Below are 144,088 nucleotides of genomic sequence, written 5' to 3'. Positions count from 1 at the left end.
TGCATGTTTGTCACACAAAATGTTTCTGATCATCAAACACATTTAACCATTAGTCAAATATAACACAAGTAAACACAAAATGCAGTTTTTAAATGATGGTTTTTATTATTTAGGGAGAAAAAAAAATCCAAACCTACATGGCCCTGTGTGAAAAAGTAATTGCCCCCTGAACCTAATAACTGGTTGGGCCACCCTTAGCAGCAATAACTGCAATCAAGCGTTTGCGATAACTTGCAATGAGTCTTTTACAGCGCTCTGGAGGAATTTTGGCCCACTCATCTTTGCAAAATTGTTGTAATTCAGCTTTATTTGAGGGTTTTCTAGCATGAACCGCCTTTTTAAGGTCATGCCATAGCATCTCAATTGGATTCAGGTCAGGACTTTGACTAGGCCACTCCAAAGTCTTCATTTTGTTTTTCTTCAGCCATTCAGAGGTGGATTTGCTGGTGTGTTTTGGGTCATTGTCCTGTTGCAGCACCCAAGATCGCTTCAGCTTGAGTTGACGAACAGATGGCCGGACATTCTCCTTCAGGATTTTTTGGTAGACAGTAGAATTCATGGTTCCATCTATCACAGCAAGCCTTCCAGGTCCTGAAGCAGCAAAACAACCCCAGACCATCACACTACCACCACCATATTTTACTGTTGGTATGATGTTCTTTTTCTGAAATGCTGTGTTCCTTTTACGCCAGATGTAACGGGACATTTGCCTTCCAAAAAGTTCAACTTTTGACTCATCAGTCCACAAGGTACTTTCCCAAAAGTCTTGGCAATCATTGAGATGTTTCTTAGCAAAATTGAGACGAGCCCTAATGTTCTTTTTGCTTAACAGTGGTTTGCGTCTTGGAAATCTGCCATGCAGGCCGTTTTTGCCCAGTCTCTTTCTTATGGTGGAGTCGTGAACACTGACCTTAATTAAGGCAAGTGAGGCCTGCAGTTCTTTAGACGTTGTCCTGGGGTCTTTTGTGACCTCTCGGATGAGTCGTCTCTGCGCTCTTGGGGTAATTTTGGTCGGCCGGCCACTCCTGGGAAGGTTCACCACTGTTCCATGTTTTTGCCATTTGTGGATAATGGCTCTCACTGTGGTTCGCTGGAGTCCCAAAGCTTTAGAAATGGCTTTATAACCTTTACCAGACTGATAGATCTCAATTACTTCTGTTCTCATTTGTTCCTGAATTCTTTGGATCTTGGCATGATGTCTATCTTTTGAGGTGCTTTTGGTCTACTTCTCTGTGTCAGGCAGCTCCTATTTAAGTGATTTCTTGATTGAAACAGGTGTGGCAGTAATCAGGCCTGGGGGTGGCTACGGAAATTGAACTCAGGTGTGATACACCACAGTTAGGTTATTTTTTAACAAGGGGACAATTACTTTTTCACACAGGGCCATGTAGGTTTGGATTTTTTTTCTCCCTAAATAATAAACACCATCATTTAAAAACTGCATTTTGTGTTTACTTGTGTTATATTTGACTAATTGTTAAATGTGTTTGATGATCAGAAACATTTTGTGTGACAAACATGCAAAAGAATAAGAAATCAGGAAGGGGGCAAATAGTTTTTCACACCACTGTATATATATTTATATATATATATATGTGTGTATGTATATATGTGTGTATATGTATGTGTATATATATGTTGATATATGTATATATATGTGGATGTCTATATGTATATATATATATATATATATATATGTATATATGTAGATATGTGTATATGTAGATATGTATATAAGTATATATGTTTATGTATATATATGTTTACATAACCTCTTTAACACACTACTTCTCCGCTGCGAAGCGCGGGTATTTTGCTAGTATATATATATTATATAAATATACATATATTTTTGTATATTTTAAATTTATGTTTGTTTGATTATGCTTCAATAATATTCTTTCATGTTTAGGTTGCACTTCTTTTATTCATATTATATTTGAAATTAATGTATAGTGCACTGGATTTAGTGCACAAATCCAAGTGTGTAAAATAAAGTATATTGAATTTATTGACTGTATATATATATACTAGCAAAATACCCGCGCTTCGCAGCGGAGAAGTAGTGTGTTAAAGAGGTTATGTAAACATATATATACATATACATATATACATATATATACATATCTACATATACACATATCTGCATATACATATATATACATATATACATATATATATATACATATACACATCCACATACAGTATATATACATATATATATATATACACATATCAACATATATATACACATACATATACACACATACATACACACACACATATACATATATACATATACACATACATACATAGTGTGTTGGAACACGGGCTGTGATTGTTACATGGGACGGAGACGACAATTCACAGCCTCCCGCTTTCTAATTGGGCCTGTGATTGGTGCTTTGACTGATGCCTAGATCCCACAGTATCTCCCCTTAGGAGAGGCGTTAGGCAAGTGTAATTGAATAGTGGTGCTGCAAGTTTAGCTTTACACCTGTTTTTAAGGCTTCTTGACTGAAAGGGGCTTTCATGAAAAAAGTTAGGGCTTTGCTACAGGATACACCCTCCACAAGTTAAGGAAGTAAAAATAAAGGTATATATTTCTGTTTTATTTAAACCTTTTAAGTTTGTATGCGGGCGGCATGGTGGCGCAGTGAAAGGTGCCAGTTAGGAGACCCGGGTTCGCTTCCCTGTGTGGAGTTTGAATGTTCTCCCCGTGTCTGTCTGGGTTTCCTCCGGGTACTCTGGTTTCCTCCCACAGTCCAAAGGCATGCAGGTTAGGTGCATTGGCGATTCTAAATTGTCCCTGGTGTGTGGGTGTGCAGTTCAAATCCTGGTACTGACACCACTGTGTGACCCTGAGGAAGTCACTTCACCTGCCTGTGCTGCAAAAAACAAAAGTAATGTAACAAATTGTACCTCAGATGTTGCAAGTTGCTGGAATAAAGGCATAAGTCAAATAGATAAATATGTATTATACACATAGGAACTATTCATTTATTTTCAGTTAAGTCATCTGCAGCAAACCTTTATAAATGAGGGTTTCTCCTTTTTAGATAGTGCAAACTGTTTCTTCTTCATTGAGGTTTTCTCTTGGAGAGCTTTTTTCATTTCATTGAAAATTAAAGCAGCAGCTGCCAAAATATGTAGCTTTCTTATTAATTTTTCAACATTGTGTAAAATAACTTTATAAAGTAACATAAAAGGTTTAAATACTGGTTATCCTTTTACACTAAAATATTACTAAAGAGATACAAAAAAAGTAAAATGCATATGTTGATTTTCTTTAAGGAGATTAAATATTACTGAAGAAAGAAAAAAAAAAAACTAAAACAGCCAAATGGGGCTATGCATACGAACTTAAAAGGTTTAAATAAAACAGAAATATATACCTTTATTTTTACTTCCTTAACTTGTGGAGGGTGTATCCTGTAGCAAAGCCCTAACTTTTTTTGTGAAAGCCCGTTTCAGTCAATAAGTCTTAAAAACAAGTGTAAAGATATTGACAATAAGCTATGCAAACCCACCAAGACATGGAATCGTTTAAATCAAGGCGTTGCGCTACCTTCTTCCAGATCAGCCCCAAGGCGTTCATATTTTTCCAAAGCAGTTCCATCGGCATCTGTAGCTGAGTCGAAAAACACCATCCCATACTATTAGTTAACGATTAACACATTTCTATATGTATTGTAAGCATACAATACAACTGATAATATGTTGCGCTTATTTATCTGGTGTACCGACATTTTTGCTCGTTTACTGGCTGAAATCCAACGTGGTTTGTGCCCTTCAGAATGAAAACAGTTTGCATTTACCTTTTTAATAAAAGGCGAGCTTTTAAGCCTGAGAAATCACCCCGTAAATGCACACGTTTAATTGCACGTGTTAATATGTATGCTTACACAGTATTAAAAGACACTCAAAAATTAACGTCATTTACCTTCGTTCCCGCGTTTGAGTCATGCTGTAAATTCTTACTGTGAAATATAATTGAGAAATAATTTGGTGAATGAACTTGTGAAGAAGGTGGAGCTGGAGTATTACGTCACTTCATTAACGAAAATGCCGTGATGTGCGGAAGGGTGGGGGGAGTGTGGGGGTTGACGGAGAATGTTTTCTTCAGCGCTCTTTGGGGCTCTTCCTTGTTTTCAGTTCACGTGATTGCGTAGGAGGCGTGATGACGCGATACGCGACTCCGCCTCCTCCATTACAGTATATGGGCAAAAAAGAGGTTCCAGTTATGACCATTACGCGTAGAATTTCGAAATGAAACCTGCCTAACTTTTGTAAGTAAGCTGTAAGGAATGAGCCTGACAAATTTCAGCCTTCCACCTACACGGCAAGTTGGAGAATTAGTGATGAGTGAGTGAGTGAGGGCTTTGCCTTTTATTAGTATAGAAATATATATATATAGTGGCTTGCAGGGGATACACCAGGCAGATGCAGACTCGACTTCTTTCACAACGCATAAGTGCTTTATTCATGGGAAACACTTTTCACAGCACAGTACCAAATAATGTCAAGCACAGCAATACAGCACTCTTCTTATTTTGTCTTTGTTTCTCTTTTGACTCCACTCCTCCTCCAGCAAGTGTTGTCTTCTCCCTCCCAACTCTGGCTCCTGGAGCAGTGGCAGCTGGCTCCTTTTATATAATCCCCTGAAATACTTCTGTTGTCCTGCAGGATTGGTCCAAAAGCACTTCCTGGTAAAGGAAAACTTCTTATAGTACCTACTGGCGGCAGCCCCAGAACCCAACAGGGATGAACCACCCAACTCCAATTATAGCTTTAAGGGATAAGAAAATATAAAACATTATAAGTAAAACAAAACCATATTTACACAGGTTTTCAGGTCCCTTTCAATGAAGTAATGACACTTGTTACCCTACAAGCACAAATGAAGTTCTTGATCTGCAAAGGAAAAGCAGCAAATTCAGTAACTTTTCACATGATGGGGATGACTCATTGGCAGTCACTAATGGGGAATTCCAGAAAGTAAGTACAGAGATCTGGTGATTACACTGAACTGCATAAGGAAGATCATCAGTTTAATATGTAGCATAAATTCCCACATGGATATAAAATGAAAAATCCCTGGTGGTTTATTTGTGTTTTTAATTGTTAAACGAAAATAAAAAAATGAAGGATATCCATAAACTTTCCAATGAGGTGACCAAGTTCCTCTTCAGAATTCAAATAAGGCTACTTCTTTTTTCTTATACACGTACTTGGTAAGCATCACATTTCTTTCTTTTGTAATGTTATAATACAGTATGACACAAAGTCTTAGGCACTTTAGCTAACTGACAAATTTCTCTTAGATTTTTTATGTCTTCTATATTAATGTCAATAGAAAAATAGTATTTTAGAGTTACAAACATATATTTTGGAAAAAATGATGCAATACAATAATAATAATAATACATTTTATTTATTTGTAGGCGCCTTTCTAAATACTCAAAGGCACCGAACAATAGATAAAACACAGATTATAAACAAAACTAAAAAACAAAAATTAAAATCAGACTGAGCAATTGTAATCAAAGTTAAAAAGCAGTCTTAAACAAATGAGTTTTAAGTTTAGATTTGAAAAATGAAAAATGATTCAATATTTCTATGCTCAGATGGTAGTGAGTTCCAGAGATGGGGAGCAGAGCAACTGAATGCTTTGCTCCCCATAGTGGTAAGATGGACGAAGAGGACAGTCAAGTGGATGGAGAAAGAGGGTACGGGAGGGAATGGCAACATGGAGGAGGTCAGTCAGATATGGAGGGGAAAGGTTGTGGATAGCCTTAAAAGTTAACAGAAGAATTTTGAATTGAATTCGGAACTTAACTGGAAGCCAATGAAGCTGCTCCAAAATGGGAGTGATATGGTGAATAGAGGGGGTTCTAGTAATGATGCGGGCAGCTGAATTCTGGACCAGTTGAAGCTTATAAAGAGATCTGCGAGAAAGACCAAAGAAAAGGGAATTGCAATAATCTAGACAAGAAGTGACAAGGCTATGAACAAATATAGCAGTGGTGTGGGGAGTAAGGGAGGAGCGAACACAATTAATGTTACGCAAGTGGAAATATGCAGACCGGGAGATGTTATTGATCTGGGACTGAAAAGATAAAGTACTGTCAAGGATGACACCCAGACTCTTAACCTGTGGGGAAGGAGAAACAGAGGAATTATCAATAACAAATGAAAAATGATCAGTTTTGGATAATGCTGATTTTGTACCAATGAGGAGAACCTTAGTTTTGTCACTATTTAATTTAAGAAAATTTGAAGAAAACCAGGATTTGATTTCTGCTATGCAATCAATAAGTGAGGAGGGTGGAAAGGAAACAGTAGGTTTGCTCGTGAGATAGAGCTGGGTGTCATCAGCATAACAGTGGAAGCTAATGTTATATTTATGAAAGATATTTCCAAGGGGAAGGAGGTAAATAATGAAAAGGATGGGCCCCAGGGCACACCTGAAGTAACAGCAGTGGGTTAGGATGTGAAAGTTTTAAGCTGAACAAACTGAACCAGTCTAGTGGAGTCTGGGTAATACCAATCGAAGATAATCTAAGATATCTGAATGCCCTTAAAGAAAGCAACTAACACAGTAAATGACTTCTTGCCAGTTAAAAAGTGTGATATCTTTGTAATGATATAAATATAACAAACAGGTGTTAGTGATCGATGACTTACAATAATGTGTAGGTTGAACCAAAGTGATAAACTGAAACAGATGTGTAGAGGGAGTAAAACTGGGCAAGAGACAGCCATTAAGTGAGAATGCAAATATGAACAAAGCATCAAGACACAAGGTGGTCATTCTACTTCATCAAGGTTTTTTCCAAGCAGAAATTACATGGCAGACAGGCTTTTCCAGATGTGCTGTCCAAGCTCTTCTACAGAAGTACAAACACATGGGCAAGACTGAGAATGGAAATGCAGTGGTCAGCCACAGAAACTGAGTGCAGCAAGTGAGTAATACATCAAGATTATTTCACTTGAAAACTGACAGATGTCCAGCACTGATGTCGGCTCAGTGAGACCCTGATACATAATCTAGAGTCCGGATAATTCCTTATCAGAAGTGATCTTCATAGAAGAGATACAACCAGAAAGCCATTCCTTTAGTGTGAAAAAAAGGCAAACAGCTCAATCATGTATGAAAACGTAAGGACTGGGGCGCAGAAAAATGGTTGCATGTGCTCTGGACTGATGAGACAAAAGGGGGGCATAAGTCGCATTTCGATGTTCTGAATTGTCTTCTTGAGTCAAGTGCTGTGTTCCTCACCATGATTCTCCCCTTACTTTCTGTGAGGCTTTATTTATCTAAGGCACTGGGAGTCTCCCTGCCTTCTTGAACCTTCTGCAGCTTGTAAAGGTCAGGTCAGGTTGGGGAGCATGCACTGGTATGGAGCGTTGCCCCACCCAACGCACAACGAAACAGCTTGGGATGTTGGTTGGCAACCTCCCAGGCAGATACGCAGTCCAGTACTACCCTCCAGAAATGACCCTCTATCTGCTGCAGCCAGGTGTTACCAGAGTGTCCCCTTGGCCTGCTCCAGCCACTTGGGTCCTCAACAATGAGGATCCTACGAGCTGGATCACTCTTGGGGAATCGTGCCACATAGCCGTAGTAAAGTAACTGATGCTCCCTCACAATGCAGGTAATGTGTCTCATTTGGGACTCCATCAGCAGCTGCTCATTCGACACAAAGTCAAACCAACGGTACCCAAGGATTCTCCGAAGAGACACAGTACCAAAGGAGTGCAGTCTTCATCTCAGGTAAGTTGATAGCGTCCATGTCTTGCAACCATATTTAGAGACTTGGACCTTCATCCCTTTGCATAGATATCGGGAGCGCCACACACCCCTTTCCAGCGACTTCATGACCCCTCCATGCTCTCCCAATCTATCTACTAACTTCATAGGAAGAGTCACCAGAAACATGAATGTCACTGCCATGGTAAATAAACGTCTTGATAAGGTCGACATTCTCTCCGCAGACAGACACACTGCTGATGGCTGTGCCCAAGAGGTCATTAAAGGCCTGGGGCCTCATGCATAACGCTGTGCGTAGAATTCGCACTATAACATGACGTAAGCACAAAAGACGAAATGTGCTTACGTACAGAAAAATCTAGATGCAGGAATCTGTGTGTTCGCCAACTTCCGCGTTCTTCTGCTACATATGTAAATCCCACTCAGCGTGGAAATAAATGCACGTGCATGCGCCTGCTGTCCCGCCCCAATTCCTCCCAGAATTACACCTCTTTGAATATACAAATCAATACAAATAACCCTTAAGCCCAGCGTTCTGTGAAAAGGCAGTGGCGAAAATACGAGGAAAAATAGAAGAATTTCAGCGAATACCAAATGGAGGCAAAGAAAAACGTACTATTTGTTGGTTTAAACAGTTATATAAGCAACAAAAGAAAGTTGATCAAGTGACATAGTGTGTTGGAGAAACTCGAAAGCTCAAGTTCACAAAGTCGCACAGTGCCCGAAATAAAAAAGAAGTTGTCACATATCAAAGTTGGAGTGAAAAGGCGACTCGTAGCCCACCGTCTGAGTGTCATATGAAACCTTATTAGGGTACAGTGAACAATGGCACACAATGTGAAAAAAGCATAAAATGTCAACTTTAATCTCGAAATTTCCACTTTAATCACGTAGTTTATTTTGTCATTAAAGTAGAACATCATAAACTTCATCTTAAAATAGTTTAATTTACTAGTATCTCAAATCCTATGATAACTAAAGTAGCATGTTAAATGCTTTGTTGTGTATTTGATCTTATATGTGTTCTATGTGCCTGAATCACTACGTGCTCTTCCTCCGACAGGACACAGAATCCATTACGTTCGTAATATTACAGCTCTCGGAATAATTAAAATACTGAGAAGTATACATGATATCATTTTCATGATGATATGAGTTAAAGCATGTTATTAAACATGGGAACACGGTGGCGCAGTGATTGTTCATGTCTTACAGCAAGATGCTTGCTGCGCCATGCGTGACCTTCAATGAAATGCTTTATTACAGAAGTACTGTCATTTTTTCAAACGTACTAACCCCCAATTCCTGTCCTTACTTTTCTTTCTCCAAATACCCAATCGCCACACAATCAGCTCTGTAATAGACTTTAAGCCATCTGTAAGCTTAGAATGCCGATTCTTCAAAACTTTTAAGGAACATCAAAATATCTTCGTAATGTTTAATTATTCTATCCATCTATCCTTCCAGTGTCGTGCCAGGCACAGCATGAATACAGCGCGAGGCAGGAACAATCTGTAAACGAAGCTCAAGCTCGCTAGCGCTGCGGCACCGTGTAGTTAAAGTTAAAGTTTTATCTGTATAATATAATCAACATATTTTGCTGCATTTCATCTTAAAAATGATATCGTCATCATATGTATCTATCTATTAATAAAGTATCTATCTATCTATCTATCTATCTATCTATCTATCTATCTATCTATCTATCTATCTATCTATCTATCTATGTAAATACTCACTTTATAAAGTGGCTCAGATTGTGCAATATTATAACTGTATCATAAGTACAATTACCTCACGGTAACTTGCAAGTACAAACAGTCTACTTGATGGACTGATTGAGTGCGTTTAGAGTTCTTGGGATGAAACTGTTTGTGAACCACGAGGTCCGAACAGGAAAGGCTGTGAAGCGTTGGTCGGATGAGAGCGGTTCAGATAGCGAATGGCTGAGGCAGCGAGTGCTTGATGCTGTATACCGATAATCCTCTTTCCGATCGCTGTAGATCTGTGATTCACACTCAGATACAGTCATATAAATACTCTGAGTGGTGCAGTGAGAGTAATATGGAAAAAGATGATCTGCTGTGGCAACCCCTAACGGGAGCAGCTGACAGAAGAAGAAGAAGGTGCAGTGAGAGTAACAACCCTAAAGCAGTTATGGTATTTAGAATAGTTTGACCATTCTGTGGACCATTATATTGTTACAGGTTAATTACAATCAGATGCATTAAATTTCTGAACAATATGCGGTTAATTTCAGTGTATTTGATAAAGCCGCCGTTGTGGATGTGGATCTAATAAAGGGTAACCACACAGGAACAGTACCACTGCTTTGACACTGGGTGCCACCAGTCTGTAAAACCGAGCGGAGAATTTGAGTATGACAGGGTATGAGGTACCGTGGAAAAGTGTGTGGCTTTATACCAAGTGTAGGTTTTATACATCGCGATTTGAACGTGGAAACGTTCTTATGCAACATTTCTGTGCGTACGCACCGTTTATACATGAGGCCCCTGGATCTTGATTTTTATCCAGGATACTCGCAAGCCCAGACTCTCAGACTCCTCACTCAGTCTCTCAGGAACCCCGATCAGAGCCTCTATTGACTCTGCGAACATCACAGCATCGTCAGTAAATTCAAGGTCAGTGAATCTTTCTTCACCAAGAGACCCCAATGACCCCATGACCTTGCCCAGAACCCAGTCCATGCAAGCACTGAACAGAATAGGAGCAATAACACACACCTGATGAAAAACACAGAGGGTCTGCCTCCACACTGCAGAGCACTCACAGTACCAGTGTACAGGCGGCCATGATATTCAGCAACCTTGAGGGGATCCCAACTCTAGCAAGGACCTTACTCGGCACTGGGAACAGTGTTATCCCCCTGTAGTTGCAGCAATTCAGGCGATCACCCTTCCCTTTCCACATAGGGACAACAAGTCCCGTTTTCCAGTCAGTTGGGATGACACCAATCTCCTAAATGGAAGCAAAGATTGCTTGCAATGCCAGGAAGACAGCCGTACCACCAGCCTGGAGAAATTCACCCCAGATGCCACAGATCCCTGCAGCCTTCCCTTCCCTCAGCTAGTTCATTACCTGTGAAATCTCAGTGAGATTGGGTGGTTCACAGCTAATTGGAGGATCAGCCTCAAGAATAGTGGACCCAGAGATATCCAGCTTTCTAGCTGGAACAGGTTTAAACAGCTGCTCAGAATAGCCAGCACGGTGGGTCACAACTGCAATGTCATCCGTAAGGACCGTTCCATCATCCGCCCAGACTGCGACTCTCCGAGGAACAGATTCGGATGTGCGTAATGCTTCGATTCCTCTGTAAGCAGGACGTGGGTTGCTAGACAACAGATGGTGTGTCACCTGCTCTCTGATTCCTCTAACAAATGCCTCCTTATCTGCCCTCAGAGCCCTTGCAGCCATCCTTCTCAGTTCCTGGTAGACCAGAGTTGCCATCAAGCTGTGCTCTGCGACTCCTCTCAATGATATCCAGAGTGCCCTGCGAGATGAAACACCTCCTTTTGGGAACACCGGTAACACCAACACAGCCCTCAGCAACCTTCAGGGTCTTGTCATGGAAGGTCTCCCACATCACATTAGGATCAGCAGTCACACCCAAATCTACAGGTTCCTCACACAAACTGCATGGAAACTTGTTAAAAACAGCCTGATCTTGGAGTCTGGCCAAATCCAGCCTCATTTTCCTAGTAGGTGGTAGCCTACTGGACATAAGCTGGATCTTCAGAGTAGCAGGAAGAAGTCTGTGGTCAGAATTCACAATTCTGGGCACTTCTGTAGACCCTGCAGTTTTGCAAGAGCCTCCAGCATCTGCCCACAAGGATGTGATCGATTTCCTTTACTGCACCACCAGTATTGAAGTACCAAATCCAACGATGCGGCTCATGTTGCTGGAACCAGGATCCAGCAATTCGCTGCCCCTGACCTTTTGCAAAGTCAAGGAACATGGAGCCACTTTCACCACAGTCACCACACCCACGGGGAGTGAGACAGTCCTCATAGCCAGTGCCAGTGGTTGCACTGAAGTCACCCATTACCAGAGCAGTACCACCTCGCGGGCACCCATCAACCACCGGTTGAATTTCCGAATAAAATTCCTCCCTCACCGAGACATCACTCACCGTGGTTGAAGCATATACCGAGACAACAGACAAGGCACCCTGGGAGTGACAAAATCTGAGTCTCATAATATGCTCGTTGAAAGGAGTGACATCAGACACCATCGGAAGAAGCTGACCAACTACAGCAACAGTTACTCCCTGAGTATGATAGCCATCAAAGCGACCAGACCAATAAAAGGTGTATCCACCCACAGAGATCTGGCCAGTCCCAGGTCTGCACATCTCAGAGGGTGCCACCACTGAAATGCAGAGTTTACGCAGCTCCACTGACAGCAGAGGAAGGTGATCATCATGCAGGAGAGACAAAATGTTCCACGCGCCTACCTGGATGGGCCGCCTCAAATATGGGACCCGAGTGCTGCTGTGCAGCAGGTGACGCTTCAGCACCACACCAGTTCTGATCCCCAATAGGCCTGATCCCATTGGCTCTCCGACTGTTTCGACTCTTCCAGGGATAGGGCTTCCTAGGGCTTTCCCCCTTCCACTTCATGATGCAAGCAGCCTTCCTGTGGGCAGGTGCAGCAGAACTACTCCCACAGAGAGGAAAAAGGAGTCCTTTCTGTAGTCTCACAGTTTTGTAATGTTTTTTTTTGCGGTGGCTGGAGTGCCAATCCTGCCACCAACCTCCATGACTTTTTCCTACAAGTTGGAGGACCACTTGCAGGGCCAGATGCAGTTTAACATCATACCCAGGACATAAAAAAAGTGATACGAATATTCCTGGGGTTCTTGGAATGCTGAGCTCAGTGTACCTGTGTGACATTTCACTCTTAATCACCCATCCAGCCCCACTTATATTCAGGGAAATATGTCAAATTTATGAGTTCATTATAGTCTGGTGTTACTAAAACATATTCTGGCAGCTCCTAGTGAGTTAGGGCAGCTCACAAGCTCTCCTAAATCCTGTTGAATTAAGGAGAAGGTTCCTAAATTAGGAAAATTTATGAAAAGTAAGAGCTGGAGCTGTAAGAGTAGGACCAGTTTTGCATCATTCTGAAGTTTTTGCACCAGTTAGTTTTCCTGCACTAAGATGCTTGATAAATGCAGGCACTGAGCCCCAGTTTCCAGGCTCATTTGAATCTCAGCCATGAATCAACTTTAAACCCAATCCCAGAGTAACTTAGTTCCAAGTTCTTAGGGTGGCCAATTTTTGAATATCCAAAAGTTGGACATTGAATACCTGGGTCATGATCATAGGTTCTAGACATATATACTTATATGTCACGCATGCTCGTTGGAGGATCACCTTTCAGGCTCATCAGAGGTATGTACTTCCAATCCAGAACAGTAGGGTGCATTGTTATTAAAAGCATTGTCTCTTTTCTCATTCACAGCACCAAGACAATGCCCCATGAAGGCAACTGACTCTGCCCCTTCCTGTCAGAGTCCTATAAAAGCAGACTAACCCAGAAAAATGGGGTCTTACTTGGACCAGAGCTGCCTGCAGGACAGAGCTCTTCCATGTTAGGCCCGCTGTATTGAGCAACACTGGTCTCTTGTTTCAAAACTAGTTTTGCCTATTGTTTTGTTTTGTTTTTGTACCATCGCCCACTTGTTTCTTTTCTGTACAAGATGGCACCCCAACATTTTTTTGGCTTTCCATGTCTTCCCTTGACCATATATATATATGGGCATGAGTGGAATAGTAATAAGTATAAGCACCACAAACCTGATATAGGTGTATTGAATGAATGTGTAATTAGGTCTCGAGCTGTAGTCGAAATCGCCTTTCAGGCCTCTAGAGCTTTAATCGAAGTCGCCTTTCTCTTTGAATTTTTGTGGCCGTAAATCTGCCGCCTCCTGCGATGTTGGGGTTGGATGTCGGTCGAAGTCGCCTTTCTCTTTGAATTTTCGCGGCCGTAAATTCCCGCGATGTTGGGGTTGGATGTCGGTCAAAGTCGCCTTTCTCTTTGAATTTTTGCGGCCGTAAATCCGCTGCCTGCCGCGATGTTGGTCTCGTAAGGTTTTTTGGGCAGCTGCGCAGAAGGCGACTGCACATTCAGCTTCGGACATGCGCAGAAGGCGACGTGCACAGAAGGCGACTGCGCATTCGGCTTCGGACGTGAGTGAGTGAGTGAGTGAGTGAGTGAGTGAGTGAGTGAGTGAGGAGACTGGCGAATTATGTATTAAGATATACATACATTAGGGGTGTCCGGCCCAAATCCCTGTCAATAGCTCACTTTGCTTGCCATTGGTGCGCAGTGAAATATTTTGTTAAACGAAAAAAAAAACTTTTTTGCAGTATTCCACACAGGAACAACCTGGGACACAAACTCACATTCTCCTTACTGCAAGAGGGCTGTGTTATCATTGCACCACCTGCGTGGCTTGTCAACTGCCATTGCCACTACTGTTTTTAGCAGAGCAGATGTAATAATAATAATAATAATAATAATAATAATTCTTTGCATTTATATAGTGCTTTTTCTCACTACTCAAAGCGCTCAGCAATTGCAGGTTAAGGGCCTTGCTCAAGGGCCCAACAGAGCAGAGTCCCTATTGACATTTACAAGATTAGAACCGTCAACCTTCCGATAATATGTATACATATATTGTACTGTTTTTGGATATATTTACATTCAATTGGTTGTATTGATATAAGAGCATCATTGTTATGTTCTCCTAATGAAGACAAAAAAATATACTGTATATACAGCATATAGTGTATTTAATTTGTTTACATTTTAAGATGTATTGTCAATGCAGTTCACTGCATTTTCATACAACTCGGGTATAACCATTTTTAACTTCAATTCATCTCACATGTTGAGAGAACATCTTCACCAATTTTGGCTTTACTCCTGCAGAAACAGTATAGTCAATGTCTTGAAATCCCACATCATACTGTGGGTGTGCAAAATGCTCAAATATCTTGCAGTTTTATTATTCAGTCACTAATTCCAAATTCGATGCAGTGTTAGGGAGCACAAAAACTGTGAGTTGCCCAACATTACTATAAGTATTGTACACATAAGACACCTAGGTTTCAAGGCATGGTTCAATAAAAAAATCCTTATTTTTATTTTCCATAGGCATTCAAAGCGTTTGCACACTAATATGTATTTGAGGACCTGAAAAATGTAAAAAGACTCAATGCTAACAATGGAACAAATGTCCCAACAAGTTATGCATTGTGCATTAGGTATGTTTGTTTAAACATACCTCATATCTTAACAATAGGGAGTTCATTTTGGCTTAGTTACCCTTCCTGTTGAGACATCCATCCTTCCATTTTCCACATTTAGAGGAGCACAAGTGTGTATACTGCTAACAATGGTGGCAGAGAAGGGACCAGCCTTGGACAAGGGTGTCTGTTAGTGACAAGGTGCACACACAGCACATGCTAACGCACACATGGGGTCAATTCAGTCTTTACAATGTGTAAGGAAAACCAGAAGAATCCAGAAGGGTGTAGAATCACCAGTAAATTAGAGATCTTTCAGATTCTTTTAAAGGAAGAGAATATGACACCAACTTGAACTGAGACATATTTGCAAAGTGCTTTGGGAGTCAGCAGTACAATGTCTGGATGTACTGTCCAATCTGACTTAAATACTGTACATATAGCAAAAAAGAACATTTACAGAGGAGTAGCATGAGTAGATAAGCAAATGGATAAGCAGATTGTTATCTACATTTGTACATCTAACAGAATTATATTGCTGTTACATTTCTGAAGCTATGAAAAGGACACTTGCATAAACATTGACATTTTCCTTTCATCAAATTGTTAAAGTATAAATAGATATATACATTTTTCTGCTTTGCTAGAAATGTTTAAGGCCAAAGGCTGTTTAATGGTAAACAGGTTGTTTCTAGCAAAAAGCTTTTTCATATCTATGTTTTTTTAGAACAAACTTAAATGATATTGTTTTATTACTACAGTCCTTCCACAAAGGGAATAAAATATGTAAACTCCACAAAACGAGGGGTCAGGCTACAATTCAGTGTAGGTTCTGTGGTTTTAATATTAGAAAATAGCTGAGTTACCAGAGAACGGCCATATACTCAAAATGGAAGTGTTCTTTGGGTCAAGTTGTATTTACACAAGGTTAACTACCTAGGGTGGCACAGTGGTAGCGCTGCTGCCTCGCAGTTAGGGAGTTTGCTTCCCGGGTCCTCCCTGCGTGGAGTTTGCATGTTCTCCCCGTGTCTGCGTGGGTTTCCTCCGGTTGCTCCGGTTTCCTCCCACAGTCCAAAGACATGCAGGTTAGGTGCATTGGTGATCCTAAATTGTCCCTAGTGTGCTCTTGGTGTGTGGGGGTGTGTGTGTGCCCTGCGGTGGGCTGGCGCCCTGCCCGGGATTTGTTCCTGCCTTGCGCCCTGTGTTGGCTGGGATTGGCTCCAGCAGACCCCCGTGACCATGTGTTAGGATATAGTGGGTTGGAAATGACTGAACTACCTATGCCATGACCTGCAGCTTTACCTACAAATAAAATTAGCTATGCAGATGACACGCAGCTTTACCTAATTATAGCACCTCATGACCCTGATGCTCTGAGTTCTCTCTTCATTTCTCCATGGATTTCCTTGAGTTAAATAAAGAAAAAAAAGAAGTTTAAGTCTTTAGTAAAATGGAAACAGTGAGGGTACTAGAAATAAACTTGGTCCCTTAGCACTGAAAGGCGAAAGTAAAGAATTTAGGTGAATCATGAACTTTGGCCTAAACTCGCTTATTAACCTTATTACTAAGACGGCATTTTTACATTTAAGGAACACTGCAAAAGTTGACCTTTTATAACACTGAAAGATACTGATAAGTTAATTCATGCTTTTGCTTCCAGTCATATAGATTACTGTAATGTACTGCTAACTGGACAACCTAAGAAAGACATCCATTAGCTGCAACTAGTAGAGAATGCAGAAGCTAAAGACTTAGCTAGGAAAAGAAAATCTGAGCGCATCTTACCAGTTTTAGAGTCATTACATTGGGTACCCATGTCCTTCAGAATTAACTATAAAATGCTACTACTGCTATATAAAGCCTTAAATAATCTTGCTCCTTCCTATATTTTGGAGTACCTGTCCTGGTATATTTCAAGTCAACATTAGATTTTCTAATAATAGTTTGCTTATTATTTCAAGAGCTAAGCATAAAAAACTGGTGAGGCAGCCTTTTGCTGCAATGCACCAAAAATATGGACTGTGTTACCAATGGAGATGTGCCAGGCTAACACCATGGATTATTGTAAAAAAAACACAATTTTTAATTAGGATTTTTAGTCGCTACATTTTACTTGTACCCTTACTTAATGAGATATGTATAGAATTATTATACTCTTCAATGAATTTGCAATCATTATTCATCACTATTTGTTTCTGTTTCTGCACCACCACCACCTGATCAAAGTTCTCTACACCTGCCTGTGATGTTTGAATGAAAGCAGATACTCTAGTCTGCCATAACACCCACTGTGTCAAAGCCCATAAGAAGAAGAAACCTATAAAACAATAAGTAACAACTTAAGAAACTTTATGTTAGGTAGAATGTCCAGAGGGGACTGGGTGGTCTTTTGGCCTGGAACCCTTGCAGACTGTTTTTTCCTACAACTTAACTGAAGTTTTTACTTTTTTTTTTTTTTTGCCCACCCTGGCCACTCGGCCTCATCATAAGACTCACATTTAGATACTTAAAAAATCAATTCTATATTTAAGAACTATACTTCTTTTAATTATATATCTATCTTATATGTAAGTGAGCATTATTTATTTTTGTATACTATTTATTCATTGTGATTTTATCTCATTTTAATTTCATTTTTCTTTGCTTGTAACGATTTCTTTGACATCACGTGAAGCACTTTTACTAACGTTCTGTAAAATTTTCTGTTCAAATAAATGTTGTTGGTGTTGTTTATTGTTGCACAGGTGCCTTCCCTCAATAGTTGATGAGAGTAAATGCCTTAACTTGGCACTTTAAGCGAGTGTAAAAATAAATGTAATTTTACAATTAAGTACTGTGAAGCAGTACCACTTTCTCAGCATTATAAAGATAACAGATCCAAGAAAGTTTGTTAACCCTTTGGAATTTTAATTACTAATAAAATGTGGTCAAATCTTATTAAACAATTTTATCTTACTGTGGATTCATGGACTTCCAGGTGTTTAAAAATGTTTCAGTAGCCTTTTTCAGCTTTATGCTTCACTACAAATTTTCTTCTAAGGATTGAGTCATGGTTTAAATCTAGAGCTCTTTCTTGAGAAGAGTGGACTCTTGTTAGTAACTAAATTTTTTGAGCCTTTTTATTGGTCAGAGCATCACCAACACTCAGCTTCAATGTCACTTTACTAATTGAACAACCAACCACAGTCATCAGGTCTAGAGGCTCATGTCATTTTTGCAGCCTGGTTTGTGAATGTTGAGAAAATGGATTCAGCATTGACAAAAGAAATAAAATTGTGTGTTATTAGTTTAAGCTCTGTGTTTGTGTATAAGAATAATGTAACTCAAGATCAGACCACATTATTACAAGTAAATAATACAGAAAATCCCAAAGGGTTCAAACACTTTTTCTTGAACTATCAATGAAAATTTTCCATTATGGCCTATTATCTAACAATCTGAAGAGGTGTGACAAGAATTTGCATAACTATGTCAATTTCTAAGCAGGGCTATCTGCACTAAAAATGAAAGGATTCAACAAAATAAAACATGTTTACAATAGTTTCAGTGCTACTGGATGCAGGAAGTATTTTGAATTCTATTCTGAATAATCCTTCCTTAACAGCATCAAAATGCTTAATATGAACAATAACTTTTATAATCTGGTCATTTTATCAGTTTATACATACTATTATATTTTATACAACCTTCAGTATTTCTGTATACTTGTGTTTATTAGAGATGACTGGTGAGGGCTTTTTGCATAATACCATCCATTCATCCATTCATTATCCAACCCGCTATATCCTAACTACAGGGTCACGGAGGTCTGCTGGAGCCAATCCCAGCCAACACAGGGCGCAAGGCAGGAAACAAACCCCGGGCAGGGTGCCAGCCCACCTCAGGCATCATACCATTAAAAGCAAAAAAAAAAAAAAAAAAACTTACAGTGCCTTCTTTCAGCTGAACCACTACTTTGATATCTGTGATGGTCAGAACAACCAAACTGACTGTCCGTCATTGTTCAAAGTTCTGGTGGGAATACTGGCAAGGCCTTTATCAAGTGTTTAGTCATGGAGGGGTGATGCAACCACATTCTTCACAAATAACTGATAAATCTTAATTTTCTTCAAGTGCACTTCATTCTAAATGATGCAGAGTTGTTGAAAAATTTAGTTAATTAAAAGATATGCAAAATGATGTAAAGACATTGTTTTAAAATGAGAGTTGATTATGTATGTGTACTCTGAAGCAGGTAGCACAGTGGTACCTCTGCTGTCACGCAATGAGGAGGACTGGGTTAATGTCCTGAGTCCTCCCAGCATGCAGCTTGTATTTTCACCCTGCATCCCTAAGAGTTTTGACTGGGTGTTCCAGTTTCCTCCTACAGACCAAAGACATGCAAGGTAGGTGGATTGGTGATGATAAATTGGTCTTAGTATGTGCTTGTGTGTGAGTACATTCACACTGTGATGGGCTGGCATCTTGTCCTGGTGTTGTTTTCAAATTTATTAATTGCAGATAGTGATGAAAATGTAAGTAGTCTTCTCAACGATGACTTGATTTGATTTGAATAAAACCAGTGACTCAACTTGATTTGCTTGATTAAATTGAACGACTCGACTTGTCTTGCTTGAATGTAATCATTATAATTTAAGATTTGACTTGAAACTTGAAGGTCAAGATCTGAAGCTTACTTGAGACTTGCATATGTAGGAGTTAGTCCCATTTCTGAGTATTTATCAGACAATTGAATTGCAACTATAGTCACAATACAGAAAATCAGAACAAAGCCCCCATAAGCTAAGTAGAAAATGTACAAAACAAAGACTTAACCTTACAAGCCAATTCCGGACATTACAAAACAAATGTGTCTAGCAGAGGCTGAGTGCAAATATCTGAATGAAAATATTTTTGTTATTTAATTACATACAGGATAGAATGGCGAACAGTGGATACCCCTAATCTCTTAGAAATTATAACTTTATTAATTATGCATTATAATATTGCCAGGCCTTTTTGTTTATCATTGTATAACAACACATGAAAACCAACATTACAGCCACCTGTCCCGACACCCCTTTCCAGCTGTTTGAAAGACCACTTACAGCATCAGGACACTTTTACATTCGGTTTCCTCAGTAGTGTAAAAAATCCAGTGTTTATTTCCAGGACTGGATACCACCTGTTAGGATCAAAGTTTATACAGAAGTTATTTGCTGCAGTTAATTTTTCCTACTGTTAAATGACTTAAACTTGTTAATGTCTTCTATATTTGGATTTCCATCCTTTTATCCATCCATTTTCCAACCCGCTGAATCCGAACACAGGGTCACGGGGGTCTGCTGGAGCCAATCCCAGCCAACACAGGGCACAAGGCAGGAACCAATCCCAGGCAGGGTGCCAACCCACTGCAGGACACACACACACACCAAGCACATACTAGGGCCAATTTAGAATCGCCAATCCACCTAACCTGCATGTCTTTGGACTGTGGGAGGAAACCGGAGCGCCCGGAGGAAACCCACGCAGACACGGGGAGAACATGCAAACTCCACGCAGGGAGGTCCCGGGACGTGAACCTGGGTCTCCTAACTGCGCGGCAGCAGCGATACCACTGCGCCACCATGCCGCCCTCCATCCTTCTATATCAATTCATAATTGGTCTAGTCATTTAAATTATTTTTTAAACTGTTCAAAATTCAAATTCAAAATTTAACATGGGTTTCTTAACTTGAGAAATATCTATGGACAAGAAGAATGCACAAGTTTTATTTTGTTTAAACTGCTTGTAAATAGAGAAATGAGACATCATAAGAAACAAGCCATGAATAGAATGTTGAAATCTCTTTGTCATTTTTCTACGTGTACAGAAGAAGCTTCTATTTAAAGTGCTGTTGCTGCACGCTTTAATTTCTAAAGTGTTTTCTTTTCCTTTTCTGGCAGTGTTTTTCATAAATCCCACAATGAATGTTTCTGTAAGTACACTTCACTTGCCAGTACAACGTGGTTACATGGTATTTCCACAGACATTTCCATTTTTATTTATTTATGAATCTGCTCTTACACTGATCCCCAGCATTTTGTATATGTCTGTTTAAGTTTCAGTTTCATTCCTGTAATTTTGAAAGATTGTTCTGCCTCATTTCTAAGATGTGCACATTTTAAACATGGCTATAATTAAACATGATTTAAAGCAAGCTGGATAAGAAATAACAACAACAAAATTATCAGAACACAGGAGTCAAGGCTAATAAGGCCAGTTTACAGTTCCTTATATATTCATATCAAGAATTATTAGCATCCATCATAAAACTGAGTGAAAATGAATATATAAAATGATCATACAAAATGTGCCTTATTTTGGGCTCAGACATGTAGGGAAGCCGTGTACTTTGAACACAATAATTTTACAACCAAACATTTTTATTATGAAGTGTTTTGTTTTTCTGTGAAATTTCAAAAGTATTGCATCCCAACAGTTAACATTTGGTGAAGCCTCCCCTGGAAAGGATAACAACACTTAATCTTGTAAAGTGCAGCAAGGCTGGAGCCCACTTCTTCAAGATCCTCGATAGTTTTTAAGGGTGAGGTTGTGGATCACCCTTGTCCTGCCAGGCCACTGATTATCAGTAGGATTCAAATCCTGAGACTAAGATATTGCAAAACATTGATTTTGTGCTTTTGTGTCCTTTTCTGTGTGGATTTAGGTGATATTTTGGGGTTACTGTACTCTAACCTTGCTACACTGCACAGGTAGAACATTGTGCTGTTATCCTCTCAAGGAGAGGCATCTCCAAATATTAACTGAAAGAGTATCGTTAATTTTGAAACGTGTTTTACAGACACATTCATTTTTGATCAGTTTCATGAAGGGTGCCAACAATCCTTGAGCTGATTGTATGATAGATAATATGTGATAAACAGCTCTGGTGTACATTGACTATCTATAATGTGATAATAAAAGCAATGTTAAGTGCAATCTAAAAAAGGAGTGCAATTTAGATCAACTACCAAAATTCAGCACTGTAACCCAGCCACAGGGGATGCACGAACCAGTGTGTTCCTTCGTGCCTGTCCCAAGCCCGGATAAATGGGCAGGGTTATGTCAGGAAGGGCATCCAGTGTAAAGCCAAATCAATATGCGGACAACAGTACAAATGGACAGAAAGATATGGAAGAAGATGATCTGCTGTGGCAACCCCTAATGGGAGCAGCCGAAAGAAGAAGAAGACCAAAATTCAGCACTGTGCTTTCACTAATTTGTTACTGCAAGAATAATTTGCAAGGTTTTATTAGTGAAAAAAAGCAGTTGACTGAGTGTATCAATATGAAAATATTAGCAATATCATGCTGTCAATCTGTCTGCTTTCAATGTATCTGATAATGCGTTAATCAGTTCCAAATAAAATTATTTTTTTATAGTGACACCTACTATCATTTTGAGGTTTACTTTTATTTATCCTTTCAAAATCTCAGGGAGATTTAACAGTGATATCCTTGGTTGTTCAGGTCAATACCAAAACATTTATTAATATTTAAGCAACAAACTGGTTATTGATAGTTTCAGTTATTCAAGTACATAAATGCACAGCCCGAATGGTTTATTGGACATTTTGTGCAATAATGTCTGGAACACTGAAGTGCTCCAGATTCAGCATGGTGTCAGCGCAGCATGACTGTACTTTGCTATACATTTTTAAAGTGCATTCTTTTCATTGCATGTTTTTGGGGACCACCCAATTGTATTAGTGGAGACTTGAGGCTCATTTCACAATCATTGCAGAAGAACTTTACTAAAAGATAACTGTAAAGTAGTAAGCAGAGTTGCCTTATAATTACAGGTACCTGGGTTTGAGCATGGGCCCAGTCAATGTCTGTTTAAAGTTTACACCTTTTGCTTATGTCTTCATTGTTTTCTTTTGCTAGGTAATTGTATAACAAAAAATACTGAAGACGGAGCAGTTAGTTGATTGGTGACTCTAAATTGGCCCAGAATGAGTGATTGTGACAGACTTTGTCTACACTTGTATTCAGCCTTCCATTCATAACTGCCAAAGCAGCCCTCTACTGTAAGGAAGTTTAAGAAAGAATAAAAAAGGCAAGAAAACAATTATGAGGGACATTGAGGTCAATTTTTCTTTTAAGACCAAACTGTGTGGTTGTTTGTTACCCAATTCTTTCCAAGAGCCACTGCATGAAATAAGATCTCATCAGTAAGAGTTTTTCTTTATTTGGCATCCCTTAAAGAACTGGAATTTTTCTCTGCAGGCATGATGATACATTAGGCTTTCTTCCTCATCCTTTTACAATATTGCATTTACTTACTAAACACTTTCTGTCCTATGTACACATACAAGTGGAAAACATGAACCAGTTAACCAATTTTGCCTTTCCCAGCAAAGCATTGTAAACCCTTTCCAACATAAATCTACTTTCTGTTACTGTATGTATTACTCAGTTTACAACTTTTGTTTTTTAGGCTCCAAATTGTAAGAAATAATCTGCCCCCCAAAAAAACTATAATGCTAGTCGTTTTAGTGACCATTTCACTATCATGCAAGTATTGGTACACTAAGCAAGCAACTGAGTGAAAAGAATAAGAAAGAAAAACGCCCGTCTGCATAGCAGGGAGTTTTTGAAGTAAAGGAAGATGGAGAAGCAGATAGGGCTGTCACCTCAAAAGTGACTAGACACAGGTTGTGTTCCATGTTAGTAAGTCTCACATTTTCCATGTGTTTCCATGCTATTCTGGTTTTCCTGAAATTAAGACAAACTTAGGTACCTCTATAAAGTTATATGGGGGGTCCCTGTCTGTTACTGTTGAGTTAGCCACTGGTTCCCCTCAACCCCGAATTAGATACGAGTTGGATTTTGAAGGTACACTGCGTGTTTAGCTGACTGAATGTTCAGTATGGTTGTTGGGTGTAAATTGCATATGTTGACATGGGTGGGCAATGAAAAAGTATGGAATGATCGAAGAAAATGAAAGTGACTGGATGCACAAATGTCTAAAGACATCTTCACTAGTATACATACAACAGCAGTAGTTTGCTTTTATTTGAAAAAATTGGAATTTTAATTTCTCCTCACTAATTGTAAATATTAGAATGTGATAACTGTAGATACTAAGCAGTATCTTGAAACAAGAAAAAAAACAATGTCCCCATATGTGGACACCAGGTTTATCTTCATGTAAGGACAAAGGGTAACATTTTAAAATTTATATCAAATCACTCAAAATATAATTTTCTGTATAGGAACTTTGCATTGCAAAGAGAAACTGTCATTATTTAAAACTACAATCAGTATTTGCACATAAACGTGCAGCACAAACAGAACCATGTACATTCCTTCAAAATAATAATCCAAATACGGAAGTATATAAATTTGCAGCGAAAAGAAAACTGATAACATTATTGAAAAGTATAATCACAATGTAAAAATTCACAAAATAGTAGAAAAAAACAGAAATCATGCAAGGAATAATTTTACTGTACATCATTATGGGGCAATAAAATGACCCTGACCTTTATAACAGTATATCTTTGCAACAGAGACAGGGGATCAACCAGATGTTCTACAACCAAGCCTCCAAAGCCCATTTCTTCTATTGCAGAAACCTGTGAATGGAGTGCTTCTGCACCCTGATAAACTTCAAAATACAACACAAACCTACTAGCTCAAGCCTTCACAAAGTTCTTGATCCCCACAGGATTGGGCTTACTTGGCACACACTGCCAAAATGGACATGATACTGAAAATGGGATCATCCGCTTATCAACCCACAACCATTCCAGTCAAAACTGAACGAAGTAGTATTTACGAATGCGATCGTGAAATAGCCTAATCTTCCAGAATTGACCTTTCTATCTTTTCTTCATTTCTTTAGTAGTTATATTGTCATTGAGAACGAGCTTAAAAGTGGTCAATTTGAAGAACATGTTATAAGTGAGATGGCCACTAATGATTAGAATTCATAACGTGCTGGACTAGAACATTCTAATTTGTAGATGCTCCAAAACAATGATAATCACAGTTACTGTAGTGTTGAGGTATGTGCAAGTGGTAGTCAGTGATGATACATTTGGACAATTAGAAATGAGTTTCATCAACTCTAAATCAAGGTGTTGTTCAGCATAGTTCACAGGCTGCCAATCATAGTGTCTGACAGACATTTCACTTATAGCCTGGAGGCGAACCAAATCAGGAATGAAGGCAATGGACACCCAATGCCTACCATGCCCATGTGCATCCCCAATAAGTTCTGGCTCACTATCACTATCATCACTATTGAGATGTTCCGAGTCTGGTAAATCTGCTGCAGAGTAGTCATCTGTTGAACAGTAATAATCTCCTGGTTGAATATCATCAATTAGACAAATCCTCAGAGTTAGTTATCACCAATAGTTACGTTAAGCAGCCTTTCGCTGTTGACTGATCAACCCAAGATCCTCAAAACGTGGTAAAATCAGTGTAAACAACATTTAATTAAAATAGAATATACTTAATAATAAGAATAAAACAGAAAATAAAAATAAATTCACATTTGACTGAGTCCTAAGCAAGATTCAAAATACACCCACGTTTTATCTCTATTTATGAATTTAATTTGAATGTGATCGCACTGTACCTCTTAAGGATTATTTCATTGATAATGTGTTTCCTTTTGAATATTTCTAAAATAAAAAATAAAATATTTCCGCAAATGCTGCCGATTGTAAATAAAAACGATTTTAACATCGGACCCTGATGCACTTTCTTACGACGCCTGCCTATCTTTGTTTGAACTCTGTCTGAAATGACGTTTTCTGATATCGATGTCATTCCGCTTATTCACCTTACAGCTGATTGAATTAATCACACCACTAGATGGCAGTCAAATCTTTTTTCCAGACAGCGTTCCTAAGAGAAAACGTACATGGATGATGACACAGTGAAGGAAGATCATCTGTTTCCAAACGAAGAAATGCAGGGTCACAGGAGACAATTTTAATAATTCGCTCTCTCTCTCTTTCTCATATCTTTCCTATCTAAAGCTCTGTAGTACTAGGGTGTTGTGTCATGATAGCCATCATCTAAAGCTCTTAAGCGTGTTGTTTCGTCCCCAGTCACAAACCTGACAGAACCATTTTAATGTTGCTTCGGGGTGCAGCACAACTATAAAATTGCTCCGCTTTGAGCTGCTAACAATTTACGTAAGGCAGTAAACTCGGGGAAAACCCGCAGATTAACAAAAAATTCTATTTAATACCATTCTTTTGTTTCGAACTTTCTTGTCGTTTTTGAAATGCATACGGTAGGCTAATGTTTACTCTTCTTTTTATGTAATTGGTCAGTTTCTTCATGACTTTTTATAATATACAGTTTTTACTTTACATAAAGCAGGATGTCCCTGAAAAAATGCATGCTTTTATTACAAGAGTTTCGGCTTCCTCGATCGGTATTCTTTAGTCATTTCCTTATTCCTAAAAATCTGTGTTTGATCTGTATTTGTAATTTCAAAGATTATTTCAGTCCTCACAATTTCATTAGACGGTAACTCGGTTATGCTTTCTGCCGGACGGCCGTGGCACTTACCCGGCCTGGACGCCTCCGCAATATATGGACCGAAGGAGACAATGTTCTGTGAATGTTCCCTCCCCGGTCCTTTCAGTGCGGAGGCGTCCCTGCCGGGTAAGTGCTACGGCCGGCCGTCACAGCTGGAAAAAAAAACAAGGAATAAATTAGAATTGCGGCAAAAAAGAAAATCAAAATGAGGACATGAAGCATTCATTTCGTAAATTATTGCTTGGCAGCCCAATCACAATGTATTAATGATACGTGTAATGTATATATAGTAAAATATTTTGGGGTTATGTTAAATGTAATGATTACAGAAGAGTCTGTTTTACTTATCAGTGCTGTATGTACCAAATAAGAGGGTTCAGTTTAAGCGAAGTTATACCATATAACGTCAAAGACACAGGATATAAAAGAGGAAATTGCAGGAGATTGCATGAGACAGACGAGTTTAGATCAGATGAGATCGAGACCAACAGTCAGCAGCTGCGGGGGCTTCTTTAGTTTGTGGTATGTTCGTTCAAATTCGTTCAAAGACGCAACACTTAACAAATGGATTAATGCTAATGGCTACAGTTTCAGTCTTAATTATCTGCTGTTATATAGGATATCTAAAACATTGACGTGCAAAAAAACAAAAATAAATAAAACAAAAAGAGTGACCCACCACTGAAGCAGCATTCCATGTTGGGTCCTAAAGACCCTATTAGCCTTCTAAAAGATGCATTTTATTTAGTCTATTAGTTTTCATTTAATTTGTCATATCTGTGAAGAGTTACTTAGTAGATGTACAAGTACTTGATTGATAATCATTTGTTCAAGATGCTTTAGAGAACAGTGTCTGCTAAACAGTAATAATGTCGTTCCAGTCACTATCATTATCGTAGCTTTTAGCTCAGTCAATTGATTGTGAAAAACATATAGTGAGAAAAATAAATAGGCCTACGTCTTCTGTCAGCACAGATAAGCATAGATGGAAGCAAAAAATAATAAATACAATTATAAAATTTTGCCTTGGTTTCCAAAGGCATTTCTTGTGGGCAATTTAAATGTGCTCTCAGCTTTCTCTTTGATGTTATAATGTGCCATCAGAGAACCCGAGACTCACTTTTGTGACGCTGAGTGCTGCTTGTCACATTTCTCTTAGCACCCACACATCGGCGTTGAAAACAACACTGGATGTGAATTAAGCACATTTAATCTGACTTTACATTCACTGTGCAGGTAACAGAAAAACATTATATAAAATATCAGTCAGTCATTTCCTAACTCACTTTGTCCTGAACAGGGTTTCTGGGAGCCTATCCCAAGTAGAACAGGGCACAAGGGAGGAACAAGCCATGGACAGGGTGCCAGTTCATCACAGGGCGCACACATCCAGTTTAGGAACACCAATTCACCTAACCTGCATGTCTTTGGACTGTGAGAGCAGACCCATGGGGACATGGGAAGAACATGCAAACTCCATGCAGGGAGGACCCCAACCCCTGTCCTAGAGGGCTGCATACATATATATACACATATATGTTCAGTATAAATATATATACATATACACACACACACACACATATAATATATTATATATATACTAGGGGGCTCTGCCCCCTGCTCGCTTCGCTCGCCAACCCCTGGCGTTGGGGCATGACAAAGAGTGAGATGTATGAATTAGATATAGAATAGTGTGCAGGTGTGGATGATGCATATAGAAAGCAAAAAATACAGTGTTTGGCACAGAGTAATGGTTTATTGGAATATTTCTTTGTACACCACAGTAGTAGTAAAGATGGTGTCCTGTCTTTGAATGAGTCTTCCTTGGCATGGAGCATTTATAACTTTAATGTCAGATGAACGTCGAACACGTGAGAAGGCAACATAAAGTTGTCCATGTCCAAAAACGGGCTCAGAGAGGTAGATGCCAACCTTGTCCATGGTTTGTCCTTGTGATTTGTTGATGGTCATGGCAAATGCAGGTTTAATGGGGAACTGTCGGCGTTTCAATGTAAAAGGTAATTCTAGGCCAGAACTCGTAAGGTCAATTCTAGGAATGAGAACAGTATTGTTAGCATGTGATCCTGTAAGAACTGTTGCTTGAATAACATTGTGTGTCATGGTGTTGACGACTAAACGTGTGCCATTGCATAAACCCTGTTTAGTGTTAAGGTTTCTTAATAGTATTGGCTGGGTTAATAGTGTTCAAATATTTTAAGGGGAAATTCAGATGTTCATTGTCGTCATCAGAGTCAACTTTGTCAGAGCTTAGAAAGAGCCGTGCCTCTCCAGGAAGTAATGAAATGACCTGGTTATTAATGTGATCAACATTAATATTTTTTGGACATAATATAGTGAGTTGTGTTAAAAGGGGCATTTGGTCCAATGAGACCGCTGTTCCAAATATCTCCGTAAGTAAGTCGTCGCAGATGAAGGGTTGAGGAATTGTAATAATATCTGGGTGAAGTCCATCTGTATTGGTGAGTGTATAATGTTCTAGTTGTAATAACCAATTGTTATATTCGGGATCTGGAAATCGCATGTTTTGTACCAAGTGTATCTTTAGAAAGCAAAGCCAATTGTTCGCGTAACATTTTGTGTTCCGCGGTTTTAGAAGCGCGCCGAGGTGAATTTTTTTGTTTGATGCGGGTTCGTGTTTGTGGTCCCGTTACTCGAGCTGTCTAGTTTTGTATCCGTGATCGTGAATTGATGACTTGTTTGATCTTTATCGTTAGGAATATGGATAAGTAATAAGTAGGATCGAACTCACTGTTAATATGCGGACTGTTCGTTTCTTCGTATTCACCAATCAGGTCTCGCGCCTGTATATGTATCGTAGTTCGGTCTCGTGTTGTTTATATGACGTCATCGCGTATTTTAAGGTGGACTGAATAATAGCTGAGCGCATGGCATGTGGAGCAATAGGTAAGCACTGTCTAAAATCTATTCCTAATAAAAGTACCTTTACTCCAAAGGGAATATTATTATTCATCAACGCAATGTCATTATTGTCCGCGTATTTTAAGGTGGACTGAACAATAGCTGAGCGGATTGTAAGTGGAGTAATAGTTAAGCACTGTCTAAAATCTTCTCCTAATAAAAGTACCTTTCCCGCAAAGGGAATATTATTATTCATCAACGTTTTTTAGAAGTTTATCAATGGTGTTGAGTAAGTGACTGGATGCCATTGTACATTCATCTATAATTAATAGTGTGGCAAGACGGATGTCACGTGCATTGTTACTGTGCATTGTCATAGTGGATACCGATGTTTCTGTGATTGGGACTGGTGTTTTGAATAAGGAGTGACATGTGTTTTTGGAGCCGAGACATTTTTTCTTCCGCGGTTTCAGAAGCGCTTTGTAGGTGCCGACGTGATTTGTGCGTATTTGCGTTCTTGATTTGTTTCAGGGTGCACTGTTCCAAAGCGATGTAATATTTGTCCACATACGCGAAAGCGGTATGGGTCATTGCCTTTTGGTGACCTGATATTTACTCCGGTAGATGCAAAATCAAATGAACTATTGTAGGATGTAATGCAGATGCGCCGCCGTGTATTTTGTTGTTTCATGCGGGTTCGTGTGTTTGGTCCTGTTATCCGAGCCGAATCGTTTTGTACCCGTGAGCGTGTATTCATGACTTGTTTGTTCCTCAGCATGCGAAATATGGATAAGTAATAAGGAGGATCGCACTCACTGTTAATATGGAGCCTTTTCTGCAGTTGAACGGTTAATAGTGCTTTATTGTAAGGAGATCCACCTATGCTGCCTAGTGTGAAGGTGTTGAGATGACGTATGTTTAATATGGACGGTTCCTTTAGAAATGGGGCTTTGGGTGTCACTTCTTATTGATGTTAGTGTGTTTGTGGGTCTGATTCGCCGTTGTTGTGAACGTTTCGTGTGCCATGTCTCATCTCTAATGGGCCTGGCGTGGCGGTCACGGCTTCTTTTTTTTGGTGCGTTAGGAGCTTGTTAAATCCTCCTGTTTGTGTGGGTCCCGTTTCGTGTGCAATGGGATTCGTGCGGCGCTGTGTGCTTTTTCGGTGTCTGAGCGTGGGGGGGGGGGGGGGGGGGTTGGTGGGGCACGAGCGTCTTCTTTCTTTTTGTGTGCCAGGGGCTTGTTGAATCCTCCTCTTGTGGGGGGGGGCTTGCAGGTGGGCGCGAGCGGCTTCTTTTTTTTTTGTGTGCTACTTTCGTGTGCAATGGCTTTCGTGCGGCGCTGTGCATCGCCTGCGTTTGACTCCTTTTTTCTGTGCTCACTCCTTTTTTCTGTGGTCGCGGCCGCCTCTCGCGGAGCCTCATTTCTTGGGGCGCCTGCGCAGTACGTCTTTTTGCGGCTACGGCCCATGGCCGGATGTCCCTGCGTCCATCCGGTTTAGCATTCTCGGTTAGTAATATATATATATATATATATATATATATATATATATATATATATATATATATATATATATATATACATACTGTATATATTATGGGGTGCCAAACAGGCAAATACAATGATTTTTTCAATATATAAAGTCACTGTTGGAATATATAAAGTCATTCCCGAATATATAAAGTCAGCATTGGAATATATAAAGTCATTCCCAAATATATAACGTCAGCATCAGAATATATAAAGTCATTCCTGATTATATAAACTCAGCGTCGGAATATATAAACTCAATCCTGAATATATAAATTTAAACTCAGATTGTATTGCTATTGTTTGAAACGACTCAGACACATTTTTAGTAAACTTATCATAATAACAGCATTCAGTGAAACTGATAGTATAATGATTATCTTTAAACTGTAATCTCTACCCACAATTTCTATTTACTATATGCTCGTGTAAGCAAATAATGCAAGCTGCTTCCCCAAAAAATGCACATCTGCTTTAGCAAACCCAGCGCGAAACTCACATGGTGTGCAGCAGACGACGACATTTGCCAAGTTTTAACACAGGTTTTAATGTATGCCCATTTGGGAGACGATCATAGTTTGGGATAAATCAGCTTTTAGAAATTCACTCAAGAGCTACAGTCCTGTTGCAGTTTTAATTTTAATTTTATTTCGCCATATATGTCTCTTCTATACTAAAGTTTGAAGATTACTATTATTTGCATTATCATCATTGTTGTCATCAGACGTTAAGACCGTACATCGCTAGTATGCGAAAATAATATAAAACAATTTAATCGGACATTTGCTTTGAGTACAGTGTTCATAGGTCTGTAGTGCTGTTTAAAAAAAAAAACATCTCGCGTGGCCCTGGGCCGTTTCTAGGCAACAGATTGGGCCTCGCATAGTGCAGACAGCGCAGGCGCTACTGAGGCACACAACATAAACATTTCTTTGTTTTCCGGTCCGGTTCGGACAAATTTGTCTAAACAAAACAAAGATAGGGGAATCTACATAGGGATACAGTAATCCGCCCTGACCACTAGAGGGCATGTGTAGACCACCTACGCCCAGATATTGTGATGTGTGGGTCACAGACTTTCACAAAAGAGAAAGAAAATAAGCAACTTTACTGTTGTGAAGGCAGGAACATTCTCAAAGCATACACACGCAGCATACATGTAGTGACGATGACGTCGTTCTGGTTCCGCTCCCTTCTAGGATTTCCCGCTGAGCGTTTACTAAGCATTAAGCCCTTATGACCCTGTTGTATGCACACTGTAGCCTTCAAATCAAAGAACGGATTCTCTGTACTGTACATACAAAGTTTGACGTGTTCAAAAAGAAAGTAGAATAACACTGCTTGTAATGCTCCTATGACTCCCAGACAAAATCACCCACGATGAAGTATACTGTACTCAAAAGCTATATCTGGCCACGCTTGTTGGGACAGGCTTATATCAGCCTCAGTTACACCAAGCTTGAACCTCTGATGGTGCCATTTGGTGAACCTCCAATCTGTTGCCGTTAATGGGCCAGGTTTACTAGACAGCATCCAAGATGAGTTCCCTATGAGAGGGACAGTGATTTTTTTCTTCCTTGTCTTTACCCTCTAATGTCCACATGGAGTACTACATGCTTCCACTTGAGCCACTTCTCTTTAATAATCATGTTGATGAACATATTTGGGATCTTTCAAGGCTGGCAGCTGATAAAAAGGACAAAAATCAAGACACCTATTTTCTCACACTGGCATCAACCGGACCACTACCATTTGTTGGCCATGGAGGCCTTCTGGTGCTGGATTAAGGTCTGTCATGTGACATGTTGGTGGCATTCTTGTTCCTGACAAACGTTTACCAGTTAGCCCCCCTCCCCCATTTAAATTCAGCCTTCAAACTCCATTGGATTTTATGTTTTTTTTTTAATTATTTAAGAAAAATGTCTTGCATAATTTTTTGTGCTTGAGACTTACTTGAAGATTTGAAATGAATCGTCATTGTCTCCCCTTCACAGCGCTTGGACTTCAATTCCCCAGCAATGTGCCTTCGGTCGAATGTTCTTGCAGTGGTCATATTGTCATCTCTGGGTTTCATCCTATGGATCAAAGACAAGTCGTCAGACTGACAGTTGAAGTTAAGCTGCCCTCAGAATAAAGGCTTCGCTGTGGCATGCCGAGTTTAAGCGGGACATCTTTATGTCAAACTCGGCACCTGGAGGGCCATTGTGGCTGCAGGTTTTCATTCTTGCCACTTTCTCTATTATTAACCAATTACTAATGATTGATAATAGAATATACCATGTTGCTTTGATTTGAAATGACTTGTATTTTAAATCCTGCATTTTTTTCTTTAATAAGCAGCCAAACAATCATGAGATGCAAAGAGAGAGAAAAGATGACCAGACTAACATGGGACCCCCATTTTCGTCTTTGTCTTTCATGCAATATTTGTCTCAATAAAATAGCAATAAAGGTAAAAATGAAGATTTGCTCTGGTCCACAAAACATTTCCTTGCATACTTCAGGAAAAAAATGTTTTAGAAATTACTTCTATGGCAAGTCATAGAATTTAATAGCAGATTTAATTAACACTTAGGGAATTGGTTGTAATAAAAATGGTGGCCTTCATTGACTGTTTGAGACCCATTGGCGTAGCTAGAGTTTGTGCTGCTCAGGGTGGGGCGGTGCGTCAATTTGCCACCCTCCGACATATCTGAATATGTTAACCTATGTAAACAGAAAATTAAAATGACATATAGAGAAACATTAAGATACATTTTGCATAGATTTATTCATATATAGAGAAACTGTAATAATTTTTCACATATAATTATTTGTAAGCATCAACTAGACAAGAATATAGTATAGACGCACTGGTAAGCCGTGTTCTAATTATTAGTTTAAGATAATTACGCTGCAAAAACCAGAACCATTGTAGTGTACAAGTGATAGGTGGGAATGTTTTTTGCGCAGAGCAAGAATGCATTCGGATTGATAACAAAACGAAATTATAAATTGTAAATTAGTTGTTTATCTTCCTAGAAATTATTACCCAAATAATGTTTGTTTATTTTTGTTATTGCCTCATAAATTTAAACTACTGTGTCTGATGCTGTCACAGAAGGAAAGTCTGAAAATTATTTTTGAAGCATTTGTGGATAAAGATCAGATAATTTCACTTTTTTCATTCATGAGTGATATTTTTCCGAACCCTGCTGCTTACACATGAATTGTACTGATCCTTTTGGCCAATAATGCCACCCCCAAAAATGTGCCGCTTGGGGCGGACCGCCCCCTCCACCCACCCCTAGATACACCACTGTTGAGACCCCTGGGTTAGCTTATCATCTGTTGATTTGCTTTGCATCTCTTTATTAATTAAGCAATTCTACCATAATCAAGGCTAAAGAATTCTGATAAATCAGCAGCAGTACAGTGGTACCTCTGGTCACAACCGTAATTTGTTCCAAAACTCTGGACGCGACCCGAACATAATTTCCACATAAGATTGTATGTAAATACAATTAAAAGGTTCCAGACCGTACGAACTATACATAAATATATATATTTTTAAGCACAAAAATAGTTAATTATACCATAGAATGCACAGTGTAATAGTAAACTAAATGTAAAAACATAGAATAAGACTGAGAAAATCTTAAACAACAGAGAAAACTAACATTGTAAGAGTTCGCGCTAGACCCTTATGAACCGCTCACTGTAAACACTTTTTTTATGAGTTTTAAGCACAGGGAAAAAAAAAATTAAATGCCACTTCTCTTGCAAAACTTTTCAAACCATCCTCTGCTGGCTTTAAATTCCTCACCTTCACCACTTGAAGAAGGATTTTTTTTCAGCAAATCGCCATGAATCTTCCTGGCTTTCTCGTGTATGATCGGCTCGCTTACGCTATTCCCTGCAAGTTGCTTCTCGTTCAACCACACTAGCAACAGTTTTTCCACCTGTGCTTGGTTAACATTATAACTCCTTTTGCAACATCAGCTGCTTTGTTATGCCCTGTATACGCAAACAAAAGAAAATGGGAAACGGAAAATGGGAAATCATTGGTGCATGCGAAAGCATATATGGAAACTGGCCGCCAGTGTTTTTGTTCGCCACCAGAGCGTGTGGTCGTGAACAGATGCAAAATTTTGGCAAACTTTTTGATCGTAACCCAATTTGTACGTGTTTGGAAACGTTCGTGACCAGAGGTTCTACTGTATAAGGAAGTGCCAGGAACAAAAACTTCCAGCCACTGTGGCTCTCCTGGGGCCTCATTTGTAAAACATTGCGTGGATTTGATCGTGAAAATATGTGCATGGCAAACAGAGAATGCCTATGCTAAAAAAAACCCAGATTTTAAAAACTTTTATAGTTTATAAATCTCAATCGCCTTGTAAATGTGCATTTGTGAACATGCTTCGAGGCTAATCAAACTCCTACACATTCCCTCCTGACTCATTGAGACATGCCACCTGCCTTCAGGAGTATCTGTTGTGCTCCGCAGCTAAGTCCACAAAATCATGCGTGGCACGATAGTGCCTCTCCTACATTCTAGGGGTCAGGGAAAGGTGTAAGATTGCAGTGTCTGAGCAAGCAGCCAGTATCACCTGGCACATGGAATGCCATGATTGCGGATGCAACGAATAGTATAAAACATATGAAAAACTGAGGGTTCAGCCAGTTACCTAACCAAAAAGCTGTGTACAGTACCAAAATGACTGACAAAGGTAGTTTGCCTCAAAATAAATGAATCACAGGTTGATCCAGGCCACAGAGATGTTTGTCAGTCTCATTCTGACATCACAGATGACTTGTGCATTAGTAGAATGTAACAGCTTAAGGTTAACAAAGATGCACTTATTGCAATATAAGCAATTACATTAGGAGAACCAGATGTTACCGTGACAAAAATATATTTAATAAATGTACACCAACACCATAAGAAAACAGTACGCAATGCCTCCTCAGTCAGCTTTCAACACACTGGACACAGAGATATTCCTGATCTGTCAGGCAATTCTCTGAGAGGTGACAACAGGTAGGCTATATAGACTGACGAAAAAACAAAAAAGCTCTTCACTGCAAATACACTGCATTGGCCTTCTTGAAAGGGAACTAAAATAGAGTCTGCATATCATATTCAACACTTCTAAGAATTAATGTTTGTCACATCAATGCATATTATAATAACGACTTGGTGGTATGTATTATTATACACAGGAGTCAACATTTAGTTGGTCTGACTGCATTTCTCTTCTTGATCAAAGGTGTCTCAATTTTACAGTTTCCTTGAAATGGTGCATACACATGGTCCAGAGTTACCATAAATATGTGCAAGCTTTTGCATATTTTCTTTTATAAATCTCGACATTTGTGTGGGAAGTTCCGTACACACATTTCAAGTCTCTTTATGTGTGTACACAAGCTTTATAAATGAGGATTCATGTTTGACAAACTCCTTTTTTTATTGTGTCATCATTGTCACATGTACAGAAGCCTGGCTTTCATGTGCTAATCAACATACAACATATCATCACTCACTGATGTCATGATTATTGAGTATAATTACCTTACATTGAATCTTCTAAAATGATAAAACCTTGAGGACTGGAGAGTGCACATACTACTCTGGTAGGAATGTCTGTCATGACAGAAGAAATTCAGGATTGAGTTCAGCGAAATGCTCAGTTTACAGCAATAATTAAGTAACTGCCTGCAACGAAAGCTGCATCCTATGCAGTAGTCCAGTATAGAGCAATCTTCTCCTTTTAAATCGAATGCCCATCTAATATTTACCAGTCAAGAAGAGGCTAATATTGTAAGAAAAAAGTGATGATTGTGATTTGTGTACTCATAACTATAAAAGTAAATGCAGCCACCATTTTAGATAGATAGATAGATAGATAGATAGATAGATAGATAGATAGATAGATAGATAGATAGATAGATAGATAGATAGATAGATCTTTATTGTCATTGTCACTTTTTCAAAGTAACAACGAAATTGAAGGTGCAGTCAACTCAGTGTGAGGCATAATAGTTAAAAAGACAAGAAGAGGGAAAATAATAACAAACCAAATAGTAATAAAAGTACTTTACAAAATATACAAATTGCACTGGTTAAATGTACAAATTGCACTGGTTGACCTAAGGTCTATATTACACATTGAGAGAATGATATGGGGCAGTTTTACTCTGAGTTCAGGGCCATGATTGCTTTTGGATAAAAGCTGTTTTTAAGGTGATTTGTCCTGGTTTTCATTGCTCTGTATCTCTTGCCCGATGGCAAAAGCTGGAAGAGGCAATGTCCAGGATGTGATGAAGCCTGTGAAATGTCTATTGCTTTTTTACAGCATTGGGAGGTGTAGATTTGTTCCAGAGTGGGGAGGGTACAACCAGTTGTTCTCTCCGCTGTGCTGAATACCCTGTGGAGCGCTTTCCTTTCTGAAGAAGTGCAGCTACAGTACCACACACACAGTCCATACGTAAGCACACTCTCGATGGAACAGTGATAAAAGGCAAGGAGCAGATTTTTGGGGAGATGGTTCTTTCTGAGGAATCTCAAAAAATACAGTCTCTGCTGGGCCTTCTTCTAAAAATCACTTTAACCAGATCAGTTTCTTATTTAGCCATTTTCGTTTTTTGTAAGACAGGTGAGAAGGTTGATAGATAGATGCACTGAATAAATGAAAGTTACCACAAAAGAGACAAATAATAAAAAGATAAGGGTTTCTAATGTATATAGTGGTTGTACACAGCAAACTCAGACAAAAATGAAGAGGAAGGGTACACCCTGCATAACCATGTAATGACATTTCAGACAAGACAATGCTATCACATTGCTTAACCAATAATTTTAGATAAATCTTTCCTCCTCACAAAGAGCTGCCAAAAAAAAGCATTATAACTTTAATGACTGGCAATTATTTATGCATTCATGACAGAAACTAGAAATGAGTAAGACTGAGAGATGCACAAAAAAAAACAAATGATCTGGCTGAGTCTGAGACCTGCAGATGACTAATCAGAAATTTGGACACCAAGTGATTTTCAACTTCTCCTGTGGGATTATTGATTGTATGGCCAATGGACTAAGCTGATTACTGGCTAAAGACACCCTGGAACACTGATGTGTCTCAAGTGAAGCCTAACTTTAAAGATGGACAGCAAGATTCCACTTGGAGGTCCCAGAGAAGTTTGGAATTAATTGTGTGGGTGTGTGTGATGGAGTGTAGTGTAGGGTTGATTAAAAGGAGGGGGACTTTATGTGAAGTCTGGCAGGTCTAGGGAATGGATGTTTTGTTTGAAATTCACAGGTGAAGGTAAATTTCTTCACAAATGTGGGAGTATAATTTGGTTGAAATGGTTGCTTTATATGAATGAGTTAGTTTAGAGTTATACTGTGTTTCATTTTGTTTGTATATGACACCCAATTTCAATTAATAAAAAGGATATTTTAAAAGGTTTATTGTATTTGGGTTTTAAAGTGCATAAAGAGTCAAACCGGACTCCATTCTAATAAATAAATGTGGTGGCATCTAACATTAGTGCAGTGAGTATTTTTTCCTAAAATTCCCATTTATGTGACATCTGCCCTCAATCAGCTTCTGTCTGTTTCATCTGATCTTGACGAAAAAGACATGCTAAAGTAACAACGGCATCAACCCCACTAACTTCCTTCACAATTTGAAACTCTTCTTTCATGTAATTCCTCCTTCTGTATTTGCTCATATTCAAACAGTTTCCTTTCTTTTTGGCCCTTTGGATATTTTAAACAGATATTTTCTAGATTTTATATATCTCTCTATTATAAAAAAAATCCTGCAGAGAAACAGTAGGGCGTCGAGATGTGATCTTCACGTTAAAATCACGGAAGACACTTAAAAGACCCGCGAGACTAAAGAGATTGGCCATGGAGCGTCTCGCGGGGACCTTACACATGAGACTTTGTGCCAAGAGATTGACCCAGGACCATCTCGCGATGATGTAGAACATGAGATTCTTGCAAGACACGCCCTACTTACAACCAAATAAGACCACAGTCATCAAAACTCTCAGTCGTGTTTTAGCTTTGAGCACACACAGATCCAGGGCTCTCAGCGCATATAAAGCGTATAAGGACAATACGTTATAGATGAAACATAGACGAGTAAGCGAAGAAGAAAGCAGTGCGGAGAAAACAGACTCAAAAGCGTTGGAGAGACAAAAAAGAAAAAGAATAATCTAGGTGCAAATTCAGAAAATAAGGAAAGTAATTTTCAGCCCAGAACAAGTGGAACTGAAAAAAAAGCACGTCCAGTCGGGACGTTTGCGCTATACACATGCAGAGCAGGTTAGAGGTTATGAAAGCAATGGAATTCGAAAGGCTCAAAAAAAAAAACGTTGGTGCAATACACATGTGGAGAAAGTTAAAGAATATGAAAGTAGGAAAATTAGAAAGTATAAAAAAAAGAAAGTAAAGATCGCAGTAGTGCAAACAAATGGAAATTATTACTCAAAAAAGGGAAAATAATCACCATGGACCAGGTGTCACTGAAACAAAAGCAGGATAAAGCGAGGTCAGAAATAAAAGACAGAATAGAAAACAAAGTAAAATCTCATAAAGAGGTTAAAAAACAAGGGGGCCAAACACATGCAGAGCAGGTTAGAAGTAATGAAAACCGGAATTCAAAAGCCTCAAAAAAAACGTAGGCGCAAAACACATGCAGAACAAGATACACAATATGAAAGCAGAAAAAAACGACAGTGTCAAAACAAAGAAAGTAAACATTGCATTAGCGCAAAGAAAGAGAAATTATTACTCGGAGAAATAATGAAAAGGCGAATAGAGATTGAATATATGGACACAGGTGATATTTCAGAAGTATGTAAATATTGTAAGGCTTTGAAGTTTAAATCAAGAAAATTTCAGAAACGGAGTATACCTCACATGCCTTTATTGGTTACTTCACAAAAGAAATTATTAACTGTTGATGATGTCGATCGTTTGTCTGTGCTGAAATTCCAAACAGAGAAACCTATCCTGAATTATGGTACAAAGTCATTAAACACATCTCATGGACCTCATTAAAAAGATTCAGCACATTGGGACTCGAAATATTCCAAATATTGTTTTTACGGAAGTTCAGAAATAAAAGTGAAACTAATGAAATAGCAACAATTCAAAGAAAAAAAAATCTTAAAAGTGTGTATCCGGAAAAACAAAAACGGGGGTTGACGAACAAAGCGAGCAGGGGGAAAAGCCCCCTAGTTAAAATATAATATAAAGATCAAAACTGCATTCTCTACCTGTCTGTACCTGGTATATCTCTATAAAATGTCTCTTAATCTTAAGGGAAAAAAATTAAATAAGTCAGAATTGAAAAAGATGAGTGAGGTATAATGAGCAAGAAGTGAGAAATGACAAATATGTAGAAAAAAACAAACAACCAACCAAAAAAAATAGAAAAGTGACTTTTCACTGAATCGTGATTGGTAATTTAAACAGCAGTGGCCAGGCCACAATTTAAACAAGGGTCTATGGAGATCATCACTTGGTAACCATGTCAAGACAGTAAAAAAAGACAATGTACTGGTGATCAGTCTAGTTCTCATACAGACAGTGTTACAGCAAAGTGAGATTTGATTGAAAAGGTGCAGGTGCTGTGGTTTTAATATTAGCAATAGAACCGAGCTACTAGATAACGACTACACACTCAAAATGAAAAGTGTTCTGTGGATCGAGTGACTGTTTGCCCTGGTGACTACCAACAATAGCTGGTAAGAGAATAAGTGCCCTAAGTTGGCAAGTTAGGCGAGAATAAAAATAATTCTAGCTTTACAATGAACTTCCAAGCAGTTTACCTCAGTGCAGTTTCAGGCCGCTCACGTTATCTATATGAGTACATCAAACAGTTAGAATTATATTGCTGTCAAATTTCTGAAGCTGTGAGAAGGCATTTTTGAATAAACATTGACACATCAATGCTTTACACATCATAATTAAATTACTGATAGATATATATTACTTCTTTACTGGAAATGTCTAAGGCCAAAGGTTGTTTAATGGTAAACAGGTTGTTACTAGCAAAATGCTTTTTGATATCAATGTTTTTAGACTTAAACTACATTGTTTTATTACTACAGTCTTTCTACAAGGGTAATAAAATATATAAACTCCATAAATCCAGGGGTCAGGCTGCAATTCAGTGTAGGTTCTATGGTTTTAATATTAGCAAAATAAATGAAAAAAAAAACAAAAAAAAAACGGCCACACACTCAAGATGACAGTGTTCTGTGGGTCAAGTTATTATCTTACCGTAAGTGGAACTACCTATGTAGATGACATACAGCTTTACCTATCTATAGCACCTGATGACCCTGATGGCCTGGGCTCTCTGACCCAATGTCTATCTTGTACTTATCCATGGATTTTCTCCAGCTAAATAAGGGAAGAAAAGAAATCTCAGTCATTAGTAAAAGTGGAATTAATGAGAGTACTAGAAATAAACTTGATCTCTTAGCATTGAAAGTAAAGGTGAAAGTGCAGAACTGGACTCTGACCTAAACTTTAAATCATATACTAACCATATTACTAAGAGCTGCATTTTTCAATATAAGGAACATTGCAAATTTTAGACCTCTTATAACATAGGAAAATACTGAGTTAATTCATGCTTTTACTTCTAGTTGAATAGATTGCACACCTAACTGGACTACCTAAGAAGGACATCAATCAGTTGCAGTTAGTCCAGAATGTTAGCAAGAAAAAGAAGATCTAAGCATATCTCACCAGTTTTAGCGCCATTATATTGGTTACCTTACAACTTCTGCTTATGTCTGCATTGTTTTTTTCTAGGTACTTACTTAATATAAAATACCAAAGGCCTGCTTGGTTGTTTGATTGGTGAATTTGAAGTGAAAAAGTATGAGTAATTATAGCATTTGGTTGCTCTGCCATAGACTGTGGCTTTGTCTACATTTGTATTCAGCCTTTCATTCAAAACTGCCAAAGCAGCACAAAGTGTCTCTCTACTATAAGCAAGTGTAAGACAGAGTTAAAAAGAATAGATGGAAACTGCACGCTTCTCTGGTTTGCAAAATTAATTAAAGCAAGAAACAAATTATGGGGGCCATTGAGATAAATTTTCTTTTAAGATCAGACTGTATTGTTGTTTGTTAGCCAATTCTTTTCAGATGCCATTATGTGAACTAAGCTCTAATCGCTAAAACATTTTCTTTTTTTGGCACCCCTTAAAGAACTCTAAAATTTGTCTCTGCAGTCGTTATGATACATTAGGCTCTCTTTCTCATCTTCTTGTGATAATGCAGTTGCTGACTAAGGCTTGTCTCTCCTATGTACACTTACAACTGAAAAACATGAACCAATTAATCAATTCTGTCTTTCCCAGGAAGGCAATGCAAGCCTGTTCCAACATAAATCTACTTTTTTATTATATATTAATCTATTTTTATTTTTTGTTCTTTTAGGCTCTGAATTATCTTGTGTTCACATAAACAATATGGAGACTGAACTGACATATAGGACATAAAAAAGTAATACATATTCTGCCCTAAGAAATAAAACTACAGATACTTGTCATTTTAGTGACCATTTCACTAGCATGCAAAGTACTGGTAAACTAAGCTTGCATCTGAGTGAAAGGGCTTGGACATAACTTGCAATAAGAAAGAAAAAAGGCTCCTGTTGCATAACAGGCAAAGATATAATATCAATAACTGCCCACTAACTTCCCCGTATGGTCTCCACTTACTACACATAAACCTAACATTTAACTACCAAAATGTTTACAAGTTAGGAAGGTATACACCATAGTCACAGGTACTGTACAAACAATAGGTACTTTGATGGTAGGTCTAACACAGTAATTAATTTGGAAGGTTATGCTATTTTGTTGATGTAATCTTGTGCTCCCCTAAAATCATGAATCATCAATATATATAATTCACTAAGCCGCCGACAAGTAAGACACCTATGGCGTATGCAGGACGGAGCCACGCCCACCAACTCTAAGACCATTGGATACGACAACAACTCACACAGCCACGCCCACCAACTCGGACACGATGACTCGGAAAACACGGCGTCATTTATGTTCGTCTGTGCTAGAGTCCACATGCACCTCTGAGCCACGTTGACTGTTCATAGAGGCATGTTTCTCGCGGATGTGAATCGCTGTATGCAGCGTCTAAAACAGTTTGCGAGGGGTATCCCATGGGATCCTTAAAACAATCCTTTAAAACTGAGGTTAAAACACAATGAAGGAAGCAGTCTTTAAAAACCAATAAGCCCTGTGCCTCTTTTTCATTAGCGTCTCACCTGCTTCACCGATGCAGGCCCTGCAACAGTCGAGACGCTCTCTCAGCAGCTGACCTTCTCTGTGCCTGACTCCACTACTGTCAGTCGCCTGATTAAAAATGGCCTTTTGAAGGGGAGCTATGGACCCGCTATACCACAGGAACACATTGCCTTCGAGCCTGCTCTCGCTCACTCTAACGTACCGGCTTTCTCTCTCTCCTCACTCACTCACACACCGCACAGGGGAGAAACGCCCACAGCACGACTCCACCCGGAAACCGTTTCAGCCAAACTTCCACGCCCCTCACTATGCTGTGAGCGTGGTGATTATTTATTTAAAAATGGCCTTTTGAAGGGGAGCTGTTGACCCGCTATACCACAGGATCACCTGTGACATTGCCTTCACATTGTTTTCCTTTTATTTCTGATCCCGTCGAGCAGATCAGACACCCAGGCAAACAACACTGAATAATCAATAGCTGCAACTACTTTTCCCACCCCAACTCCTCACCTGAGTCGGTTTCGTCTGTGTTCAGCAGTGTTTCCCCAAACTCGGTCCTGGTGAACCCCTGTGGCTGCAGGGTTTTGTTCCAACCAGATTCCTAATCATTAATGCCGGTGAAACTCATCCGGGATAAGTCGGTTTTTCAAACGCAGCCGTGTAGCATATTAGTCTACCTGGATGTAATAATCCGAGATGAATGCGCGCCCCTGTGCTGATTGAAAAGCCAATGTATATTGAGTCTAGAAAACATGATCAGCAAGTCTTTGATAGGCTGCAACAAAATGATAAAAGAACAGGCGCATTTTTTTCACACAAGCTGTGTGTGTGGGTGGGTGGGTGTTAGTTAGTTAGTTAATTAGTTGCTCGAAGGATTTCAAGATTTAATATGCACAAGCGGTAACACTGCAAAAGCAGCCCAAACCAGAAAAGACGGCTGGCAAAAAGTGGCCGACAAATTAAACACGTGTGCATTGTAGTTACTGAAAGCAGCGTTACGGATTTTGCAAATGTTCATTTTTTTCCCTTTGCTTAAAAAACATTAAAAAAGCGGCGTGATTATGCGGCGTATACTATGCCGTGGGTTGGTATGCAGCGTGCAAAACAGTTTGTTTGTCGCGGATAATTTGCCTTTTACTTTTACACGAAGACAATTTCCTGTTAGATTAGCCTTTGCGATGACAATTAATAAGGTACAGGGCCAAAGTTTCAAAAAGATATGCATGTATCTGCCAAAACCAGTTTTCAGTCACATACAGTTGTATGTTGCTCTCTCCAGAGTTCCATATTTTCATTCACTTACTGTTGTGTCCTCAGACCCACCCCTTTTAGACAACTGTGTCTTTCCGGAACTGTTCAGCCATCAATAAATGATTATGCGGCGTATGCCTGCAGGAACACGTGCGAGCGAGCAACACACATACACACATATAGGCGCGCGCGCGAGAGAGAGAGAGCACTGGACGCATAAGAATAATAATACTTCATTACATTGATATACCGGTGTTTTCAGTATTCAAAGCGCTATTCACACAGGGAGGAACCGGGAAGTGAACCCAAAATCTTCCACAGTCTCCTTACTGCAAAGCAGCAACACTACCACTGCGCTACAAGGCAATTAAAGAAAGCACTGGGCTCGATTTTGTTTTCACTTCTGTTTACAGCGATCGGGTCGTAGATAGCATTATTGCAATGTTACTTTTCTTGGTGCCTTATTACATTACGGATGTTTCACATGTTCATTTTTTTCCCTGTGCTTTAAAGACATTAAAAAAGTGTTTCTCAACTGTGACTCCGGAACAACTCAGTACACAAGCTATATTAAGCGTCAACAACGAAGACTCGCTACACCTTAATGAACAAGTGCTGAAACTTATCCCTACCGACGAAGTAACTTTCACCAGCGTGGCCTCTATCGTCACAGATGATCTCGCTTTCAGTCACGGACAATTGTATGTTGCTCTCTCCAGAGGTCCATCTTTTCATTCACTCACAGTGGTATCCACAAACCCACCCCATTTGGACAACTGTGTCGTTCAGGAAGTGTTCACCCATCAATACATAATTATGCGGCGTATGCTACGCCGTGGGTTGGCTAGTGTAACATAATGCTCAATGATTTCTTATACCACTTTGAGTATGGATCACTTATCACACATTCACATCTTCTCTACTACACATAATAGTCTGAGAAGATGCTGCTTATAAAAAAAACACTATAATATTGTAGTACCAATATTTGAGATGAGTGGTTGGTTTTGTCACCAATATATAGTATGTGGTAAACTGTCAGCTGAGATAATGCATAATGAACCATCTGTTTAAAAGCTACAACGGACTTAGCAGGCTCAAGTCACTTAGGCTTTACCAATGAATTCTATTTTACTTTCACAGTGGCCAGTGCTACAAGGCCCCTGATGTGAATTCTCTGATGTTTTTTTCAGAGCATCAAGTCTTCTGAATCGTTTGCAATAGGAACTGCAATGATAATGGAACGGGGTCACTCCTGTATGAATACGTTGATGAAACTTGAGGTCGCTCAGTCGACTGAATTTTTTACCACAGTCAGTGCATATGTATGGGCTCTGCCCAGAATACATAAGTTGGTGTTGTTCAAATATGCCCAAGAGTCTGAAATTCTTACCACTATTTAACACAGTAATAAGGCGTGTTGACACTGTGAACCTGTTGGTGTCTCTTCAGCTTTCCCGACTTCCAAAACCTTCGTTCATATACATTGCAGTGATATGATGTCCCCCATGTGAATTAGTAGATGTACTTTAAGGGTGCTGGTTCAAATGAATCGCTTACCACACTGATTACAATGACACACACTCAATGCCGTTTTGTTGGATTTTGGCTCCCTAATTTCTTCTTTCTTGCTGTTCTCAGTACTTGCATTCAAACTTGGATCTTCAGATAGGAACTGTTGCTGAAGACTTTCAGCAGATATAAACATTTCCCCATACCCATGCTGGGACTTGGAGAGTTCTTTAGAGTGGCTGAGCAGGTGTTTCCTTAGTTTGCCAGATTCTCTGAACATCTTTCCACAATCCAAGCACTGGAAAGGATTTTCTCCAGAGTGTATTAACTGATGGGTCTTGAGAGTGCTGACCTGGGTAAAGCTCTTTCCACAGTCACTGCAGTGATGTAATACTTTCAGATTGGAATGCCCTCCAAACAAGCATCACTATTCATGGTGACTGTGCCCTTGAGTTAACAAAAGAGTGTTTTTCTTCTTCTAGACAAAAGAGAGGAAAAATGCAATGACAATTACTTGTTTTTTCGTGTGGTGACCCTACTTCCCCTTTTATATTTTTTATTGTGTAGACCTTAAGAAAATGTCTAAAATCCCACACACTTACAACTCTGTGGTCAGGTACTTCAGCACTCCCTTCCCCCCTTCCCTTCTGCATCTGTAAGCTCAGGCAGTTAGACAGAGTAAAAGAGCAGGCAGGAGTTAAGTTATACATTTAATTCTGCATTATTGATAATATGCACAAAATATTAAAGAAACAGAATACAATGTGAATATTGGTAAACCATACCCTTACAGCATAAGTAGCAGTGTGTCTTGCATCCATAGGAGGCTCTCGGCTTATCTTCAGTCTAGCTTGCTTTGCTACCACAGGGCCGTGTATGATTGCCAAGTTAGAGGTGCCTTCATCATGGACTTCTCGTCATGGCCAGATGGTGAGAGAGAGGTAAACACAAGGCGACCAACTTTATACCATTCTTACCACGAAACACAAACCAAAGATCAATAATGGTACAGAATTGCCTCTGATTCAAAAACAATCAAAAATAGCCGTGCTTCAGACCAATACAATTATTTTACCTGGCCCTTCCTGGGCCAGTTGCCAATGAAGGTGCTCAGGTACAACTCATCCACAAGTTACTTTGTTTAGTCAGTTTTTGACCTTCCTGCGGGGGACGGCATACAAGCTCTGAGTCCAAACACAATCACCTTGCCAAGCAGTTTGATACATGCGCCACACAACAATATAAATTTCACAACCTGAATCAGTTGGGGGTTTGGCTTGAGGAGGCTGATTGATTTGTTAGTTAATATCAAAGCACCGCTGTTCTCACCAATGAAGTAAAACATGCCTCTAATATTACATTTGCTTTGTCGAGCTTACAAATAAAGACATACAAAATATTTATCAACTGACATGCTAGAAATCACTCCACCACAGTACTTACAACAGAAGATATTCTTTATCAGCAACATGAATTTAAAAAAGCCATGTAATAGGGTTGCATAATACAAATGTGTTTATATAAAATTAGTTTAATCTTTCCTGGGATTTTATAAGTGAAGACTGAAAAAGGGCTGTCACCTCAAAGAGACTGGAGATAGGTTGAGTTCAAGGTTAATAAGAATTCACATTTTCCATGTTTCTAGGATGTCCTGGTTTTCTCCCATATTATGACAAATTGGGGTACCTTTCCATAGTTATATGGAGGTCCCTGCCTGTTAACCAGGTTCCACAAAAGGGGACTCCCACATTAAATGAAAAAACTCCATACATATATATACAATAATAAAAACAATAATAAAATAGTAATAATAGAGGTTAATGATGTTGTCACAAAAAGCATGATGAGACATGAAAAGGTTTGGGGCAGCAACCCATATATCAGCGTTTCTCAACCTTTAAGTATTTGCGACCCGAGTTTTCATAACAGTTTTAATCGTGCCCCCCCTAACGTTTTTTTGAAAGGAGCCCACTAATACCAATTTGTTCTTTTTTAATCAATGATATATCATAGATGCATATTTTATTATACCTTAACTTTTATCAACATTTATCTAACTCTATATTTATTTTTCTAGTATCAGAATGTAGTTTAAGTTAATTTGTTTTGGTTTCAATAGATGTATTTTTCATATTGTTGATTCTTGTTTTCTTTTTTTCACATCTTCACGCCCCCCTTTTTGTTACTTCGCGCCCCCCAAGGGGGTCCGCCCCACAGATTGAGAACCACTGGCGTATATTATATCCTGGCTGCAAAGAGGTAAATTAGTCAGAGTTCGTTATTCATGTGAGCCCAAAACAGAACTGAATTGCTGACTTAAAATAGTGGCTTTTAAATACAAGCAGATGAAGTGATGTCATCAGGGCCCGAACTGGAAGTGACATCATCGGCAGCGCTAGAACTTGAAGTGACGTCGTCGGTGGCACCAGAACCGGGCGGGATTTCCTGAGAATGGTTTGTAAGGGATTGAGAGAGACAATTAGTGTGCTTCGCCGCCCCCTGGTCAGGCATGGAATTACAATTATTCAGGCCCTTTAGTTGTCTCCTTATCACACGTGTGTGACAATATACAGTATATTAATCTTGAGAATACAACAGATCTAGTAACTGCCACACGGTCCACTGAGGCTCACGTGATCGTTCTTACCTTAGTCCTGTCGACTGTTCAGTTCAGTTGTTTTGGGGGCACCAAAATCTTTTAAGTGTCTGGGGCCTCTAAAGGTCTTAATCAGGCCCTGGGTAGCACAGAATGACCACACACTCAAAATGAAAAGTGTTCTGTGGGTCGAGCGAGTGTGGCACTGGTGATTTGAAGATATAGCTGGTAAGATAATAAGAACCCTAATTTGCCAAGGTAGTTGACTCTTAAAGTTTTGCAAATAACTACCAAGCAGTTCACTTCTGTGCATATTCAGACACCTCATGTACTGTATAGCCATTTTTAACTGCATTTCTTTAACTCCTCAGCAGCACACCTTCACCCATTTTGACTTTAATTACCCTACATATTCTTGCAGAAACAGTACAGTCAATGTCTTCAAAGACTACCTTGTACTGTGCCCATGCAAAATGCTCATGTCTAGCTGTGTTGTCATTCATTTACTCATTACGGATCAGCTTCATCTGATGCAGTGTTAAAGAACACAGAAATATTTTGTTACAGTTGGAATCAGCCCTATGTGGGAGAAACATCCATCTGCTGGTACACGGGCCAGTACTGAGGCACATTCATTGATCTAACTAACCTACATTTTTGGCATTAAGGAGAAAATCGGAGTATGGACGATAGCTACTATACAATTACAGAGAGCCAACTGTGAAAGGACCAAGTAACAGTCCTCAGAGCTTTGAGGTATTTATTACATAGAACAACGCACAACTTACTCTTAATATGAGACCCATATTTTTGATTTCATATGCTTGTGCTGTCATTCTGATTGTGCACTGTACTATCTTTCTATTGTTATAAACAGGCAACACCATATTTAACATTCCTTGCACTTTAATCTTGATTAGTTTTGTGAAGTTCTTGTGATTGTGCTATTTGGATACATTGCTCATGGACTTGAACTCGTACTTCTAAAAATACATTGATGCCATGTGGAGCAGCGATGTTTGTCCGATGTCTATGATCACCTTAACTGCACAGTGGATAGATGAGAATTTCGCTCTCCAGCGGGTAATGCTGCATGCAAAGCAGTTTTGTGGCTCCCATTACAGGCCACGCAATAGTAGATGCATTTCAGTAAATTTTTGGTACTTGGGCCATTCCAAAACGTTATGTGCACATTGTGGTCCGCAACAATGCCAAAATTATGATAAAAGACACTGATGAAGCGGGAGTCCCAGGCTTTTCCTGTGTTGCTCATACACTCCGGCTGCACAGTGAAGGGTTACAGATGTGGTGACAGTCGGGTGTAAAATACTTGGACATTTTAAGCATCCCGCCTTAGAGGACTCCCGTACTCCCGCTTAGAGGACAATCAGCATCGCCATTCTACTGGACCCAAGGTATCCCCATTTAATAGGCTATGTGATGCATTTAAGTTAAAAACAGCACGTATAGAAGTACCACTGTTTGTTTTTTTCTAGTTTGCATACTCTATTTTTAAATGGAGAACCAAATGGTTAATGCTAAGATGGCTTACTAAAAAAAAAAAAAAAAAAAAAACGAAGTTCACTATGTAAACTACGTTAACATATTTTACAGGTATTTTATTAATTTGGAAACGTTTCATTACCTTCTATGCTTTTTGTAATTGAAGAGTTTGTGTCGGACACTAAATGCCCTGTTGTCAATTTGCGTTTTAATCAATGAAAGGAAATGCTCAAAGGTCATATACATAGTAATATTGGCGGATCATAAATGTGTTTTTTATAGATGTGAAGAGTATGTTTTTTTTCAGATCGAATAGAATCTGTGATGTGCTTCATCATTGCTTCATTATGTGAAGTATTATTAGTGTAGATTATGTTATTTACTGTAGAACACTGCAAACGAGTACAGAACATAAAAGTTACATGTTTTGTTTTATTGGTTACTAGGGGGCTTGCTTAGCTTGCCAACGCCTCCAGTCCCCCCCATGCTTACACTACACACCAGCCACTTTGCGTCTCTGCTGCTCACGTTGTGAAAAGGGGTGCACCCCAAGGAGACGTGGTTGCTCCTCCGAAACCCCCTCTTAAACAGTGATACAATGGGAAACAAATAACAGTTTTTATTTTACCTCCTCTTTGCTCGATCAGCTGCTGGCTTGCTGCTGCTGCAGTGCTGCGTGATCTGCATCTTGTGCGGCGCACTTCTATCATATCACCTATGTCCATATATTCGCTCTCTTTTCGCTTTTGCCTTTTCCTTAATATCGCATTGAATTTTGATTCCGTGTTTGGAATTACATCATGACAATGCAACGTATAACTGCCCGTGAGTGAATATCGTTTCTTTCTCTCTACAAGAAATGTGTCTGACAATATCTCGCGGGACATGAAAGTGTCTCTCTGAGAAAATCACGTCTCGTCTCCTTCTAAGAATTTTTTTTTAAAACAGAGAGATGTGTATCTACATCAACTAGGGGGCTCCGCCCCCTGCTCGCTTCGCTCGCCAACCCCTGGCGTTGGGGCATGACAAAGAGTGAGATGTATGAATTAGATATAGAATAGTGTGCAGGTGTGGATGATGCATATAGAAAGCAAAAAATACAGTGTTTGGCACAGAGTAATGGTTTATTGGAATATTTCTTTGTACACCACATTAGTAGTAAAGATGGTGTCCTGTCCTTGAATGAGTCTTCCTTGGCATGGAGCATTTATAACTTTAACTTTAACGTCAGATGAACGTCAAACACGTGAGAAGGCAACATAAAGTTGTCCATGTCCAAAAACGGGCTCAGAGAGGTAGATGCCAACCTTGTCCATGGTTTGTCCTTGTGATTTGTTGATGGTCATGGCAAATGCAGGTTTAATGGGGAACTGTCGGCGTTTCAATGTAAAAGGTAATTCTAGGTCAGAACTCGTAAGGTCAATTCTAGGAATTAGAACAGTATTGTTAGCATGTGATCCTGTAAGAACTGTTGCTTGAATAACATTGTGTGTCATGGTGTTGACGACTAAACGTGTGCCATTGCATAAACCCTGTTTAGTGTTAAGGTTTCTTAATAGCATCGGCTGGGTTAATAGTGTTCAAATATTTTAAGGGGAAATTCAGATGTTCATTGTCGTCATCAGAGTCAACTTTGTCAGAGCTTAGAAAGAGCCGTGCCTCTCCAGGAAGTAATGAAATGACCTGGTTATTAATGTGATCAACATTAATATTTTTTGGACATAATATAGTGAGTTGTGTTAAAAGGGGCATTTGGTCTAATGAGACCACTGTTCCAAATATCTCCGTAAGTAAGTCGTCGCAGATGAAGGGTTGAGGAATTGTAATAATATCTGGGTGAAGTCCATCTGTATTGGTGAGTGTATAATGTTCTAGTTGTAATAACCAATTGTTATATTCGGGATCTGGAAATCGCATGTTTTGTACCAAGTGTATCTTTAGAAAGCAAAGCCAATTGTTCGCGTAACATTTTGTGTTCCGCGGTTTTAGAAGCGCGCCAAGGTGAATTTTTTTGTTTGATGCGGGTTCGTGTTTGTGGTCCCGTTACTCGAGCCGTCTAGTTTTGTATCCGTGATCGTGAATTGATGACTTGTTTGATCTTTATCGTTAGGAATATGGAGAAGTAATAAGTAGGATCGAACTCACTGTTAATATGCGGACTGTTCGTTTCTTCGTATTCACCAATCAGGTCTCGTGCCTGTATATGTATCGTAGTTCGGTCTCGTGTTGTTTATATGACGTCATCGCGTATTTTAAGGTGGACTGAATAATAGCTGAGCGCATGGCATGTGGAGCAATAGGTAAGCACTGTCTAAAATCTATTCCTAATAAAAGTACCTTTACTCCAAAGGGAATATTATTATTCATCAACGCAATGTCATTATTGTCCGCGTATTTTAAGGTGGACTGAACAATAGCTGAGCGCATTGTAAGTGGAGTAATAGTTAAGCACTGTCTAAAATCTCCTCCTAATAAAAGAACCTTTCCCGCAAAGGGAATATTATTATTCATCAACGTTTGTAGAAGTTTATCAATGGTGTTGAGTAAGTGACTGGATGCCATTGTACATTCATCTATAATTAATAGTGTGGCAAGACGGATGTCACGTGCATTGTTACTGTGCATTGTCATAGTGGATACCGATGTCTCTGTGATTGGGACCGGTATTTGGAATAAGGAGTGACATGTGTTTTTGGAGCCGAGACATTTTTTCTTCCGCGGTTTCAGAAGCGCTTTGTAGGTGCCGACGTGATTTGTGCATATTTGCGTTCTTGATTTGTTTCAGGGTGCACTGTTCCAATGCGATGTAATATTTGTCCACATACGCGAAAGCGGTATGGGTCATTGCCTTTTGGTGACCTGATATTTACTCCGGTAGATGCAAAATCAAATGAACTATTGTAGGATGTAATGCAGATGCGCCGCCGTGTATTTTGTTGTTTCATGCGGGTTCGTGTGTTTGGTCCTGTTATCCGAGCCGAATCGTTTTGTACCCGTGAGCGTGTATTCATGACTTGTTTGTTCCTCAGCATGCGAAATATGGATAAGTAATAAGGAGGATCGCACTCACTGTTAATATGGAGCCTTTTCTGCAGTTGAACGGTTAATAGTGCTTTATTGTAAGGAGATCCACCTATGCTGCCTAGTGTGAAGGTGTTGAGATGACGTATGTTTAATATGGACGGTTCCTTTAGAAATGGGGCTTTGGGTGTCACTTCTTATTGATGTTAGTGTGTTTGTGGGTCTGATTCGTCGTTGTTGTGAATGTTTCGTGTGCCATGTCTCATCTCTAATGGGCCTGGTGTGGCGGTCACGGCTTCTTTTTTTTGGTGCGTTAGGAGCTTGTTAAATCCTCCTGTTTGTGTGGGTCCCGTTTCGTGTGCAATGGGATTCGTGCGGCGCTGTGTGCTTTTTCGGTATCTGTGCGTCGGGGGAGGATTGGTGGGGCGCGAGCGTCTTCTTTTTTTTTGTGTGCCAGGGGCTTGTTGAATCCTCCTCTTGTGGGGGGGGGGGGGGGGGGCTTGCAGGTGGGCGCGAGCGGCTTCTTTTTTTTTGTGTGCTAGTTTCGTGTGCAATGGCTTTCGTGCGGCGCTGTGCGTCACCTGCGTTTGACTCCTTTTTTCTGTGCTCACTCCTTTTTTCTGTGGTCGCGGCCGCCTCTCGCGGAGCCTCATTTCTTGGGGCGCCTGCGCAGTACGTCTTTTTGCAGCTACGGCCCATGGCCGGATGTCCCTGCGTCCATCCGGTTTAGCATTCTCGGTTAGTAATATGGATATCGACGACTCTGCATTCAAATTGATTATTTTACTGGAGCAATTCTATTTTTGCTTTTGTCTAGGAAAGATAATAATAATAATACATTTTATTTATATAGCGCCTTTCCCATGCTCAAGGCACTTCATATTTCTATCCTAATTCATTATTTTAATGTTCCATATACTCCATATATCTCATTCTCACTCAGAAAGATGCATATTCTATTGAAACTGAATGTGACAGATTTTCACAAATTTGTGTCCTGAACATGAATATGCATAAATAAATTGGAAGTATTTATTATTAATTCCTTCTCTGGGGTGGCTAATAAATCCTTAATTGTGAAAATTTCTTAAAATAAATATGTAGCATTTTGGAACAATCTCTTCAAGTACTTACATAAAATGTCTAAGTATGAAACGAGAAACAAGCTTATAGGTGAACATGCAGAGATACTTCTGTTCATCAAATGGGATCTGCTACTTACTTTCCCAAAAGACTCGTAGACCTGTCCAGTAGCAGGCCTTCCCTCAGTGATTTCTGACCTGTTTACCTTTATGCCACTGAGATAGCTATCTTAAAAAATGGGATAGTAGTAAGAGAAATGTTCTTGTCACGTTTAGCCAAATTCCTGTGTTTTACTATTGCATCCCATGCTGAAAGACCTGAAACAATGTTGGCTTGGCTTACATTAATTGTATGTAATTTTTGATTTGTCTGTGAAATTCCAGCCATTTTAAAATTGTGTTGTAATGTACCTTATTTTGAGTTATTTGTTCATTTTTTTTAAATTATTTTATTCCAAATTATGAGTCTTATATTTGACATTAACAGTGAAGTTGGCAGTTCATGGACATAAACAAATACCATCGTCCAACCTAATTACAGCCTCGCTTGGTATCAGAGAATACTAGAAAAAGTATTGGTAGTCATACCTTGTCTGAGAAAAATATGGTATTGTTACATCCCTAAATATTTATTCATTATTATTCTATCTAAATTTAATGTGTTTTTTCTTTGCTTGTAACTACTTCTTTGACATCGTGTAAAGCATTCTGAGCTATACCCTTTGTCACTGATGTTGTTTCTTGTTGCACAGATGTCTTCCTTCAGTAGTTGATAAGAGAAAAAAAAATGTCCTAAGTTGGCAAGGTAGGCGAGTGTAAAAATAAATGCAGTTTTACAATTAAGTACTGAGAAGTTTATGAGATACCATCAACTGACCACTTTCCCAGCATTATAAAGATAACACTTCCGTGAAAGCCCTTTGGAATTACCTGGCTCTTAATATGAATTACAGTAATCCCTCCTCCATCGCGGGGGTTGCGTTCCAGAGCCACCCGCGAAATAGGAAAATCCGCGAAGTAGAAACCATATGTTTATATGATTATTTTTATATTGTCATGCTTGGGTCACAGATTTGCGCAGAAACACAGGAGGTTGTAGAGAGACGGGAACGTTATTCAAACACTGCAAACAAACATTTGTCTCTTTTTCAAAAGTTTAAACTGTGCTCCATGACAAGACAGAGATGACAGTTCTGTCTCACAATTAAAAGAATGCAAACATATCTTCCTTTTCAAAGGAGTGCAAAGCAAGCAGTCAAAAAAAAAATCAATAGGGTTTTTTGGCTTTTAAGTATGCGAAGCACCGCCGGTACAAAGCTGTTGAAGGCGGCAGCTCACACCCCCTCTGTCAGGAGCAGGAAGAGACAGAGAGAGAGCCACAGAAAAACAAAGTCAAAAATCAATACGTGCCCTTTGAGCTTTTAAGTACGCGAAGCACTGTGCAGCATGTCCTTCAGGAAGCAGCTGCACACAGCCCTCCTGCTCACACCCCCCTACGTCAGCGCAAGAGAGAGAGAGAGAGAGAGAGAGAGGGAGAGAGAGAGAGAGAGTAAGCTGGGTAGCTTCTCAGCCATCTGCCAATAGCGTCCCTTGTATGAAATCAGCTGGGCAAACCAACTGAGGAAGCATGTGCCAGAAATTAAAAGACCCATTGTCCGCAGAAACCCGCGAAGCAGCGAAAAATCCGCGATATATATTTAAATATGCTTACATATAAAATCCGCGATGGAGTGAAGCCGCGAAAGGCGAAGCGCGATATAGCGAGGGATCACTGTACTCTTAAAATGTGATCAACTCTTAGTAAACTAGGGGGCTCCGCCCCCTGCTCGCTTCACTCGCCCACCCCCGGGTTTGGTTTACCGGATATACAATTTAAAGACATTGTTATTTTCATGGGAATTGTTACATATGCATTATTTTCACTTTTATTTTAAAACTTTTTAAAAACAATACTTGTCCTTTATGTTTGGCCCCGTGAATGGTTATCTGTCTTTCTTGCAGGACGTATAACGCTGCTCACATTGTGAAGGGGGTGTGGCTGAACATACGCCAAGGAAATGCCATCGGATCATCTGCTGTCTTTCTGCTGCTCGTCTCGCTGCGTGTTCTGCTTGTCTCGCTGCCCGCTCATTTCAAAGCCTCTACAGCAGCTGTTCTTTTGCCACTTTGTATCTCTGCCGCTCGCATTGTTAAGTGGGGGGTGGGATGGGGTGGTGTTTGGGTGGCTGAACACACGCTAAGGAGAAGTGGTCGGATCATCTGCTGGCTTTCTGCTGCTGGTGAGCTGCATGTTTTGCTTATCACTTGTCGTTGTTTTAAGAGCTGGGAGCACATGAAGCGTTTCTGCCAAAAGCAACCCAACAACTGCTAGGTTAGATGTCTGTGGACTTGTTTTAAATGATGTCTCACTGCCTTGTCTTGCGCAACGTTGTAAAAACAATACTTGTCCTTTATTTCCGGCCCCAGGCGTGGTTAAATCTCTCTCACACAGGACATATAACGCTGCTCGCATTGTGAAGGGGGGGAGCGGCTGAATGCATGCTAAGGAGATGCCGTCGGATCATCTGCTGTTGTGTTGACCGTCGATCATTTTAAAGCCTGTACAGCAGCTGTCCTTTTGCCACTTCGCATCTCTTCTGCTCGCGTTTGGGGGTTCAGGGTGGCTGAATGCACACAAGGAGAAGCGGTCGGATCATCTGCTGGGTTTCTGCTGCTGGCGAGCTGCGTGTTTTGCTTGTCGTTTTTTTAAGGGCTGGGAGCAAGTTAATGTGTCTCTCGCGGGACTTCAAATTGTCTTTCCGAGAAGATCACGTCTCGTCTCCCTCCCAAAGATTTGTTTTTATAATAGAGTGACAATTTTGTCTTACTGTGGATTTATGGATTCCCAGTTGTTAAGAAATGCTTATGTAGACTTTTTCAGCTTTATTTTTCACTACAAATTTTCTTCTAAGGATTGAGTCATGGTTTAAGTCTAGCATTTCTTTCTTGAGAAGACTGGACTCTTGTCATTAACCAAACTTTGTGTGCCTTTTTAAACCAACACTCGGCTTCAATTTCACTTTACTAATTGAACAACCAGCTCCAGTTAGCTTTGGTCAAAATCTTCAGGTCTAGAGGCTCATGCCATTTATGGAGCCTGGTTTGTGAATGTTGAGAAAATGTACTCAACATTTAGAAAAAGAAGTAAAATTATATATTATTAGTTTAAGCAGTGTGTTTTCCTATAAGAATGATGTAACTCAAGATCAGACCACATTATCTATCACAAGTAAATAATACAGAAAATTCCAAAGAGGTGAAACGCTTGTTCTATCAAGGGAAAATTACCATTGCAGCATATTATCTAACAATCTGAAGATTGTCACGGTGTGACAAGAACTTGCATGATCACGTCAATTTTTAAACATGGTTATCTGCAGTAAAAATGAGAAGATTCAACAGAGTAAAACAAATTAGTAATAGTTGGAATGCTAACCGGCACTAGAAGTATTTTGAATTCAATTCTGAATAGTCTTTCCTTAACAGCATCAAAATGCTCTTCTGCACCAACTTATTAATGTGGGGACTTCAGAACAAAGTCAGTGATTTTGTTTTATTTTACTAAAAAAATACAGGCTGTTGTCTGCACACAAGGACAAGCAAAAATAGAATCAAGTTCAATTCACCTGTCTAAGCATGTTGAGAAAAAAAGACAATGCAATTTGCATTCTACATCTTAACAGTATATAAAAATACAGTAATACAGTGAGGCAAAAAAGTATTTAGTCAGCCACCAATTGTGCAAGTTCTCCCACTTAAAAAGATGAGAGAGGCCTGTAATTTTCATCATAGGTATACCTCAACTATGAGAGACAAAATGAGAAAAAAAAATCCAGAAGATCACATTGTCTGATTTTTGAAGAATTTATTTGCAAATTATGGTGGAAAAAAAGTATTTGGTCAATAACAAAAGTTCATCTCAATACTCTGTTATATACCCTTTGTTGGCAATGACAGAGGTCAAACGTTTTCTGTAAGTCTTCACAAGGTTTTCACACACTGTTGCTGGTATTTTGGCCCATTCCTCCATGCAGATCTCCTCTAAAGCAGTGATGTTTTGGGGCTGTCACTGGGCAACACGGACTTTCAACTCCCTCCAAAGATTTTCTGTGGGGTTGAGATCTGGAGACTGGCTAGGCCACTCCAGGACCTTGAAATGCTTCTTACAAAGCCTCTCCTTCGTTACCCGGGTGGTGTGTTTGGGATCATTGTCATGCTGAAAGACCCAGCCACGTTTCATCTTCAATGCCCTTGCTGATGGAAGGAGGTTTTCACTCAAAATCTGACGATACATGGCCCCATTCATTCTTTCCTTTACACGGATCAGTCGTCCTGGTCCCTTTGCAGAAAAACAGCCCCATAGCATGATGTTTCCACCCCCATGCTTTACAGTAGGTATGGTGTTCTTTGGATGCAACTCAGCATTCTTTCTCCTCCAAACACGACGAGTAGAGTTTTTTTCATCTGACCATATGACATTCTCCCAATCCTCTTCTGGATCATCCAAATGCTCTCTAGCAAACTTCAGACGGGCCTGCACATGTACTGGCTTAAGCAGGGGGACACGTCTAGCACTGCAGGATTTGAGTCCCTGGCAGCGTAGTGTGTTACTGATGGTAGCCTTTGTTACTCTGGTCCCAGCTCTCTGCAGGTCATTCACTAGGTCCCCCCGTGTGGTTCTGGGATTTTTGCTCACCGTTCTTGTGATCATTTTGACCCCACGGGGTGAGATCTTGCGTGGAGCCCCAAATCGAGGGAGATTATCAGTGGTCTTGTATGTCTTCCATTTTCTAATAATTGCTCCCACAGTTGATTTCTTCACACCAAGCTGCTTACCTATTGCAGATTCAGTCTTCCCAGCCTGGTGCAGGTCTACAATTTTGTTGCTGGTGTCCTTTGACAGCTCTTTGTTCTTGGCCATAGTGGAGTTTGGAGTGTGACTGTTTGAGGTTGTGGACAGGTGTCTTTTATATTGATAACGAGTTCAAACAGGTGCCATTAATACAGGTAACGAGTGGAGGACGGAGGAGCCTCTTACAGAAGAAGTTACAGGTCTGTGAGAGCCAGAAATCTTGCTTGTTTGGAGGTGACCCAATACTTATTTTCCACCATAATTTGCAAAAAAATTCTTTAAAAATCAGACAATGGAATTTTCTGGATTTTTTTTTCTCATTTTGTCTCTCATAGTTGAGGTATACCTATGATGAAAATTACAGTCCTCTCTCATCTTTTTAAGTGGGAGAACTTGCACAATTGGTGGCTGACTACATACTTTTTTGCCCCACTGTAAGTGGCAGTTTATTAAGATACAGATAAGTTGCGACTATTCAGACAATGGAATTGCAACAAGTGAACTATAGTCACGGTACAGAAATCCAGAATAAAGCCTCCACAATCTAAGTTTAAAAAAAGAAAAAAAAAAAGTACAAAACAAAGCCTTAACCTTACAAGCCGATTCTGGACATTACAAAACAAATGTGTCAAGCAGGGGCCGAGTGCAAATATCTGAATACAATTATTTTTGTTATTTAATACAGGGTAAAATGGTGTACAATAGATACCCCTAATCTCTAGGAAATGATAACCTTATTACTTATGAATTATAATATTACCAGGCCTTTTTGGTTGTCATTGTTGTACAACGCATGAAAACCAACATTACAGCCACTTGCCCCGCCACCCCTTTCCAGCTGTTTGGCAGACCACTTACAGCATCAGGACACTTTTACATTTGGTTTCCTCAGTAGTGTAAAAAAGCCAGTTTTTATTTCCAGGACTGATGCTGATCTAGATATCACCTTTTAGAATCAATGTTTACATAGAAGTTATTTGCTTTAGCCAATATGTTTTAGTGTTAAATGACTTAAACTCTTTACTGCTTTTCTGTACTTGTATTTCCATTTTTTTTATCTCAATTCATAATTGGTCTAGTCATTTAAATTATTTTTTAAACAAAGTGATCAAAATTCAAATTCAAAATTTAACATTTTCTTACCTTGAAATTTCTATGGACAAGAAGAATGCACAAGTTTTAATTTGTTTAAACTGCTTGTAAATAGAGAAATGAGACATCATAAGAAATAAGCCATGAATAGAATGTTGAAATCTCTTCATCATTTTTCCACTTGTACTTCTATTTAAAGTGCTGGTGCTATGCTAGTGTATAAAGTGCTTTCTTTTCCCTTTCTGGCATATTTCTCATAAATCCCACAATGAATGTTTCTTTTAGTACATTTCACTTGCCAGTACAATGTGGTTACATGGTATTTCCATAGACATTTACATTTTTATTTATTTATGAATCTGCTCTTACACTGATCCCCAGCATTTTGTATATGTCTGTTTAAGTTTCAGGTTCATTCCTGTAATTTTGAAAGATTGTTCTGCCTCATTGTTAAGATGTGCACATTTTAAACATGGCTATAATTAAAAATGATTTAAAGCAAGCTGGATAAGAAATAATAACAAAAGTATCAGAACACAGGAGTCAAGGCTAATAAGGCCAGTTTACAGCTACTGATCAAGAATTATTAGCATCCATCATAAAACTGAGTGAAAATGAATGTATAAAATGATTATATAAAATGTGCCTTATTTTGGGCTCAGACATATAGGAAAGCTGGGTACTCTGAACACAATAATTTTCCAAACAAACATTTTTATTATGAAGTGTTTTGTTTTTCTGTGAAGTTTCAAAAGTATTGCATCCCAACAGTTAACATTTGGTGAAGCCTCCCCTGGAAAGGATAACAACACTTAATCTTGTAAAGTGCAGCAAGGCTGGAGCCCACTTCTTCAAGATCCTCGAAAGTTTTTAAGGGTGAGGTTGTGGATCACCCTTGTCCTGCCAGGCCACTGATTATCAGTAGGATTCAAATCCTGAGACTAAGATACTGCAAAACATTGATTTTGTGCTTTTGTGTCCTTTTCTGTGTAGACTTAGGTGATATTTTGGGGTTACTATAACCTTGCCACACTGCACAGGTAGAAGACTGTGCTGTTATCCTCTCAAGGAGAGGCATCTCCAAATATTAACTGAAAGAGTATCGTTAATTTTGAAACGTCTTTTTACAGACACATTCAATTTTGCTCAGTTTCATGAACGGTGCCAACAATTCTTGAGTTGATTGCATGATAGATAATATGTGATAAACAGCACTGGTGTACATTAACTGTCTATAATGTGATAATAGATAATGATAACTGCAAAGTGGTTAGCAAAGTTACCTTATAATTACAGGTACCTGGGTTTGAGCATGGGCCCAGTCAATATCTGTTTAAAGTTTACACCTTTTGCTTATGTCTGCATTGTTTTCTTTTCCCAGGTAATTACAGTATATAACATAAAATACCAAAGACGGAGCAGTTAGTTGATTGGTGACTCTAAATTGGCCCAGTATGAGTGATTGTGACAGACTTTGTCTAAACTTCTATTCAACCTTCCATTCATAACTGCCAAAGCAGCACAAAGCGTTCCTCTAATGTAAGGAATTTTAAGAAAGAATAAAAAGGGATGGATGAAAACCGCAAACATCTCTGGTCCATAAAAATAATTAAGGCAAGAAAACAATTATGAGGGTCTTTGAAGTAATTTTCCTTTTAAGACCAAACTGTATGGTTGTTAGGGCGGCACGGTGGCGCAGTGGGTAGCGCTGCTGCCTCGCATTTAGGAGACCTGGGTTCGATTCCTGGGTCCTCCCTGTGTGGAGTTTGCATGTTCTCCCCGTGTCTGCGTGGGTTTCCTCCCACAGTCCAAAGACATGCAGGTTAGGTGCATTGGTGATCCTAAATTGTCCCTAGTGTGTGCTTGGTGTGTGTGTGCCCTGCGGTGAGCTGGCGCCCTGCCCGGGGTTTGTTTCCTGCCTTGCACCCTGTGTTGGCTGGGATTGGCTCCAGCAGACCCCCGTGACCCTGTAGTTAGGATATAGCAGGTTGGATGATGGATGGATGTATGATTGTTTGTTACCCAATTCTTTCCAAATGCCACTGCATGAAATAAGATCTCATCACTAAGAGTTTTTCTTTATTTAGCATCCCTTAAAGAATCTTTCTCAGCAGGTATGATGAAACATTAGACTTTCTTCCTCATCTTTTTAAAATTTAGCATTTACTTACTAAGCACTTTCTGTCCTATGTACACTTTATCCAATTAACCAATTTTGCCTTTCCCAGTAAGGCAAGGCAAACCCTTTCCAACATAAATCTACTTTTCTATTATATATTAATCACACTTTTGTTTCTTTTGGCTCTGAATTACCACTGTTGGTCACAAAAATAAAATGGATCCCAAACTGGCACATAGGAGAAAAAACAGTAACAAATATTCTGCCTCAAAAAATAAAACTACAGATACTTGTCATTTTAGTGACCATTTCACTAGCATGCAAAGTACTGGTACAGTAGGCATGCATCTGTGTGGAAGGGGCTTGGATATAACAACTCAGCAATAAGAAAGAAAATGGCTCCTGCTGCATAACAGGCAAAAGATATAATATTAATAACTGCCCATTAACTTCCCCGTATGGTCTCCACTTACTACACATAAACTTTATATTTAACTACCAAAATATTTACAAGCTAGAAAGGGTATACACCATAGTCACAGCTACTGTATAAACAATGGTACTTTGATGGTAGGTTTAACACAGTAATTAATTTTAAAGGTTATAATATTTTGTTTTTGTACATCTTGCCCTCATCTAAAATCATGAAATGATCTCAGATGTAAGATAGTGTTCAATGATTTCTAATACCACTTTAAGTATGGATCACTTAATACACAATCACACCTCCTCTACTACACAGAATTGTCTGAGAAGATGTTGTTTAAAAAAAAAACAAAAAAACCCATAAAAAAACCAAATACTATAATATTAAAGTATCAACATTTGAGATGAGTGGTTGGTTTTGCCACCAATATATAGTGTGTGGCAACCTGGCAGCTGAGATGATGTACTGTACAATGAGCCATCTGTTTTAAACCTAAAGCAAACTTAGCAGGCCTTAGTTACATAAACTTCACCAATGAATTTTACTCTGTTTTCACAGTGGTTGCCAGGTCCCTAATGTGGATTCTCTGATGTTTTTTCAGAGCATCAAGTCTCCTGAAGCGTTTGCTACAGGAAGTGCAGTGATATGGGGTTTCTCCTGTGTGGATTCTACGGTGAGATTTCAGAGTATCAGAGTGACGGAAACACTTCCCACAATCATTGCACTTATAGGGAGCCACTCCCATATGAATCCGTTGGTGCCTTTTAAGGTTCTGCAAGCAACTGAATCTCTTTCCACAATCTGAGCAACAGTATGGTGTTTCTCCAGTGTGAATACGCAGATGTGACTTAAGCGTTTCTGGATGTCTAAAGCTCTTGCCACATTCGGTGCATTGAAAAGGTGCTTCATTTGTGTGTATGCGCAGGTGTCTCCTGAGACTTGGAAGCAAAGTGAAGCCCTTGCCACATTCAGAGCATCGGAACGGGGTCACTCCTGTATGAATACGTTGATGAGACTTGAGGTTGCTCAGTCGACTGAATTTTTTACCACAGTCAGTGCATATGTATGGGCTCTGCCCAGAATGCATAAGTTGGTGTTGTTCAAATGTGCCCAAGAGTCTGAAATTCTTACCACATTTAACACAGTGATAAGGCGTGTCGACACTGTGAACCTGTTGGTGTCTCTTCAGCTTTCCCGATTCCCGGAACCCTCGTCCACATACATTACAGCGATATGGTGTCTCTCCTGTGTGAATTAGTTGGTGTATTTTAAGGGTGCTGGTTCGAGTGAATCGCTTACCACACTGATTACAATGACACACACTTAATGCCACTTTGTGTGATTTTGGCTCTTTAACTTCTTCTTTCTTACTGTTCTCCATACTTGCATTCAAGCTTGGATCTGCAGATGGGAAATGTTGCTGAAGACCTACAGCAGCTATAAAAGTTTCCCCATACCCATGCGGGGACTCGGAGAGTTCTTTAGAGTGGCTGAGCAGGTGCTTCCTTAGTTTGCCAGATTCTCTGAACATCTTTCCACAATCCAAGCACTGGAAAGGATTTTCTCCAGAGTGTATTAACTGATGGGTCTTGAGGGTGCTGACCCGGGTAAAGCTCTTTCCACAGTCACTGCAGTGATGTAATACTTTCAGATTGGAACTGCCCTCCAAACAAGCATCACTATTCATAGAGACTGTGCCCTTCGAGTTAATGAAAGACTGTTTTTCTTTTCCATCTAAAGAAAAGAGAGAAAAAAGCAATGAAAATGATTGATATGGTACTTACACTAGAAAACATTATCTATGAGTAACATGAATTAAAATAAAGTAACATGATAACATACAGCTTATGATAATACAAATGTGTTCATTGTATTATTATGTGTTTCTTGGAAGTTTAAGTGAAGGATAGTGGAGAAGTGACAGGACACAGGCTGAGATCAAGGTTAACAGCAGTCTTGTTTTCCATGTGTTTTCAGGATGCTCTTTTTCTCCCATATTAAGACAAAAAGTCTTGTTATGTTGGAGTCCCTGCCTATTACTGTTGAGTTAGCTCCTGGTTTTTCTCAATCCTGGTTTGGAATGAGCTGGATTATAAAGGTACACTGTGTGTTTAGCTGACTAAATGTTGAATCAATAGTAATTTGGTTGGTGGGTGTAAATTGCATAGTCTGAACTGTCTGGAGAGATAAAGATTATGAAATAATGGGAGAAACTGAAAGTGACTGGGTGCACAAATGTCTAAAGACAACTTAACTAATATTTATATAAAGGCCAGTGGTTTGCTTTAATTTCAGAAATTGAAATTTTAATTTTTAATTGTTAATTGTAAATATTAGCACCTAGAAACTAAGCATCTAAAACCAATGTCCTCAGATGAGGACACAAATTTTTTTTAATGCAAGGACAGAGGGTAACATTTCAAAATTCATATCAAATCTCAAAAAAGTTAACCGGTGTGCATCAAACTATGATTTTCACTGTAGTAATGTTGCAGTGCAAAGACATACTATCATAATTTAAAGTTACAATCAGTATGTGCACATACATTTCCAGTACACGCAAAAATATATGTATTACTTCAAAAGAATAATCAAAGTATGAAAGGTTATAAAGTTGAGTGTAATGAAAACTGATGATGCTTTTTAAAAGTACAATCACAATGTAAACATTCACAAACTTGGAGTATAAAAAAAGAACAAAAAATATAATAAAAAAAATTCAATTAGAATGCAGAAAGTTAGAAATTTCTGTGTAAACAAGAACTGGTAAAATCATTCATAACAATAGTTTACAGTGCATTGTTCAGTCTGCCCCCAAGAGTTCTTGCCTTATGACAAGTGTTAAATGCTGCAAAACAGTTGCACCTGCATTGCAAACACAGGAACATATCACATTCATATAGTGTATCTGAGACTTACTAGTGCAACCTTTTTCTCTGCAAGGCAGATGTCAAGCTGATGCTGTGCAAGTAGAATTGTGTGGTGCTGCAGTGACAGAAGATGGATTGGTGTGGTCAACATCCTCAAATTCCTTCACAATGTATGCCCCTGATACGGTCTTTTCTTGAGTACAAGTAAGCCCGCGATTCACTAGAGAATCGGAAATCGAAAAATGGCAATCAGTTTCTGTTCCGTCCGATATTTGGATGGATGACATATCATGGAGGGTGGGTGCGTCTGGGGAAATGTCATTTAATTAAATAAGCATATCTGTACTAAAGCGGTTTCGTTTTGTGGAGACGTGATTCTGTTGCCTTTGCTGACACCGACTGCTGGCAGAGTGGAGCACAGCAAGTTTAGTTTACAGGTTGTGGTGTTCGTGTGCCAGCCACTGAGTCGGGGAAGCCGCTGGGTTTGAGTCTGTGACCGTTATGTGATCTATATTACTGGCATAGTGGATTAGAGCAAGTGTAGTGAAGAGGTTGTGTTGTTTGGGCTCCACATACTGACTCTGGGAAGCCGCCGCGTTTGACTATGGGGCGTGCGCCACGGCAAAATATGCACCTCGGTGGGAAGCCGCTGCGTGATGAAATATCATGGAGGGTATATGCGGTGGTGTGGGCGGTCGCGTCCGGGCGGCTGTACAACCTGGCGTGCACGCTTCACCTCAGGTTTAGTTCACAGGTCGTAGGCATGGTAAAGTTTCCATTTAATTCAATAACCCTATTTGAACTAAAGCGGTTTCTTTGTGTGGGCGCGCCACCTACTAACTCTGGGAAGCCGCCCTGTTTGACTGTGGGGCGTGCACCACTGCAAAATATGTGCCTCGGTGGGAAGCCGCAGCGTGATGAAATATCATGGAGAGTATATGTGGTGTTGTGGGCGGTCGCGTCCGGGCAGCTGTACAACCTGGCGTGCACGCTTCACCTCAGGTTTAGTTCGCAGGTCGTAGGCATGGTAAAGTTTCCATTTAATTCAATAACCCTATCCATATTACTAACCGAGAATAAACCGGATATGGACGCAGGTACACGGCGATGGGACCTTGAGACGTACTGTGCAGGCGCCTACAGCGTGCGTCTCATAAATTATCCACCGCGAACGAAGGAGTCATAGCCCAAAAACGAAAGAGCTCAACTAACGTGAATGAGAAATGAAGCAACAACGCGCCCATAGCTAACGACTAACGACACAGCCACACAAAAAAGAGGATTCTGCGCTGCACCCCAGAGTCAAACGGAAGAGGCTACGGAGGCCCCAAAGGTCCACAAAGATAGTACGGAAGGCGCGGGAAAGTACGAAAGGTGCAGGCGTCCAAAATGCGCTTCTGAATAGGACATGAAGCAACAACGCGCCACGAACTCTCCGTATCAAATGTACGGCATCCTCACACGTCCAAACCATATAGCATATGTGAATCACATTACAGGGATGCACTATTAACGGTACAACCACAGAAAACGCTCCGTATTAACAGTAAGTGCAATTATCCATATTACTAACGGCAGACAACGGATAACTAATGGAGCCACGGTCATGGCTCCAAAACGATCCAGCTGAACTAACGGAGCTAAAAAAGCGAGCCCGCATGGATAAAAACAATAGACGTAGGTGCCTACAACGCGCGTCTGAAACTGCGGAAGCAAAATTGTCTCGGCTCCAAAACCAAACAGCTCCGCATGAACAAATACAGTGTACATAGACGCCTACAACGCGCGTCAGAAACTGCGGAAGCAAAGCAGGCACGGGTTCAAAACGAAAGACCACAACTGACGGAGATACAAACACGAGCCCGCCTGGATATAATCAATGCACGCAGGCGCCTACAACGTGCGTCTGAAATGCCGCAAGCAATGCAGGCACATATCGCATACATTCATCAATGTATTTCGGGTTACGCTGACAATAATCTCTTTCAAATCTATTGCGGGTTACCCAAGACCAGGGGTTGGCGAGCGAAGTGAGCAGGGGGCGGAGCCCCCTAGTTTGAACTAAAGCAGTTTCTTTGTGTGGGCGCCTTCGTTCATCGTTTGTATCCATACGGGCTCGTTTACAGGTCGTAGCCATACGGGCTTGTGTTTGTATTACTAATTGTTGAGCTCCCTCCATTTGGATACGTGCCTCCTTTGCCTGTGCTGGGTCAAAAGCGTGTTGTGGGCGCGCTTGTTCATTGTCCAGGCGGCTGTACAACCTGGCGTGCACGCTTTACCTCAGGTTTAGTTCACAGGTCGTAGGCATGGTAAAGTTTCCATTTAATTGAATAACCCTATTTGAACTAAACCGTTCTGCATTCTGCGTTTGACCCTACAGGTTGTGCTGTTTGGGCGCCATCTACTGACTCTGGGAAGCCGCCACGTTTTGGGAAGCCGCTGTGTTTGACTCTGGGGCGGGCGCCACGGCGCAGTACGCATGCGCCTCGGTGCGTCCGCCGTGCATAACTTAACTGTGGTTTAGTAAGATAGATATTTCACTCAATTCTTTCTCTGTGATACAATAACCAGCTGTTCACTAAGGCTACATCAATGAAGTGCATCACTACCCGTACTATCCACTTTTTGGTTTGGCACTGAATTGGTAGAAAATTATCACTCTGTTTGCCAAGTCAACCATGCCTATCTTTCAGTTATACTCTCACAGAGCACATGGCCGTGTGACATTCCCATACTCTTGGTCTTTCTTTGACCACTGCTATTAGGTGTCAGCTGGCTATGCAGCATGAAGCATCAAAACTGGTTTACTAGTATACCATTTTAGCACACATATTTTCCCATCTTTTCTGGACCTGACACAGGGGCACATCTTCCAAGCTGTTTCATGTTCTTGACATATGGAGGCCTTTTCAATACTTAAAAGCCCTGTTCTTCTTAAATGTGCTATTTAGAGAAAAGCAATGAAATACACCTGCTTTATATATATACACCTGCTTCTCTAACATCTGATTGATAAGTGCCAGTGTTGTGAAGAAGTGATCACAGTATACATCTGCAATAGACAACAGGGTGTCAGCCAAATGTGCAACAACCAAGCCTCCAAAACCCATTTCTTGTGGTGCTGAAACCTGCAAATGGAGTGCTTAAACACCTTGATAAACAATTTAAAACAAACCTATCCAGCTGAAGCCTTCACAAACTTCTTGACTGTCCACTAGATTGAGCTTACTTGGGACATACTGCTGAAATTGAGACACTCCTTAAAATGGGGTCAAACACTTGATGGTTTACAACCATTGATTTACAACTAATGATTTAATTGCAACTGTGATTATGAAACAGCCTAATTTTCATCTTCTTCATTTTTTTCAGTAGCATTATTGTTATTGATCACTTTTAAGTTACTTCTCAATTTGAAGAGTGTGTTATTAGGGAGAGGGTCACCAATGTCAAGAATTTGTAACATACTGGACTAGAACATTCAAATTTGAAGATGTGCCACACAAGACATCCAAATAGATGCTCCAAAAAAATGATAATCTTGGTTACTTTGGTGTTGAGATATGTCAGTGATAATGCATTTATACAATCCTGGAGCTGAACCAAGTCAGGAGTGAAGACATTGGACATCCAACATTCACTATGCCCATGAGTATCCCTTAATGAATCCTGGCTCGCGATCACTATTGCGTGATTCAAGGTCTAGAAAATCCGGTGTAGATTAATCATATTTTGAATAGTAATAATCATCTGGCTCAACATCATCACCAGACAAATTTTTAACGTCAGAGATCCTCAAAATACTATAAAAGCAGTGTAAACTAATTTTTATCACATATAATGTTTACTTAAAATAGAAAATATTCAAATAATATAACAAATTTAAAATAAGTGCATCCTTGTCTGTGAGTATGGAGCAAGATAAAAAATGCACCCATGTTTTCACCATTAAGCATAAATTCAATTTGAATGTGATCCCATTGTCCTCCTAAGTATTAGTTGATTGATAGTGTGCTGCCTTTAGACTATCTCTAAAATAATTTAAACTACAAATGCTGTCGATTGCAGATAAAAAGCTTTCAACATAGGACCCTGATTTAGTTACTTACCATGCCTACCTTTGTTTGCTCTCTGTGTAAAAAAAAAAGAAAAAAAAAAAAGACATTCACTGATACCTGTGCTATTCTGCTTGTACACCATACAGCGGAGTTCATTAATCGTACCACTAGATGGCAGTCAAATACGCCATTTTTTTTCAACTTTACATACAACGGTTTTAAGTTAAGAGATAAAACATAAAGCACATTGAAGCCAAATTGTCTTTTTCCAAATGAAGACAAGTATTTCTTTTTGACACCAGTAAAGAAATTCCAAGAATAACAGTAAGCAATAACCATTTGGTGCAGATCCGTTATTTAAAAAGTGTTCGGACATTTCCCATCAAAGTTTTGTATGGAAAAGTATTTCAATAAGGACAGGAAACAGCAAGACTTATTTGTGCACTAGGGCTGTCCAATTAGCCAACAGCTAAGGTTTGAATATTCAAAATATAAATAGGTAAACATTTGAATATATTCTAACACAGGTTAACAATTCTGATTATTTATGTTTGTGTGCCCTTTTTAAAACATTATTATGGTAACGACAGTGGCAGCAGCCACAGCAAGAATAAAAACCAAAAGTAAAAAATCCTAGCAGTACTAGGCCAACTGTTATTTAAATAAAAGAGACATCCAAATCCAGCACAGTGCAACCTGTAAAAGGGAAGAATCTGCAGTTGTCTTGTCTTCCTACTAGAACTGATGGCTGAGTTAGCAAATATCTGTCAAGAGTGCGAGCCATAATATCAGCTTAAAGAAGAATAAAGCTTAAATCATGGCACCACAGCTTCTTACATAAATATATATACAGTCATGTTTCGCTTAATGACAACATATGGTTTTGAACAGAGCATGATTCCGTCATTAATCAGGTTGACATATGTTAAGGGGGTAGGGGCGTGCCTCTATGTCTGATGTAATTTTCACTATGCTGACTTTGGATACAAGACGGCACAACTGTGTCACTGCATTCCATGTGCAGTATACAGCGAAAACCTAGCTGCACACCAGCAGCATGCAAGGACACGCCTTTGTGTCATTTTTGTCAAAATGAAGTGTCAGGTATACACCTGACCAAATGTAACCTACTCTAAGCTAACCTAACATCAAGTAACCTAGCATTAGCATAATACATCATATAAAATTAATAATTAATGGAATACAGTAATAATAATACATTAACAATAATACCGTAATGACTGCTTATGACAGTGTTTCAACATTATTTCAATTTCATTTATTGTATCTCTATGGGGCAGCACGGTGGCGCAGTGATAGCGCTGCTGCCTCGCAGTAAGGGGACCTGGGTTCGCTTCCCGGGTTCTCCCCGTGTCTGCGTGGGTTTCTTCCAGGTACTCCAGTTTCCTCCCACAGTCCAAAGACATGCAGGTTAGGTGTATTGGCAATTCTAAATTGTCCCTAGTGTGTGCTTGGTTTGTGGATGTGTGTGCCCTGCGGTGGGCTGGGATTGGCTCCAGCACACCCCCATGACCCTCTGTTAGGATATAGGTTGGATAATGACTGACTGACTGAATCTCTATGAAAGCTCAGTTTTAAAGTGTGATTATACTGTACTTACTGTATACAGTTGTGCTCATAAGTCTACATACCCCGGCAGAATTTGTAAGGTGTGCACCACACTTTAAAGAAAAGATGACTGAAACACATTTTATTTACTTTTAGTGGAATCAAAATTAGACTATAAGGCATCACAGAATAGCACAACCACTAAATAAAACGTAATAAGGAAAATAATGAGATGGCCCCTGTTCATATGTTTGCATACCCTTAGTTCTTAACACTGTCTATTGCCCCCTTTAGCATCAATGATGGCATGCAGTCTTTTGTGATAGCTGTGGATGAGGCTCTTGAGTTTTCTCAGGTGGTAGAGCTGCACATTCCTCTTGGCAAAAAACCTCCAGGTCCCGTAAGTTCTTGTGTTGTCTTGCATGAACTGCATGTTTGAAATCTCCCCAAAGTGGCTCAATGATACTGAGGTCAGGGAATTGTGATGGCCACTCCAGCACCTTCACTTTTTTCTATTGTAGCCACTGAAGGGTCGACTTGGCCTTGTGTTTTGGATCATTGTCATTTTGGAAGATCCAAGTGGGCCCCGTGTGTAGCTCCCAGAAAGATTAATGCAAGTTATCCTCATAATATTTTCTGGCAACGTGCTGCATTCATCTTGCCATCAATTTTCACTAAGTTACCTATGCCACTATAGCTCACACACCCCCAGAACATCAGAGTTCTACTTCCATGCTTAACAGTAGGGATGGTGCACTTTTCGTCATGGCCCTTTCCAAACAAACTGCTTATAGTTGTGACCATAAAGTTCAATTTTGGTCTCAAGTTTTGAGGCTTGTCTAGATGCTGTTTGGCATATTGTAAGTGGGCTGTTTTGTGGCGTTAGTACAGTAAAGGATTTTTCTTGTAACTCCACCGTGCAGCCCATTTTTGTTCTAATACCTCCTTATTGTACATCTTGAAATAGCAACACCACTTGTTTACTGAGAAGCCTGTAATTTCAGCTGATGTGGCTTGTGGGTCTTTCTTGTCATCTTGACAAATAATCCTGGCAGTTGTAGCTGAAATCTTGGTTGGTCTACCTGACGTTTGCTTGGTAACAACTGAGTTCGAACACTACTGACAGTTATTTTCACTGGATATGTTTTTATACCCTTTTTCTGATTTATACAATTCAACAACCTTTTTTCACAGGTCCTTTGACAGATCTTTTGCTTTCCCCATGGCTCAATATCCAGCAAAGTCAGTGCAGATCTGAATAAATTTAAATCGACTATTTATACATAGACACTGATTACAATCAAAGAAGTTACAGGTGTGGACACTCTCCCTTAATTTGAACCTGTGTGTCAACTTGTGTGCATCTTACCAGCCCCAACATTCAAGGGTATATAAACTTTTGATCAGGCCTATTTGGGTAATTTCAATTATCGTTAGGATTTAAAAAGGGCACTCAATTATGAGATAATAAATTGCTTCGCTTGAGCACACTCCCTAATAAAAAGGAAAACTTTTCTGCATGATTACTTATATTTTCCAAACAATGGCTAATATTTCACACATTCTGCTAGGGTATGTAAACATTTGAGCACAACTGTATATATATTTTTTATATATATACTAGGGGGCTTTGCCCCCTGCTCGCTTCGCTTGCCAACCTCAGCAGCTGATCGAGCAAAGAGGAGGTAAAAAGAAAATGCATTTGTTTCTGCTGCTGCTGTGTGATCTGTATCTTGCGAAGTGCTTCGAACATTTAAAAGCCTGTACAGCAGCTGTCCTTTTGTCTCACTGCCTTGTCTCTCTTCTCCCCCAGACATCCTCTGCTCCTGTTGGGGGTTCAGCTTCCTGAGGCGCATCCCTATGAAGAGGAAGATTTTCTATTCTTTTAATTGAGAGACGGAACTGTCCCCTCTGACTACACACAGAGCTCGATTCAGTCCTGAAAGAGACTTATGTTTATTTGAAGTGTTTGAACAAATTATCTCTAACCTGCTCTGCATGTTTATTGCAACATTTTACTTTGTCATCTATTCTTTGTCTTTTATTTCCAGTCCCGGGCGTGGTTAAATCTCTTGGTACAAAGTGTTGTCTTGCAGGACGTGAAAGTATCTCTCTGAGAAAGTCACGTTTCTGCTCTCTCTCTATATCTATATATATATATCTATATATATCTATATATATATATATATCTATATATATCTATATATCTATATCTATATATATACAGTAATCCCTCCTCCATCGCGGGGGTTGCGTTCCAGAGCCACCCGCGAAATAAGAAAATCCGCGAAGTAGAAACCATATGTTTATATGGTTATTTTTATATTGTCATGCTTGGGTCGCAGATTTGCACAGAAACACAGGTGGTTGTAGAGAGACAGGAACGTTATTCAAACACTGCAAACAAACACTTGTCTCTTTTTCAAAAGTTTAAACTGTGCTCCATGACAAGACAGAGATGACAGTTCAGTCTCACAATTAAAAGAATGCAAACATATCTTCCTCTTCAAAGGAGCAAACAAATCAATAGGGCTGTTTGGCTTTTTAAGTATGCGAAGCACCGCGGCACAAAGCTGTTGAAGGTGGCAGCTCACACCCCCTCTGTCAGGAGCAGAGAGAGAGACAGATAAAAAAATCAATACGTGCCCTTCGTGCTTTTAAGTATGCGAAGCACCGTGCAGCATGTCCTTCACAAAGCAGCTGCACAGAAGGTAGCCAACGTGAAGATAATCTTTCAGCATTTTTAGACGAGCATCCGTATCGTCTAGGTGTGCGAACAGCCCCCCTGCTCAATCCCCCCACGTCAGGATCAGAAAAAGTCAGCGCAAGAGAGAGAGAGAGAGAGAGAGAGAGAGAGAAAAGTAAGCTGGGTAGCTTCTCAGCCATCTGCCAATAGTGTCCCTTGTATGAAATCAACTGGGCAAACCAACTGAGGAAGCATGTACCAGAAATTAAAAGACCCATTGTCCGCAGAAATCCGCGAACCAGCAAAAAATCCGCGATATATATTTAAATATGCTTACATATAAAATCCGTGATAGAGTGAAGCTGCGAAAGGCAAAGCGCGATATAGCGAGGGATCACTGTATATATATATATATACACACACACACACACACACACACACACACAGTGGAACCTCGAGATACAAGTTTAATTTGTTCCAGCAATGAGCTTGTATAGCGAATTTCTCGTATCTAGAACAAACTTCCCCATTGAAAATAATGGAAATCCAGTTAATCCGTTCCACGCCCCAAAAATATTAACATGAAAATCAATTTTCCTAACAAATAACACTGATAAATAATATATACTGTAGTCTACCTTTAATAAATAACACTGGTAAATAATATAACTGATTATTAAAAGAATCAAAACAGGTGTCCAAAGTGCAATAGAGCATTCAATAAATCTTTAAATAAATAATCCTTAAAACAGTTGTGAAGTGGAGGTTTAAAACACACAAGAATAACAATCCTTTAACACGAGGTTAAAACGTCAACAGGAAGCAGTCTTTAAAAAACAGAGGACAATCCCCGGTGCTTCTTCTCTGTTAGCGTCAGCGTCTCACCTGCTTCTCCCATGCGGGCTCTGCAACAGGCGAGACACTCTTAATGCAGCTGACCTTCTCTACACCGTCCTGCTTCAGCTGTTTGGCTCGCCTGTTCAGCTCACTGTTCAGCTACACGCGAGCCTGCACTCGCTCGCTCACCCGCACCGACTTTCTCCTACTACTGCTGCTGCTTCCTGTCTGCCTCCTCCTCCTGCAACCTCCGTTCTCTCTCCTCTCTTTTCTTTTACTTCTTCTCCTCCTTAACCAGCTCGCGCTTCTCTATATATGCAGGGAGGACATGGCAGCTGCAGCCCATCAGCCACAGGAACAATCATGGATGTGGGCAGTTTCCCACCTGTGCACTTAGGTGAGAAACGCCCACACTGCAGATCGCCCTGCGGCTCGCTACAGCTACCACGCCCCCTCGCTAAGCCACGAGCGATACCCACAGCCTGGCTTGTGGCTCGTTACGCGAGCCAATGCTCGTATTTAGATCTGAATTTTTCGCTCATACTTTCCTCGTATCTTGAATTTCTCGTATACAGAGGTGTTCGTATCTCGAGGTTCCATTGTATTTTTTTCTACTCTCTGTGCATCTATAAAGCATAAAGCACTTATGACCATGTTGCATGGATACTGCAACTTTCAAAAGAAAATGTGTTTGAAAGCACAGCCTTTTATCAGAACAGGATTCTCTATACATATAAAGTGATGTAGTCAGAAAGCAAGAACTAGGAATACTTATAACTACCTGTAATGCTTATATGACACCCGGACAAAATTGCCCATGATTGCTTAAATACTCTAAATGCAGTCGCGATTTTATTTTTCTCAAATGACGCAGCTTTTTGGTCTTTGAGACCAGAAGAGGTGAGGTCACCATCCACCTGTCTTTTAAGTAAATTGAGGCACTGTCAGTTTATTTGTGTCTCACTACTGAAGTAACTGAATGTACTAAATGTTGCATCATAATGATGTTTAACTGCTTATTCTTCATTGCAATTTTTATTTACTAGATATTTTCAAAGCAACTTAAATTCTGTAAAACAAGTCAGTGTTTACGGAAAGGTAACAAGTGATACAGAGAAAAACTTTGAAGCAAGTCACAAAATGTGTAGAATATAGTAAATTATAAAATAAATAAAAATTGTACTGGTGCAAAGTAAAATGTGCAGACTCCAAATTGGTAAGTTTGCAGCGCTTAAAGTCAGTTGTGTGCTGTAAGTAGGAGCCAGTGGTCAATGAAAAACAGATGGAACTAAAGTAAATGGAGTCATTACCACCTCTGTAGATACAGCAAAGCTGTAATAAAGGTGGGCTGAATACTTTTACTACACCTCTTTGTTTTAGATGTTTTGTGCCAAGAAAGTACCCATATGAGATGGAGACCCCATGAATGTGCATTGATGATTGGGACTTTAAATCATTAAAATATTAAAATTAAAAACAGAAGTATGACAGTTATTTTTAATTTACATTAAAGTGATCATCTTTGCATTAAACGACAGTCAGGGATCACACGTTCAAGAGTAAATCAGTACAGGATTGGAAGCAGAATGATACTTTATGTGCACCAGAGATGTATGTAGAAAAACAGCGCTTTTAATCAAAAGGGGAACAGTGGGATACACAAAACTGTCTCAAAATATGTTGTATATACTGATGAAGATAACAAGCTAATAATTCAACATTAAAAAGAAGCTGTTGTTAAAAACAAACACCTGCAAAATAGACAGATTTGCAAAGCTTGTCTGGAGGAACACAATGATGTTTGTTTTACCTTGCACAAATTTTGTCAAACAAGCCTTCTTTTATAATTGAACGTTAGCCTTTGCCTTCCAATAAGACCTTTTTCAAATTAAATTTGAATAGTAAAATCCAATCTGATGGCCATAGTGTGCACCACATTTTAGAGTGAAACCCTTTAGGATCATTTTCAAGTCACTGTCAAAACCACACCCTGTTCACTCTCCTTCTGTTTAATAAACACTTAGGTCAACCAAGAGCAGGGGGGTATTTTTCGTACGTGGATTACTCGTTTAGCCAGATGTAATTGTTGACGATTTGGCGTGATCCTGGATCTGTTTTGGTTTTTCGAAACTCTTGCTGGAAGTGTTGTCATAGCAACACATCCTAATCCTCAAACCTGCTCGGAGCAGGTTTGTTCTATGTAAACAAGGATTAGCTCACGCACTTAATCAATGTCCGTGCCTGGAATTCATTTAGACATGACTTCGCCGTTCATGAATGAGCGACCAATTGATATCGGTACACAAATTATAAGAAGAGAATTTCATATAGAGAGGGGTTTGCGCGATCAGCAAGATCCTTTATTGCTCCCGGAGGAAATTCTTTTCGAAAGATACCGCTTTAGCCGAGGGGGAATATTGTACCTCAAAAACGTATTAGGACCTTATATTCGAAGTCAAACTCTGCGAAGTCGGGCTCTCACAACCACACAGTATGCATTGCTTTGAGGTATTTTGCAAGCTGCACTTTTTTTTATATACTGTAGGCGATGTGGAAAATCTATCTAAAAGTGCAGTTTGCCAGGCAATTCGTAAAGTCTGTTTGGCTCTGAAATATTTCCTTTGGGTTTTCATAGTGTTTCCTGGACACCTGCGTGTGCAGACAAAAGAGGCGTTTCATGCCATTACAGGTAGGTAATACACAGGTAAAAACACCCACAGTTCCATAAAGAATCTCACAATCAGCCTAACATTCTCATTACCCAGGGTTTCCAAATGTGATTGGGGCACATGGGACTGATCACAGTGGAGTTTGATCAAACATTATTTGGAAAATGTACCTCTCGTTCTGATGAATAATCAGACACAGTGTCTTCATCAAATATTTGACCTTTGTCAATATCTTGTTGGTCAGACACAGGTTCTAGGGATATGACATTCCCTGCAACTGACCCCAAAACAAAGAGGGCTATATAGAACCTACCTATGGCACAAATTGAGGACAAACATATGCAATGACCATCCTTTACCTGAAATGAAGTGACCACTGCATCCTGCCACTGGTTCAGAGGAGGAGCTTCCCCCTGGAATGCCCTCAGAAACAGGGTGATGGGCATTTTTCTGGAGAGTCAACTCTTCTGCAGGGGTTAGGTCTGGACCACGTAGACCTCCACCTGTTTTTTGCTTGTCTGCCTTCTTATTAGCATTAAAATTAATGTTCTTTACATTATATATGATTCTTTATTCTTTTAGTGGTGAGGCAGCCTTCTGCTGTTATGCACTTAAAATCTGGAATAGCCTGCCAATAGGAATTCACCAGGCTAATACAGTGGAGCACTTTAAGAAACTGCTGAAAACACATTATTTTAACATGGCCTTCTCATAACTTCACTGTAATTTAATCCTGATACTCTGTATATCCAATTCATTATAATAACTATTCATGGTGGCTCTAAAATCTGTACTAACCCCTACTCTCTGTTCTGTTTCCTTTTCCGGTGTCCTTCTTGTGCCACCACCATCTACTCAAAGCACCGTGATGTTCCAACAGTGATGGATTAAAAAGCCAGAAGTCTGCATGACCACCATCATCAAGTCCTTCCGTGAGAACCCTAAATACAAAGAGGACTATTTCATTTATGTTAGGCAGAATGCCCAGAGGGGACTGGGCGGTCTCGTGGCCTGGAACCCCTGCAGATTTTTTTTTTTTTTTTTCTCCAGCCGTCTGGAGTTTTTTTTTTTGTTTTTTCTGTCCCCCCGTCCATCGGACCTTACTCTTTTTCTATGTTAACTAATGTTGTCTTATTTTCATTTCTTATTTTGTCCATTATTTTTCTTTTCTTCATTATGTAAAGCACTTTGAGCTACTTTTTTGTATAAAAATGTACTATACAAATAAATGCTGTTGTTGTTGCTGTTATGTCAACAATTCTTTAAATAGTTATATACCAATATTTACCAGTTTGAAGTATATTCTTGTACTTCACTTTAACCTGTTCCCGTGTTCTCCTTGTGCTCACGTTTGATCTGGAATTATGACATATTAAATAATAATTAATCTGACATATAGGAAATGAAACGCTGCTTTCAGTAAGTACAATGCACATGCGTTTAATTTGTCGGCCACTTTTTGCCAGCTGTCTTTTCTGGTTTTTTACTGCTTTTGCAGTGTTACCCCTTGTGCATATTAAATCTTGAAATTCTTCATGTCCTTCGAATAAAAGGTCTTGCTCCGCTTGTGTGAAAATAAAAAAATGCGCCAGTTCTTTCGTCATTTTGTTACAGCCTATCAAAGACTTGCTGATCATGTTTTCTAGACTCAATATATATATGGGCTTTTCACTCAGTGCGGGTGCACGCATTCATCTCAGATGATTAGATCCAGCTAGACTGATCTACCACGCAGCTGCGTTTGAAAAACCGACTGATCCCGGATGAGTTTCACTGGCATTAACTCATCCAAGATTAGGCATCTGATCTCGGATTATTTAAGCGAGATACGGAAAATACCCCCCAGGACTACTAGATTTCATAAAGGTGTTTATCTAGTTACCATGAGATGCATGAACTTAGAATCTACATTCTGTTTAAGAATGTTTTAATAAATTGGTTGCTTGAGGGCTCTTGAAGGATGATGATTAATGTTGCACTAAGGTTTTACATATTTGTATAAGGTTTAATAAATAAAATTCCATGCAACTCATGTTGCTACTTTTTTGTTAATAAAGATGACTAGGGGGTTTTGCCCCCTGCTCACTTCAATCGCCAACCCCCGTATTTGGTTTCCGGATACACACTTTTAAGATTGTTTTTTCTTTGAATTGTTGCTATTTCATTAGTTTCACTTTTATTTCAGAACTTCTGTAAAAACAATATTTGTAATCTTGCGAGTCCCAATATGCTGAATCTTTTTAATGAGGTCAGAATAGGTTTCTCTGTTTAGAATTTCAGCATAGACAAAACGATCTACATCATCAGCATTTAATAATTTTTTTTTTTACAAAGTAACAAAGTAAGTAGAGTTCTGCATTGGACTCCTGTCTGTAAAGTTGTGCTATTTTCCTCTCACAGTTCCAAAAGTACATGGGTTTACCAAGGTGATACCCCAGCTTTTGTCTAGGTTTTTGTACAAGGGCTAGACAGAACGTTTTTGACTCCTGGGGTAAATTTATGTTTTTAAATAAGCAGACAGATAAATACATATATATTAACAAAGTAACCAATAAATGCATGTGCGATAAACTCAGTTTTTGAAATTCTCAAGATTCTTTATTTGTCACATGCATAGTTATACAGGACAACACGCAGTGAAATGCACCCTGATCTGCTTATCAAAATCTGTGCAAAGTTAGAAGAATATCAGTTAGATTAACAAAAAGTCATAGATCGAAAGATAACAGTATAATAAATAAGTAAAATTATGTGAATAAAGTAGAATTAAGTGTTAAGGTGCAATAGTGTAGTAATTATTGTGCAAAACCAAAGTTAGACTGGTGCATAGTTAAATGAGGCAGTTTGTTTGTTTGAGCTACTGCGATCTTTACTTTTTTATATTTTCTAATTTTCCTACTTTCATATCCTTTAACTTTCTCCACATGTGTATAGCACCAACGTTATTTTTTTTTTTTGAGCCTTTCTAATTTCCCTGGTTTCATAGTCTCTAACCTGCTCTGCATGTGTTTAGCGCCAACGTCTGTAAACATCTCTATGACGTTCTACTTTGTCATTTTACTCACTGTCATTTATTTAAGAGCCGGATTGGACGTGCTTTTTTTTCAATTCCTCTAGTTCCGGGCTGATAATTACTTTCCTTATTTTCTGAATTTGCACCTCAATTATTCTTTTTTGCTCTTTTTTCTGTCCAACGCATTTGAGTCTCTTTTCTCAGCGCTTTTCTTTCTTCTTCGTTTAATCGTCGACGTTTCATTTCTACCCTATTCATTTCATTTCTACCGTATTGACCTTATATACTTTATATGCACCGAGAGCCCTGGAGCTGTGTGTGCTGTATGACTGCCTTTACACTACTGATTTGTTTTTTTTTTTTATATTGCTTGTAAGTAGGGTGTGTCTTGCAAGACTCTCATTCTATGTTCCCGTGAGACGCACCGTAGCAGGGTCTTTAAATTATCTTCGAGAAAAATCACGTATCGTAGACTATCAGGACAGGGGACAGGATTTCTTTCTATAATAGAGAGATATATACTTCTTGGATATATTCTTATTGCAATTGGTTATCAAAACATACCTATATGAAAAAGAAAAATAATGTGTCAATACCAATTAAAATGTTTTTGATATTTGGTAAATATTTTGTAAATATTCGTATCTATATTTCATATCTCTCTCATAAAACTAAACTGGAGATTAGGAAAGTGTCAGAACTGATTACACAGATTTCCAGAATAGATCATAAATAGTCATTGCTGGCATAAGTAGATTCAAGCATACACAGTCTCTTATTTAGAAGATAGATTTTTACTTATTCTTGAGAGAACAAAGATAAATAAAAACTTCCTACTCATGTGTTACAAATTATAAATCAACTCTTCAACACAACTTTACCAAAACAGGTTTAGGAGTATCTGCTTTAGACCACTACCGTGATAAAACATGTGAAACAATTTGGTAATCAATCAAACGACAGCAAATCAGAGATGCATTATCCATACTGAAAATGTTTACAGCACAAAAGAAAAACATAATAGTATAATTTTTACTATTACCTGCATGGTACATCTCAGCAGGAGAAAGCGGGACATGATCAGTTATCAAGGCTATAGAGAAAAACAGAAACTTATATTAAGCATGTAACATATGATGTTACTTGTAAATAAAAATACAAAAAAAATCTTGAATACTTCTGATTATTAAATTGTTAATTTAGGAAAAAAAATTATATATATTTCACCATTTAAATTTGTTACCATTATAAATACTTAGTTAAAATTTCAAAGAATTTGGTATAATGTTGGCTTAAACAAAGGCAACCACCTCAGCTGAATGTATAATCAAGAGGACTAATAAACATTTATATTGTGAAAACTGCAAAAAGCGGAAGACATAATTTTGTTGATGAAACTGAAAAAAAAACAATATGAGAACATGACTGTTTTAAAAGTTGCAGCACTTTATTATTATTTTTAATCAAAGACAGAGGTATCACAATTTGTTTATTAGAACAATCTAGACAAGACCAGGCCATTCAGCCCAAAGCAGCTCACTAATCCTATCCACTTAATTCTTCTAAAATAACATCAAGTCTAGTTTTGAAAGTCCATAAAGTCTTACTGTCTACTTGGTAGTGTATTCCAAGTGACGGTGGTTCTGTGTGTAAAGAAAACATCCTAATGTTTGAACGAAATTTATCCTTAACAAGTTTGCAACTGCGTCCCCATGTTCTTGATGAGCTCATTTTAAAATAACAGTCTCTCTCAACTGTACTAATTCTCTTTGTAATTTTAAACACTTCAGTCATGCCACCTTTAATCTTCTTTTTCTTAAATCGAAAAGACTCAGCTTTTTTAATCTTTCTTCATAATTCATCACCGGTAGCCCTGGAATCAGCTTAGCCTCTCATCAACAGACTTCCTCTAGGGATGCTATTCCCTTTTTGCAGCCTGCTCACAGTACACCAGATGAAGCCTCACCAGTGCATTATAAAGTTTGAGCATAGCCTCCTTGAACTTATACTCTACACACCATGCTATATAACCTACCATTCTATTAGCCTTTTAATGGATTAAGAACACTATCTAGGAGTTGATAGTGTTGAGTGCACTACAACAATGAAATCCTTCTCATAAGGTGCACGATTGATTTTCAGACCTCCATTTGTGTATTCAAACCTAAGTTTTACTTTCTACTTGTAATACTTCACATTTACTGACATTAAATTATATTTGCCACAAATCTGCCCAAGCCTGTCTGCTGTCCAAGTCCTGCTGTAATGATTTCGCAGATTCTCGATTATCTGCCAATCCACCAAGCTTGGTATCATCTGCAAACTTAACGAGCTGTTACTTATATTCCAATCCAAATCATTTACAGTATTTATATTCAAAATAGCAGTGACACTAGCACGGACCCCTGTGGAACGCCACTTTCAACATCAGCCAATTCTACAAAGGTTCCTTGCATCATCACCCTCTAGTTTCTGTGTCTAAGCCAAATCTGCACCTATCTAAAAACATCACCCTGCATTCTCACTTCTTCTCGTTTGATGTGCAACCTCTCATGTGGCACCTCATCAAATGCTTTCTGAAGGTCATGTTAAATAATAACATATGCTCCACTTTGATCTTACCTTTTAGTTGCTTCCTTATAGAAATCCAGTATGTTAGTAAAACATGACCTCCCTCTTCTGAACCCATGTGGACTGTTCAGAAAAACTTATTACTGTACATGAGTTGCTCAATCTTAATTTTCCTGTGATGCATGTTAAGCTTACTGGCCAATAGCTGCTTGGATCTGTACAGTCACCCTTTTTATATAACGAAATAAAATTTGCCATTTTTCAGTCCTTCAGAATTTCCCAAGTGCACACTGATGTCCTAAAAATAATTATTTATATATCTTTATAAAGAGGCAAATTCAAAAATAACAGTGATAACATAATGTAATTACATGCATTAGTAGCATACATACATGTTTTAAATAACATTTACAATTTCCTGTAGATAAAAAAGGATCTGAATAGGTTTGTGGTAACTGAAATAGCTTTCATAGACACCAGATTCCAACTCAAGTGATGCAAAAACTGCATCAAATGGTATACTGTTAGTTATTAGTTGCGGAAGGTCTATGACTAATTGTAAGTCTTATTTCTCAAATATAAAAGTTTTGAAATAAATTACAAATGAAGAATCAAAAATCTATGGTATGTTGAAGTGAAAGTGAACTCACCTCCTCTTTTAATAACGTGTGTTTGGGATCAGTTTATCATTTAATGCAAAAACACAAAAAAATCCCAGAATTTATTCGAGATTCTTAACATTTTACCCACCTATATGAGTTCATCTACACAGAGTACTTGTGCTACTCTACATCTAAAAATGAGATGAAGTGTTTGCATGTAGAATAGTTGCAGTCTTGGCCAAGCGTTCTCAAAATGTTTGGCCACAATCCTCCATAGACTACTACCATTGGTTAATACCCCTAAAAACTGGAATGTATCTTAGTACCTTGTGGATAGCTGAACAACAGAAAAGAAATGTATAGTCCTGGTCTGTGATTTATGGATTTGAGAGCTGACACCTTCTACCAGCTTATCCCACTTTTACAAAGGTAAACTGTACACTCACAAATTATGTGAAAGATCCATTATACAGTTTTTATATTATACAATCTCTCTATTATAAAAAAAAATCTTTGGGAGGGAGACTACGGAGACGAGACATGATCTTCTCGGAAGACAATTTGAAGTCCCGCGAGAGACACATTAACTTGCTCCCAGCTCTTAAAACAACGACAAACAAAACACGCAGCTCGCCAGCAGCAGAAACCCAGCAGATGTTCCAACCACTTCTCCTTGCGTGCGTTCAGCCCCGCCCGCCCCCTAAACGACAACGCGAGCGGCAGAGACGCGAAGTGACAAAAGGACAGCTGCTGTACAGGCTTTAAAATGATCGACTGGCAGCACAACAGCAGCAGAAAGACAGCAGATGATCTGACGGCATCTCCTTAGTGTGCATTCAGCCGCACCCCCTTCACAACAAAGGCAGCATTATATGTCCTGCAAGAAAGAGATGTAACCACGCCCGGGCCCGAAAATAAAGGACAAGTATTGTTTTTACAAAAGTTTTAAAGTAAAAGTGAAAATAATGCATATGTTAACATTTCCCATGAAAATAACAATCTCTTTAAATTGTATATCCGGTAAACCAAACCCGGGGGTGGGCAAGCGAAGTGAGCAGGGGGCGGAGCCCCCTAGTACACACACAAAATAATGTGCAGAAAATGCTACCTTGCTATCTGAACTGGTCATCAATATATCATGTGAAAAAACTCAAACAATAATTGAAAATATTGTGTGATAAATGAACATCCATATAGGTATGAATAAACAGGCATATTGAGAAAAAAAGAAAATAAATAGCTCAACATTAAGACGTACATGATACAAACTAAAGAACAATAGACTCACGAGTTGTTAGACATCACTAAACACTTTGCCTCTTCTCTATCATCTGGCTGCTTGCTATGAAAGTTCTGGGTCAAAAGTGTCACTGAGCAATACACACCTTTTACACCCTCTGAAGAAGACAGCCTAGGAAGATGGGAGCTTACTTGAGAAGCCCCCTGTACGGTTCCCTCTTTTTCTGTAGCAGTACTTCCACAGGCTAATGGTGGAGGACATAATTGGTTGTTGCTTGATTGAAGTCCCACACCTTCTGGAGTCCCATTGCTGTCATCAGTGTCATCCCATTCAATGTTCAGGGATTCCAAATTAGGATGCTCTTTGACAAGCACAGAGTCCAGATCGCCTTCAGAGTCCAGCTCACTGTCCTCCTCCTTGATGTGCACAGGACCAAGTTCAGAGACATCCTGAGCATAATTAAGTGCCTCCACATTCATCCCTTTGACTGGAACTCTCTTGGGCCTCTGGTCAAATTGTTTAAAAGCTGTTTTATCTTCAACCTCTAAAAGAAACAAAATAAAATTATTGTCTTAAAATGTACTATGAGAAGCAACAAATACCTAACAATTAAGGTAGAATAAATAGCTGTTTGATAAAAGTGATTAGGAGAACCACCTGTAACATTTTATGTAACTCTATTTACCAAGCTAATAAATGCTTAACAATGTTCAGCATGAAAGGTTTATCAAAACAATTTTTAAACTTAGGGTAACAGGTAGGTGGTGAACCTACATATTCACACTAGGTCAGTACCTAATAAGCAAACTTCATAAAGGCAGTGCCTAGGCCAGGATTCAAACCCAAAACACTGGAACGGCAAGACAAAAGCAATAACCAATAAGCCACCCTCTGCAGGTTTCATTATGATTAATCTGTTTAGCATTATTACAGAAATGGGCATCAAGACTCCACCAATACAACTTGGTGGTCTTGAAAATCAGGCTCTGAAAATAATGCACCTTGAAAATGTTTAGCAATGTACAGTCGTTCTGAGTCAAGACACTGCTGAATCTGGACTTGAGTGTCACAATTGTTAGATGAGAAAATGTTTAATGCCTCATTTAGTGCCCAGCATGTATGTGGCGAAACAACCCAAACTTCTAAAGACCAGTGTACAAACTATATGCAGAAGAATGTATCTGTATAACCGGAAAGAACCAGGACATCATTTTCAATCAAAATCAAACTATTTTACAATTAAAGCAGTGTCAATTAAAAAGAAAAAAAAATAATTAACGGGTGACCTTTTTTGCCCAAGGAAAATGTAACCGAATGAAGATTTAATAGCGAAACGTTATTTAATTTTAATTTTATTTTTCGGAAGAGGGGTTGATTTAGGTGGTACGATATTAGAGTAAAAATTTCTTTCAGGATTAGTATTATGACGGTATTTATCTTTGTAGTAAAGACACTAAATAATTGTTAATGTTAACTCCAAGATGATCTCAGTTTTTAAATTACCTTTACCCCATTACCTTTCTCAGTTTGGTTCCAAGAAAGTACACCTGGCTCATCCAGTCCAACTCGATCGTGGAAAGAAACGTGCAGTTCACTGTTCGCTTTGTTTGCATTTTCTTGAAATAAAGCTGTCACATCAGCCGCGTCGTTCAGGACACTGAGATCCGATCGACCCTCCAGAATGTCTATATTCCCCAGAGCAGAACCAGACTTCGGACAGTTGCTTCCATTGCCATTTCCAGCAAAATCTGGGCATCCCTCGATGTTAGACTGCACCTCCTCTTTGGGTCGAAGTGGAAACAGCAGCTCAGAGGTTCCATCCAGCTTCCCGAGAAAGTGGCCGAGGAAGGGATCATCAGAGACAGGTTTTTGTTGTGCACTTGCACTGGATTTGGCCATCTTATGGTATGCCAGGTCCATGTACTTGCGCATGGCTTTGAGCTCACGCTCAGATGCGTCCAGTCGCAACCTCAAGTTCAAATTTTCCCTCTGCTTGGCTGCCGCGTCCTTCTGAAAATCTGCCAGCTTGCCATGCATAAGTTTGGCTAACTCATAAACCACCGTGTCCACCGCCATTTTCACGGCCTGCTCCACAGTCGGGGCCAATTCTTCTCTGAAGGACGCGGACATTAGGGCTTCCATCCTCTTGACTCAGTTACCGAAGCAATTGCGGTAATTAACACCCTCTACAGATGAACACTGCACACTGTGATTCATTTGAATTGCACTCGTTCGATTTGGCTACTGTCGCCTGTCGTCTACCTTAATGCAAATTAACACAGGAAACAATAACAAAATATATATTTGTGCAGCTAAAGCCACGAGCAAGACATTGGACTAGTCCTTAAATGGTACTCCGATTTAATCCTTTCATTGGCATGTATAAAATTCAAGCGAATTCCAATGGGTACCTTATAACATCTTTCTGTGCTGCAAACATGCAGACTGACTGACAGCTAACAAGCAAAACAACCTAAACGACCCGGATGTGCAACTGAATCACTTCCTCCGCTGCCTTATTGCTGATTACTTGACGCTTGGCGTGAAATGCACATTTACAGATAGAGAACTAATTTCCAATATATGGCCTTAGAGAACTCATTTCCAATATATGGCCTATTCATCCGAATAAATAAATAAATAAGCAAATAAATAAATAAAAGAAAATGCGTAGTCTGCTTGCGTCGATATTTCTGGTTTGGCTAGTTATAGAAATGTTTTAAAAAATCAGCGAAAAATTGTAATACAGTAACTGAAAAATAATAAGTATTATTAGAATAATTTACATTGTTTTTATATACATCGTCATACTATAAGAACGCAGATTTTTTAATCAATCGGACTATTTTGTAACTAAGTCAAGGTAGATTGCGAAACTGGTGCATAAACGATTACACTGACATCGCCTCAAACTGAGGAGAGGGTGTCTCTTATTCTGAAGCTAGGCTGTATAGATAAAGATACAGAAAGGGACCAACCTGGGACATCCGAGGCAGGGTATGCATGCAGAATTCAGCACTCACTCATGTGACAATTTAGAGAAAACTTTAAAACTAAACATGCGTATTAAAGGGTAAGTTCAGTATTTTTCAAGGTGAAATTATTTCTTCACAATCATGGAATATATTCATTTGCCACATAAAATTGTGTTATAAAGTAAGTGTTATTTATACATTTTAAAAATAGTTTGTCCGTTATTGCAGCTTACAATGGGACTGTATGGAATCCTGTATCCTTACGTGATAGAAAAAGCCTTTAAACTTACCAAATATATCCACTTTGAAGCAGAACATGTTTCAGTTTAAGAAAACATGCCTTCCAGCCACTGTCAAAAACCTGACACTATTCCAGTGTGATGTTGAGGTGTCATCCGTCGCTCTCTGGTCTCAATCCAGGTGATTGATTTGTGGTGTGGTGGATGTGGTAATGCGCTATCAGCACATGCACCCAATCTTGTCCTCCTTCTCCTCCTTGTGATAAAAGAAAGAAATTAGGAATAATCCTTTCATTGCAGATTCTTGGTCCTGTTTTCTTTAGGTAAGGATACATTTCTTGTTCATTTGTGTGCTTGTAGTGGCCGTAGAGTTATTACAACGTAACGCTGAACACCCATTACAATATGTTTAGTCAACTAAATGTATAAAATAGAATGTCTGTCAGTATGTTCCCTGTACAATCCTACACCCTTTGACATATCTGGACCAAATTTTGCATAGGTGCTTTCTAGCATCATACAGAGAAGATATACTACAATACTTTGCAGCACAAAATTTTGAGGTCCCATTGGGTTTTTTCCCTGTGTACTGCAGTTTGCACTCCAGTGCCACCAGCAGGGTCAAAGCAAGTGAAACATCCAACACACTAAGTTGATCAAGAGTGGAAGTGCAGCATGACACATAGGGGAATCAAAGGATTGTCATTTATCTCCTGCTTTGTTGACTGTTTCATAATTTAAGCACTATGAACCGTCCATCTTGAGATGAGAGGATGAATCAGACATGATGACATTCAAGGTTACAATCTAGCATGGAGTTACCGCAATTCTGGAATCCAATTGGACCCAAGAAGAACAAATTCTCAAATTATGAGAGCAGAAACATTAATAGAGAGGAGTGTCGATGACGTACAGGACAGCTAGCAATAACAACAGAACCACTATTTTAAAAATACACAAACCTTAGCTTTCTTTAATTAACCCATTCTACAAATATACCCAGGCAACACTGGGTACTTTGGCTAGTTTTTCTTAGGCCATGAATCAAGATGCATAGCGAGTGTCAGCATAGTTAAAACAGCATGTAGGGTTTTCATTTTGTCTTGATCATGATAAATCTGAACTGAAGTGATTACACTGCATTCTATTTTTAATAAAAGCCTATGATTTTTTAAAGAGCTAAGTCACTTTTGCCATGTTGTGTCTTGCACACACACAATAAAAAAAAAACCTTCAGAAAAAGATGGAGCATTTGATAGAGTAGATTGAAGCACCTCAAACAAATAATCAATTTTTGTAATGCACGATGAGTTGCTTTAGTAATCAAAGAAATGAGCACAATGTTTTTGAGTGAATAAATACATTGACCCTGATGAAATTCAATTTATAAATATATGCAGACTCTATGTGAAACCCGGCGTTGTGAGGGAGGAACGACAGCCCACTCTGCCTATGTTAAAACATCTGTAACGAGCTTAGTAAACTAAACTTTAGAGGTGAATTGGCATTGTTAAATTTGCCCTATGTTGTGTGTCTATGTTCGCTCTGTGATGGTATTGTGCCCATATAGGAGATTGTTCCTGCCTTGTGTCTGATGCTTGCTGTGATAGGCTCCAGTTGGTCCATGACTATTCTGGATAAACAGGTTAGAAATGTGGATGGATGGATGGATGTGTGCGGGGCTTAAAGTAGGGCAGTATGTACCGATATGCCATACTGATTTTCTCCCATTCATGCACTGGATGTACTGTATGCCTACGATGTCTATTTAGTTTTTATATCTTCATTGCTTGCAACACAAGCTTAATATTCTCTCACTGAAGTCAATGCATGCTTTATCAGTCCAGCTGGAGCAGGCAGTATCTTCTATGTAGTGAAAGAATATATATGATGATAAGTGATATATTCCATTATAATTTTCAAAGCTGTCTGTAGGGAGAGCAAGCATACCAGAGAGTAAGACGAATAGGGAAATTGTCAAAGACAACCTTTTGAAATGGCTAAATCTGGAACAATGGTTTGCTTTTATCTTTCTTAAAATGACATGGATATGCTATTTTGCAATATGTATGTAATCTCTCAAAATATGGATCGATACTGAATAATGGTTTTGGCTAGAAAAATTAGTGTATTTGGTAAGGTTTAAGGGTTTTTCTATCATGTATGGACACAGAGATCCATAGAGCCCCATTGTAAGACTGAAGAACAAACTATTTTTAAAATTTATAAAAAACACTTCACTTGAAAAATATTGAAGTCATCCTTTAATAAGTATAACAGTTTGCCCACAGTCAATTATGGTTACAGTCACAGGGGGAACACACAAACTAGACACAGACATTAATTTGTCTGGGAACTGAACCAAGGCCTTTGAGCTGTGAGTGTCAGACTCTTGTTTGGCCAGTCTCCACTTTGACAGGGTGACATATTTGCTGTTTTATTTTTAATGACTGGAGACATTAAATTGTGTCAACATATGGTTATCAGAATATTTTATTTTTAAAAATATTTTTCAGGTCTTCATTACTTGGTTAGTGACCAGATATATACACATTATTAAAGTGAGATGTCACCATTGCCTTTCATAAACTATTACAACCCTCTTCCTTATAGTTTAATGTTCTGGGCATTCAGCAGAGCTTTCAATTGACTTTTGTAGTTAAAATCACAGTTGAGATACAGCTAAAGGATGCTGCACAAGTACACCTAAATATTCTCATACAATTTACAAACCTGAACCTGTTTATTTTAGTTTGCAATCCTTTATGAAATATGTTCACTGTTCGCTTTGTTTGCATTACCAGCATTTGAAGTGGCTGATTCTTGTACTCACTGCTTTCAGTTTCATACTTCTTTAAGCTTAACAAGTTGTGGCCTGAACATGGATGGATAGGTAGTGACACTTTAATCCTTACTCCATCAATGATCATACACCATATCGTCATTTCTAGAAACATTTTACATTAAGCTGTTGTCACAGATGGCTGGGGTCCTTATCCGGCCAGGACGCCTCTTCACTGAGAGGACCGGGGGAGCAAGCGTGGCCTGAACAGTTCCTCCCCCGGGATGCTAGGTGACAGCCCCCATGGGTTGCAGTGGTGCCTCGGACTCCCGCAGGGCTTTGTGGGAGATGGAGTTGGATACAGCCCTGTTGGGATCCCGGGGTGCTGCCAGGGGGTGCTACAGCTGCTGCTGAGCCTTGGAGAGCAGCTCTTTCACCATACCCGGAACTGCTTCCAGAATTAGGTCAACGAGCAACTGGAGCACTTCCGGGTGCCTTATAAAAGGAGCCAGCAGCCACTACTCAGTGAGCCAGAGTGGTTGTAGCGGGTCCACAGCTCAAGTCAATAAGGCCACTTTTTAAATAAATAGTTGCCGCACTTGCGGCTTAGTGAGGGAGCGTGGTAGTGCAGCTGGAACAGGTTCCCTGGTGAATTTGTGATGCGGGTGGTCCTTGCTTAAGTGCACAGGTGAGGAGTTGTCCGCATCCGTAATTGATGCCGGGAGCTGCTGATTGCCACACTTCGCGTCACGGCTAGGGGAAAGGAGAATGAACGGAGGTTATAGGAGAAGAAGAAGGCAGGAAGGAGAAAGCCAGTGCAGGAGAGCGAGTGAGCACAGGCTAGCGCTGATTACAGGCAGCGGGGAGAGGTGAGTCCGAGTGGGATGTTTGGCCAGCACCCGAGGGCTGACTGTAGTGGTCACTCCTGCTGAGCGCTTGTTTAGAACAGGAGTGACCTGGAGAAGGTTGGCTCGCCGCAGCGAAGGCAGCGGGAGTTGGGGACTTGGGAAGTGGAAGAAGCCCCAGCGTGAGCGTCCTGGTCGCTAGGGAGCCCAAGTCTCGGACTGGGTGAACAGAACTGGAGCCAGGGATTGGAAAGGCCACCAGACCAGCACAGTGAAGAAGTTCAGCTGCATGCAGGGTGACTCCCCTGGTGCATAGCCTGGATGGGAGAAGAAGGGGAGTCACCAGTAGAAAGAAGGCATCGGGCTTTGTTTTTTAAAGGACGGCTTCCAGCCATTGTTTTAATCTTGTTGTTTTTAAAGGGTTTTTTTCTATCGTGTTTTAACCTCCACCTTTCATTTGTTTTTATTGGATTATTTATTTGAAGATTTAAGAGGCATTGAACTATTAATTTGGACATTGTTTGGTTTTGTTGATTTTTTTTGCACCATCTCCTTGCCTCATTGTTGTGCCTCACTGTCCAGCTCATCGGTGACATTACCGACGGTGTAGGGTCCAAGGGCTCCCAGAAGGAAGATGGGAACGTGGAGCAGAACCCACATCGTCACACAGAGTCAGGAGATAAAGCTTGCCGGGAGGAATGGAGGAGAAAGAAAATAGAGAAGGAAGAGTATTGTGCAGTGTTCTGTGTATTGGGACTGTGTTGTGCCTGTAGGAAACGAAGAAGTCATTTTCCATGAGGTGAAGAAAATAAAACCATTTGTGTTTTATCAGTGTGCCTCCTGTGTCTCTCTGGCATAGCGTCATTGTCACACTGTTAATTTTGTAAAATTCCATAACAGCTTCTGAATTTCTGTACAGCAGATTTTTGGAAGGCTGGTATTTCACTTTGATTGTAGTTATTTCCTCATCAGATGTGATGCTGTTTCCTGTATCCATTTTTTGAATCATGAACTGTTTATTCTCCGTATTCTCTGCCCTCATTATATTTAAATGCAGGTAGAAAGGTGGTGTTGAAGTGTGATGCATGTTTCTTCTAAGCTGTACGAAGGTCCTTACACATGGAAAAATATGCATTTCTTACAAATTTGGACATGAATTTCCAGCTTTTCTATGGTGTAGGGTTCTGTTATTTGTTAGTGGGAAGTGGTCTGCTGCTGAGAAGCAAAGATGTATCTTGATAAGACTGCATTCAGTTAGGAATGTCTTGAAATTAGAAACATACTACTGCATTTGATATACTGTATGTATGCTAGTTATAATGATATATGGTAAGTGAGTGAACCATTTCAGTTCACACAGGGCCAAATTGTGATCTATAGCTTTTTGCAATTATCCGATTTTAAGTCTATATGGCTCCGTCATTAGCACTGCTGCCAAATCACTCCATGATGCTGGATTTCAGTCCCAGTCAGTATCTTTGTGAAGTTTGCATCTTCTTGTGTCTGTGCAGGTTTTTCTTAGGATCCTGGGCTTTTCCTCTTGTATTCCAAAGAAGAGCTTGTTAGTTGACCTGGCTACTCAACTCTAAACTGAGATCTGTTCAAGTTAGATTTTTTTTTTGCATGTGAGTGCCTTATCCTGGGTTTATTAAAATTACATTACAAAATCATCTTATGTGACAGATTTAGACTGAGTAGCTTATTAATAAAGTTGTGTTTTATTTTTTTTCCCTGGATAGGCCTCCCACTCCCTGCAGAATATCAGGATTCAGAAAATGAATGGGTGGATGTGTTCAATGCCTTCCTCATTTCCATAGACCAGGTATGATAATCGATACAGGGTGATCAGTCAGGTTTGTCCTAAAATCAGTGATGGGGTTATCACAAGTACTACATGTATTCTTTTCATCACTGGTAATTTTCTTCATCTTCTAAACTCTGTGGTGAGTCCCAAGACAGAAATCAAGTAATGTGATATGGAGTTTTGATCCAACAGTGCTTTTCCAAGATTACAAAAGTTACCAGAGGAGTAAATGAAAGTTTACTTCTTCTTTTCTTAAAAAGTCTCTTTCAGTTTCAGTTTTCCAATTCTCATTTTTACAGTTCTTTAAGAAGTAATCAGATGAGAAGTGTATGACTATCTGAGCAGTTGTTAACTGAAGTTCAGTTTTATGGGTTGAACTAATCATGTCTATTTACTGTAAAGTACAATTGTCAGATGTAAGAAGAATGCAAAAGTAAAAATGAGTTACAGATTGAAAATAGCTTGCCTTAATGCAAGAAGTATTGTGAGTTTTATGTGGCAGAGCATAATTACGATATTATAGCAATAACAGAAACCTGGCTAAATAAAAAATAGTGGGATGAGTATTACACAGAGGCATACACATTTTTTAGGAAGGATAGACAGAAGGAGGTGGGGTTGCTGTTTATGTCATACAGAGTTTAAACACAAGTCATCTTAAATTGAATGATGAGCACCATTTTAGTGAAGACATGTGGCTTAATCTGGAAAGCATTAGGGAAAGAGGTTTTATTTTAGGAGTGTGTTTTAGACTGTCCAATGAAGACCGTAATTTTATTGTGCATATTTTTAGTAATGTTAAAAAGCCAAATTTACAGGGGGACATTACAGTCATGGGGGGGGGCTTTAACTAAAAAAATGTTAAGCAGGATAACTTGGCATATAGCAGAGCAGAAGAACAAGAGATTTTGGAAGTAATTAGTAGCTGTTTTTAACACAGTATGTTAAAGAACCAATGTGGGGGGAAGCCTGTCTAGATTTAGTATTTTGTAATAATCGGAATTGAATTGAGAATGTAGAGGTGATTGAACCACTAGGGTCAAGTGGCCATAATATAATACAATTCTCAGTGTATTGAAAGAGTGTACATGCAAAGACTAAAATTGTTAAGTTTAACTTTGCTAGGACAATTTTTAAGCAGATGCGTCAAACTCTATGGAGAATAGACTGGGATAAGCTTTTAAGTGCAGAGATAATCGAGGAGCAGTGGAACGGGTTTAAAAACATTTTACATATGATGCAAGACAGGCACATACCTAAATTTCAAATCAGTAGGAAATTAAAAAAACAAACTCCACAGTGGGTTAATAAAGAGTTGAAAAAGAAGCTGCAAAGAAAAAAACAGCTGTATAAGGTGTCTAAGATTAATAATTCCAATGTGAATCGTAGGGCATATGAGAACATGAGTGCCACCATTAAGAAGGATATTATGGAGGCTAAAAGGCAGTTAGAGAGGAATATTGCAGATAAGGCAAAATATGACCCAAAGAGATTCTTTCAGTATTTTAGTAGTAAAAGAACAGTCAAGGAGGAGGGGAAGTGCATGAGGAATAGTAAAGGGGAATTAAAAAATACAGAAAGTGAAATAGCGGATGCTCTAATGTGAGAAAGTGGATAACCTCCCAGTGGTGAAATTGACTACAAAGGAGGTACGGAGTGTATTTGAAAATTGTAGACAGAGAAGTACTACTTAGATTAAATAGGGTGAAATCAAACAGCTCAGTAGAACCAGATAATATTTACCCTTGAGTTCTGAAGGAGTTTAGCGAATGCATATATAAACACTTGAAACATATTTTTTTGAAGTCACTGTACACTGTTGAAATTCCGAAGGACTGCAAAATGGCCAGTATTATCCATTATATAAAAAGGGTGACCGGGCAGGTACAAGCAGCTATAGGCCAGTAAGCTTAATGTGCATCACAAGTGAAATAATGTAAGGAATTATTAAGGGCAAGATTGAGCAACATATGACAAGAAACAGGAGTTTTACTGAACAGTCACCATGGGTTCAGAAGAAGGAAGTCATGTTTTACCAACATGCTGGATTTCTATGATGTAGCAACAAAATGGTATGATCAAAGTGAGGCATTTGACATTATTTATCTTGACTTTCAGAACTGATTTGATAAGGTACCATATGAGAGGTTGAGCATCAAACTAAAACAAGTGGGAGTTCAAGGTGATGTTTGTAGATGGATGGTTAGGTGGATTGGTGATTCTGAATTGGCCCTAGTGTGTGCTTGGTGTGTGGGTGTGTTTGTGTGTGTCCTGTGGTGGGTTGGCACCCTACCCGGGATTGGTTCCCTGCCTTGTGCCCTGTGTTGGCTGGGATTGGCTCCAGCAGACCCCCGTGACCCTGTGTTCAGATTCAGCGGGTTGGAAAATGGATGGATGGAGGTCTGAAAATCGAAAGTACAGCTTATGAAAAGGATTTAGGAATTGCAGTAGACTTAATACTATCAACTTTCAGACAGTGTTCAGCAGCAATTAAAAAGGCTAAACGGAATGTTAGGTAATATAGCATGATGTGTGGAGTACACATCCAAGGAGGTTATGCTCAAGCTTTGTAATGCACTGGTGTGGTCTCGTCTGGAGTATTGTGTACAGTTTTGATCTCCAGGCTACAAAAAGGATGTAGCATGGAAAATGTCCAGAAAATAACAACTAGGCTGATTCCAGGCCACAGGTGATGAATTATGAAGAAAGATTAAGAGAGATGAGCCTTTTTAGTTTAAGTAATAGGAGATCAAGAGGAGACATAATTAAAGTTTTTAAAATTATTAAGGGAATTAGTACGGTGGATTGAAACTGCTATTTTAAAATGAGTTCATCAAGAACAAGGTGGCACAGTTGGAAACTTATTAAGGGTATATTTCACACAAACAGGAAACTTTTCGTTACACAGGGAACCATATACACATGAAATTAGCTTCCAAGTAGTGTGTGAGATAGATGGACTTAGGGACTTCAAAATTTGACTTGATGTTATTTTAGAAGAATTAAGTGGATAGGACTGGCGAGCTTTGTTGGGCTGAATGACCTGTTCTTGTCTAGATTGTTCTAATGTTCTCATGTCTAGGGTTCCACTATTTTGTCACAAGGTAATTTGTTCCATTGGTGAGACTGAAACAACTTGATTCATACAAATGTGGACCTTAAAGACATTTTGGAAGGGTCCTAGAAAATGTAAAGATACAATACAGAGCTAACCATGTATTTATTAGTTCAAAAGACTCATACTTGTCATTAGGAAGGTCGATCTCAGACATTATGAGCTGTGTTCCTTTGCTTGTGCCTAAATTAGACCATGTAACTTTATGGCTCCAGAGGGAATATGCACACAGTGACTACTGGGTTTTAGTGGACGAAAAGGAAAATGGACAGAGATTCAAAGCGTCTTTGGTGGAGGCAAATGCAAATAATCAGTTAACACATGAGACACCTTTTAATTAGAGATAAGAGGGCCTTCTGACTGCTGTTCTGTTGCATTTTATTTCTTTTTTTTTCTAGAAACACAGTCCTTCCGTAGTACAAATTTTGTTTTATGTCAGCTGTGATTCATTTCTTCTGTATTCTTCAAGCGTAGTCAATGAAGTGAGGAAGGTTTATAGAGATTGTGTGAAATCATGGTGCCCATGAGAGGCATGTATTCCCATGGAACTCAATTGTGTAACACTTTAAGGTGCTGGTTTTAGTTTTAGTGATGTGGCTTGGTACAGACCTTTAAAGAATAAAATACAGATTTTAAAATAATTCAAGTCTCAAATAAATTATTTTTTTAATTGCTGCATAAATGTAATCGACTTGACCCAAATCACTGTTTTTATGCTACCTCTTTCTGTTTTATGTAGTTTATTTCAACACAGCAGCAAATGAGGGTGCAGATAGCAGGTTGTCATGTTGGAAATTATACCTTGTGGCAGGTGGCCGGGGCCCTTGCCTGGCTGGGGTGTATCTATGATGGAAGCACTGGCGGAGAGGACATATACTGGGCCACAGTATATACCCTGGAGCCACAGTCAGGAGGGGGAGGTGGATGAAGCTTGCTGGGAGAGGAGTGGAGGCGGCAGAAAAAGAGAGAAAGAGAGAGAAGAAAGGACTGTGTTTGGTTTTCTTGTGCTTTATTGTACTGTGCTCTGTAGTGGGGAGCAAAAAGAAAGTGCTGCCCCACTTGGAATAAAAGGTGTGTGTTGGACAGTATTTGCATCTGCCTGTCAGGTAGGGTGGCTGGTACGCCCCCTGGGCATCACAACCTATACAAGTGTGAATGTGCATTTTTGCTGAGTGACTCTGTCATTGAAAATTCTCTTATAAATGTTAGTTTTAACACCATTAAAACAACAAGAGGGAAATTAGACATACAGCAGTTGTGCATTTTTCAAACATTTTAAATGAGAAATGAAAGGAGCTGCAATTTTATTGATGCAATATACATTTAAATGTTTTAATGTTAAATAACCAAAAATAGGCCTCTCAAGTGCCATTTTCAAAGGACATCCTAAGCTAATATTCCCAAGTGACAAGTGTCTTAAAAGTAATCAACAAATAAAGCATACGTGGCTTAGATACTTGACCATATGACACAGTCCCTGGCAAAGGTTTTATGGAATATTATAGTAATCCTGCAAGATTCATGGAATGTAATACTTCAGAAGAGGGTAGGTAAGATTTATGTTGTTTCACAGCAGGATTAAACCTTCAGGATGAGAGCAGAACTGTTATTAACAAATTAGTCCCACACAGCTCTCTACTGTGCACTTAACTTTACCTCTGTCTCTTCTCCCATACCTTACCAGTGAACATTACCCTAGTCATTCTTCCCACTAGCATTTTCGTAAGTTTTTCTAGCTGCAGATGTTTTCAAACAGGTTTCTGGCCACCTTGAACCTCTCATATCTTTTATTTAAGTGGCTTTTTACCCTTAATAGTCATGGTTGTATTCTTGCTATGTTGTCATCATAGGTTTCTTCACACTTAACCTATTTTTCTTTTGAACTTGATGTCTTACAGTTTTTCATAACACTTGTTATTGCTTATTAATTTTTTTTCCTAACTATATGCTTTTTTCTTTCTTGACCATGTCCACCTCAAACTTTGGTGGTCAGTCTCAATAATATCAAGAAATCCTTTAATAATTAAGAGCTTTGTGGATCATGACCAAGCCTCTCTTTTAAATAATAGTCAGTGTCAAATAAGAGGTTAAAGGTTGTTTTAGGCAACTCAGCATGCAATGGTGTAAGATAAAGAATGGGCACATATTAACGAGTCTAGGAATCAGAGGTGAGAGAGACACCATCAAAACAGAAAAAGCATCTGTAAATTATTAATAAAACTAAGCAACCCAGGGGCTAGGCAGAAACACAATGAAAAACATGCACATCGTAAGGCCAAGCTAAAAAGGCCAATAAGGAAAAACATGAGCAAAATCATTAGGCACAATATGTATCAAGGATAAAAAAAACAAATCAGGAATACTGACACTAGGTAAAAGCACTGAAACAAGTGACAGGAGAAACTCAATAGATGAGGAAAGATTAAAGTTCAGGAGCCTGTTTAATTACACCAGCAGGCATGCAAAAGTGCTTCAAGTAACTAACATTTACCAAGCAACTTGTAGAAAGAAGTGTGATTAGAAGAAAATCCCTTTTTGAAGATGTAATCATAGGTATAGAAAAGGGTATAATGCTTTTATAAAGGTATTGTCAAGGCGAAAATTATCACCAGAAGGCTTTTTACCTGAAATAAAGGCTATTAGGAGTCTCGGGATAGGCAAACAGTATCTATAATTTTATTGCAATAAAATAACTATAATAATAACAAGGACTCAACCCAATACGGCCAAATTGAGCTGAGCCCCGAACAGTTCAAAACCCAAAACTTATAAATCATCTCTTATCACTCATTTGCTCATTTATGAGCACACTTATGCTCATTTTCTCTGACTCCCCTCTACTCCTGTCCGGCCGATACCTTGACTTCCCATGGGAACCCTCATTATCTCCTGACTTCACCCTGCAGCTGGCCCCTGGTACTTTCACTGTCTATTGTTCATTTCTAGTTTCTGTTTTTGCTTGTTTCTTTCACTGGCCAAGGCTTTGATTCCATATATGGGTTTCCTCTTGTCATTTCCTTTCTTGGCTGGCATGCTAGTTTATACTTGGTGGCTCAACGCTAAGCTTTAATTTAAAAAGAAATATGGCATGTGCCATTATTTAATCATTTGCTTGGCATGCTTGATTTACTTTAATTTCTGTACTTAGGTTAAATGCTAGTATAATTTTCTACATTTATTTATGCTAGAATTTATATTTTTCATACATTACATCATCTGACCTTGGCAGCAATGCCTTTTTGCCATTTTTGCTGATTCACTATTCCAGCTGGCTTCTTACATGCCTACTAAAACCATTTTTCCTGCATTTTGTTACTGGTATTGCTCCTTGTTTTCTGGCCTCCATGAGACTCATGCCTTCTTATCTTGTCCTCGGTTAGTTTCTGTGCGTCATTTTTGTCCTGTTTTCTTCTTGCTTTCTTAATACTGGTAATTTTCCTTCAAGCTTAAAAAATAATGCAATATAACTGATTTTTTAGTTAACCATTTGCTTGACCTATCTTATTTGCTTAACATTCTAATTTATGCTTAATCTTAATGTTTTAGAAGCTATTAATTACTTTAATGCCTATTTATGCTAATATGCTATTTATGCCTAATATATCAAATTTTTTCCTTCTATAGTATCTCTTATATATATTTCTCTTCTGGTTCATCCTGCTTCCACTTCAAAACCGGTCCTGCCCACACGCAGCCGACACGGCATTTCTCGATTCCTATTCGTCCTCTTCCAAACCCTTCCCCATGCTGCCTGGACAATTGTATGTTTTTGACAGAGTGCAAGCTACTGAAGTATGCTTACAAAATAAAGCAAACTCTATATGCAGCGAAAATTTACTTCTCCACCTAGATTTCATACTCAGAACCATCAACCCCTTCGCTAAATCATACAAACACATGCATGAAATCGCTCAGTCCAATCCAACAGCATCTGTACGAATGGTTTTCAAGGAAAACCTTAGGCAGGATTTACGACGATACAATGCCCTGACATGTCACACTGATGTTGAAGCGATTTTCGTCGGAGAAGATGGCACACCGCCTGCCGAAAGGGACATTTGCATCTATCCCATAGGCAACTCCTGTAAACAGATTTCCACGCTCAATATGAATTGTGATCCTGTGGTTTACCCTCTTTTATTCCCTTACGGAGAGATTGGCTGGCACAAAGATTTTCAACATGTTCCCGATAAAAGAACCGGCAAGCGAATAAGGCTTACTCAATGCCAATTGTACGCGTGCAGATTAGCAATGAGGAATACATTTAGTATTTTGCACTCCAGCGGCAAACTATTCTAACAGTACGTCGTAGATGCGTTTGTTAAAACAGAGGGCGTGCGTGTCAACTATCTCAGATTACATCAACAAGATCTGTGCGTGGAACAATACAAAAGACTATCAGATGCACTGCAAACAAACGCTGAAAATAACAATGTACATGTAGGCAAAATGATCATATTACCATTCACATTTCCAGGAAGTCCAAGATACATGCAACAAAACTATCAGGATGCCATGGCCATAGTATGTAAAATCGGAAAGCCTGATTTATTTATCACTTTCACATGTAATCCTGCTTGGCCGGAAATTCTACATGCACTGTTGGATACCCAAAGACCAAAGCACAGACCTGATATTGTAGTACGAGTCTTTTGGATTAAGCTTAAGGAATTACCATTCTAAAACAACATCTTTTTGGGGTGGTTATTGTTTTCTAGGGTTAGATCTTTCGACTCATCTGTCGTCTCCACCAAAACACCTATTCACAACTGCGTCTTTCAAGAAGTATTTATTTCTTCTTGATTTCTGAATTCCTTTCTCACTGTTTTCCATCCCTATTCTTACACCGCCGTATGCTACATCAGGCGTCGGCTATGATAATTGATTACTTTGTAAATTGTGAGTTCAGAAGCAGTCGGGAATAAAGTAGAATCAGTCTAGTTTTAAGTGAGACAAGTAACATTTAATAAAAAGTGCCAGAGAAGGAGAAAAGCAGCTGCAGATAAAAGAGAGGAGGCTGAGCTAAAGAAGAAGCAAAAAGTGCTTCAAGGTAATACTTAAAAGTGCCAGCAAGCAAAAGGGTTAATCCAAATAAGCATATCTTTAGAAAGTTAAACAGCCTATGTCCTAAAACCATACATTAAGAAAGAACCAACTCAGGGGGTTATTGTTTTGTTATATTGAGTGTGCTTTTGCCTATATATTTTAATTAAAGAGTTCAAGAACAGACACATTTAGCACCTTTATGCTGTCATACAGTACATATTGGAGAGATTACTCTCCATAGAATTAAGTATATTTGTGACAGAGTGCCAGTCTGGCAAGACAATGCCAGAGAAAGAAGGGCAGCTTAACATGTTGGTTATTCCTAAAATGGGTCCATGATAGTACCAACATAAATCAGCTTGTGGTATTGGGAGCTTTTATCCTCAAAAGCCAAAAATCTTTTGTTTAAAGAAGCTGTTTTTAAACTCCTTTGATAAAATTTTGTTGGTGGCACAGGGAGAAACTTGCATTGATTTTAAAAATCAAAGACCAGCTCCTTCAATAAAAGAACTGGGTTCAGGTATGCAGTATAGCCTGGTGCAGTCCGAGGGAGCTCTGTAGGAAATATAACAGGACTGCCCCAGAAATAGCTCTAGCAGGCAGTATAAAGCCATCTCAACATTACAGGGTGTCTTTGAGTATAATGCTGGGAGGTTAGAGAGTGAGATTAAGGGAATGAAGGAGTGAGTAGGAAGAGCTTGGATGCTTGTGCACTGCACTTTCTAATTTATTTCTTTCAGTCTTCATTCTCCTTGTTAAACCCCAGGTCAGGTCAGGTTTGGGGAGCATGCACAGGTACAGCGCGTTGCCGCACCCACCACACAATGAAACAGCTCGGGATCCTGGTTGGCAACCCCCCAGGCATCCACGCAGTCCAGTCCCACCCTCCAGAAATGACCCTCTATCTGCTGCAGCCAGGTGTTACGTGGGCATCTCCTTGGCCTGGTCCATGCACTCGGGTCCTCAACCATGAGGATCCTGCAAGCTAGATCACCCACGGTGAATTGTGCCACATGGCCGTAGTGCCATAGTTGACACTCCTTCACAATGCAGGTAATGTGCCTCATTCAGGACGCCATGAGCAAAGTCGAACCAGCGGTACCCAAGGATTCTCTGAAGAGACACTGTACCAAAGGAGCCCAGTCTTCGTCTCTGGTCACTGGATAACATTCACATCTCGCAACCATATAGCAAGACAGGAAGCACCAGGACTCTAAAGACTTGGATCTTTGTCCTTTTGCATAGATATCAGGAACGCCACACACCCCTTTCCAGCGACCTCATGACCCCCATGCTCTCCCAATCCGTCTACTAACTTCATGGAAGAGTTCACCAGAGATCTGAATGCAGAGGTCCACACTTTGTCTGCGGACAGACACACTGCTGATGGCTGTGCCCAAGAGGTCATTAAAGGCCTGGATCTTCGTTTTTATCCAGGACACTTGCAAGCCCCGACACTCACTCCTTGCTCAGTCTCTCGAGGATGCGTTCGATGGTAGACTTCATAGGTGTAAAACCAGACTGCTCCGGTCATTGGTAGGTGAGCAAGTGATCACGGATCCTATTGAGGATGACCCTAGCAAGGACCTTACCTGGCATCGAGAGCAGTGTTATTCCCCTGTAGTTGCCACAATACAGGAGATCACCCTTGCCCTTCTAGATAGGGATGACAAGTCCCGTTTTCCAGTCAGTTGGGATGATGCCGGTCTCTCCCAAATGGAAGCAAAGATTGATTGCAATGGCAGGAGGACAGCCTTACCACTAGCCTGGAGGAATTTACACCGGATACCAGAGATTCCTCCAGCTTTCCCTCTCCTCTGCTGGTTCACCACCTGTGCAATCTCAATGAGATTGGGTGGTTCACAGCTAATTGGAGGATCAGCCTCAAGAACATTGGACCCAGAGATGTCCAACGTCCTAGCTGGAGGATCAGGTTTGAACAGCTGATCAAAATAGCCAGCCCAGCGGGTCACAACTGCAGTGTCATCCGTAAGGACCGTTCCATCAGCTGACCAGATTGGGACTCCAAGGAACAGATTTGGATGTGTGTAATGCTTCGATTCCTCTGTAAGCAGGATGTGGGTCGCTAGACCACAGATGGTGTGTCACTTGATCACAGATTCCTCTAAGAAACGCCTCCTTATCTGCCCTCAGAGCCCTCGCAGCCGTCCTCCTCAGTTCCCAGTACAGACCAGAGTTGCCATCAAACTGTGCACCCTGACTCCTCTCAATGATATTCAGGGTGCACTGCAAGATGAAACACCTCCTTCTGGGAAAACTGGGAACACCAACACAGCCTTCAGCAACCTTCAAGGTCTCCCATATCACATTAGGATTGGCAGTCACACCCAAGTCCATAACTTCCTCACACAAACTCATTAGAAACAGCCTGATGTTGGAGTCTGGCCAGGTCCAGCCTCATTTTCCTAGTAGGTGGTAGCCTACTGGGCCTAAATTGGATCTTCAGAGAAGCAACAAAAGTCTGTGGTCAGAATTCACAAACTGGGCACTTCTGTAGACCCTACAGTTTTGCAAGAGTATCCAGCATCTGCCCACAAGGATGTGATCGATCTCCTTCACCACACCACCAGTATTGGAGTACCAAGTCCAATGATGAGGCTCAGGGCACTGGAGATTCAAAGTCCCTGACCTTTTGCAAAGACAATTAACATGGAGCCACTTTCACCTTGGTCACCAGACCCATGGAGATGGAGACAATCCTCATACAGTCCTGTCAGTCCAGTGGTTGCATTGAGTCACCCATGACCAGAAGAGTGTCACCTCGTGGGCACCCATCAACCACCGAACGAAGTTGTGAATAAAATGTCACCATCACCTAGACATCACTCACCGCGGTTGGAGCATACACTGAGACAACAGACAAGGCACCCAGGGAGTGCCGTAATCTGAGTCTCATAATACACTCATTGAAAGGAGTCACATCGGATACCATCGGAAGAAGCCAGTCCGCTACAGCAACAGCCATCAAAGCGACCAGACCAATAAAAGATGTACACCTACAGAAATCTGGCCAGTCCCAGGTCTGCCCACCTCAGAGAGTGCCACCACTGAAATGCAGAGTTTACGCGGCTCCTCCGACAGCAGAGGAAGATGAGCATCATGCTGGAGAGACAAGACGCTTCACACACCTTCCCGGATGGGCTGTCTCAAATTGAGACCTTAGTGCTGCTGTGCAGCGGGCGATGCCTCAGCACCACACCAGTTCTGATTCCCAATAGGTCTGACCCCATTGGCTCTCTGATAGTTTCTGTAGACTTTTACAGCTCCTTTGAGTTTGACATCTTGGTAGTTTCTCACAGATTTTAAAGGAACATTCCACCCAAAAATGTTTTTTTTTAATGTTACTTACTCCATATGCTTTCTAGTGATGGACAAGAAACCTTTTAATCACATGCAAAGTGAAGCTAATAAAGTACTACAATACTAGAAACAGGAAACAATATCAAAACGTACATGAAAAAAATCTCACTTTACTCGTGTCACATAACCAATGCAAAGTCATCCAGTCAAATACTGAAAATGTGCAAAACGTGCATGCAGAAAGCTCCAATTTCCTGTGATTGTGCAATGAACACCCATCACAAGGTGAGTACTGCTGGTCTGTAGTCATTCACACAGCTTGGACTGGAAACCTTAGAAACTGGGGTAATGACTGATTGTTTCTTCAGCTTCAGCTCAAAAGCAAATAAAAAAATGTTGAGAGCTGCTTAAAGCAGACGTTTAAGAGCCGGCCTGATATGCCGTCTGGCCCCACTGCCCTGTTTGTTTTAGCCCACCACAAGCCACTTCAGATAAACCCTATCACAACAGAATTCCTGGTGTTTTTTACAAAGCATCTCCTTTACTTCAGCATTTTGTGTGCTGAAATCGCTTGTTTCAAATATGGTAAATCTGGTCTTTATCAACTGGAAAGTTCACACTCTTTTTAGAACCCAATCCTGTGATTGTTTGTAGGCCTTTCCAAACCTGCTTTGGATTATTATCATTAAACCACCTCTTGATTATTTCCCCAAACATCTTTTTATTTGTTTGATTAACCCATTAAACATTGCCGTAAAATTTTCTTGATGAGCATGTTTTTTATACAATAGTACTACTTTAACCTCTGTAGTGATACATAATTTTCTGTTGGGGTAGACCTTGACAGTTTTTTCCTTAATGATCATAGATTCACAAAATTTCATATATTTACTTACAGTAAAAGTGGCCTCATTAAGTGACTGTGAGGATGTCAGAATATCCCAGTCAATACAGGAGAAGCATTCTTGCAGTTCCACTATACTGTCCTTGCACCAATTTTGTGGTTTTCGTATGGCTGTTTTTTCTTGTTTCAGTTCCATTTGTACTTTGGTAGTAGGTGAACAACACAGTGGTCAGATGCACCCAGGGCTGCTCTATGATATGATGTGTAGGCAGTAGGGATGTTTCCATAACACTTGTCTAGTGTTTTGTTCCCTCTAGTATTAATATTCAGATACTAATGGTAATGTGGTAATACTAATTTCAGATTGCATAAATTAAAGTCATCCATCACAAGTTTGAAAGAGCCAGGTGATTTGATGTCTAATTTCTGAACAGTTTCATGTATTGTTGCAGCTGCAGCTCCCACATCAGCATGTGGCAGTATGTAAACTACTGTCACAAAAAATTGATTAAACTCTTGTGGTAAATAGTATGGGTGAAGTCTGACAGTGAGTAGTTCAATATTTGGCGTACAGCTGCAGTCTTTTACTGTGATATTCTTGCACCACCTTTTGTTAATGTGAAGGCAGATCCCACCGCTTGTCTGCTTACCAGAAGCTGGGTTTCTGTCTTGCCGTACACAATCAAATCCATCCACTTCAACAGCTGTATCTGAGTCTGTATTTTTAAGCCATACTTTGCTGCTGGGATAGGCTTTGGTCCCCAAAACCTTTATTTAGATTAAATGAATTTGAGAACATTACATGATCTCATTTTCATATTAATTTTGTAAAGTGTGCTGTCATTACCCATTTTGACTGAATGATTAATTGAAGCAATTAGAAAAAATACAATGATGAATGAATACATTAATTGACACACCTAATGACTTATACATTTGCTTTTGTGAGTTCAGTGTGTGGAAATAAGGACAGGCTACCATAATCTTTACTTATGACTTTATTATACATTTAAAGAACTAATGGGTTAATTGCATTATACTGTTGGCCTCTATAGATTGTCAGGAATGTATAGTAATACAGCAAAGAAGGGAAAGACTCCCTAAGCATTAAACAATTCCATCCTCCAACCCAAGTCAATGTCAGCCCAACCTTTGTCCTAGGACAGCTCTCTGTTAGTTATAAGGAGTAAATCATTCTCTTCCTTCAAAGATGTTACAGGAAGATAAAAAAATTAAATCAAAAGAGACACTTGCCTATCAAAAAAAAACATGTCAGCTCTCTAATGGAGCTATTCAGTTTCCTTCAACACACTAAGAAGATTCAGATAATGCAGTTTCATGTGCTAAATGTATACAGGCTGAACACCTGCACAGCACGTCTTTTAATTTAGTCACTCTTGCCACGGTTCTTAATCTATGTAGAATTACCTTTTACATAAGCATATCTGCAACAAAACAGAAACAAGAATTTTGTTTTGGCTGGGGATGAAATATCTCAAAATCTGATTCAAAAAAGCATGGCTACTTTGTCTTTGTTTTACTAATACATTTCTCTATAGTGCTTGATTCATGTTTTGTTTTGTTTGGCTTTTCACCTGCATCTATATCTTACAGAAAAAGATTGGGTTTACATGTATATGATGACATTAAAGTCCTGGGTGACACTCCTCTCTAAGAAGAAGTGGAATTAGGAAGTCTCTTCTCTTTAACCCTACTTACATTCTTCTAGAATAGTCTTTTGCTTGTTATAGCAAAAAAACATCTTCACTTCTTCCAGCTATTTTTGGAATAGATTTGACACTGTCAGACCACATACAGAACACTTCTCAGTAATTTCTGGTATTAAGTAGCCCTTTTAGCAGCTTTGCTTGTGTTACAAGACACAGATCCATTGTGCAGAAAGGCTAACTGCCTGCTCCTTGTAACGTTCACTCCTGCCCTCTTCTTAGTCCCTGGATGTTAATCAGCTGGGAAGCTAATTCAGCCATAAAATTTGTGGCAATTCAGCAGCAAAGCAAATGTTTCTCCTGAGGCTGTGTGAGTGCACCCCATGACTTTTAAACCTTTTACACAAACAGTAAGATTGATGCCCTTGAAAATTGTTTTCAACACACTTAGGAAAAGGTCAAAGAAAAAGAAAAACAGAGACAAAAAATGAGACTCCTGCAAGCATGGCTAATGCAAATGTCTCTTACATGGGTGTAGCTATAGGCTATTTACAGTGCAGTTGCTGGGACAACTGACAAAGACAGCTAGCATTTTCTAGGATGGGAATAAAATCCATACATCCTAATCTCTGATATTTTTTATGTTATCAGTATTACCATTAATCATATAAAAATTATTGATATAATAATAATTGAGTGCTTTTGAGTTTTTTAATGTTGGACTGCCTGGAATGTATTTAACACATCCCTATGAGTGTGATTAATATCAATTTTTACCCCTTAATTGAAGAAGTGTTAAAATTATTTTTGATTACATATTTTCAGTGCACACTTCCCTTTGCTGTTTACTGCAGAAGCTGTCAGTTAGGACAGAGGAATGGCAACGAGAGATGACAAGGGTAGTGGTTTAGGATGCTTTTACTTCTTCTGGGGCCCAGTAACTGCTGGCTTGTCATCGATGGTGATAGGTATGGTGCGTTCTGGCACATCAGCCAGCTTCCGAGGAGCACTGACGGTCAGCACACCATCTGGAGACAAGCTTGAAGTGACAATGTTGGGGTCCACACCAGCTGGAATTTTATATTTCCTGTGGAATTCCCGAGAGATGAAACCATGTTCGTCCTGTAAAACAATTTGCATTTACATTAGCTGAGGTTTTTTTTTTCATTTTCAAAGCAGACACTAGAGTCTAATCAATGTGCTGATAACAAGCACATTAAAAAAGACCATTATTCTTTAACAACGTAGAGTGCCCCCATCAGTACTAAACAAGTATCTTCCGTCCATCCGTTAACTACATTAAACATTTTTATTGTATTACATCACTGCATCTCGCAAGATATAGAACCAAACCTCTCTTTGTGCAGCTGGTTTGTTTTACCTGTCGATCTTCATGTTTTCCATGAATCTCAATATAGTCTCCATTTACATGGACCTTCAGTTCTTCTGGGGAGAAGTGCTTCACATCAAGATTCACTGTAAATCTGTCTTTCTCCAGTCTCATCTGTATATATTAATAATAATAATAATAAATAATAATAATCTTCTAGGAAGCTTTGTAGCTATCATCCCTTACCACACAAACTATCTGTAAGTTAAAATTCCGGAACAGGAAAACATAGACTAAGGCAATTAGTAAATTATTTACAACTCTCTAAATTTATTCAAACATTGCACTTCTTTCCGAATGAAGGTCTCCTCAGCTTTGTCACACCTACTTTATGTCTGTTTCCAAGAGTCTTTTTATTCCACAACCAGCAACCTGACTTTCATATTTCTTCTGTGGCTAGAAAATGAAGAGCTTGTTATGGGCTAGTGTCTGTGATTATTCATAAGTTTTTTTGTGGATTACTTTTAACTTCTTTATGTTGATATTTTCATTCTAGGGCAGTATTGTAGCAATATTATTTTGCTAGCATTTTCTGCACTGACATTTTTTATTATGGCTACTATATTTAATATAACATAGGTTACAGCATTACATGAAGAAGTTATTTTTAATTAACTTTAAGGGCTGCAGGACTCTCAGAACCATGTCACTCTATCTGTATTGTGTATTGCTTCATGTTTTGCACAAGTATTTGATATGAGGCATCACTCCTTTACTTTATGAATTGCGGTTCTCTTAGCCATTCACATGCTGGAGCCAGAGTCTAATATTGCGCAGACAGGGTCTCACCCTCTAAACAAAATCCACAGGACTCAGATAGAGGTTGGAAAATGTAAAAATGTATAGCTAACGTAACTAAGTGTATCCAAAGGAGCTAAACACATACATGTATTATATGCAATATATTAATATAAACTGCTCAAAAAAAATTAAAGGAACACTTTGAAAACACATCAGATCTCAATGGGAAAAAAATCATACTGGATATCTATACTGATATGGACTGGGTCATGGCATTAGGAATGAAAGGATGCCACATCATTTGATGGAAATGAAATAATCAACCTACAGAGGGCTGAATTCAAAGACACCCTGAAAATGAAAGTGAAAAAATGATGCAGCAGGCTAGTCTATTTTGCCGAAATTTAATTGCAGTAACTCAAAATTGTACTCAGTAGTTTGTATGGCCCCCATGTGCTTGTATGCATGCCTGACAATGTCAGTGCATGCTCCTAATGAGACAATGGATGGTGTCCCAGGGGATCTCCTCCCAGATCTGGACCAGGGCATCACTGAGCTCCTGCACAGTCTAAGGTGCAACCTGGCGGCATCGGATGGACCGAAAAATAATGTCCCAGTGGTGTTTTATTGGATTTAGGTCAGGCGAGTGTGGGGGCCAGTCAATGGCATCAATTCCTTCATCCTCCAGGAACTGCCTGCATACTCATGCCACATGAGGCCGGGCATTGTTGTGCACCAGGAGGAACCCGGAACTCAGAACCCACTGTACCAGCACTGAGTCTGTCAATAGGTCCATGGATTTCATTCCGATACCTAATGGCAGTCAAGGTGCCGTTGTCTAGCCTGTAGAGATCTGTGTGTCCCTCCATGGATATGCCTCCCCAGACCATCACTGACCCACCACCAAACCGGTCATGCTGAACGAGAATTAAAAGTTTTGTTGTTTGGTGAAAGTGAAATCCACATACCTGTGCGGCAGAGATGTGAAGTTGCTGGTGCGTAGCGCAGGCATGGGGGGTGGGGGCTTTGGCAAGCGAAGCGAGCAATATTAGATATAAACAGTTTATTTCATGATAGAATTACAGTAATCCCTCCTCCATCGCGGGGGTTGCGTTCCAGAGCCACCCGGGAAATAAGAAAATCCGCGAAGTAGAAACCATATGTTTATATGGTTATTTTTATATTGTTATGCTTGGGTCACAGATTTGCGCAGAAACACAGGAGGTTGTAGAGAGACAGGAACGTTATTCAAACACTGCAAACAAACATTTGTCTCTTTTTCAAAAGTTTAAACTGTGCTCCATGACAAGACAGAGATGACAGTTCCGTCTCACAATTAAAAATGCAAACATATCTTCCCTCTTCAAAGGAGTGCTTGTCAGGAGCAGATCATGTCACAGAGATAGAAAAAAGCAAACAGATCAATAGGGCTGTTTTTCTTTTAAGTATGTGAAGCACCGCGGCACAAAGCTGTTGAAGGCGGCAGCTCACACCCCCTCCGTCAGGAGCAGACAAAGTGAGACAGTTTGTTTTTCAATCAAAAATCAATACGTGCCCTTCGAGCTTTTAAGTATGCGAAGCTCCGTGCAGCATGTCATTTCAGGAAGCAGCTGCACAAAAGATCACAACATGAAGATAATCTTTCAGCATTTTTAGACGAGTGTCGGTATCGTCTAGGTGTGCAAACAGCCCCCCTGCTCAATCCCCCTACGTCAGGATCAGAGAAAGTCAGCGCAAAAGAAAGAGAAAAGTAAGCCGGGTAGCTTCTCAGCCATCTGCCAATAGCGTCCCTTGTATGAAATCAACTGGGCAAACCAACTGAGGAAGCATGTACCAGAAATTAAAAGACCCATTGTCCACAGAAACCCGCGAAGCAGCGAAAAATCCGCGATATATATTTAAATATGCTTACATATAAAATCCGCGATGGAGTGAAGCCGCGAAAGGCGAAGCGCGATATAGCGAGGGATGACTGTATAGTGCATTTAGGTCTGTGTGTTTTTCCAGCTTGTTTTCTTCAATAGTTGGCAGCCTGTCTCAGCAAATTCTGATGATAGGCAGGCACCAAGACTAGCCATAATGATGGTCAATCATAAGGCACATATTGTGGGTCCAATGTAGAATTAGCAGTCAATGTAACACATATCTAGATGGAATTGAATACGCAGCTTGTATTCCATGTTTATCAGATTGCCCTTATTGTTTTAAAGTGTGTGTTCATATGCACGTATAACTAAACTGACTACAACTTTTCCAGAAAATTTACTAAACAGGACAGCACATTTACATTTATTTATTTGGCTGACACTTTTTTCCAAAGCGACTTACAACATTTGACATACCATTGGTTACATTTCTTTTTTGTTTTTTTTTTCAATTGGAGCACAGCCATGTGAAGTGACTTGCTCTGGGTCACACAGTGTCAGTGGTGGGATTCAAACCCACCACCTCAGGGTTTGAAGTCCAAAGCCTCAACCGCTGTGGCACTGCCTGCCTATGTGAAAGGTGAATGCAGGGGACATGAACCAGGGTCTCTTGGTTGACAGGCGACTGTAGCTAATGGGGAAACAGCAATATGAGAGATTCATGTTTTAGAAATATTTCTTCAGTGAAATTGGAGAAGTTGCTACAGGTAAAAGAGTCCATAAGTACGTATATGCATGTACACGTATGTGCACTTGTGTGTGCATTTGTGGGTGTGAAAGGGAACAGCTATATAGGCAGGCATAAAGTTCAACTAGCATTCAGTGCATCACTGTGCCTGTGTATTAAAAAGGTTTTGTATCATATAATCGTCTTATGAATATTATTCTTTCATGCAGCATACTTATTTTAATTCTACTTATTATTATTAGTATTTTATTACATTGCTTGATTTATTTTCTTTATTATACATTCTTGTTTTTTGTTTTTATTATTATTCTTTATCAGTCTGCGAGAAAAGTATTTCTTGGGCTTTGCTGTGATAAATACCAAGGAGTTTTCTGTTCCCAGCAAATGGGGCAAAGGGCCTTGTTAAACACTAATTATTTTGTTACAGGAAAAAAAACTATTATCTTAAAATTATAAAAATTGTTACCACATCCTGGCATTTCAGACCCTACAACTGTTGCACCCTGGGGTAGCACAACTGCTGACCTGCTCAAACCTGGAACTTCTGAAGTGTAGACCACTGTAATCTTTCACTCTCAGAACATCTGCAGACCCTGACAGCATTTGGACAAGATAACAGCTGGAGTATTGAGAGCAAATCAACAAGCTCTACAACAGACTAACTGCTTTAATCCCTGTCGACTTTTACTTTGGTACCCCTGGCAGAGCCTGGCTAAAGATTTGTATACTAAAAGATTCTTTAATACTGAAAAAGTTTAAGATTATTATTTGTGGCATGATTGTACAGTAGAGCCTCTGGTCATGAACATTTCCGAACACGTACAAATTGGGTTATGATCATAAAGTTTGCCAAAATTTTGCATCTGTTCACAACCATATGTTCTGGTGGCGAACAAAAACACTGGCGGCCAGTTTCCCTATGTGCATTCGTACGCGCCAGTTATTTCCCAATCTCCATTTCCCATTTTCTTTTGTTTGCGTATACAGGGCCTAATAAAGCAGCTGATGTTGCCAACAGAGTTACAATGTTAACCAAGAAGAGGCCTCAAGTGCTGGAAGAGGTGGAAAAACTGTTGCTAGTGTGGTTGAACGAGAAGCAACTTGCAGGGGATAGCATAAGCGAAGCGATCATATGCAAGAAAGCCAGGAAGATTCATGGCGATTTGCTGAAAAGAAATCCTTCTTCGAGTGGTGAAGGTGAGGAATTTAAAGCCAGTAGAGGATGGTGTGAAAAGTTTTGCAAGAGAAGTGGCATTTAATTTTTTTCCCTGTGCTTAAAACTCATAAAAAAAGTGTTTACAGCAAGCGGTTCATAAGGGTCTAGCGCAAACTCTTACAATGTTAATTTTCTCTGTTGTTCAAGGTTTTCTCAGTGTTATTCAATGTTTTTACATTTAGTTTACTATTACACTGTGCATTCTATGGTATAATTAACTATTTTTGTGCTTCAAAAAATATATATTTACATACAGTTTGTACGGTCTGGAACGGATTAATTGTATTTACATACAATCTTATGGGGAAATTACATACAGTAAGAGGTACCACTGTATTTTATTGTTGTTATTTACTGCTGTTGCAACTCTGAGGTTATACTGTCAGCAGAATTGCCTTTCCATAGTGCACTTCCCAGCTCCAATTTAATTTTACAAATTAAAACATCCAAAATAGAGCAGGGAGAATTATGTTATTTTCTGTTTATCCTGTTTTCCACTTCTCTTGCACTACCACAGCTGTCATTTGTGCCACTACATGGGCACATGCACATATAAGTGTAAACCAGCAAAAAAGAGAAAAAGAGAAATGCAGTTGACCTCAATGGCAAGGTATGGTATATACGGTATATGTATCCAACAAGCAAACTTACATTGGGCCAGTGTAGGCCCACTTTAGGCAAACATACGTGAGCAGCCAACGATGGCCCAGTCGTGATTTGCACATTGAGGCAACATTGGCCCCAAGACACTGATGATGGCAAACAGACAGGAAGCCCACAATTGGTCATGAACCTCAGTAAATGCAAAGTAAATGTTCGTAAATGCTCAAAGTAACATATTAGTAAGAGTACATTTTAATTACTGTCTTTCACCCAGTAACAGTATGAAAACAATAGAATACTACTATTCTATTTCAAATGTAAATTGACTTGTTGCTATCATATATTTCACTTGTTATACTTTTCCATTAATAGGGGCTTGACATTAAGTATATCCTTAATTAACATGTAATAATGTATTTTAAAGAGTGATAGATTGGCACTGCTGTTGTGTGACTACCTTACAACTTCAGTTGACAGGAGTCATTTCAGCCTGATCTCTGTCTGTATGACATTTGCTCATTCTACCCATGTCAGTATACTTATTTTTTATTGTCCAGGTACACACAACCTAAAGCGATACATATTAGGCTAACAGGTGATACTTATTTTGTCCCTTTGTGAGTGGGAGTGTTAGTATGTATGCTGTTTACCCTGTAATGGACTGGCATCTCATCTAGGATTGGTTCCTACCATATGCCCAAGGCTATAGAATAGGCCCCCAAAACTAGATTTAGTGAGTTCAAAGATAGATGGAGAGATCAATTGTGAAGTGAACAATCCCTATGACAACTGCTCTATTAAAATCTTGTTTACACTTTAAATCTTCCTGTAATCATGCAGGCTATTAAAGACACAATTTCAACTGAAAACTGAATGAATGATAGCTTGCCTGTCAGGCAGTATTTTGAATTTACAATTTTGTGCCAAGCAACTAAACCTATTAGAGAAGATGACAGCATTGGATATAAGGTTGACTCTCTCACCTCTGATAGTCCAGTGTCCATCCAGCTAGGCATGCGGAAAAGAGATGAGCGAAGGTTGGGCCAGAACATAGAACTGAAAGAGGGGAACATCTCGCTCTCTGTAAGGTGTTCTCCAAAGTTCTGGTCAAAGATCCGACTGGGGAAGAAAGAAGGAAAGAAAGAGCGACGAAACCAAGGATGCTGGATGGCAATGTCCATTTTCACTGCTGCAGGAGAGACTAGAATGCTGACAACTTTCGACTAGTGTCTGCCAGCTGTGTCTGTGTTCCCGAGTCCCTTGACAGCTTATATACCCAGCTGTGCCACTCTGTCTGCCTTACGCCCTGTCACTGAACTTTCTCGAACTGGTGATGTAAGGCTTTTTTTTCTTCTCACTGTGTATGTGTGCTCATCGTGTGTGTGTGTCTGCACCTCTCTCTTACTGCCCCCCCCTTCTCCACCCCTCCTGCCTTGCACCCACTTGTTGTATTTATTTAAACTGGTGGCCTCATTTCATTCATAAGGGGTTGGGTTATTTTTAGAGGTTTCAATAGTGCTAGATGCCCTGTGCTCAGATCACTGGAAAGTTTTTGTCTGGTTTGTCAGCAACACAAGCCTCCCTGATCATCCTGTGGACAGAGCCTTGCAAATTTGGCCCAGGATGTGAGCTGCTCTGGATGCCAAAAGGATTATTTCAGCCTTCCTCTTCTGTTAGCCACAGAAGATGATTACAGAAAAAGTTTATCAGGGCTATGGGCAACAGGCCAAAGGGGATCAGAATTTTTAGCTGTGCCAGTAAAACCAGCCTGCGACGGAAGCTACACAATGAAACTTTAAGCTCTCAGCCCAATCGGGTTGGCACTGCTGAGTGGTGAACTTCAAGGAATTCCTAACTGTTCTGCCAATTTACAACTGAGTCTGATCAGATAGGAGACTTAAAAGCAAGTTTGCTACAGAGCAGAACTGTGCCTTCTGTATTACATCCATCCTCACCGCAAAAGAAGAACGGTCTTTTTGGATTTTCGGCTTTACTTTTTGCCTTTTACTGTTTGTTTTACAGTTGATGTTTAAGGCCAGATGGGTCTGTTTTACCAGTGGCATACTAGATGGATATACTAACACAAGGCATCGACTGGAAATGCACCTCTTTGATGAGTTCTCCTCACTGGTGCACAAAGCAGCTAAGCCAAAGGAAGAGCAATTCTAACTTGAGAGGGAATCAATGACATCTATCACATTGCAAATGACATAGCCAACATTTTTTACAGTCCTGGCTTTCTTTTTACATTGGTTTAGAGCAACTGAGCATTTGTGTTGCAACTTAAATCTCAGCCACATTGTTTTATTTAACACTTGCTTTGCTACAACTTGGCAATACTTTTTATTGAATCACAACAATTTTTTCTTTTTTGCATCTTAAACTAAGTGGCTTTATTTTAGATAAAGAAGCTTACTGTAATGAAAGAAAAGGAAACAGGTTTTTCCTCAGGTTATGAAAGGTAACATTGACTGTTGTTCCTGATGTTTAAAGACTTCTCAACAGAAAATGGTACTCTTGTAGTACTCTTAACTTATAATGGTTCTGGAGGTTTCTGAAAGGGTGGGGCTTTATGTAATTAATAAAACACTTAGATTTCACAATAGAGTAAAACATGCATGTTGAAATTTCTGTTGTTGCTTACATCAATACATCGATCATGTGGTAAAATAAAATTTAATTCAAATCTCCTCTGGAAGTTCTGGAGCGCTGATGCACTATACTACATCTCTCATTCTGTGAATGTCAAAAATAATAATGTTACAGAACAGCATAGGTAATGACATAATTTTCATCATGAAAAAATACAATAATGGCTGCATCCATAAACTAGAAAACAAAATGACATTGTGATAATGTCACCAAAATGACAATAAAATATTTTTAAAAATCACATTATATAACATAAAATACATTCAAAAAGATTTCTTGCAAATTACAATACACGATGGGTCAGTTTAAAGTCACCTGTCAGCCTTCCATACCTGTCTTTGTAAAATGAAAGGAAATGACAACACATAACAAAAAACAAAGAAAATCCTCCCAAATACAGAGAAAAGTACAAACTCCATGCAGACTGGGTGTGGGCCAAGAGCTGAATTTAGAACACTGGAGATGTGAGACAGAAATCATGCAGAAACATAAAATTGCTTATGTAATGCAATTCTTTTTAGCCTTGGTTGTTTGTTTTATTTTTGGAGTAAATCTACAGTGACTTTTGTGTTAAGGCAACTGCTATATATGAACTGAAAACGACAAAAAAGAGAAAGTATGCAGTGAAAAAGAGGCAGAATGTAATCGTCTCTACAAATATGGCATTGTTCCTAAAGTAAAGCATCTGCCTCCCAAGGTCACAAGACTCTGCTAATGGCAAAAGGCCTAGAAAACAAAAGCAGAAAACAGTTTGAATAACACAAGGCAACTACAGAAACAGCAAATATTTTTTACACTGTGTGCATATTGTTTAACAGGAGCAAAGGAGGCAAGCTTGTGAACTTCAAGGTTGCAAATTCTAAAGACTTTGTTTATTTCATACTTGAGAACTTGGCAGTAATCTCACCAGTGGCACAATTTAAAATATTCTTTTATTAATCAGTCCATCCATCCTCAAACCCACTTCAGAGTTTTGTGTGTCCAGAACCTACCTACAAGGCAGGAACTGGTTTTGGGTAGTGTGCCAATCCAAAGCACTTACTCACACATGCATATGGGGTCAGTTTAGAATGGCCAACTCTTTGCATGTTTGGTAAATGAGAAGCAAATCAAAATACAAAGAGAAAAATTTTACAGGGAGAATGTATAAACTCCATAAAGTCTCCATAAAGACTAAGATTCAAGCCCAGATGTCCAGAGAAGTAAGGCAGTAGTGATAAGCATTGTACCAGTGTGCCACACACTGTAATGTAGCATATTATCCAAAGCTTTACAAAAAGTTCCATAAATTATTAAATCAGTGAGAAGTTTTACTGCATGGAATAAAATAGCATTTTCTGCTTATCTTGCAGCTTGGTTTTGCTTGGCAAATAACCATTTGGAATTAGACAAAACTAAAATATGCTTTGTTTATGAGTTGTATTTATCATTACAAAGTCTATTAAGAACATAAACGTAACAGTTTTAGACAGCAATTGCCTTTTTTATTCCCTGTCTGAAATGGTGTTAAATTTAAATGTTTTCAAAGTTTGAAATATAGCTCTCTGCCTATAATAATGTATCCAATGTGACCTTGCTGATACATTGATATTTTATTTCTGAAATGATATAGACATCTGAACTGTTTTTTTTTATGATAAAACATTGCTATAAATAGGCATTTTAAGCTGTATGTTCACTACTGCTTATCCTGGTGAATTTTGCAGCACCAAAACACTGAAGCCACCCTATCCTAGCAGCCTCTTCCAACACCTCCTAGGGAAAATCCCGGACAGAAAGGTAATCCCTCCAAAATACCTTGGGCCTTCTCTCAGTGGGCTGTCCTCTGTACACTTCCTTTGGATTTGCATCCTAACCACATGGCCAACCGTGGCGGCTGGTGAAAAAAATTTGGGTGGAGGTGCAGTTTTTGAGGGCAAACTGAAACAGCACTTATCTGGTATAAAGTGCCATTCAATACTATATATCTATTATATAGTTCCTTTCACATCTATCTATCTATCTATCTATCTATCTATCTATCTATCTATCTATCTATCTATCTATCTATCTATCTATCGTGATGGATGGCTGGGGCTCTTTCCCGGCCGGGAGGCTGTCATAAAGGATGGACCCGTGGAGCAGATATGCACAGGGCACTGCCTCCCCTGCAATGCTAGAAAACAGCAGTCTCTCGGATTCCCGCAGGGTTCCATGGGAGTTGGAGTTTGGCATAGCCTTGTTGGATTCCATGAGGGCCTCGAGGGGGAGCTGCAGAGCCCTACTTTGGGTTTCCACCACACCTGGGAGTACTTCCAGATAATGCTAATGGTCCACCTCAAGTGCTCCCAGGTACAGCATAAAAGGACCCACCTACCTTCATACGGAAGCCAGAGTCGGGAGGAAGAGGGATGAAGCTTGCCAGGAGGAGTGGAGGTGGAAAGACAGACAGAGAGAAAGAGAGAGAGAGAGAGAGATCACATTAGATTAAAATGCCTAAACCAATACTAATTTGCTGCCAACAAATGTAGGGTTGTCTGGGGGGCAGAAAGCTACATCCTCGGAAGAAATGTATTTCATTATTATTTTGCACTACCTAATTAATTTAAATAGTTTTTATTAAAAAAAAAAAACACACATTACAAACTGCCACTGATGGCCAAATACCTTCAACTGGCTTCTTTTGATTCAGAGATGCAGAGATTTTACTCAAAGGACCCTCTTTACTGCTGAGTTTGTCATCCTATCATACAGCATCAGCCTCATAACCTTGCACAGGAACCTTGTTTCATCTTTTTGTACTTAATCTCTTATTTTTACTAGAATGCCCAGTGACATGGGTGTCTTTTGTCTTTGGAATCCTTGAAGGTTTGTTTTTTCTAGCATCTCTTCAGCTGGAGTTTTATTTTCCCATCCTCTGGCTATCTCACCATAGATTCAGACTTAAAATTACAGTCATCTGAGACTTAAAAAATGGGTTTAGTAATGTAATCTATAATCAATAATCAACCGTTTCTATTGCTTACTTGTTTATTTGTATAATGTAACTTTGTATTTTTTATTATTTTATTATTTTTTGTATTTTGTATGATTTGTTAATTTATTTATTCTAGTTTTTTCTTTAAATTATTGTAAAGCTATATATTTAATAAAAATATGCTATAGAGATAAATGTTGTTTTTTGTGGTCACCATGCATGAGGATTGGTATAGACAAACCAGTAAAACAACATTTTTGTCATTTACAGATTTAGGTTTTGCTTCTTTACCACAGACATATTACTATGTACCATTTAGTTGCTCACTCTCAATCATGAACAAGATCTCAAGGTACTTGTCTCCATGTGGGGTAACAGTTTACCCCATTCCTGAACAGAACAAGTCACATTTTTAGAGAGAGGACCATGACCTCAAATCTGGAGGTGCTAAATCTCATTCCATCCATATCACACTCAACTGAAAATTGTTCCCATGTACACAGGAGATCACAGTCTGTCTGATGAGGCCAAGAGGATAGCATTATCTGCAAAAACCAGAGATGCAATCCTTAGGTCCCCAAACTGGATATTCTACACATTTGAGCTGTATCTTAATATTTTGTCCATGAAAATCACAAAAAAGAGAGAAGAAAAGACAAAAATACAGGGACAGAATGGCATATAGCAGTGAACCTGGAACCTCACACTTTTCAAGCACATTTTACAAGATACCACAATGTACACTTTTTCCAAATTCACAAAACACATGTAGACAGGATTTGTAAATTGCTATGATTTCTCAAATATCTGCTTTTTGAGTAGACATTTGAAAAAGGAAATACAAGTCAAATGATCAAAAGGAAAACATGGAATTTTACATGAATTTGTTGTTGAGTGATTAATAAACTAAAATCCTTTGTATATTAGTTCTGTTGAGCTACATTTAGTCTTTTTGCTGGTTATTGATTCAAACCTTTTTAAATGGTAAAGTAACTCACTGCAGACAGATTTTTGGCATATTCTAAATACCCACTTTCCAGTGGAAATCAATGTAATGTTAATTTTTAAACAAAGTTGATATTGCATTTAGAAAAGAGAACCAATAATGTTGACATTTTCCCATTTCATTGTGACTCTATGACTTGATACTGTAATTGTGATTTGTATATGTTATGAGCTGCCACCACATAAAATCTAACCTCAAGTCTCGAAAAATCAGATCTGTTAGGTGGGTCTGAAGATACCATAGGCCTCACATGCTCAAAGTAAACCTGGCCTCAAACTCAAGCAGCAGGCTTTGTGGCCTTTACTCCAAGAGACCCGTTAGTGGGTTTAATTCTTTTAAATATGTGTTGTAAATGGGGTGATAAATATTAGACACAGATTACTAAATTAAGCAGATTAGCAGAAATCTTAGAGGCATCTAAATCAATGCAGATGGACCTAAACAAAATGTAGAATTGGGGTGAGAAGTGGCAAGGTTAACTTCTGGGAAATATACAGTATATATATATATATATATATATATATATATATATATATATATATAGATAGATAGATAGATACTTTATTAATCCCAATGGGAAATTCACATTCTTCAGTAGCAGCATACTGATACAATAAATAATATTAAATTAAAGAATGATAATAATGAAGGTGAAAAACAGACAATAACTATGTATAATGTTAAATGTTAACGTTTACCCCCCCGGGTGGAATTAAAGAGTCGCATAGTTTGGGGGAGGAACGATCTCCTCAATCTGTCAGTGGAGCAGGACAGTGACAGCAGTCTGTCGCTGAAGCTGCTCTTCTGTCTGGAGATGATACTATTAAGTGGATGCAGTGGATTCTCCATAATTGATAGGAGCCTGCTGAGCGCCCTTCTCTCTGCCACAGATGTTAAACTGTCCAGCTCCATGCCAACAATAGAGCTTGCCTTCCTCACCAGTTTGTCCAGGCGTGAGGCGTCTTTCCTCTTAATGCTGCCTCCCCAGCACACCACCGCGTAGAAGAGGGCGCTCGCCACAACTGTCTGATAGAACATCTGCAGCATCTTATTGCAGATGTTGAAGGACGCCAGCCTTATAAGGAAGCATAACCGGCTTTGTGCTTTCTTGCACAGCGCATCATTATTGGCAGTCCAGTCTAATTTATCATCCAGCTGCACTCCCAGGTATTTATAGGTCTGTACTCTCTGCACACATTCACCATTGATGATCACTGGGTCTATGAGGGGTCTAGGCCTCCTAAAATCCACCACCAGCTCCTTGGTTTTTCTGGTTTGTGAGGGACAATCAGGTCTCTTACCCATCCAGGACACCTTTGTAGCAGAAAGACCGGGTGAAGGAGCCTGCACGGGGCAACACCTCCCCCGGGATGACAGAGGACAGCACCCCTGGCTTGCTACAGTGCCATGGGTTTGGAGCATGGAAGCTCAACACTGCTGGAGCCCCAGGCCTCCTCCAGGGGGTGCTGGGGCAATGGCTGAGCCCTCCTAGCAGGACTGCCGCCACACCCGGAAGTACACCCGAAAAGGAGATCACGGGACACCTGGTGCGCTTCCGTATGCTCTATAAAAGGAGCCGCCTCACTCCATTAGAGGAGCCAGAGTCAGGAGGAAGTGGATGAAGTTTGAGGGAGGAGTGGAGGTGGAAGAGAGAGAAAGAGGGAGAGAGAAGAGACAAGGGGAAGAAAGGGACTGTGTATTTGGTCTTTATTATGCTTGTTGTACTGTGTTGCTGAGGGGAGTGAGGAAGAAGCACTTCCCTGCCATAATAAATGTGTGTGTTGTATATATATATATATATATATATATATATATATATATATATATATATATATATATATATATATATATATTGTCACGGATGAGCGGGGACACTGCCCGGCCGGGACGCCTGGACAGTCCCCGAGTTGGACGATACTTCTCCTCGGCCACGAGAGGGCAGCCACCCGAGCCTAATTGGGGGCCACAGGAATGGAGCCAGGACACACACCACTGTGAGAAGACGTGGCCACCGCCAGGGGGCGCCCGGACAGTTAGGGAGTCCTGGATGGCAGCACTTCCGCCACACCAGGAAGTGCTGCCGGAAGTAATCCCAAGGGCACCCGGTGTGCTTCCAGGTGCTCTCCTGACACTTCCACCACACCAGGAAGGGATGTCAGGGGGAGCACCTGGGGCTCATCTGGGTCATAATAAAAGGGGCCGCCTCCCACCACTAGGAGAGCCAGAGTTGGGAGGAAGAAGACGAAGCTTGTGAGGAGGGCGAGAGGAGGTCGAAGGTGAAAGAGAAAGAGAAAGAGAAGAAGAAGAGAAAGAAGAAGAGAGAAAGAGAGAGAAGGTTGAAGGTGAGAAGAGAGAAAGAGAAAGAGAAGACGAAAGAGTTGGTGAAGGAAGGCATTGTGGTGCTGAAAGAAAATAAAAGAAGTGTGTTTGGACATTCTGGTGTCTGTCTGTCTGTGTCTGGGGGTATGCTTTCCACTATATATATATATATATATATATATATATATATATATATATATATATATATATATATATATATATATATACATACATACATATATATATACATATACAGTATATACACACACACATATACAGTATATATATATATATATATATATATATATATCTATATGTATAGATATATATATACTGTATATATATATATATAAGAAAAACTTAAAATTAGAGAGAATGCAAAGAAGATGGATTATCTTAGGAATTTACAGTATGATGAAATACTGAAATACTCATCTTCCATGGCTTCTCATCTATTCTGGGGAAAATAAAAACCACGATAATGATGGTGTTTCACTCATTCCGTTCCCCTTTTTATGAACCAAGATGCATACCCGAGAAACACTCTCCACACTCACATCTGTGACAAGATAACAATATCCAAACAATCTACAACAATAGTGTAGGGAGTGCAGTACCTTAAGTTAATTCAATTGTATTCCTTAAATATTAGGTGAGTAGCAATTTATGAGGTGTTTTTGGCTAAGTGGCCCATTCTTATGCTCCAATTAACAGAGACTGAGTTTGCAACCCAGAACAGAAATGTTTCCTGCTTCACCAATGCAAATGTCATTATTAAGGTGCGATGATTTAATGCCAAGGGGTAAGACGGCAGTGATTTAGTTACATGAAAAACTGACACAAAGGCAACTTACTATTTTAAAATGAAATTCATTATGAAGAGTAACAGTTGATGCTTGACTTTTCAATCCATTATTTCCTATATTAGCAATAAACCTTTCAAAATATGGATCTCTTTTCTAAATTTTCATCAATTTCTGAACCTGTCTGTCCTATTACAGTGCCACGGTGAGCCTATTACTATTCAGAGACCTTTAAATGTATCGTTAAAATAAACACACAATGAAGGATGCAAGACCATCACAATACCAAATTAGAGTTGCCAAATGATTTATAATGTTTTTGAAATTTGGGGTATATACATAAGAAAACAATCAAGCACAATGGGTAAAGGTTATGTAGAGACTGAAAGAATCAGGAACTATACCATGTTCAGTGTAGCTATCTATGCTGCAGTTTAAATTCTAAAAAAAAACAAACAATGGCTTTAATTCAAATTTAAATTAAGCAGGATTTGCATTAATACTTAAATAAGTTCTGTGAAAGTATAGAAATGAAAATAATATCAATTCTTCTGTGATGAAAGCGCACATACTAAATTTTCAAGATGGCTAATGCCATTGAGTATTTGTTAGTACACGTTTAGAAATCCATTAGAGATAGACTTAATTTTTTAAATCACTCTTATGGGAATTTTTATGTCAATGGGCCATTTTTCCTGTGTTTATATACTTTAGCCTATTGTGCTATCATAATATTTGATGGGTGCTGCCATAATTTTAGTATTAACTCACTGAGTGTGATGTACAAGTTTGAGACTTTAAGCCATGAGGATGTCTGTTCAATTCCTGTCTCCACGTGATCATAAGTAAGTTATACCTTGTCTCAAATTTTAAAAAATGCATATAAAATTGTACTCTATCCCTATGTTGTAAGTCATTTTAGATAAAAAAAAGTCAATCAAATGTATAGTTATATTAATGCAACTTGCAGTCTTTAGTTGCTATAGGATCAGTCAAAGGTTAGAACTCTGCTGTGAGCAATATAAAGCTGACAAAATGCTTTGTTTTCTTTGTATATTCATATCAGCTTTACAGATCATATTCACTCCAAAGTTACCAAAATATTGAGAAATATAGAAGGAGTATGGACTACAATTGATTCTTTGTTTAAATATGTTGATTTCTTCCTTGCCTAGTCACTGCTGCCACAGAACAATTACATGGACAATGTTGATTCTAAAAATAGAGTTGTAGAGGGTAGATGGATGAATGACTGGGTAACTAGATGAATGATTGACAAAACATCTTAAACTGAGAACCACAAGGGAGATAAGTTAAATGTTAGAGGAAAACGTGTTAGAATACAGCTGGAAATTTACACAGTCTCAAGGATTTTATGTTACTCAACCTCGTACAAGCCTGATCAAGCTTACTGGACCCTGTCTGCCTCAGACAAGTTTGATCTGGTTTTGCTAGATTTCAGCAGGTACAGAATGCAGTCACAAGACTGACTAATGTTATAGTAAGGTACTGCATGTTCTTGTAAGCTGCATTTCTAGCATAATCTAGAGAAAAGCCAAGAAAAATGACACCTTTTAGCATAATCTAGAAATCTTGCACATATCAGATGCAACCAGGAAAGTCAGAATGCCAAAAAGAGAATATCATTATGATATGACCAAATTCTACATGTTAGCAAACAAATCATTGGTTTCTCCAATACCTTTAATGCATGTGCACAATATTTAATGAGTTTATAGGGTTAATAAGTTTAAAGGGCCATTATTGTCATGTGCACAAAATTACAGTGAATGTGCTAATTAACATGTAATATGTTAATACTCTCTGCCACCGTGATTAGTGAGTATGACTAGCTTACCTTTCTTTACAAGTCAGACTGGGTACATATCAATAAAAGAATATATGGCTTTGTGTCCTGGTGCAAACAGTTCCATATATCAATATTGCAATCTTAGTAGTAATTGAGCCATTTGATTAATAATGGCAGTTGGGAGGAAATTGGACATCTGCTCAGTTAATTCATTTTTTTTTTACTCTTCATCTCTTGGTCACAGAGGGTTTAACAATATTGAACACATGGTAGGAAAAAATATGTCTTGATCTTCCATCTATCTCATTAATATGATCATTTGTTATAGTGCAGTTATTTTTGCCCACTCAGGAAGGGTTGGCTCTTATTTGCTAATGAGTAAACCCTGCTCTCAAAGTGAGGTTTAACCATGAATACTAAGGCAGGAGCGGGGATGAGTGCTTGATAGGGCTGTACCCTGTCCAGACTCACCTTGATATTGAGCATAATTAGGTCTCCTTGTAGATCTGACCTTTAAATTATCTGAAAGGCTTTAGTTGTCTAATTGGACAATTTTGCTTGATGGTTGCTTCTTTTGACACTTCCTTTATGAGTTTAAGAACACTTTCTCCAGAAAATGTGAGATTTATTGGAGAAAGACAGGCCACAGAACTCTGATTGCTTCCGATAGGCTTGTTAAGATCCCTTATTTTTTGTTTTAATCATTGAAAATGTGGTAGGTGTTTTTATGACCAGACAGCAAGGAACAGAATGCATTCATTGTCATTCTCCTCTGTGTGTAATATTGCAAATTTATAATTAGCAAAATAATTTATAAAAGAAGATTCATGAAAGCCTGCGGTGGGTTGGCACCCTGCCTGGGATTGGTTCCTGCCTTGTGCCCTGTGTTGGCTGGAATTGGCTCCAGCAGACCCCCGTGACCCTGTGTTCGGATTCAGCAGGTTGGAAAATGGATGGATGGATGGATTCATGAAAGCTTTTGTTCACTAAAAGACACAACAGAATTTCATTACTTTATGGTTTATTTTACAATGATTATCCATTTTAGTATACAGTGGGTGGCATTGTGTTGCAGTTGTAGTGCTGCTGCCTCACAGTAAGGTTTGTCTCACTGGTCTTCCTTGCATGGAGTTTGCATGTTCTCCCTGTGTCTGCGTGGGTTTCCTCCAGGTGCTTTGGTTTCTTCCCACAGTCAAAATACATGCAGATTAGGCTGATTGGCAATGCTAAATTGTTTGTAGTGTGTAGTTGGGTGTGTGTATGTTTGCCCTGCGATGGACTAGTGCCTCGTCCAGGGCTTGTTCCTTCCTCACGCTCTGTGCTGGCTGGGATAAGCTCCAGCACAGCCCACAAGCCTGTTCAGGACTGAGCAGGTTAGAATATGAGAATGAGAAATTACTTTGCAAAGCAAATTTCCAGGTCTGTAATTTTGTTATACAGTACAACCCTGTCCACCAGTATCCTCAGCTATGCACCTCAATTCTTACAGAGTTTTCAACCCTTAGTCTCCCATTTTGTCCGGTCTTTGCTGTGTCTTCAAGTTCTACCGGTTCATGTAACAAATCCATCATCCCTTTTCTTCTCATCTTCTGAGTCTCTCAAAGTCACTACCAGCCAGGTTTTCATGTCCTTGTCTCCCTTCACTACTTAAGATACTATAAGGGGAGCTTTAACTGGTTTGATTTCCCATAGAGACAAACATTACAAAAAGCAGGTGGAATTCCTAACCAGCAGAGGAGGTCTCAATTTATTTATAACAAATATTGTCAGCACTCAAAGGATCCTAGGCAGGAGAGCATTTTGGTATTACCGTACATTAAATTAGTCCAGGTGGCCCTGATTTGTTAATTGTTTTCAGTCTTGCATGAATCTGGGAATTGATTGCCTTAAAATTCTTTATATCAAAGAGGGTTCACCAGAGATTCTCCCTAGGCATTTTATCGACTTGTCAGCTGTTGAAGGGTGCACTGATGTACCCTCTAAGTGCTGATACCCTTATCCATGTGGCCGTTAGGGATCTTCTGGTTTCTTCTCCTCCATACATTTTGATGAGGTACTTTTCTTTCCTATTCTCTTCCTCTCTCATAATGGTGTCACACGCTTGTACACAGGTGACAGCTTAAGGGCTCTGGTGATGGTAATTCCCCACCACACCACATGTTGCTGTTGTATACTAATGCCTTTAATGCCTCTGCAGACCGGAATATTGATGGATTTAACACTAATAATGTCATTTACAGTGTCAATCCACCTGGACACACCTCTTCCTGCCAGAAGTCATTACAGACGGAAGATCTGCAGTCTTGGGCAGTCAAGATTTAAACTTGCATCTGAAAAGACATATTTTCTCAACACTGTAAACCATGTTTTTTTTTCAACTCAGTTTTACAGGGTTTGTCAATGGGTACTCCACATCTTTATGTGTCTCTGTTTTACTTTGTTACAATGGATCTGCTTTCCTTAGATAAAGTATCTGTTTACTATGTTATAAAGATTGCTATGGCTGGGCTTCATTTCCTCAGCAGCAGCCTTATATTTCTTCCTGAGATTTTTAAGTTCTCCTCTCATGTTTGTTATTCTTCACACTCTATTGTTAGGAGCAACTGGCTGTTTCTCTGTTTTTTCTATTATGCAAAATCATTCAAAAACAATTAAATATATAATATTTGGTACCAATACCCTTTCTTCTGGACCTTGTAAGTGACTGTTTTAGTATGCTGTTAAGGTCTCCATTCATTTCTTTCCCTATCCATTTCTTATTACCTGGTGGTCACTAAATTCTTGCTTTCAGCAGCTGGTTAATTGTGTGTTTTGGTACTTCTGTGTGCTGCTGTGTGAGCTCCTACCTCCCATTGAACTCTCTGGTAGAATAATATTTAATGGTGTTACTGAAGTGATAGCAGGCCTGCGACTCATCAGCCACTATGGTTTTGCTCTGCTTCTATGGTCTCTGCTTTCCACATGCCGTCTTTTCTTGATAGGTCTGAAAGTCTCTTTAAGTTCTTGCACAACTTTCCAGACCTGTAACTTACAGCTACATTGTCTGTTCTGACTTGCCACTTTGTTGACAAAATATCTATCTTAAGCCTTCCATTACACCTGTAGTTTATGCAAAACCAGCAATTAACCTCTGTTACTGTTTTTTTTTTTTTCTCACTGTTAATCATACCTAATTTTCTCAAATGTATAAATGTACAACTCATTCCATTAACCACTGGAAGAAAACTGCTGAAATATGACATTTTATTCAGATATTTCATATATTCCCAACTGACACAAGCAAGCCATCATATTAAGTATGAAGGGCAGAATTGTGAGATAAGTGAAGAGTGCTAGTATAAAAATCTTAATTGTACATTAAAGGAGCATAGGTATCAGCAGCCAGCTTCAACCCATTGTATTTGGGAGTGTGCCCAAGTAATACATAAATACAAGAAATTAATTGTAGATATTGACTCAAATTTCTTGTAGTCAATGAACAATTTGAGAAGCATGAATTTAGTTAAATACTACTGTAGGTTCACATACTACAAGGATATAAGCAGTCTGAAGTCTATGTGGTTTGCTTTAATGCCCATGCCAAATGTACCCCAGCTCAACTTCAAGTCCCCTCAGAAAAATCATAACAATGCAGCTCCTGCTCACCTCTCATTCTGTTGTCCCCATGTTACCTCTGGCCCCCTTTCAATCCCTTGTTTCCATGCCCCTTGCAAAATATACATATAAAATTGCCATCCCTCTGCTCAGCAGGAACAATAAGGATGCATAAGGAGTATCTCTGGAGCCTGCATAAAAACATTGGCTATCTCTCTATATATAAAAGAAAACCCTGGAATGGAAAGCAAATGCAAGGCTACGATACGTGATAATCTCAAAAGACATTTTAAAGACCCACGAGACCAAGGAGACTTGCCACGGTGTGTCTCGCGGGGACTGTTAACATGAGACTTGGTGCCAAGAGATTGTCCCAGGGCCGTAGCAAAAAGGACAGCAGCTGTACAGGCTTTAAAAAGATTGAAGGACAGCGCGACAGCCCAACTGAACACGAGCAGCGTTATACATCCTGCAAGAAAGAATTCAACCACGCCCGCGGCTAGAAATAAAAGACAGGTATTGCTTTTACAACGTCACGTGAGACCAGGCAGTGAGCCATCATTTAAAACAAGTCAACAGACCTCTAAGCTAGCAGTTGTTGGATTGCTTTTGGCAGGTAAGCATCATGTGCTTCAAGCTCTTAAAACAACGACATGCGACAGGCAGAAGAGGCAGCTAGCAAGCAGCAAAAAGACAGCAAATGATCCAAAGGCATATCCTTAGCGTACGTTCAGCTGCAACACCCTTCACAACACGAGCAGTATCATACGTCTGGGAAGAAAGAGATGTAACCTCGCACGGGGCAGGAAATAAAGAAACAAGTATTGTTTTTAACAAAAGTTTTTAAAGTAAAAGTGAAAATAATACATATGTAACAATTCACAAGAAAATAACAATCTCTTTAAATTGTATATTGCCTGCCTAAGGTAAAGTCATCCCTGATGAATGGGGACGTGGGAATGAGGGGTCCTTTCATCGGATTAGCACTATTTCAGATGTTGAATGGCAAAATGGGGGAGGCAGCTTGATGAATGAGGTCTCCAGGACTTAAAACAAATCCAAATCATATTATGTGATATCATCTAATGTGAAATTCTACTCCGTACTTCTAGAATTTTTATTTTTATACTGTATTGAGGATTTATTCTGTTCTATGTATTGTACTGTATTGTATTGACCCCTTCTTTTGGACACCCACTGCACGCCCAACCTACCTGGAAAGGGGTCTCTCTTTGAACTGCCTTTCCCTAGGTTTCTTCCATTTTTTTCCCTACAAGGGTTTTTTTTGGGAGTTTTTTCTGGTCTTCTTAGAGGGTCAAGGCTGGGAGGCTGTCAAGAGGCAGGGCCTGTTAAAGCCCATTGCAGCACTTCTTGTGTGATTTTGGGCTATACAAAAAATAAATTGTATATCCGGTAAACCAAACACAGGAGTTGGTGAGCGAAGCGAGCAGGGGGCGGAGACCCCTAGTCTCTCTGGCTTCATACATTGAAATATCAGAAGAATCACACAGGAAGAAAAACTGAGGACCCTGACAAGTAACATCTATGTGAAAGATGACATCAAATTCACTTAGGTGACACTGGAGGAGGTAAAAAGTGGGCTAGCGCCTCTCAGAACCATCTCTCTCCAAGCTTAAGTCAAGGAAGGAGCTTCACCATAGTTTACAGAGGTATATCAAGATCCATGACCCATTAAAAACAGGATCAAAGAGTCACAAGAAGGTTCAAAAAGACACACAGTAAATGATTAGACTGTCTATGCATTTTACTAGGGGCTAGAACTCCTGTAAAAAACACTTGGCAGATTGATTTGTCCCTTTTCATTATTTTGCTGTTAAAAAATGAGAAATCCTTGCCAACAGAATGTCAAAGATATTGGAAATGTGTAATCTTGGTTTCTTAATGCACCACCACCTACCCTTTCAGTCAAAATGTATACAGAATATACAATATACATATATTTGTACTGCATAGGATGGTTTCCAAAGATTGGGCATCCTGGCTGGAATGGTGGGTGGTCCCTTTCCTAGTTGGGATAACATTACAATGGATAAATGGAAGGGGACTGCTTCCCTGGGCCATCTTTATGATCTTTGGGAAACAGTATGCAGTCCAGGTAGTAATCCGTTTTAACCTAAAGCCTTTTCTTTGACACAACAACTTGACATACACAAGATATAATCCACACAGGATTCAGGCCCCTGTGGTGGGCTGGTGCCCTGCCCGGGGTTTTTCTCCTGCCTTGCGCCCTGTGTTGGCTGGGATTGGCTCCAGCAGACCCTATAGTTAGGATATAGCGGGTTGGATAATGGATAGATAGATGGATTCAGGCCCAGGACATTTGATCAGTGAAGTAGCTGTGCTGTATGGTAAGCATAATTAACATTTACAGAAATTTCAAAATTAATTTCAGATATCTTAAAAGGAAATTCACTTTTCAAGATATCAGAAACCTATTTCAAAATATCAAAAATATCCTCCTTAACATGTTAAGATATCTGCAATATATTCTAAGATATCTAAAATGCATTTCAAAATATCTCAGATATTTTTTGAAATATCTGAAAATAACTGTGTGTACATTTTAAGATATCTGAAATACATTTTGACATAGCTCAAATCACTTTCTGTAAAATTTCATATTCTTTCAATGGGACTTCCAGTCTCTTTTAAGATATCTTGAAATGCATTTGAGATATTCTGAAATTAACAGAAAGTTATTTTAAGGTATCCTGAAATGCATTTCACCTATCCTGAAATAATTTCCTATAAAATTTTCTATTCTTTCAATGTCACTCTTTTGTATTTTACAATATCTTAAAATACAGTCATATGAAAAAGTTTGGGAACCCCTCTTAACTCTTTGGATTTTTGTTTATCATTGGCTGAGCTTTCAAACTAGCAACTTCCTTTTAATATGACATGCCTTATGGAAACAGTAGTATTTCAGCAGTGACATTAAGTTTATTGGATTAACAGAAAATATGCAATATGCATCATAACAAAATTAGACAGGTGCATAAATTTGGGCACCCCAACAGAGATATTACATCAATACTTAGTTGAGCCTTCTTTTTCAAATATAACAACCTCTAGATGCCTCCTATAGCCTTTGATGAGTGACTGGATTCTGGATGGAGGTATTTTTTACCATTCTTCCATACAAAATCTCTCCAGTTCAGTTAAATTTGATGGCTGCCAAGCATGGACAGCCTGCTTCAAATCATCCCATAGATTTTTGATGATATTCAAGTCAGGGGACTGTGACGGTCATTCCAGAACATTGTACTTCTTCCTCTGCATGAATGCCTTTGTAGATTTTGAACTGTGTTTTGGGTCATTGTTTTGTTGGAATATCCAACCCCTGCGTAACTTCAACTTTGTGACTGATGCTTGAACATTATCCTGAAAAATTTGTTGATATTGGGTTGAATTCATCCAACCCTAGACTTTAACAAGGGCCCCAGTCCCTGAACTAGCCACACAGCCCCACAGCATGATGGAACCTCCACCAAATTTGACAGTCGGTAGCAGGTGTGTTTTTTGGAATGCGGTGTTCTTCTTCCACCATGCAAAGCGCTTTTTGTTATGACCAAATAACTCAATTTTTGTCTCATCAGTCCAAAGCACTTTGTTCCAAAATGAATCTGGCTTGTCTAAATGAGCATTTGCATACAACAAGTGACTCTGTTTGTGGTGTGAGTGCAGAAAGGGCTTCTTTCTCATCACCCTGCCATACAGGGTGTCCAAATTGCGCTGAATTGTAGATCGATGTACAGATACACCATCTGCAGCAAGATGTTCTTGCAGGTCTTTGGAGGTGATCTGTGAGTTGTCTGTAACCATTCTCACAATCCTGCGCATATGCCGCTCCTGTATTTTTCTTGGCCTGCCAGACCTGCTGGGTTTAACAGTAACTGTGCCTGTGGCCTTTCATTTCCTGATTCCATTCCTTACAGTTGAAACTGACAGTTTAAACCTCTGAGATAGCTTTTTGTAGCCTTCCCCTAAACCACAGGTGTCAGACTCCGGTCCTCGAGGGCCGCAGTGGCTGCATGTTTTCATTCTAACCATCTTCTTCATTAGTGAGCTGTTTTTACTGCTAATTAACTTCTTTTGCTTTAGTTTTAATTAACTTGACTCAGACCCCTTAATTGTCTCTTTTTCCTTAATTAGTAGCCAAACAATAATGAGACATCAAAATAGCCACCATATGACCAGCTCACCTGTGCCCATCACACAATATCTGAAAATAAAGAAAGGTGAAGGTCTCAGTAAGGTAGATCTCTCAGGTCACCAAAACATTTTGACGGTGTTCTTACAAAAAACAGAAAAATCAACAATTTTGGAAATGAGAGCAGCAACAAGCCATTGAATTAAATAATGGGCTTAATTAACAGCAAGAAGCAGCTTCTCATTAAGAGACTATTTGGAGTGAAATTGGTTGGAATTTGAAATCCCAGTTTAGCTGGTCATCTGTTGACTCGTTTCACATCTCATTCTGTTTGGCTGTCAATTAATGAAGAAACAAATCAATTCAGAAGGCTGAATCCTTAAAAACAGGGCTATTAAAATGAAGGGAAAACAAGTTAATTAGCAGTGAAAACTGGTCAGTGATTAGGAAAAGGGCTAGAATGAAAACCTGTAGCCACTGCGGCCCTCCGGGCCCGGAGTTCGACACCCCTGCTAAACCATGAGACTGAACAATCTTTGTTTTCAGATGTATTGAGAGTTGCTTTGAGGATCCCATGCTGTCACTCTTCAGAGGAGAGTCAAAGGGAAGCACAACTTTCAATTGACCACCTTAAATGCCTTTTCTCATGATTGGACACTCCTGTTTATGATGTTCAAGGCTTAACACGCTAATCCAACCAATTTGGTGTTGCAAGTAATCAGTATTGAGCAGTTACGTGCATTCAAATCAGCGAAATGACAAGGGTACCCATTTTTTGCACAGCCAGTTTTTCACATTTGATTTAATTCCATACAACTAAATACTACTTCACTAAAAATCTTTGTTCGGAAAACACCCCAGTACTTAGATGTTCCTAGGAAATGAAAGACATACCACTGTTATCTTTTTTGTTGAAAGTAGAGTCAATTATTATGCAAGCTGAGAGGGGTTCCCAAACTTTTTCATATGACTGTACATTTGAGTTATCTTGAAATGAGGGCAATATCTTGAAAATGTTGTAGGAAGGAGTCTCAGACATAGCAAAAAGTGTTATGAGGCCTCCAAAATGACCCGTAAAGCAGGTCAGGAACTTCATTAGTCAACCAAGAAGAAGCTCTCCCCAGGGCTGCAAGTTCTCAAACTCTGCTGTTCTACTTCAGCTTACACAAGCCTAACAATGTGTTATTTAACACTGCCATTATGAATCAGACAGCTTAAAGTGTCAAACTTTAGAAAACAAATCTCACAAGGGAGATGAACCATGGTGGCACGGTGGCGCAGTGGGTAGCGCTGCTGCCTCACAGTTGGGAGACCTGGGGACCTGGGTTCGCTTCCCGGGTCCTCCCTGCGTGGAGTTTGCATGTTCTCCCTGTGTCTGCGTGGGTTTCCTCCGGGCGCTCCGGTTTCCTCCCACAGTCCAAAGACATGCAGGTTAGGTGGATTGGCGATTCTAAATTGGCCCTAGTGTGTGCTTGGTATGTGGGTGTGTTTGTGTGTGTCCTGCGGTGGGTTGGCACCCTGCCCAGGATTGGTTCCTGCCTTGTGCTCTGTGTTGGCTAGGATTGGCTCCAGCAGACCCCCGTGACCCTGTGTTCGGATTCAGCGGGTTGGAAAATGGATGGATGGATGGAGATGAACCATAAAAACTCTGGCTTGTATAGACAATCTAATTTGTAATCTTTATAAATTAAGAGTTTATTAGTACAATTAGGTAACTGTAATAAAATGCTCAAAAGAGCAAAAAGCTTGGTCTAAACAGGCAATTGTGATGAACAAGCCCCAATGATAATCTGTTGAACAGAATCCATAGACAGGAGCAATGTAATAAAAAACATCAGAATACCCCTGCTTCTTGCACCTCCCCCAACAAAGCACATGAAATGATAGAGCTAGTGGTTTTAAAGATATGAAATACAAATAACAAATGATGAACAAAACTGACACATGTAACATAAAAAGATAACAACAAATAGTAACTCTAATTAACAAAAGAAGCAATGAAACAGAGTTAATATCAACAGAAATGCATTTCATATATCTGAAAATGGACAGGATGCATTTTAGAGATACCCAGAAGCATATTTGAGATATCCTGAATTGTATTAAAATAACATTCAGACCTCTTTGGAAAAACCTGAGATGCATTTTAAGCTGTCTCAAATACATTTCAAGATATCTAGTAATAAACAGAAAGTCCCATTGAAAACACAAGCAGTTTTACAGGAAATCTTTTTGAGATACTTTGAACTGCATTTCAGATATCTGAAAATGCCAACAAACACTTTAGACAAATCTTGAAATGTATCTGAGATATCTTAAATGAAACAGATGATTTCAAGATATAATTAATTGTATTTCAGATATATTAAAGTGCATTCCAGATATCTATCTATCTTGTGATACGTGTATTTTTCAAGACACCTGTAATTCATTTAAAGATATCTTGAAATGTACTTTTGAGATATCTCTAAATGCTCATTTGTCTTGCCATATTGCTAACCTCTGCACCCCACATGGAGCTCCTCTTCTACAGAATGTGTGTGATGTTAGAACTTTGGCATACTTGCTTGGCTGAATCTAGTGTGAAGATGAATTAGTGTATTGTCTCAGTATTTCCTATATGTAATATTTACAGTATGTGTTGACACAGAAAAAAGTTTGGGGCAGCCTCCCCGTATACAGGTGCTGGGCATAAAATTAGAATATCATGACAAAGTTGATTTATTTCAGTAATTCCATTCAAAAAGTGAAACTTGTATATTAGATTCATTCATTACACACTGACTGATGTATTTTAAATGTTTAATTCTTTTAATGTTGATGATTATAACTGACAACTAATGAAAGTCCTAAATTCAGTATCTCGGAAAATTAGAATATCATTTAAGACCAATTCAAAAAAAGGATTTTTAGAAATGTTGGCCAACTGAAAGGTATGAACATGAAAAGTATGAGCATGTACAGCACTCAATATTTAGTTGGGGCTCCTTTGGCCTGGATTACTGCAGCAATGCGGTGTGGCATGGAGTCGATCAGTCTGTGGCACTGCTCAGGTGTTATGAGAGCCCATGTTGCTCTGATAGTGGCCTTCAGCTCTTCTGAATTGTTGGGTCTGGCGTAGTGCATCTTCCTCTTCACAATACCCCATAGGAAAATCTATGGGGTTAAGGTGAGGCGAGTTTGCTGGCCAATCAAGAACAGGGATACAATGGTCCTTAAACCAGGTACTGGTAGCTTTGGCACTGTGTGTAGGTGCCAGGTCCTGTTGGAAAATGAAATCTGCATTTCCATAAAGTTCATCAGCAGCAGGAAGCATGAAGTGCTCTAAAACTTCCTGGTAGACGGCTGCGTTGACCTTGGACCTCAGAAAACACAATGGACCAACACCAGCAGATGACATGGCACCCCAAACCATCACTGACTATGGAAACTTTACACTGGACCTCACGCAAGGTGGATTCTGTGCCTCTCCTCTCTTCCTCCAGACTCTGGGACCTTGATTTCCAAAGGAAATGCAAAATTTTCTTTCATCAGAAAGCAGCGGTCCAGTCCTTTTTGTCTTTATCCCAGGCGAGACGCTTCTGACGCTGTCTCTTGTTCAAGAGTGGCTTGACACAAGGAATGCGACAGCTGAAACCCATGTCTTGCATATGTCTGTGCGTGGTGGTTCTTGAAGCACTGACTCCAGCTGCAGTCCACTCTTTGTGAATCTCCCCCACATTTTTGAATGGGTTTTGTTTCACAATCCTTTCCAGGGTGCGGTTATCCCTATTGCTTGTACACTTTTTTCTACCACATCTTGTCCTTCCCTTCGCCTCTCTATTAATGTGCTTGGACACAGAGCTCTGTGAACAGCCAGCCTCTTTAGCAATAACCTTTTGTGTCTTGCCCTCCTTGTGCAAGGTGTCAATGGTCGTCTTTTGGACAACTGTCAAGTCAGCAGTCTTCCCCATGATTGTGTAGCCTACAGAACTAGACTGAGAGACCATTTAAAGGCTTTTGCAGGTGTTTTGAGTTAATTAGCTGATTAGAGTGTGGCACCAGGTGTCTTCAATATTTAACCTTTTCACAATATTCTAATTTTCTGAGATGCTGAATTTGGGACTTTCATTAGGTGTCAGTTATAATCATCAATATTAAAAGAAATAAACATTTGAAATACATCAGTCTGTGTGTAATGAATTAATCTAATATACAAGTTTCACTTTTTGAATGGAATTACTGAAATAAGTCAACTTTGTCATGATATTCTAATTTTATGACCAGCACCTGTATTTGCAGTATGGCTGAAAACTAGGCAAAAGGGTAAATGAAAGGTTGTTACAAATACGAGTCCAAAACAGAGCTGATTGGCAGAAAGAATATGCAGTTTTTTAAAGTCAGACAGGGGAAATGATGTCATCTGGACAGGAACTGGAAGTGGTATCATCAGTACAGGGACCAGAAATGATGTCTTCGGGCCAGGAACCGAGGTGACATCATTGAGTCCAGGCGGAACTTCCCGTGTTTTGTCTGTAGGGACAAAAGAGAATAGTTTAGTACACTCTGCCATCCCCTGGTTTGACATGGAACTATCTTCTTTTGAGCCCTTTAGCTGCCTTCCATGCGCACGTGTGTGACAGTGTGCTAGAATTTTCCTTTGGGGGCCATTAACAGCATTGATGCCCAGGAATGACACTCTTAATTCCACTTTTTTTGGCAATTGAACAAGTAGAACATATGTGCGCACATTTAACCAGAAGACTTATTCGAATGCAGGATCGCTAGAGGGCACAGCCTAGCCCAGCATCAGATATAAATGGTCTGACAAGGTCACAGCTGTTCTTAGACCCTTTCATCTATCTATACTAATAAAAGGCAAAGCCCTCACTCACTGACTCACTCATCACTAATTCTCCAACTTCCCGTGTAGGTAGAAGGTTGAAATTTGGCAGGCTCATTCCTTACAGCTTACTTACAAAAGTTAAGCAGGTTTCATTTCGAAATTCTACGCGTAACGGTCATAACTGAATCCTACTTACGTACATATAGACGTCCATAGCCTGCAGCTTGGTCGTCGTGTGAGGCAGGGTTGCGTCCTGCGTCCCCCCGGCCTCCCACGCAGTTGGCTGCCTGCCTATATTGCGTCCCCCATCCCCACGCCTCCCCCGTAGTTGGCTGCCTGTCTATTTTACTCATTTGGAGAACCGCCAATGCCTCTTAAACATCTTAGATTCACAGGTGACGATTTGAGTAGTGGACACTTTGATGTTTATGAATGTATCAACTCTCAAAAGCTGCATGCGAAGTTATCGATGAAACCGGTTGTATGCTTACAACGCTTGACAGATGCCGAATGTCACTTCAACACAACAAGTCCTTCAAATACTAACGTAATTGAAACAAACCATGAAACTCAAACCGATTATGACAGCAGCAATCCAAGCTGTGAGAAAACAGTAAAAAGGAGGCGTGTCAGACGTCATGGTGCATTTTCTGATGCAGCTAGACGGAAACAACTTTGTGACGCTGCCGCCAAATACTCACAGAAAAATCCACAAGTTAATAGACACGCTTTACGCTAAATACTCGCAGGCAAATCCACAAGTTCATAGAGACGCTGTCACTAAATACTCGCAGGCAAATCCACAAGTTAATAGAAACGCTGCTGCTAAATATTCGCACGCAGATCCACAAGTTAATAGAGCTTCTGTTTCTAGGTACGATCCCAATAATAAAAAGTGGCTCATACGAAAACAACAGGTTTGGCTCAAAAAAGCTGATTGTGGATTTGCGTACAGCCACCGAAACTCTGTAACAGCACGAGACTTCAGGTCACGTGTCTGCAAAAGAACCTAATTGAGGCAACTATTTTTACTGGCAGTGGCTCAGGGGAGAGAGTTTTTATTCCTCGCATCCCCGTTATACCCTCTGATCTACCATTTCAATTCAAACGCCTCCAATTTCCAGTAAGGCTCTGCTTCGCAATGACAATAATATAACAACACTCACTAAAAACCGCACCCTCACAGTGATTAATCAGGCAGGGGTCAAAAATAACGAGAAAACTCACACAAGACATAAGAAGAATGTTCAGTCTTCTCGTGTATGGTGATTTTGTCTAATATTGCATTTATTGATTATGAAATTGAAGTTTGATGTCTTATGTCATCATCCCCGGTTTTGTTTAAAGACAAGTATTTTGAAATAGCATAAAATTATGCTTGTTGTTTGGGCAGAAGAGCTTCCCACCTGGCCAGAAAATCTTAAGTAAAGCAAAGTACTGTTGATTTACACAGATTTGTTGGCGGTAATTTTGTACACAAAGTTGTGAACACAAACTTTTCATTAATTTGCATATTTGCTTGTATTTAATGGTATTCAGAATTATTACAATTAAAGTTTTTTTCAAGCTTCAGGCTCACTGCTAAGTAATGGTTTCAGCATTGTGACAAATTATGTATGTAAGAGTTGTGGCCGTCGAGAAGAAATGACAATGTTGGATGGATGTAGGCGTAGTTATTTTACTTTATTAATTATTATTAGTATTATAGTATTCAGAGAAACACATTCATACACTACTAACTCTTGCATCAGCAGACACAGCACAGAATCCATCCCTAGATGGGACTCCAGTCTACCGCAAACCACACTCGCTCATGCCAAGATGAGTCTTCTGTTGGTTTAAACTGGAGAATCTCTGATTGTGAGAGAGAGGAGCATCAGCCCATCACTGATGGGATCAGAGTTGGAACGTAGCTTGCTGGAAATATGAGGAGGCAGGTTTGATAGCCAAAGAAACCCCTAAAATTAATATAGGAGACTCTCAAGGAACCAGCAAAAAATCAAAGAAATAATCCTTGAAATAAAATAGATTTCGTGAAATTGTAAATTTAAACTTGGTGCGCCATGCACGAGCCCCAGGCCACGACTTGCGCACCAGAACTCGCGCACCAAATGCTTGTCAATCTCTCTTGTGTGTAAATATACAATCTAACTTCTTCTACAAGTCAAGTCAAGTTGGTGAGCATGCACTGATACAGTGCATTGCCACACCCACCACACGACGAAACAACTAGGGATCCAGGTTGGCAACCCCCCAGGCAGACATGCGGTCCAGTTCCACTGTAAATGACCCTCTATCTGCCGCAGCCAGGTATTACGTGGGTGACCCCTTGGCCTGGTCTAGCCACTCGGGTCCCCAACAATGAAGATCTTACGAGCTGGATCCCCCTTGGGGAAACATGGCACATGGCTGTAGTGCCGTAACGGACACTCCCTCACAATGCAGGTAATGTGCCTCATTCGGTACTCCATGAGCAACTGCTCATTTGACACAAGGTCAAACCAACGGTACCCAAAGATTTTCCGGAGAGACACAGTACCAAAGGAGTCCAGTCTTCGTCTCAGGTCACTGGACAGCATCCCTGTCTCGCAACCATATAGCAAGACAGGAAGCACCAGGACTCTAAAGACTTGGACCTTCGTCCTTTTGCATAGATATCGGGAGCTCCACACACCCCTTTCCAGTGACCTCATGACCCCCCATGCTCTCCCAATCCGTCTACTGACTTCATAGGAAGAGTCACCAGAAACATGAATGTCACTGCCAAGGTAAGTAAACCTCTCGACAAGGTCGACACTCTCTCCGCAGACAGACACACTGCTGATGGCTGTGCCCAAGAGGTCATTAAAGGCCTGGATCTTGGTTTTTATCCAGGACACTAGCAAGCCCAGACACTCAGACTCCTCACTCAGTCTCTTGAGTGCCCCGATCAGAGCCTCCATTGACTCCGCGAAGATCACAGCATTGTCAGCAAAGTCAAGATCCGTGAATCTTTCTTCACCAACAGATGCCCCACAGCTGCTGGATTCCACGACCTTGCCCAACACCCAGTCCATACAAGCATTGAACAGAGTAGGAACAAGAACACTCCCCTGGTGAACTCCAGAATCCACTTGGAAAAACACTGAGGATCTGCCTCCACTCTGCACAGCACTCACAGTACCAGTGTATAGGCCGGCCATGATATCCAGCTACCTCAAGGGGATCCTGCGAACCCTCAGGGTGTCCCACAGGGCAGCTCGATCAACTGAGTCGAACACTTTATGAAAATCGACAAAGGCTGCAAAGAAACTCTGCCGATATTCGCGTTTGCGTTCCATGAGAACCCTCAGTGCCAGGATGTGGTCAATGGTAGACTTCTTAGGCGTAAAACCAGACTGTTCCGGTTGCTGGTAGGTGAGCAAGTGATCACGAATCCTATTGAGGACGACCCTAGCAAGGACCTTACCCGGCACCGAGAGCAGTGTTATCCCTTTGTAGTTGCCGCAATCCAGGTGATCACCCTTCCCTTTCCAGATAGGGACGACAAGTCCCATTTTTCAGTCAGTTGGGATGATGCCAGTCTCCCAAATGGAAGCAAAGATTGCTTGCAATGCCAGGAGGACAGCCTTACAACCAGCCTGGAGAAGTTCACCCCAGATCCCACAGATTCCTGCTGCCTTTCCTCTCCTCAACTGGTTCACCACCTGTGCAATCTCAGTGAGATTGGGTGGTTCACAGCTAATTGGAGGATTAGCCTCAAGGACCGTGCACCCAGAGATATCCAACGTCCTAGCCGGAGGATCAGCTTTGAACAGCTGCTCAAAGTAGCCAGCCCAGCAGGTCACAACTGCAGTGTCATCCATAAGGACCATTCCATCAGCCACCCTGACTGCGACTCTCAGAGGTACAGATTCGGATGCGCACATCTGTTGTACGGTCGGTTGGAATTTTTTTATTTAAAATTTGAAAATTATTGTTCATTTTCAAGTGTCTGGCTTACTCGATTCGCCATGGCATTCGTATTCTAGACTTATCAGGTGAGCAGAAATTGGCGAAATTTGAAGCTGCGGCTTCATTTCGTAATGTGTTTAGTGCAGTACCGCCGCTCCCTATACGTAGAGTACGCAGTCTGCGTAGGGCACCAACTCCCAGGGGGGCACCATCCCAGCTGCTCAAAAAAATCGTTTTTATATATTATAATAATAAATTAATATTAATAATATACATATGCAAATAAACAAAAATATAAACGTATATATTGCATTTTACGGTGAACGCAGAGTAGGCTAAGCACACGTGATGACGCGCGCGCCCTCACCTCTGTACCCAAATCTCTGGATTGCTCTGCGCATAGCAGTGACGCTCCCTGTAACTGTTGCCTCTGCTGAGCGAAATTTTTCTAAAATGAAGCTCATCAACTGCGGTGGGTTGGCACCCTGCCCAGGATTGTTTCCTGCCTTGTGCCCTGTGTTGGCTGGGATTGGCTCCAGCAGACCCCCGTGACCCTGTGTTCGGATTCAGCGGATTGGAAAATGGATGGATGGATGGAAGCTCATCAAAACGTACTTGTGCTCATCTATGGCACAAGAGCGCATGAGTGGTTTGGCAATTGTCAGCATCAACTCTGAATTAGCAAAGGCTTTATCATACGAAGAGCTCATTTACGACTTTGCCTCAAGAAAAAACAGAAGTGTGCCTTTGTAAATTTTGAACTTTTGAAAGCTCCAGCAGATGACAGTGTTGATTTTATTTCAGTTTATTATTGTTTATTTTATTTATTATAAATGTTTTATTTAAAGTGTAATTTTAGTTTGTATTTTTTGCTGTAGAACTACAATTGTAATTTATAAATAATACAATTTATTTATGTATTTACTTTTATTTGAATAAAGTTCTATTTTGGCCCCTATAGTAGGTGTTTTTTTATTATTTTATTTTTACTTCCGTAATATTTGGGGGAGGGGCACAAAAGTAAATTTCTGCTTAGGGCACCCATTTGGCCAGCAGCGGCCCTGGTTTACTGAATTAGTTGAAGAAAATGGCTGGACTGCAAAGCAGATTTATAATACAGATGAGACTGGGTTAATGTGGATGTGTTTACCCAGTTTGCCTGGTTATAATGAAAAGGTAGCTCACGGGTTCAAGCTAAATAAAGAGCGTATTACTGCTCGTATGTACAAACGCATTAGGAACTAATAAGGTAAAAGTTATGTGATCCACGAATTTCCCAATCCAAGGTACCCTAAAAACATAACTAACATCCCTGTGGATTATCATCCACAGAGGAACAGTTGGATGGATGTTGACATTATTACGAAGTTTTTCCTGTCATTTGTTTGCTCCCAGTGTCAAAGAAAATGTAATAAAGGAAGGAATGTCAGTGGATAGAAAAGTTATGTTGCTCCTGGATACTGTCGCGCACATCCCTGCGCAGCTACCGACCACTACACGAACGCATTCAACCCTACGATCAGCCGGGGACCGATTAGCTGATGCTGGTACATCACTTTCTTTTTCGATCTACAGATCACTTGAATCAAAACCGGTGCGCGATATGTTAGTGTCCGATTCAGCAATAATAAAACGTTGTCTACGGAGTATTTTGCTTTGCGCATTCTCTCGCCAGGTCCACCTTTTTGTTCCGGCGGCCAACAGCTGTGTGAAGACAGCTCCAGTGGTCTGTAGCAGATCAGCTGCGCATTCCTATCAGCTGCCGAAAAAATATTCAGCCTTCAAAGAGTTAATTTGCTTTTAATTACTATGGACTACACTATTAGGCCTATTTGTAATAGTAACTCACAAGCAACCAGAAACTACACTTATCCTGGCATCTACCAATCCCCGTAGGTGCCGGTTAACTGAGAGTCCACTGTACACAGTTATTACTCTTC

The 144,088-nt window shown here is 39.6% G+C and overlaps 3 protein-coding genes across 6 annotated transcripts in view; 1 reads left to right on the top strand and 2 right to left on the bottom strand.

The window, feature by feature from the left end:
- Nucleotides 1–22,662: 22,662 nt before the first annotated feature.
- On the bottom strand, nucleotides 22,663–87,348 carry LOC114644861 (zinc finger protein ZFP2-like). 4 transcript variants are annotated; one of them, XR_007935828.1, is made up of 5 exons: nucleotides 86,393–87,348; nucleotides 85,021–85,419; nucleotides 81,505–81,555; nucleotides 61,561–64,494; nucleotides 22,663–22,922 (listed from the first exon to the last, which is right to left on the bottom strand). XR_007935828.1 is itself a non-coding variant. In XM_051931803.1 (5 exons), the coding sequence occupies exons 1-4, from the start codon at nucleotides 87,015–87,017 to the stop codon at nucleotides 63,302–63,304; spliced, it is 2,268 nt and encodes a 755-aa protein (XP_051787763.1). In that variant the 5' UTR covers nucleotides 87,018–87,348; the 3' UTR covers nucleotides 45,504–45,594; nucleotides 63,253–63,301. The 4 variants fall into 4 exon arrangements, 1 of the variants encoding a protein (XP_051787763.1); XR_007935829.1 differs by having other exon boundaries at nucleotides 22,663–23,066; nucleotides 61,710–64,494; XR_007935830.1 differs by lacking the exon at nucleotides 22,663–22,922 and adding an exon at nucleotides 45,500–45,552 and having other exon boundaries at nucleotides 63,206–64,494.
- Nucleotides 87,349–106,831: 19,483 nt separating this feature from the next.
- Nucleotides 106,832–115,318, bottom strand: cryaba (crystallin, alpha B, a). Its single transcript, XM_028792852.2, has 3 exons — nucleotides 115,060–115,318; nucleotides 108,895–109,017; nucleotides 106,832–108,635 (listed from the first exon to the last, which is right to left on the bottom strand). The coding sequence occupies exons 1-3, from the start codon at nucleotides 115,255–115,257 to the stop codon at nucleotides 108,432–108,434; spliced, it is 525 nt and encodes a 174-aa protein (XP_028648685.1). The 5' UTR covers nucleotides 115,258–115,318; the 3' UTR covers nucleotides 106,832–108,431.
- A 28,761-nt stretch (nucleotides 115,319–144,079) lies between these two features.
- The window catches only part of LOC114644860 (uncharacterized), an 85,763-nt gene continuing 85,754 nt past the window's right edge, over nucleotides 144,080–144,088 (top strand). Inside the window, exon 1 of the mRNA XM_051931824.1 lies at nucleotides 144,080–144,088. This exon is cut by the window's right edge and continues 290 nt beyond it. The gene's annotated coding sequence lies outside the window, so the exon portion shown is untranslated.

This window comes from Erpetoichthys calabaricus, chromosome 9, assembly GCF_900747795.2.
Source record: "Erpetoichthys calabaricus chromosome 9, fErpCal1.3, whole genome shotgun sequence".
NCBI lineage: Eukaryota > Metazoa > Chordata > Cladistia > Polypteriformes > Polypteridae > Erpetoichthys > Erpetoichthys calabaricus.
This window is presented reverse-complemented; position numbering and strand designations above follow the sequence as displayed.

Excerpts from the sequence above, each read along its gene's own strand:
- LOC114644861 (XM_051931803.1), bottom strand. The coding sequence starts at position 87,017 with ATGGAAGCCCTAATGTCCGCGTCCTTCAGAGAAGAATTGGCCCCGACT. Across the intron at positions 85,420-86,392 it reads TTGGAACCAAACTGAGAAAG|AGGTTGAAGATAAAACAGCT; the intron begins GTAATGGGGTAA and ends TGTTTCTTTTAG. Across the intron at positions 81,556-85,020 it reads TTCTTCAGAGGGTGTAAAAG|CCTTGATAACTGATCATGTC; the intron begins GTGTGTATTGCT and ends TTTTCTCTATAG.
- cryaba (XM_028792852.2), bottom strand. The coding sequence starts at position 115,257 with ATGGACATTGCCATCCAGCATCCTTGGTTTCGTCGCTCTTTCTTTCCT. Across the intron at positions 109,018-115,059 it reads TGGACACTGGACTATCAGAG|ATGAGACTGGAGAAAGACAG; the intron begins GTGAGAGAGTCA and ends TAATATATACAG. Across the intron at positions 108,636-108,894 it reads GAAAACATGAAGATCGACAG|GACGAACATGGTTTCATCTC; the intron begins GTAAAACAAACC and ends ATTGTTTTACAG.